This window comes from Amphiprion ocellaris, chromosome 3 (genome assembly GCF_022539595.1).
Source record: "Amphiprion ocellaris isolate individual 3 ecotype Okinawa chromosome 3, ASM2253959v1, whole genome shotgun sequence".
Classification (NCBI taxonomy): domain Eukaryota; kingdom Metazoa; phylum Chordata; class Actinopteri; family Pomacentridae; genus Amphiprion; species Amphiprion ocellaris.
Window position 1 is genome coordinate 17,416,785 of NC_072768.1, and position 144,179 is coordinate 17,560,963.

At 40.1% G+C, this 144,179-nt stretch overlaps 4 protein-coding genes across 5 annotated transcripts; 2 read left to right on the top strand and 2 right to left on the bottom strand.

Moving 5' to 3' along the window:
- Positions 1-2,571: 2,571 nt before the first annotated feature.
- Positions 2,572-19,298, bottom strand: slc6a13 (solute carrier family 6 member 13). Its single transcript, XM_023284199.3, has 15 exons — positions 19,140-19,298; positions 14,576-14,785; positions 12,736-12,870; positions 11,620-11,760; positions 10,727-10,808; positions 10,278-10,410; positions 9,786-9,920; positions 7,729-7,832; positions 7,418-7,542; positions 6,417-6,529; positions 6,089-6,226; positions 5,421-5,523; positions 5,017-5,117; positions 4,543-4,713; positions 2,572-3,887 (listed from the first exon to the last, which is right to left on the bottom strand). Exons 1-15 carry the CDS (start codon positions 19,144-19,146, stop codon positions 3,723-3,725), a joined length of 1,863 nt encoding a protein of 620 aa, XP_023139967.1. The 5' UTR covers positions 19,147-19,298; the 3' UTR covers positions 2,572-3,722.
- Positions 19,299-21,798: 2,500 nt separating this feature from the next.
- On the bottom strand, positions 21,799-29,082 carry LOC111577765 (aldo-keto reductase family 1 member D1-like). The gene is made up of 9 exons (XM_023284191.3): positions 28,925-29,082; positions 28,552-28,719; positions 28,232-28,348; positions 27,820-27,897; positions 26,991-27,113; positions 26,461-26,570; positions 23,725-23,890; positions 23,513-23,595; positions 21,799-23,369 (listed from the first exon to the last, which is right to left on the bottom strand). Exons 1-9 carry the CDS (start codon positions 29,015-29,017, stop codon positions 23,327-23,329), a joined length of 981 nt encoding a protein of 326 aa, XP_023139959.2. The 5' UTR covers positions 29,018-29,082; the 3' UTR covers positions 21,799-23,326.
- Positions 29,083-32,418: 3,336 nt separating this feature from the next.
- LOC111577774 (E3 ubiquitin-protein ligase TRIM33-like) lies at positions 32,419-45,548 on the top strand. Its single transcript, XM_035954597.2, has 18 exons — positions 32,419-32,931; positions 33,173-33,291; positions 33,563-33,710; positions 33,958-34,090; positions 34,903-35,019; positions 35,317-35,431; positions 35,640-35,786; positions 35,969-36,083; positions 36,919-37,295; positions 38,776-38,913; positions 39,002-39,107; positions 39,221-39,278; positions 39,417-39,549; positions 41,224-41,576; positions 41,841-41,970; positions 43,798-43,872; positions 44,361-44,516; positions 44,626-45,548. The coding sequence occupies exons 1-18, from the start codon at positions 32,661-32,663 to the stop codon at positions 44,863-44,865; spliced, it is 2,931 nt and encodes a 976-aa protein (XP_035810490.1). The 5' UTR covers positions 32,419-32,660; the 3' UTR covers positions 44,866-45,548.
- A 2,908-nt stretch (positions 45,549-48,456) lies between these two features.
- Positions 48,457-82,900, top strand: fbln1 (fibulin 1). 2 transcript variants are annotated; one of them, XM_023284192.3, is made up of 17 exons: positions 48,458-48,717; positions 52,779-52,881; positions 54,576-54,705; positions 62,149-62,308; positions 63,478-63,540; positions 63,626-63,712; positions 63,948-64,085; positions 64,209-64,346; positions 65,055-65,198; positions 65,300-65,425; positions 65,563-65,688; positions 66,233-66,352; positions 66,600-66,731; positions 66,825-66,948; positions 71,405-71,550; positions 72,552-72,692; positions 82,326-82,900. In XM_023284192.3, exons 1-17 carry the CDS (start codon positions 48,663-48,665, stop codon positions 82,463-82,465), a joined length of 2,073 nt encoding a protein of 690 aa, XP_023139960.1. In that variant the 5' UTR covers positions 48,458-48,662; the 3' UTR covers positions 82,466-82,900. The 2 variants fall into 2 exon arrangements, with proteins under 2 accessions (XP_023139961.2, XP_023139960.1); XM_023284193.3 differs by lacking the exons at positions 71,405-71,550; positions 72,552-72,692; positions 82,326-82,900 and adding an exon at positions 67,512-68,630 and having other exon boundaries at positions 48,457-48,717.
- Positions 82,901-144,179: the final 61,279 nt, after the last annotated feature.

Below are 144,179 nucleotides of genomic sequence, written 5' to 3' on the forward strand. Positions count from 1 at the left end.
GGTGGGAAATGTCCTCCATGACAGATAAAAGCCTCGCCATCATCCTCCTGTCTCCCATCACCTCCACAGGGTTGAGGGGGCAGCCCAGGACAGAGCTTGCTTTCTTAACCAGTTTGTTTAATCTCTTCCTGTCTGCAGCCGTGATGCTGCTGCCCCAGCAGACCACTCCATCCAGGATGGCTGATGCCACCACAGTATAACAAAAGGTCCTCAGAAGTGCTCCCTGCACCTCGAAGGACCTCAGTTTTCTGAGCAGGTGGAGTCTGTTCTGGCCTTTCTTACAGTCCAGTCCAGTTTGTTGTTCAAATGAACACCCAGGTACTTGTCAGACTCCACAATTTCATTATCCATTCCCTGGATGTTCACAGGTGAAGGAGAAGTGTTTCTGTTGCTGCTTACAGTGTCTACCTTCAACATGTATATTGTTTGCAAGGCATAAAAATCTGAAAAATTATTTGTGTAAACATAAAAAAGAACACTCATCCCAGAACAACCAGAAGGACAACATGCAAACTGCATCAGATTCCTGATTCTCTTAATGCTGACTCAGTTTGGGTTCTTTGTCTGTTTTCTACATAGTTAACAGAGGTAAATTTGTTGATTTAGTTTTTACTTTGCAATCCAAAAGCAGCCTAGAAACAAGTCTTTCAATGAACTTGTGAGATGAAGGTGCTGTATCTACCAAGGAGCCTTCCACCGTTTGTTTTTTGTTCTTTCGGCTGCAGGAGTTCAGTGCTGTTATGTTGAAGAAAGAGCTTTTCTCCACAGGGAGTTGGTCTACAGACTTCAACATCTTGAATACTTTTGAAGTGTGATGAAAGGAAAAACAAAAAACAGAACTGATACAAAAAACACAGAATTGAAAGTAGCAACAAGACAGCAGCAAAGCTTTTCATACCATCCAGGTGAGGCAGAATCACTTTCAGATTAATTGGCTGCTTTAAATTAAGTAATGTCTGCTGTTGCATGTACCAATATCAAGTTTTAATACCCAGCATTACCCTTAAATCATATCATTAGCTCATACACTGACTGCTATTTTATTGCGGTATTTTATATTACAAAACAAATAATTAAACCCCCAGCATCTTGAGCTGCTTGCCAAACAGGGTGACATTATTCTGATAATATTTTTTCCCCAAATATGTCAAATTGTGACATTTTACTTCAGCACCACATACTGAATCTTGTCAAAACACTCCAAGTGAATACCCCAAGCAATTCCTAATATTTCTGAGGATTTCCAGTATTTTGAGATGTGAAGAAATGACAGAGCAAAGCTTTCTGTTCGTCATACCGTCTCCTGGGTTCCCTGACTATAAATAATTTCTTGTATAAGTCATTTAAGTTTATTTTGTGTGTGTGTGTGTATGTGTGTGTGTGTGTGTGTGCGCGCGCGCGCGTGTGTGTGTGTGTGTGTGTGTGTGTGTGCGCGCGCGCGCGCGTGTGTGTGTGTGTGTGTGTGAGTGTGTATGGAGGTTTTAGTTAAACACCTGACATATGTATACCAGAATCACACTGTTGACTGAGACATCATAAAACAGCCTACTGATTTGAAGTTGTGAGGATACATGGATTTAAACTCATAAATATAGGAATTTTACATGTGAAAGAAAAAAAAAATACTTAATGAATTCCACAGACAGGAAATGATAAAATCAATAGTATACTACAAAACCAATACAACAGATTATATTTAGAGATGAACTGTATCATCAAATGTAGTCATATATGGTGGATACTGCAAGGTGATGCCTATATTACAATGTACTGCATGTATTTTTACCTTGGTTACTAATGAGGCATTATCTCTCAGATATTTAAATAATGGTTAATTAATTGCAATTATTAATTATTGCAGTTGTGTTGATTAATTACACTAACTACTCAAAAGATAAAAGGTATTACATTTTACTATGGTGCATGTTGCAACTTTGTAATGCGATGCTCTAAATGTGTGAAGCAAAACATTTTACATTACACTGCAGCATGCCTAAAGAGTTAACAAGAAGATTACACAAAGGAAAATAAGGTATCACATAAAGGCAATACACTATTATTTATAGTACCTGTAAAAAATATTCATCCTTCTTGGAAGTTTATCCCTTTATTCGCTTTTCAACACTGAATAAAGGTCCACCTAATTTAGCTTTTAAGACAAAAATGTACAAGTAAAGACTATTTAATGTCAAAGTGAATACAGATTTCAACAAAGCAATGTTAATAAATTCCAATATAACATGTAAAATGAGTAACTGCATATGTATTTACCCCCTTTAAAGTAATTCAGTGAAGCCAACATAGATGCAATAAGTTACACAATTAAAAGAGTGCAGTGGATGCACAACAGGTGATTGTGGTCTAAAGACACCTGTATCTGGAAGCTCCAGTCACTTGGGAATCACTGCTCCTTTTACTCACTTGAAAGTATATGATTATATTCTTAATGAGGATGAATTTGTTTAGAATTTTTTTTCCAATAATCAAAATAAACACAAGGATTCACTTAATATCATGCATGTACTGGATAGTATACGTGTGTATATGTGTACAAAACATAAACAATGCATGTTTCAAATGAAGATATTTTTTATTCAGACATAAAAAATAGTTTTAGAGTATAAAAGTTACATATCTAAAGGTGTTCTCCATAAGTAATCAATGATCATATTTTCATTCCAACATCTAAAGAAACACAGGATGAAGTTTCTTATGACACAGCAGAAAAAGATGGCAGGCGAGATGTTCTTTTTGGAATGAAACCCTTCAACCAGCAGCCCCTGCTTATATTATCTAAGTGACACAACCTTCCTCTGCACACACTTGACACTTTAATTTGAATACAGTTCAGTGCATTAGAGATAAGGAAAACCCAACTGAATTAAGATCATGTCAAAAATCAGAAGACTGATTAAACAGTCAAAATATCCATGTGAATCTGCAACGCCCAGTAAAGGACACAAAAAAGCATATGAGGAATCAATGACCACAATAATATTGTTTTGAAATAAAAACCAGTGAAGCTGAAATGAGCTGATTTGTGGTCATTTCAGCAAAATGTAAATTTAACATCCATTTCTTGTATTCTTAAGGACTTGCTATTAGTATATTTTTGTAAGAATGTACTTTGTTAGAATATTTTACATCCTTAGATGGTAGCTCTCTACTGTATGGTAAAAACAAAGCTGTCAGCATGATGATAGAACTGAACACACGTTAGAGTTATACTCTGTTTATATTAGGGAAACTAAGTTAAGAAGAAATGGATTTGATTAACTTTTCTGATCTGTGCACTAACGTGTCACTTCCTGTGCTCCATCTGTTGCAGACAGCTGTTAAAATTAAGAAAGTAACTGTAATGTCATGTCAAACTAACTGAACATTAGAGATGTCCATAATAGAAGAAAATGCTTCCTTAGAAAGCAGACATGATCAAATGTAAAAATCTTAGCCACTGTGTAACAACAGTTGTCACATTTTCAAATGTACATGCTACTCTGCCACTGGCAAATGAGATGTTAACCAACTTCCCCAAAAAAGGGTGGAAATCTTGAAGTACGAATGCTGTTGCCATCACATGGTACGTTGAAGGCACCTTGACAAGGAGAAAGGTCCAGCAGCAAGGAGGCAAATACAGGTGAGGTGACTGTTAAAGTCTGCATCTGCACCTGTTTCACCACCTTGTCAGTTGAGGTATTGTAGAGAGAGCTGTCCTCTAGTCTCTAACAGTTAGACTCCTTTTCATCCACAGGAAAGTAGCCGTCCTTAGTGGCAGGTGCTTTCTGGTGCAGGCTGTCACCGTCTGCTGCAAAGATGGCCAGCAGCCTCTCCTGCTCCTGCTTCGTCTTCGGTAGGTCAGTGGAGGGAGTGGTCAAGAGAACAAGGCGCTGTGGATGAAGAATTGATTTTACAGAACTTTTGGAAAACCGGTGATGTCAGTGATATAATATCTGAGAAACTGACTGTTATTTATTTTCAAAAATAACTAACATATAGGAACTGTCATGAGCAGAATCTGTCTGCAATCAGTTAGAGATAATTCAAGGTGTGTGTTGAAAAACAGTATGTTAACAGAATTAGGAAGACAGGTGTATAACAGACCATAGAGGTTCCCTGTTTAAATCTAACCGGGAGGTCCTCTTGATAATTATCATTTTAAGCAATTTAAGACACCTGCAGCTTTTTTAAAATTAAAAACAGCTGTACAACTTGTGATTTCCTAGTAATTTCCTAATAGAAATTTATTTGACTTTTGGCTATTTGTGAGCAGTGATTTAGCAAAGGGTTACCTATTTGAGTGGGAAACCAATGCAATAAGCTCAAAGATGCTAAAACTCCTTCAAATTAAAACTGAGGGGAACTCTAATGACTGTTCTATGTCATTCCATCCCTGCAACATTTCCATAACAACACAGTTAAGTGATCAATCGAGCAGTTTCAACACAACTATTTCCCATCTTCTGAACTCCTTTTTCCCCCTGGTTCATTCTTCGGAAATGACAGTTTTTCATTTGCATTCTAAAGGAAACTTTATAGTCTTACTTCTCTCATTGTTCCTGGAGTGTAGTACAGTTTCGCTGCCACCCACAAGGGGATACAAAGCATGGAGGACAGAGCCAGGATCCAGCCGATCCCATTCCCCCACCATGGGTACACATATTCATTGTTGTACTTCAGCGGTGAGTACTTGATCAAGGCGAAGGCAAAGGTTCCCTAAATAAGAGATGAAGGACACTGTATGTTTTTGTATGGATGAATATTTATGATGTTACATACCAAATATTTGAAATACTAGTAAATACTATAACTAAAAATATGTTAGTTCAACTTAACCTTAATTAATATTGTATTTTTAAGATTTTTTTTTTTTAAAGAAAGGCTTAATTTGATTATCTGTGGTAGTTTGCAAATTGAAATATATTTTCAATGTTGGCCAGTAGAGGGAGCTCTTCTTTCAGAAGAGGTTTGTACAAGCATGCATTTAAAAAAAATGTAAAAAGGAAATGTAGAACCCACGAAGCATGTTGCAGGGGTGAAGAAAAGCCAGCAGTATTTGATGACAGGGCTGGGGCGATATCCAATCATATCCTCTATGTTGTCATAGAAACGATCAGCACCTGTGATCAGAGAGACCATGGAAACACAGTGGAGACTTCCATGAGTAGCTAACGATCATCTGTGTCAAGATTCACTCTGTTTAAACAGCAGAGATCTAAAGAAAAACATGCTAATAATCCTGATGAAATTACATCTGGGTGCCTAAGTTATGTTATTGCAATATTTAGCTTAACTAGATGAGTTCCTAGAATTTATTTGGTCCATTTGAACTTTAAAATAAACCTTCACTCAGCCAGTGGCTGTATGAGCAGTGAGAATGAAGCCAAATAGAAAAGGTTTCACAGTCTTACAGATGAACTCACCATAAACCCAGGCAATGCAAACTGTCTCAAATACAGCCACAAAAAGCAGACACATCCCACTGGCTGCATAGTAGTCAAAGAGCTGGAAGACGTACATGCCTCCCTGTGGGCACAGACAGGTATGAGTTCACAACCATTCACAGCAGGACAAACAGAAGAAACAGAACATATATATACTGTCAAATCTTTTTTTAAAAGCTGAGACGCTGCATTGTTTTCAAGCCTTTTGAAAAGTATAAAGTGCTACACTGCAAACATTTTGATGAAAAAGGTTTCTTACACTTGGCTGTGTCTGAATAGGATTTGTGCCAACTGACTGGACATGAAGGCATTTTAGGAGAATCTGCTGTTTGTATGGACAGACGGCTGCTTAGGCGAAGCTGAAGCAGATAGAACCAGGCAGTTTGGCTGTAAATGAAACTGTTTGTCATCAGCCTGGCTAGAATATCACACGAGAACGTCTTCACTTAAAATCGAAACACATTTGCCCGGAAGTCATCATTGAAGTTTCACATTTATGAGCAATTTCTCCACTTTAATGTTGGGAACTCGTAATGTGCTTGTTCAATATTACATTGAAATGAAAGTTTTTGAATGGATTACGCTTATTGCTTATTGTGTCATCTTATTCTGTGCAAACATTAGGAAGTGAGGCCACTGAGACTAACCTCTGTCAGCATGATGAGGCCTAGGAGGAAGGATACTACAGCTACACCCAGGATAAAGAGCTCCCTGCGGTTTTTGCGGCGGAAAGTGGAGGGATACATGTCCACCATGGCCGTCACCAGGCTCTCCACGCACACAAACTAACCAGGACAGACACAAGAAAAATATCACGTGTATAGATGACTGATTTAAAAAGAGGTACCAAACAACAAGTAAAATGATCAGAATTGTGCTCATTCTCTCTCTAATATAGTAGATAATTTGTCTATAAGACATATGTTTGAATCACCTATTTGTGCACGTGGTTTGTGGTTTTTGTGTTAGCCTCACCTGACTGTCCAGTCCCAGGAAGACAATCATAATGAAGAAGCAACAGGCCCACAGAGGGGAAAAGGGCATCATGGACACAGCACGAGGATAAGCTATGAAAGCCAAGCCTGGACCTGGAATACACAGATATCCAGTTGAAGTTAGAGTCCTTTAGTCATGTTTTTAAATCTAGCAGATATTCTAATAGTATCTCAAAACAGTCACTCATAAAATTTCGAAATTCTGCTGGTTTTACTTAAACCAGTACATTAGTTTGTGAATATCATTACATTTCAATCAAAAGAGTTGTTAAACTGTGCCAAAGCACTGCTCTAGTCATCGATTAATCCTCTAAAAATATCTCTGTATATCAAAATTTGATATTTTATTCCATGAAAATACTCCTTTCCTGCCTTAAAATGATTTAATTGTAACTTTACGCTGTTGCTTCCACTAGAATGTGCAGATCTATGAAGACCGTGTCTTTCTCTTTACTCAATCCTCCCCACTCACTGCAGCTGGAGCACACCAGCTCACCTACCACTCTGCTCAAACACTGTAAAACTGCTCTACACTACACAATGTCAGGTTGTAATATCAGGTTAATTCAGCCACACGTGTTTGAACCAGATGGAGAAAGAGTGTTGATATCGTTTCTATGTGCCAGGTTTATCATACTCCCCCTTTTTCCCCATCTCCAATCCTCCTCCCTTTCCCCCTGACCATGAATGTGCAGAGGACACGCTGAAATAGTGTTATGTGGATTAGTCTGAGGCATTTTGTTTCCCATTTATAGAGCCAGGCTGTGCGAGCTCTGGATTTTTTTCCAGCGTACACAGATCAGACGGCTACTGAACCATGAGGAGAGATTTGCTGAATTTGACAAAAATTCTTTTTAGATTAGAACAGCTGACTCTACCTTTAAGTAAATCGGCTGGTACAGAAGCTCCTTTGCACACATTGTATTATCATCCCCAAAGCAAATGCAGTCGCCTGTTTTCATAAACAATTAAAGTACAAACCAGATTCAGCTACTTCTGAGATGGGCACATTTTGCTCATAAGACATGAAGCCCAGGATGGAGAAGATGGCAAAACCTGCAATAAAACTGGTCCCACTGTTTAGGAAACAGAGGGACAGACAATCCCTGGAAACAACACAGACGGGGGATAGAAGAATTAGGAGCTGCATGAGGTAAAAGGTTGATAATAGCATCAAATATTATCTGGACTACAGATTTGAGTCACTAATTATAAATTATAATGCAGACTATTATAAACAGAGAGGTAGTGTTATGCAAGTGATCATAATACCAACTCATCTCAGTCCTCACTTGTAGCAGTTGTTGTTATATTTGTTGTAGCTCCCCAGAGCGGTGAGGCAGCCCAAGCAGATGGCATAGGAGAAGAAGATCTGAGTCCCAGCATCCATCCATACCTTAGTATGAAACAGGACAGTCAAAGTGAAGGAATACATTTAAAATCATTCAAGCAGAGTGAATTTTTTTTAGTGTTTTACTCTAAATGTTAAAAATGTGTCTTTTGGGGGAACATCTGCGCATTTATTCATACAGGTTGGTTCCAACTCACAGTCACAAAAACCACAGTATCTTTTTTGACCATCTTGCCTTTATAACTGAGCTGTTAGAGTGTTATGAATTACATCAGTTCTCACAGAGAATAATTTGGGATTCAAGCAAAACAATCAGGTGGTCATGATAACAAATGCGTAGTATAATAATGTTTTTTATGTTTTTTTTGTTTTTACTCAGAAAAGATTGTTGTGAATCCAGTGATGTCTACTGTGAGGTTGATTTGAACACAGTATCTCAAGTGCCCTTCATATTGATCAACACAATGCATCTAAGTATCATAATCCAAAATCTCCTGACCCCACAGCTCAGCTTCCCACCCCGACCACCCTCACATCAGCGCCCCGGAAAAGCTGATTATCCATCTCCACCTCTAAGTCGTAAAGTGCAGCACTCTCTGAATACTCAATCACACTTCAAAATTCAAATTAGGCTCCTCTTTCTTCTTGCAGTTCTGGTAAAGTGCTCCCAGAGCACTGGGGCATGTTTTAGATAGCTGGCAGCCAGGACTTAGGATCTGATTGACAAGGGGTCCAACAACAGCACAAGCTCTGGACACAACATTGCACAAAGACAGGTATTCCCAAGGCATCAACTCAACCAGCCTAGCTTGTCTTGGCCTGCACACTCGGGGCTTGCATTCATCCCCTGAGGCCTGGGAGAGAATGAAGGGAAGGGGGCTCAGTTGGATTTTCATGCTGGTTGCAATCTGACCGCAAGAGAAGAGGAAATTGTAAAGTCCCTGTCACCACGACTATTGTCTTGTGTTTAAAACTGCTTAAAGCAAGCTGTTATGCTTGTGCAAAAGCAAGGAGTAATGTATCAGTATTCACACCTGATGTGTTTTTCTTGTTTCGAGACAGAAGAGTTAAGCTATATTAACATTATTATCACCACTTAAGTTCATATGATGAACTGCATGTTTATCCATTTAGCAGATATTGGAGGAACATCCCCTTTTTTGGTTTCTACTAACACCTTAGCTGTTAAATGCTCCACTAGTGAGTCCTCAGTGAGAGGATACTGTAGGATACAGTAGGTTTTCAGAGCTTATTTGTCATAGAGCAGAGGATGGAGTATAGTGTGACCAGTAACGCTATCAGTGCAGTAGGAGTAAACAAATCAGTAAGGTTGCAGGCCAGAAAACCACAGTTTTTCTCTAACCATGTCCAACTACTTTGATACCACAGTTCTACCAAAGAGGCTGCTGATCAGAAGTGCTCATACTGTACAGGGTCACTTTTCTAAGCAATCACCCTCAGACAAGCTGTATAACAACACTTCCAAGCACATTAGGTGATGGGGATCAAATGTTGTGAAATATGTTGTATTGGTCACGAAGGAAAAATAGTAAAAAGATTCCATGCCCAAAACTGCCAAAATTATACTGAACCAACAGCAGTCCAGTCTTTTTATAGCAGCTTTCTCTAATTTAATTTAACCAGCAACTTTAAGGTCAGCTGTGTTGCTTTAGATCTCTCTGCTGCCAGAGTTTGCTCCTTTTGATGAGCATAAAGATACCCACATGGGTAATAGAGAATACGTGATGGCCTTATTTGTTGTATATTGACCTAAGCTAGAAGAATTTATCAGGTAATTTATTTACCAAATAAAAGGTAAACAGATATCAGTTTGTACCTATTTTGCCAGAAATAAAGTTTCGAATTTAACAAAGCATTAAAAGGCTGCGAAACATAAAGCAATGAATCCCCCCCACACTCCCACCCCAAGTTGAATCTGCATTAAATTTCGCATTTCTGTTCAACACAACTGTATATGTGAGAGCATTTTCAACCTACTTGTGGGTCAGACAGTCGTCCCAAGTCAGGGTAAAGGTAGAAGTGGATTCCCCTGGAGGCTCCTGGCAGGGTGACTCCTCTGATCAGGAGGATCAGTAGCATCATGTAAGGGAAGGTGGCTGTGAAGTAAACCACCTGCAGGGAAATAAAACATCACTTCATCACCCAGTATGCATCTTTTATGACAGGTCCCCCCTTTCAGAAGTTCAAATTAGGTGTTTTTTTGTTATTTTTTTGCTAAAGTGTGACATCTTTAGTGTGTTAAACCGCTGACTGTTTTACAAAGCTCTGTACAAATTTTTAAAAGATCAGATCTTGATATCGTTGGTTGTATCTAGTGCTTTAGCATTTCAGTTGATGAGGTTTTTAAGTTCTGTAGAAGCTGATAATTGTCGATTCACTTGGCACTGATTATGTTAATCTCTTGCAGTCTATATTCCAAACTACAAAGTTCTGATCTAATAGCGAATTTTTCAAGAGATGTCATTTCACCTTGCCAGTGGATTTGACTCCTTTCCAGATGCAGAAGTAGCAGATTACCCATGCAACAGCTAGACAGATAACCAGATCCCAGTTCAGAGAGCCAATGTGGTCAATACCTGAGGATAGTCTTAGCACTCTGCGCCTGGATTACATACACATGCAGAGGAGAACCATCAGAAAAGCATCATCGTTCCCAAAACAGCATTTTTATAAATGATCTCAGCAGCTAAGAAGCTAGGGGTTAAAATTCAATAACCAAAAAAAGAACTATTGAATAAACTCTAGAATCGCATCCATCCCCTTGCAGTTACACATCTTTAAAATAGGCCAAAAAAAAAAAAAAGATCTAGTATGATTGGTTTAGGAACCCAAATTCCGTCGCTTATTAAGATGGATATTTGTTGGATTTGTGTGCATGAGAGGCCATCTGAGGACATGGCCAACAAAAAGGCACTTACTCCCAGAACTCAATGACAGGAGAGGTGGCATTCTCATGGTGATTGATGGAGCTATTCCCCCTCTGAAATGCCATACAGGAATCTTGAATGAAGGACAGACAAAAGGACATTCAATCCAGTGAAGAAATCCAAGCTTTCTCTGAGGTTTCCAAGTTACATGCAGGAAAGAGAAACAATGCCACCACTGAGGCTGAGGAGTGAAGCGGTGCAGGAACCTTCACTCCTTGAAACTAAAACCAAATGATAATTCAATGAAATGATGACAGGGAAACACCAGAAGACATTACACACTGATATTTGTGGCACTGAAAGTCTATAGATTGGCAACACGCAGACTACATGCTAATATGTTCACAGAGATAATGCTAACATGCTGATATTTAGCAGGTATGATGATCACTTTCTAAGATTTTACAAAATGTCAACCTCACAACAAAATTCCATGGCAATCAATCAAATAAAGAATACATTTTAAAAAGACACTTTACTGATGTTGCCATTTCAGTGTGACTGAAAATGTTTACTCAGATCATGATGTGCCAGGAGACCCGGCTAATATTGTGCTCGCTATGAGTTTAATTTATTTCACAGGTAGGCAGATAGCTAACATGTGATGTTCTCAAAAACCAAAGGTGTAACTTCATTTGTTGTCAATGAAAACTCAATTCATGTTATAAAAAGTGGTCCCCACAATGTGTGAAACAACTTACTTGCCAAATAAATTAGAAAAAAGCACACGGGGTGCTGTTTTTAAAACAAAGGGATTCTCACACAGAATACTGATTTGATTCAGTTATCTAAATGCCATTTTTATACATAACTCTTAGTGCCTAAACATGTGCCCTGTGCAGTATGACAAACAGAAGGACAAGGCTTTTTGCATAGAGACTTGCGTGTGTTCCAGCTGTTGTTGCAGGATGCCCAGGGCAGATCCCAGGTGAAGGAGTTGGACAGATAAAAGATGGCCCAAGCTAACACGATGATGTAGTAGATGTTCAGCAGAGCGGCAATCACTTGCGTGGCGTAACCGACTCCTGCAACAGAAATGCGTATAGCACTGAGCCGTGAAATACCACTATACTGCCCCCAACAGTCACCCGGAACTCAGCAAAGACACCAAGTTGTACTACATTTGAGTACATGTGACTGCATTTGTGATTTAGTTCCACAGAGCTTTAACACAGCTTTACATTTTGCACTGTTGAAACTTTTCTTTCAAGTAATTGCTGGTCACACTCCAAAGCAGCATGGAAGACATTAGTCAAGCACACTGGAGTTGCATTGTGTCTGTTTTACTAGATTTTAACAGCAGTCTGAGATCACCACAAATTAGATTTAATTTGCAAAATGCTTTTAGCTTCACATTGGGAACTGTCGCTGTCATGTTTCTCAAGTGATTCACAGAAATAAAAATTTCATTGTTCCAACACATAATTGCAACCCTGACTCCACTCTTCACCAGCTGTCATCCTCCGTAGGTTATGATTATGGCTGATTACAGACTTATTAGAAGGCAGCTGGCTGCTAAAAGCTCTGGAGAAATGTGACGTTAGCCGGTGTTGTTAGCTTTCCAGCCATTACATCTCTGTGCTTCACCCTCCTACATCTGCACAGCATTCTTACTGGACTGACATATGCACATAGACATACACACACAAAGCCACAATTATCCTGCAAACACAAATTCACACTGTCATACTGAAAAGAACACATGCATATTAGCATACTGCAAAAACATGTCTGCAAATCCTCTTTAAGTATAGACTAGTTTATCCTTGTTAATCCTAATCTATCCTTCAATATGCTTAGGTAGCTTTTTGCTCTGCAGTCTTATTCATAATATGATCTATTAGACAATTTAAACACATTCATATTTAAAACACAATGAAGATCCCACATGTCAGTTTTTACAAAGCATCATAATTACGTGTATGGTAATGATGAGTTTGATTCACTGTGTTGCTGTTAACATCCACTGAATTATTTTTCTCAGGAAACAGACAGATTACCTTCAAACAGTGGACAGATTTTCCTCCAGCAGGTGATGCCTCCCTCACTGGTGTACTGACCCAGAGCCGTCTCCAGGAAGAAGACTGGGATCCCACAAGCAAACAGGAAGATGAGGTATGGTATAAAAAAGGCACCTACAAAAGTACAGATAAAAAAAATGCCTTCAACTTACCATCAAACAAACATAGTAACATAATCAAGACTATTGTTGCATTTCTTCAATCAATTCTTGCATATATGTCCTGTGAATAGCCATATATTGATGGTATCTATGGAAACACTTCAAGAAAGTAAAGATCCTAAATCATTTTGCTTGAAGTTTGATCTTGTTTCTTTTTTCTTTCAAAAATAAACGAGATGAACAACGTTCGTGCGACCTGTTTTTGAATTCAATAAATCCCAGATCTGTTCACTAGCATTCAAGTCTGGACTTTGATTTGGCCAGTCCACCAGTTCCAGTACCCCAGATTCCTTTTTCTTGGTCAAGTAGTCTCTGCACAGCTTTGAATTATGCTTGGGGTCATTGTCTTCTTGGTGTATGAACCCACGACCAATCAGGTTCAGTCCAGAAGGGATTCCATGATGTACCAAGATGTCATGGTAGACCTTCTTGTTCTTGATCCATTTTAACTAATTTTCTCATGCCGTATTCACAAATGGAACCCCATACCATAATGAAATCTCCACCATGTTTCACTGTGGGTGCAATGCATCTAGCATGAAAACGCTCTCCAGCTTTTCTGTGGACATAAATATGAAAATGCTGACTGAAGAATTCAAACTTGGACTCATCCGTCCAGAGTATCTTCTTCCAGTCATCTACAGTCCAGTGTTTGTCCTCCCTGGCAAGTTGTAGGCATTTTTGGATGTTTTCAGGCCTCAATAATGGCTTCTTAGCAGCTATTCTATGGACAATTTAGAGTTACCAGTTAACCTGAGCATGCTTTTGGACTGTGGGAGGAAGCCGGAGTACCCAGAGAAAACCCACACATGCACAGGGAGAACATGCAAACTCCATGCAGAAAGATCCTGGGAAGGCAGGGATGCAAACCGGGGATCTTCCAGCCGCAAGGTGAAAGTGCTAACCACCAAGCCACTGCGCTGCCCATGAACCATTACAGAAACATAAAACATATTTTGGGAATCAGAAATATGATGAATTTCGGGCAGCGGTGGCAAACACCTTACACTGGGTGGTGGTCTAATAAATTTGTTAAGCACTGTATATCAATGATTTTTTAAAAAATCTTGCGTTTTTCTAGTGGAACTATGTTGGGCTTTTGAACAAACTACTTCTGATTGAGTGGTCCTACTGGGCACATATCCATAATAGTGGTCGACTGATCCTGACCAATTATTTGATCCAGTATTCTGCATTTTTTAAGTTTTAATTATTGTTTTTGTTATTAACCAACTCCCGATAAATAAAGTTAATTAAAAATGCACTACTTTGGCTCTGATGCAGCCGTCTCTGCTTGCCCTCAGCACTATCTGATTAATTACGTCAAGAGTAACAGCCTATCAGCACTGAAGGGTCAACGCTGAAAGGTTCTCTTTTAATAAAACATGTAAAACACAAATAAACAAATGCATTTCAAGAACATTTTGTGTTGAAGTTTGTATTATTCTAGATTTTCACAGCAAGATATTAATTTTTACTGCAAATGTATACTGCTTCTAAATCTGGGTTATCGGTCGTAGCCAAAGCCCTGTAGATCAAAAATGTTCTTTAATTTTCTTAAGTATCTATTTCTGGTTGCATGCCTGCCACCACACCCTGACGCTGTACACGATGACTAACAAAACAGCTAACCAGTCGCATGTATTTCCAGCACTCACCTCCCCCATTCTTATAGCAAAGGTAAGGGAAACGCCAGACATTCCCCAGGCCGATAATTTCTCCAGCGACTGACAGAACAAACTCGATCTTGTTGCCCCACTGACCCCTCTCTGTCATCTTCTCCTCTGTACTGGGCACGATGTCCAGAGGCCTGCTGTGCCCATTGGAGGGTTCCACTTTGGATGTGTTCTCCATGTCACCTCCGTGTCCTAAGAGTTACAATGGAAAGAGTAGGAGAAGAAAAACAAGAATTAGGAAGATGAAACTGAACATAAGGCATGTAGGATGGCAAAGGTCACAGCAGGGTAGCATGAAGCTGGAAAAAACAAGTCAGTAACAGATGATCCTGAACTATCGTCTTGCTGTCTGACAGCTCAAATCTGAATGAAAAAAATGGTTATGGACACAAATTTTGATGTCTGTGTTGTTAGGGTTAGGACTTACCATCTCAGTTTTTTTTAATTTGCACAGTTTGCTTACTAAGCCTCAAAGACATCCAGTAAAAGAGCTGCAGGCCATTTGAAATGCACCAGTCATTATGCATCAATTCATAACCAGTCATGCCATTCAAGTACTTAAATCACTTCATTTACCAAACAGCTTCTGATTTCACATTTCCTGCACATCTGATCTATTGTGAAGGTCTGAAGGATCACACACATTCAGTCCAAATGTAAATGTACTTAATTCTTCTATAAGAGTAAAAAGGAATTTCAGGATCCTAAGAGAATTCCCACTATGTATGTAACATGCCAAACATGGCTATTTATGTTTACGTCAGATATCATGTATGTCACCTCTTTTTTTCTGTGTTTGATGAGGTCAGTAGTAATTGCTTAAAGTTACGTGATCATGAAATTGGTCAGGCCTTCGTCCAGACCCTGTTTTGGGGCCAGTGCTGCTGAAAGAATTTTTCTCTGTGGAGGAAACAGACAGCTCACTGACTGTGCTCACTGCTGTCAGGTTGCATTAACAAGCTCCTCATCAACCCTTCGGTTCCCCTTTTTCCCTCTCTCCGGAACACATTGTGGTCATTGCTGCAGTCCAAATTCAAACAATTTAATCATCAGTCTACAGGAAACATGTTCAGACTAGTTCCGTTTAAAAAATACAGCGATCTCTCTTCCTTTCTTCTGTTTTTCACACATCCTAACAAAAAAAAAAGGTCTGTGGTCTCATGTAGTCTCATGGTAATGCTCTGGCCTTTTTTTTTTCTAAATTTACTTCCGAGAAAAAACACAGGAGATGGCAATTCCATTTAGTCCAAAACGTGTGTGAAGCCACCTTTAGGAATGTGCTCCTACTGGCAAAGGGCAGAGGTTGAGCACAAGCGTGACTTTGTATGTGCTGCGCACATGGGGCTGGAGGTTGGACCCGTTTTAGGAGCCAAAATCTCCGGTTGTAAAGCCAAACTTTGGCCGAGGTAAAAATAGAGCTCTTTGTTTTCGTAAGGTACTTGGTGGGAATGAAGGCTTAGCACAACAAAAGCAGGGTAGCCCCTCTCCTTTGTGCTGGCAAGTGAGAATCCTTACTGGTCCTGCAGCCAGATCACCGTTTTCGGTGGGCCAAGTAACTCAACTTCCTCAAGACAACATTTTAAATAGGTGGGACTGAAAGCTAGAGTAACATATACTGGCTGAAAATGGAGGTTTTCTCCCACATATCACACATGAGAACAGAGAAGCAGCACACTGTGAAAAAAACATCCCAAGACTGGGAATGACCTCATCGAGGCACAGTGGAGCTTTATCCCAGGACACAGCGACAACACTGACTGTTTCTGAAACATCTTGGATTGACTGAGCTACTGACTGGCTACATGACTGACCTACTGAATGCCTGACTGATTGACTGAGGGGCTGGATCATTTATTGGTCTTTAGAGGAATAGTTTGTTCAATTCAGATGATACAATGAACATACTATAGATAACAAACTACAACTAGACACCTCGCTTCCTCAGCTTTGCATAAACAATGGAAACAGGAGGGCATTATTCGGCCGGGTTATATCCAAGGATAGCAAAATGTACCTATCTAGACTCTTAGTCTAGACTGCAAGAACTTTCTGTAAATAGTCAGCCACTTTATGCCCAAGAAATTATAACTAAGAATAAAATTTTTGCATAGAATTTAAATGAAGAAGAACATTTATATTGGTGAGGTTTAGTGGTTGACAGACCTTTTTACTATTGGAAACAGCGAGGTCAATTATTTCCTGTTTCCTTCACATCTTTATGATAAGCTAAGCTGCCCAAGCTGCTGTCTTTAGCTTCTGTACAAATGTCAGAGTGGCATCAATCCTCTCAACAATTCTTTCAGCAATTACTGAACATATTCAATAGTTCCTTTATTGCCACAATCACCACAGGGTGTGTTACCACCTTTGGTGAACCTTTCCTGACCCAATGTCATGGAAGTAAATTGGTTTGTGCAGGCTCCTAACCAGGATTTGGTGCATTCTCCTGTCAGCTTGGCCCTTTGGCCTGGAGCTCCAGTCCTGTGTTTCAATCTTGCCTGCATGTCTTTGTGACTGATTGGACAGTTGTTTCTGTGCTCCAATCCAGATATGCAGCAATAACTACACCTGGGTTTAAAAATGCACGTAATGTTGGAGGGGCCGATGCCTATGCCTGTCTTTGTGTAATTCTGTAACACTTGCTAACAGCCTAGCATTTGTCTATGGTGGCTATATGTTACCGTTATGTTTTGCAACCACTCACCTGTCGATACTTGTAATTCAAAGCTCTGCAAGTTTTACATAAAGAAGCAGTTGTTTGACTGCCTGAAGCAAAACAGCTGGTTTTATACCCCTTTGCTGCACCCTTGTAGAGCTGGGATGTATAGGAAAAATATAATTGGTTGTATAACCATATAGGTCATCTGAAATATTTGTTTACATATGTTTAATATACATGCGGAAATATACTTACAATCACATAAGCTTAATATAATGATGGTAAATAATCAGAATAATGAAAATCATGACATATGTGAGTAAGAGTCATGTGAAATCAGTCCAAGATAGCTTTGATAAGATTGTTTTGAAAGCTGCAGTTTTGATTCAAACATGACATAAAGCTCCTGCATAGGGCAAAGAATTATTTTTGTAAGCGCAATCTATGACTATTTTTCATTACTCTTGAGGCCAGATTGGTTTGTTTGTACTCTCTGTGTTGCATACAGTTAACCTACAAGTGGAACAAACATCACCAACTTTGCTCAGTTTATTCTAATTCAGTGAATGAAGTAGTCACAGAAAACTTCTCCACCACAAATGTGGTGAGTGACCGTTGCATCAACTGTCAAGCAAACATTTACGTAAAATTAAGCTCTGTTTAGGTCCCCACAAAATCATGAACAAAATATTGAATAAATTCATCAATGTGCTTTGACTGTCTGCTGTGGGCAGATGCAAACAATGTTAATGTGCACAGAGAGTGAACTAAAGCAAGTAAAGTTTCAGGCTGAAACAAATAAAGGAAAGACAAGCAGACTCTGAAGGCAACTGAGATAAGAGTCTGCACTTTGATATTAAGGTGAAAGTGAAAAAAAGTCCAATAAATACACTGATACATCACTAAGACATTAATATGGTGTTTGCTTTCTCTTATTTATACCATCAGTATGCTATGATACGGAACAAAAGCCTGAAGTTGGGAAAAATGATCTCACTGCCCCGTGGCTCGGCCTCTCATGGACAAAGGCAATAAATGGGGCTCCGCTTCTAAACACGTGCAGAGTTACATATTCATGATGTGTGGATCGCTCCCACAGTTGAATATTTGCGGGCTAATACATAACTGGATTAGTTACATAATTGAAGGACATCGGTGTTACACTACACCTGCATTGTAAAGATTTACAGTCACAGCATGAGATGTTGAAAACTACTGACAATAAACTGAAGACAGAACTTAGAAATGATTAATCTGGTCAAGATTTGACTTTTGAATTAAGAAACTTCTTAGCAAGTTCAAATATCTGCCTTCCAATCAATAATTTGCTACTAAGAGTATTATGCTTCACATTGTGACCATTTGATGTATCTTTCAATAACAGTATTTGATTAGTATTGATACATCATGGTGACATAACCATTGATAAGAATGATGCAAAATGAGCTACACATGCTTATTATGTCATTTACTCATTGAGAACAAGCAGCAGTCATCTTAAAAGCACATTTAGCCCCATCTGATCTGCTTTCTGTGTACTGAACAGTAAGGTTATCAGCACAGAACAAACTGACCTGCGTAACAGTTTGCTGAATAAAGCATCAGAGTTATCAAAGTCTAATTTTGACTCACAAATGCACAGTCTTTGAACCTGTGCACATCATAAATGAAGCATGCGGGGCTTATAGGCATAGTAGAAATTGCACTAGTTAACTTTTTTTAAGCAGCACATTTCCCCTTAGCTTTTTTGCCAATAATTAATCAGATTAAATTTGAAGATGACCTTGAATTTTTTTCTAGTATATCTCATAAACAGCAGTAAATCTAATTGACATCCATCTGTGCCTGAAGAAAAATATCACATAATCAATAATCAAAGGCACTCACCTTTCATAGTGTTGTGAAATGACAGTTTCCAGAAGAGACAGCGGCATCAAATGCGGGCCCGCTGCCGTTTCAGGTTTCACTTTATACCGGGGAGGGGCGGAGATCTGAGAAACTGAAAACTTTGTTGCAGCCGACAGTGAGATTTTCCCTCTGCTTTGCCCCTCTCTGGAGACACTCCACCCCCACCACCCACCAATCCTCCATCCAGTTCCATTCAGAAACCCTCACACACAAACACACACAAACACACTCACTCCCCACAGCACACTAGAGGCCTGTGCAGTCTCAGCGTGGTGGGCTGATTGCGTAACCTTTTGACACACGCACATTCTCCCAGGGCCTGTCCAGACAGCAACAAGAAAGTCAGAGAGGCTGGATGGACTTAGGTGGACCTTCAGATGTGTGTGTCAAGGGCAGACATTCATTCATATGTGCAATGATCTGAAGCGTCACAGAGGCTGGGTTGAAAAAGATTTAAAAATATATAAACACATCATCCACAAAGTGTGCAACTTTGAATCATCAAAATGATTCCAGTCTTTCAGGGGTCTTTTCTGATTGATGGTAATTAAAATATCAATCCTGCTTCATAAGCCCCAGCTCTAAACACCCCCTTAATTCAGCCGCCCGGAAAAGAGTCTTTAATCACCCAACTAGATTTCTTCCTCGAAGACTCAGAAGCCCATTCAGAACATTTTCCCACCGCAGGGGTCCAGAGTGGCCTGGTTCAAGGCGTTTGTTTTAGGGTCACAATCCAGAGGGTCTTTATGGAGGTGGGGAAAGGGGGAGTGATGTGCTTCTGCATTTCCTGTCTGAAATCTTTCAAGGGGAAATCACCATACCCCCACCTCAGATCAAATTATAATTCAGGACATGGAGACATTAGCTTTTCTATAAAAATGAACCCGTCAGCATGACTTCAGTTTTGTGGCAGTTTGTACTTTTATTGTCTCACAAAGTTTCTGAGTTAGTTCGATTTTTTCTGAGTTAGTTTCTAAGTTCCAACTAATTGTAACTTGTTAAATATGAAATCTCCCTGTAGTTTTCACTACATATAGCTACTGACCACATGTAGGAGTAGTTTGCAACCCAGTAAAAATGGGGTTCTCCAAACGTCTTCTCGCAAAGTGCAGTTCGGTCAGCTGCCTCTCAATTTGCGGACAGCAAACTCCCAGAGGATGAAGGGGGGACTCGGGCACACTGATTAATAGTCAACCTTTATTGGTTTAATTGCTCACACAATTCATTTATGTCAGCAGGCAAACATCTTATCAGCAACCAAATAAAACAACACAGAGCCCTTTTCAAGTTCAAAGACTAAAGGGTCAATTGTTCAAGTATTAATATCTATCAAGTGTGCCAACTTAGACAAAACGATACAAATTAAATCCAATCCATTGTGGCTTTCTGCAGATCAGTGACTTGATGATTCCTACACTTCTATGACTTTACAGCATATTACCAACAGACTTAGATTAGTTTGATGGCATAACTAATTCCTTATGATTAAAAAACATACACTGCATTATATCAAACCTCACATTTATGAATTGGCATTTCACTTCTAATTATTCCCAGTTATCATTATCTTATAGGAATAGTTTGGCATTTGCAGAAATTTACTTATTTGCTGAGAGTTAATTGTAATAGTCTATGCAAATGTATAACTGTTATACGTCTCCGGAACTTTTAAGACTATGATGTATCTTTACACTTCACAGTATATTTATTGATTAAACAAATGTGACATACTGTGCTAGCGAGCTTTAAAGATGCTGCTTAGCCGATTGTATTACATTTGGACGGAGCAAATCTATCCGTTTTTCCCTTTGGGCTATTCTAAGGTAGGGCTGCTAGATGCAGGTCTACATCATACTTGGAATCAGTCTTTTTGTGTTGCTTCAAGAAACCAAACAGCTCTCTTTCCCAAGACAGGAAACTATTTGAAAAAGATAAGTGTGGGACATTACCTGAAATTGTCGTTTGGATCAAAAGTTGCAGCACTATAAGACAACCACTATAACTTAAGCAAAAAAGACCACACAATAGCCGTTATGTTCAAATCAGACTTTACAAACAACCCAAAAAAACCCTGCAACCATTTAGGATGATATAAATAAAACACGTAAAAACAAATCCCATCACTTACAGAAAATATACTGTTGACTTATTTCATCTTTCAATATGTGGTGGAAAATTTCGATTTTGACATACAGCCAGGGAGAAAATTGGCATGAAGTTAAAGTAGGCAATAGGTGTATAAACAAAGATTTCATGATGTAACAACATAATGACAGGTTTAAACTGATCAAACTCATATAACCTGTTTGACCAAACAAGACAGAACAAGCTTGGACAATTGGGCAATTTATTTCAGTCTCTCAAATAGTTTTCAGTAGGGGCCCGATTTATGCTTTTAATAAATAGCAGCTAAGAGTCTCAACACATGGCGTGGCATAACTGGCCATGCGCAAAGAGGGCTCAGCTTTAGAATTTGCTTTATTTTTATTTTATTTGTTCCAATGAAATACATGTAATCATCCAGAAAAAAGCTACACATTGACTTATCAAGTCAACACCAACACTTCACAGACTTGATGATTGTCAGGTATCATGTAGCCATTTGAACAGTTTACTGAAGGTTTAAAACTCCACCACAGAAACTGTTTTTCCAGTAATGCAAGTGTTTAATGAACAATAGTCTGCTACTGAAGCTGTAAAGGCAATGAAATATTAACCAAACCTAACAATTTTTGCTCATCATAGTTTTTTCAACAGTTTGTCCAAGATTGTTTCTCAATCAGCTTGCACATCTGTACAAGTATGATAGGTCTTAATATGAGGTGTGCATATTTGAGAAGAATATATGTTAAAGCTCTTTGTTAGGATAAGCACTCTGTGCTAATGTAACCACTCTGCAAACATTGGCACAAAGATGTGTTTTCCAAGTTACTTTACTCCCAATTTCCTTAGGGGCCAAGAGGTTTGAACATCAGGAGAATATAGTTTTGAAACTTGGTTATTTCAACAAGAAGATACATGCAATTCCCAATAAAAAACATTAAATTTATCCAACAATTTGGTTTGGGCGTGACGGTTATAGTTAAATAATATTATTACAAAATGTGTAGCGAGCTATAGACTTGCTTTTTGAATCTTTGATTCTCAGGAGTGGAATTTTCCATGGATTCACAAATGTCTTCACCCTTGTGTTAATTGATGACAACTTCTTCTGGTTCATTTAAAAAACCTTCTGAATAAACTGGCATACAGTGGAATCCATAATATACTCCTTTTTGGTTACAGTTGCAAAAGATTCCTAACATCAGTTTCAACAGCGAATATACATTTATTTGAATTAGTTACAACAGCTATTGTAGAGATTCTTCACAGCTAAAATGTTTCCATCCCACTACAAAAGAATATTTTGAATTTTGGACTTAAGTAACTCCTTTTTTTTGCTACATTTTGGTCTCTTCGTTGTTTGCTCTAACACAGCTAACCTTTGTAACCTTGCCTTGAACATGGTATATGGAACACTGCTCAGTTATTGTTTTCAAATTTTGTGGTTTATTTTTTTAAATCATAAAGTGATTTGCGTTGATTTTGACACCAACCGTGGCACACACAAAAAACAAAACTTTTCTTTAACATGTTATCAACCTTAAAAGTAGCACTGCCTGAGAATGTCCTAACCCTCAAACTTGAACATAAAGATCTTATGGTTATTAGTTGCTAGTGTGTCAATAAAATCTTGTGAAACTATGATTCTATTTCAGCAATCCAGAAGCAATAATCCACGTATCATGTTGTAAATATGATGTCTTTTCAAATGGTTTTACTTTTAAACAGAAATTTATTTATAGCAGCATTTGCATCAATATATTTCAAATCTGTTGTCGCTAACAAGAAGCTCTTTTACAGTGTTACCATTAGTCTCATGTAAGACTCATGTGAAGCTAATATCCAGTGATTAAACAACTTCCTCCGTTCACGTCACAGCTCTCTATGTGGTCTTTGACAACTTTCATTTATCAGTCCTTTTCATTCACTGTGAGCCAGAGCCCTCTAGTGTTTAGTGTGAAAATGAACCAAACATTAACAGTGAATTAAAGATTCCTCTGATGCCAGAAATATGCAATATGTGTAGTATGACAATTATATGCATCACTTAAAAGTTAAAAAGCTTAATATTCATCATGAAAGGGGTATTCTGGATGGTCACTCCACCTGTGTCAAAGTGAAAAAAGAGAGAGAGTTATCATTCTGAGCATGAAAATGAAGACAGAAATGTTCTGTAAACCTTTTTAGCATTACACAGCAAAAACGTCACCACAGATATTACATATTTTCCCATCAAAGCTTCTACTTACATGAGCAGCTCCACAAAGCGAATGTTTTTGTTCAGTGCCTCAATGGCTTTCATTTCCTCCTCAGTGAGTGAAAAATCGAATATCTGGAACAAAAAGTGATTTGTTTTTGCTGAAATTATTGATTTAAATGAAGAATTTGGTCATTAATATTTTGCCTTCCCTGTACACATACTGTACATGCACATACAGTAAAAAGCATTTGGGTAAGCTACCTGGAAGTTATGTTTGATCCTCTCAGGGCTGAAGCTCTTTGGAATCACTACGACTCCTCTCTGCACATTGAAGCGCAAAGCCACCTGGGCACTGCTCTTGTTGTACTTTTTCCCAATGGACACAAGCACCTTGTCCTCCAGCAGAGGAGGACTTTTCACATTCACCCTAAACCAGAGGCAGAATTTAATAGAAATGATGCCAGGATAGTCTTTAATCAAAGTTTTTAGTTAAATTTAGCATCCCTGGGTGCTAAAATAATGTCACAGGATGATGTGTTGCACTGATGCTGTTTTTTACAGTACAGTTGAAATCAAAAGTTTACATGCACTGTATAAAAAGACACATAACCTTTTTCCTCACTGTCTGACCTTAAATTGGAATACACTCTTCTTGTTTTAGGTCAGTTAGGATTACCAAAATTTTTTCTATTTGCTAAATGCCTGAATAATAATCAGAAGTTTACATACACTAAGATTACTATGCCTTCAAACTATTTGGGAAGGCCCAGATGATGATGTCATGGCTTTAAAAGCTTTTGATAGGTTAACTGACAACATTTGAGTTAATTGGAGGCACACTTGTGGATGTATTTTAAGGCACACATCACACATACACCTTCTTTGTGTGATATCATGGGAAAACCTAAAGAAATCAGCCAAGATATTAGGAAGATGACTTTGGACCTCCACAAGGTGTGAAATGTGCGTATCAACCCCAGAACAAAAGCAAAAGACCTTGTGAGGATGCTAGCTGAAGCTGGGAAGAGAGTGTCAGTTTTGGAGGCATCTCTTGTGGTCTGATAAAACTAAAATTGAGCTGTTTGGCCATAATGACCATCATTACAATTGGAGGAAAAAGGGGGATGCTTGCAAGCCTGAGTACACCATTCCAACTGTGAAGTACAGGGGTGGCAGCATCATGTTGTGGGATTTTTTTGCTGCAGGAGGGACTTCACAAAATAGATGGCATCATGAGGAAAGAACATCCATCCATCCATCCATCCATTATCTATAACCGCTTAATCCTCACTAGGGTCGCGGGGGGGGCTGGAGTCGATCCCAGCTGACTCAGGTGAAGGCAGGGGACACCCTAGACAGGTCGCCAGTCTGTCGCAGGGCCACATACAAAGAAAAAAAAAGCACTCTCACATTCACACCTATGGACAATTTAGAGTAATCAATTAACCTCAGCATATTTTTGGACTGTGGGAGGAAGCCGGAGTACCCGGAGAAAACCCACGCATGCACAGGGAGAACATGCAAACTCCATGCAGAAAGATCCCGGGAAAGCCAGGACGTGAACCAGGGACCTTTTTGCTGCAAGGCGAAAGTGCTAACCACTACACCACTGTGCAGCCCGAGGAAAGAACATTATGTGGAAAAACTGAAGCAAGACATCAGCCAAGAAGTTAAAGCTTGGGCACAAATGGGTCTCCCAAATGGATAGTGACCCTAAGCATATCGCCATATTAGTTACAAAGTGGCTTTTGGACAACAAAGTCAATGTTTTGGAGTGGTCATCACAAAGCCTTGATGTCAATCCTCAATAAAGCAGCTTGTCACTGCAGCTTTTTTGTTTGTGTTGGATTACAGAGATCTTTTGTATATAAATGCTTCTGGTCAAAGTCTTCGAATGGTTGACACTGTTTGTCATGCTTCTTTGAGGTATATTACTAAATGTAAAATGTCAACGTACCACTGCGAGTTATACTCTCGGGTGGGATGGCCTGCTTTAGCCACCAGAGGGATCCATCACTGGTATACTTTCATATACAAGGCAATACTTGGACTACTGCCCTCCTACATTTGCTCCTTAACTGCACAGAAAAGTTCTGATCTTCACTAGCTCCGTTCACTACATCATTTGTTGCTTTCTGTTCCATATATTCATACTGAACTGGGTAAAAAGGCTTTTGTTTATTCTACACCTTCTGCCTGGAATATGTTGCAGGAAGACTGGAAATTAATCGAGTTAATCTCATTGAGAGCCATTAAATCTAAGCTGCGAGTTCTTGAGGCCATTTCCACAGCATGCACTTGTTTTTATAACTTGCTTATAAATTTCATTTTTTGTTTGTTTTTTTTGTTATATTTAAATTATGTTTTAACTGTGTAATTTTATAACTGTGCTTTTGTACTTGCTGCAGCCTATCTTGGTCAGGACTCCCTTGAAAAAGAGGTTCTTAATGTATGTAAACTTCTGAATTTGAAGAAAGTAATAAAAAAATTCTCTAAAAAAATCTCTCTTATTATTCTGGCATTTGGCAAATAGAAATAATTTTGGTAATCCTACCTGACCTAAAACAGGAAATGTTTAGTCTTATTTAATGTCAGACAATGAGAAAAAAAATGGTTATATGTCTTTTTTATACAGTGTATATAAACTTCTGGTTTCAACTGTATATTTTGGTCATTGTCAAATTATGATGAGCTACTAAAAGTTCTTTCTGTGACAATAGTTGTGTCACAGATTTTATCTATTTACTTAGCTGTTCATTTTTGTTACGGTTATTTGTCTGAACCTGAATTCCTTGTCTTAAAGCTGGGATATGCAGTATTTTTTGCCATCACTGGGCAAAATTCAACAGTAGCCTTTTGGCATATCATATTTCAAGTGGTCTGTCTAAAAAGGCATCTTTTGAGTTTTTGCAACCTTCCATGTGTACAATACCAGGAGTTCTTTTTAAAACGTATCACACAGCACTGAAAAATGTATATTTCTTAAAATCTACGTACCAGGATGCATCTCTGGAGGAGCCAATTGGGCAATAGCCAACAATCACAATGCCATTCTGACGACAGTACTCCAGGAGTTTGGGTTGTGTGAAATATGGATGACATTCAACCTTGAGGTAGGAAAGAGGAAAATATACCATGAAAAAGGAAATTGTCCCAAAGTGAGCTAACATTACATCAACATCCTGTGCTCTGACTAGCCAGAATAAAATTGGATGGGAATCAAAAGAAAAAAATCATCTCCTTTTAATACAGTATAAGGTAAAGAAAATGCATTTTGACATCATATTTGCCAATTTCTGACAAGAAATTTCCTCTCATCAAGTAAGTAGCTCACAGATGTATTGTCAAGCTCTCAGGATTTTCTGAATAGGAAGCAGGAAGTTGACAGTGGCCCAAAAGCATGACAGACAGCAATGCTTTCTTATTAATAGCCTCTAATACCACTTTATACTGTGATTTACTATTGCACTACACACACAAAGCTCTCTGTGACGTCAGCGGTCGTCTAAAGAGACAGTTTACATCACCTGGTTAGACACAGGTTTGTGTTTGAGGCCAGGTTTATTCAGCAGCAGTTCCAGCTGCCTGCGGTTGAAGTTGGAGACTCCCAGGGACTTGATCAGCCCAGCATCTTTGCAAGCCTCTAAAGCCTGTTGAGAAGAAAAGATTTACATCCTTTCAAAGATTGATCGTGATTATCTTTACAGACTTAGTGAGATAGTGGAGGAAAATATAAAGCACAGTGCAGAGAAAAGCAGTTTTTTGGCAGTTTATGACACCGTCCTTGACAGTCTGTGATGCTGCACAGAGAAGGTTTTGGCATCGACTTAAGAGTTTGACGGAATATCATAAACCGAAATTATGAATTTTATATTTTCTTGGAAGAAATGACATTAAGTACAGTGCACTACACGCACTCCTGAAATGCACAGAAAAATTGCATCTTTCACATTGAAGACAGGACTACCATTTACCACGTGAGTACCTTAGATCAATTAAAATGAAATTATGCTCTGTTGATATTTTATTACACACTTAGACACTTCGATGCAATTAAGCCTACAATTTTAAAAGTTATCATATTCATTTGCATGAGCAGACAACACAGATTCAACTTTATTGTTATTTTTTTCAGTCTACATTTATTGGCTGTGTTATAATATTTTTCCAGTCCCCACTGTCAAAAAAATTAGTTGACTTTTAAGGTGTTTGTTGCGCTTCAGATACTCATATAAGAGTATAACAGAGTATTTACAGATGCATAAGACAACCCATGAAAATATCATACTACATTACAGTGACAAGAAGGGGACATGTAAAGTCATCAGACAGAAGGAGCATCTTTTGCGGACTCACCTCCCATGTTGCACAGAGGTCAGTGTGGTGGTAGATGTATTTTCCATTCTGGTCTTTGGGATAAAATTCGTTTCCAGGCTAAATTGCAAGCAACATGCAATAATTTGCATTGACAATTTTAAACTTAAACATAGGAGGCTAATTGGGTCATGGTGAAATAATGCACACAATGAAGGTGTGGACGTGTAGATGATTTTAGCTTTGTTATTGCAGTTAATTTTGCAATTCATACAAGTATCTGACCGTAACCAAAACACATCTAAACATGACTGATTCCAATCCTAACTAAACATACATCTGGCTCTATGATCTTATCACAGATGTATCATTAACCACATTCCACACGTGTTCTGCATGCATAAACATATGGCTGACTGATAAGTTAACTGTTATCTGTGTAATGTGTAGAAACCTTGAAGGCCATAGGAAGCTCAACAATGTAGAGATCCACATAATCTAGTTTCAAGGTTTTCAGTGTCCTCTCCAAGGCCGGTCTCACCAACTCTGGTGGATGGAAGGTATTCCAGAGCTGACAAAGAAAACACCCTGCTGTTAGAAAACATTGAAATCACAATGAAGTGAAAGTCAACAAATGTTTCTGGTTTTTAGGAAACTCTATACAGGTGAACATTAAAATAGAGGCCTTTAGAATAATATGATGAATTCTTAAATTGTTCAAAGTAAACTGAGACAAAAGAGACACCTGACATAACATATGACAGAATGTATTACCTTTCCGCAGTAAAAGATGTCCTCTCTTCTAACAGTTCCATCAGCAATCTTCTCTCTAATGGCTTGACCCACTTCGTGCTCATTGAAATACACCAGTGCCCCATCAAAGTGCCTGTAACCTACATCTATGGCCAGCTTGACGCACTCAAGTGCAGTGCCTTTGGGTGTCTATTGAAAATGCACCGAAAATGTAAATATTATTTGACCTGCTTTTGTTCGAGCTACAGCTGCGACTACAATATGCATTCCTGTTAAAATGATACTTAAGCAGTCACTGCAAGCAGCAAACACTGACAGTCTTAGGTCACACAGAGTTGTAGGGGTTAAGTATGCATTACAAACACACACACTATATTCTCTGTATTGTTCTCACCGTTCGAGGGTCTCCATAGGTGCCCAATCCCAGCAGCGGAATACGGTTACCGTCACTGAGAGGGATACTGTGGCTCTTTGCAGTCAGATTCATGTCTGTGCAAATGTGAATAACCGAACTGCTCTCTGTCTAAGAGATAATGTGGACTTTGGCTATGAACATTGAACCCTGGCGCTTTATCTTCCATGCACTCGCATTTCTCTGTAAGTCAACACCTGTGGTTTTGAGTGTGCTTTAAAAATAATGGTGGATTCACTTATATTATTGCCTATTACCTCAATTCACACTGTTGGTTTTGATGATAATGAACTCTGTGACTGTTAGATTTACTTTGTGCATTGTTTGGCAACACATTGTGGTGTTTCATTAGATTACAAAAAAGTAGAAGTAGAAGAGTAAACTACATGCTATAACTAACAAAAGACAAAATAGTGATGTTGATAATGACAAACAAAATGCACTGTAGATGGTAAAGTATTATTACAACAATATTATAGAACCCCTAGGGGCTTTTATTTTGAAAAATGTCTGTAACAGTACTCATAGACACAATAATACCTGCATCAGAAACAGGTCGCTAAAAGATTTGATTGGTGTTTTAACCAATTACGGCCAAAATATGTTGTACTCTTGTTTTCTGTTGGCCAATCATATACAAGATTCCTCAAAATCATTCTAAAATACAGATATCTTGTATGTGACATGTTTTGAAGGTACAGAAATTTGTTGAAATGAATGAACTAACATGAACTATTAAAATCCGGCAGTCAATAATTTAACACTGACGTGAACTTGCACATTTGAAGAAGTTACTCGCCCACATAACAGACACAAAAGTGGAGAGAGGAATAAATCATGCTTGTATGTGTGTTGACCCTGTAGTGATATTAAATGAGAAAAGCTGAGCTACAGGAGAATAAATATTTGAAAGCAACACATGAATGCCTGACAACCTTACAGCATTATGTTCCATGATATTTTGATTTGTCATCTGGTGCCTGAATTTTGTTTTCCATTACATAAATAAATGTTTTCACCATAAATTAATGCCAAAAAAGTCACAAAATGCTGTATAAAAAGTCACCAGAATGCAAAATTGAAGTGTTTGATGTTCAAAATTTCCAGAAGGAAGAACCTTCATGTCCCCAATGGTCAAATGAAACCTATGCCCATGTATTTGTGTAAAAACCCAAACAGAATTGTATATTTTGTTTTCCTTGTATATTCTCCCTTTAAGCTCCATCTTCTACAGACGTAAAGTATCCTTCAACTGTTACGCTGGGGACACACAAATACAGATTTCTGAATCCAGATGGCTTCACCTCCTTCACACCCATCCTAACGTGCCTCCAGGAGGTGAAGGGCTGAATGGCCAGAAAATGTTTTCAGCTAAATGAAAATAAAACTAAAATGACTGTTTGGTCCCCTCAACTAAACAACAACCATCAGTAGCCTTCAGGGCAGAAATTTGTGCCACTAGAAACTGAATTTGAATTGCTCAACTTGAATAATAGTAATAAAAATACTAATTTTAATCTTAGAATTTGAATTTATTATGCTGGAACTGTACTGAAACTGCACACCACACTGTTATCACATCAGACCTGTAGACTGAGACCACCTAGGTGCAGCACAGAATGCCACAGGAGGTCAACCAGTGGTCATCAAACCGTACAACAAATTAGCCTTCTACAGGAATGACAGCTGAAATATTAAGGATTTAAATTTAACCATTAATAGCAATGCTATTTGCAAAATCAATTTTCTTTCGCATTTGTGTAATATCAGTTTCAGTATCCTCTGTAACTTTTTATTCTCTTGTGCATTATTTCAATTTCAAGTGCAGTATCTCATTTTCATTTACAACATCGAAGTATAAAGTGCAATATTTCATGTTTCTGGGTGCAATATTCAAATGTAATGTGTAATACGTCCGTTAAATGTGCAATAATTCATGATCATGTGCAAAATTTCTGTTTCATTTGCAATATTTCTTTATCACAAGATATGCTTTACTGCCCCATTATCATTGGCAGTATTACTAATTATTTTTCTATTTAAGTCTTCTTCTTCTATTATGTTCATTTTCAACAATGTATTACGTTTATATCTCATTGCTGTCTAAAAGGCACTGTATTTCTCAAGTTATGTCATTTCGTTTTTGAGGAAAATCTGGCTAAATATTTACTTCGAAATGAAGTAAATAAATCTCATATCTCCGATGATCAATTTGAATTTAGTTGCTCTGAAACTATATTTTATCCTTAATGAAAATTCTGAACTCTAACCTGTTTAGCCACATTTTTAGTGTTGTACACGTTTAAATTTTGTTGCATAAAATGATTTTGCGAGTCTTCATCTTGTCTTGCTTTATGTAGATACGTTTTTTTGTGTCCTGAATGATAAGAGCTTCAGCACTTTGGCCAAATTAGGTGGTCTTAAATGTGAAACAGCCTATAATAAAATAATTTGTTTGTTCATTCTGTTTATAGTATAACATACTGCATGTAGAGTCATTCTGCCTCAATTCATCAAATGCTCCACATCTGACCATCTTCAATTTAACAGATTTTTTCTTTAAGTGGTGAATAATGATTGAGTTTATCATGTGTAAAATCTGGGGTCATTAGTTTTTGAGTAACAAATTTTTAAACAGGGGTGGATTCATGGCGATTTTTGCATTGTTTTCTTAGCACCAATCTGTGGAGCAAGAGCCTTGAAATACGTGCATATGGTCTTCAATGATAAAACCTGCTTTTAGAGAACAACACAACCCAGTAATGGTGCAAATTTGGTTTTAAAGAAAAAAAAAATCAACGTTTCTACTCTGATATTCCACCAACCACAAAACCTTTATTATTCAGTCTAAGAGGCAGATTTTTTTTTTCCTGTGATTGAACCAATAGGAGATTTTGCATGTTTTACTTAACATACATATGAAAAGGAAAAAAATCTGACAAATATGAGATGTTAAGGCGTGGATTATTTTAAAATGGTGAATTGAAGCGGAATGACCCTGTAATAAATTTTTGCTGCTTCTTTTGCCCTTTGGACTACGTGCTAAACTGCATTTTGTTGTCTTAGTACTTGCAAGGACAACAAAGTGGAATCTTATGTTGAATCTAATGTAATCTATAAATAAACTAGAATATAGATCCATTAAAGGCAAATTATTTATTACTTAATGGTCCTTTAAGAATATAAGAAGCTTAAGTTAATGATTAATGACCTGAGAAGATGTTGCAAATATGTTGGTTGTGATGATGCTATGCAGGTTCAAGCGGTCATTAGGTAGTACAGTTTTTAAATCAGAGACAGTGGGGTGCAAGAAAACAAACAAACAAACTTTAACCGGGTGGTACTAAGTTCCATAGAGACAGAGATCATACCAACATGCCTGTCCTGCCCAGTGGACTCCATCCTGCAGCCCTGTTTCCCATGACAACACGTTTTATTTTGACCCCACCCCTCTCGTGCCGCAACACGCGCGTGCGGTGCAATTTGAGCAACATCTGCGGCACGCGAGCGTCACGCGCAGTAGGAGGAGGTGTGTTTCACGTTTCGCGGTGCAGGTTAGTCGCGATTTACTGCCGTTTATTTTAGTAATTTACAGTATTATTAGTGAATAAACGAGGCGGTGTTTTAAAATTCCGAACTGGCAGAGAGTGAGGAGGACAGTGCAGGTGTGTGTTACCGTGGTTTAGAGCCCCAGCCGTGGAAGGTAAAAGTGCCGCCAATGGACGACTGCACGGAGAAACAGCAGCCTTTGGACGCTGCTGTTATCATCGTAGAGAACGAAGCGGAGCCAGTGCGAGAGGAGAAGTCCGGTACAGCCGCCCACGTTTACCTGGACACCTGCCCCGTCTGCCAGCTAAACTTTCACAGCCGAGAGCCCAAACTTCTGCCGTGTCTCCACTCTTTCTGCAAGAAATGTTTACCGTCACCCTCAAGGAATTTGGCCATGCCAGAGCCGCCAAACTCCCAGGTAGACAGCGCGACCAAACCACGTGAGTTCCTGTGTTTACAAACTGACTACGGATCGATTGAAGGTTACAGTTTCTCTGCATGCAAGAAAACAAACTTCATTGCGTGTCTGTAACCCGTTGTGGTGCTATTGCATACACATGTGCATGGATCACCTTTTGACTATACGTAAATCGTGTCATATGCCAGTTATTTTTCCACAGAGCATATATAAGCCCAGTTTTACGGACTTAGACCAACATCTGTGTTCCTGTTTGATTCCAGTGAATGTGATCCGCTGTCCAGTGTGCAGGCAGGAGTGTATGGAGGTAGATGTGATGGATAATGTCTTTGTGAAGGACTCGGTTGAGGCTCCCAGCAGCACAGTGGAGAGGACAGTCCAGGTTGGTTACAAAATGTGTTACCATATGGGGGCAGCCTTGTTACTAGTTTTCAGGCTAATGGCTATGATATTCCCATATGACCAGCTTCTGCCCTGAGGGTTTGTACTTGGAACATCTGGGTAGCAAATGTACCTACCACTTCGGAGTAGCAGCTTGTGTTTTTCAGATCATTGCACTAATTTCATTCTTGCACATATCGTCTAATTTCACAAATTGTGGAGACGCTGTCACCTGTTTATCAGCCTCAGATGCTTGTCTCCTCTGGATGTAGCTCTGTATGACCTGTGATGACAACACTGAAGCTGCAGCGTTTTGTGTCGACTGTGTTGAGTACCTGTGTGCCACCTGTGTGGAGGCCCACCAAAGGGTTAAATTCACCAAAGACCACACCATTAGACAGAAGACAGAAATACCACAAGGTATTTATAACCTGTGTCCTTATCTCACCCTTTTTTTTCTGTGAAATACTTGTGCTGTTTCCATGACAAAGGAAAAAGCTATTATGGGAGCAGCACAGCTGGTGACGAATGCACAATTATTGTTCTGCTTTTACATGGCTTAGGAATTAGCTTTACACCAGCTGCACAGTCCAAGTACTAGGGTGGAGGCAAGGAATAGATCAGATATTATCATGTGCCAAACAATGAGCTTTTTGTTATTTCCCAGAGGTCCACGGTGTGTCGACTCAGAGGCCGATGTTCTGCGACATCCACAAACAAGAACCACTGAAACTATTCTGTGAAACCTGTGACCTACTGACCTGCCGGGACTGCCAACTTGTCAAGCACAAGGACCACAAGTACTGTCAGAATGTGGACTGTAATATGATTCAGCAGTTCCTATGTTACTGGATAAATTTCAGTTTTGTTTAATTACACTGAACAAAGACATGGCGGTCCTTACTTTCTAAGTGACGTAATTTATATAAGGAATGCATATCGGGAGTCACATACTGTATTAATAATGAAAAAACCCTAATTGTAATTATAATATTGATTTCAGTATACTGCCCAACACATGGGAAGTGTCCTCAAACAAGGCTAAATGCTTACTTAGAAGGCAGCTGATCTTTTTTGTTCATAAAGAAGTTTCATTTGTCATTTGGTGGTTATTTGGTGCCATCGTGGCCTTAATGATGGCCAGAACTGCCTGGAGAGGGATGTTGTATGTGGCAGATAGGTGGTAACATTGGCCACCTACCTTGTTTGGAGGTGACTGCTCCAATTAAATGAAGATGGCTTCCTTCTTTCCTCTCTCAAACTGTCCGTCTCTCATCTGTCTAAACACCTGGAACTTTAATCAGTCACTTAGAACTGAGGTAGTTTCTTGGATGAGAGGTGAAACATTGTCAAGAACCAAAAATATGTCCAAGTGCCTTTCACTACACTTTAGCATTTAGGATTGCTATGACAGTCTATGCAGACATATTGTCCTTTCGTAAGGCACAGCACCACAGCCACCTACAAGTGTAGCATTGTAAATCTGCTTATCATTCACAAAGGGAAGAGAAAAAAAAAACATTACCAGTTTTTTCAGACCAAAATGTTGTGGTAATATCATTTATTTAGGTATTAGTGTGTTTGCACTGACTCCTGAATGTTTTTTAATTAGTTACCAGTTCCTTGAGGATGCTTATAAAAACCACAAACAGCACATGGAGACGATGACCCATCAGCTGCAGGAGAAAAGGAAACTGATTGAAGAGGTGTCAGACTCCATAAACAATGGGTATGTATCTCACTTTTCAACAGGTTTGTGCATTGGAAAAAAAAATGTTGGAGACAATTATAGTTTGAGAGTAAAAATCCAATTTGCTCATCTATACAACTTTAGCGCTCATGAATAACAGCAACTAGCAACAGCTTAAGAATAGCACAATTAGTATTTTAAGTTACAACATGTCTCCAAAATGTGTTTTAGATTTAATATGTTCTGTTTGACAGTGCAAAAAAAATTATAAATCATCCAACAATAATTAATGTGTGCAATAGTTATTTATTGACAGTGGTAATGTATGCTTTGCAGACTTCTACTGGTTGATCAGAACCGAACATCTATTCACAATGAAATAAAGAAGTCCATCTGCAGTTTGATTCTCGAGATAAACAAGAAAGGCAAGATGCTAGTCAGTCAGCTTGAGGTATGACAAAACTGACACATGAAAAATATAATAAAATGTCAAGTGTCAATTACAAGTTTTACCGCATGCTGTAGTCCTGCAGCTTGCTGTGCTGTCCATAAGAACATTACTTATTGCATGCTCAGCTGACTGAGTTACCCTGAGGCCCAGAGTGCATCCCCTCAAGGAGTTTGAACTCTGCTCTGTTCACTTATTCTTGTTTTTCCAGGCTGTAACAAAGGACCACGAGAGTGTCCTGCGTAAACAACAAGAGGACATTGGCTATCTATCCAGACACCTGGATCATGTCATCAGTTTCACCAAATGGGCCACAGCCAGGAATGGGGGCATGGCCCTCTTGTACTGTAAACGTTTGGTGAGGCCTGTCTGATCACTTATCCACTCAACAGTCTTGTTTTCCCAATCTGAAAGTCAGCTTAACTCTGAACGCCATTTTAGGAGTCTGATCTATCTTGGACGTGTTAAAGTGGGAACATATGTCTTTTGTAATGCACAAGTGTCCTCTGAAAATTATTAATCATGGCCCTTCTGTTGCAGATTCTGTTTCAGATTGGAAACCTCCTGCAGGCAAAATGCAGTGTCTCATTTGTACCACAGAGCACTGTGCGCTTCCAGTGTCGAGCCTCGTACTGGGCCTCAAATGTTGATCTGGGTAAGACATAAACAAATGATCTGGAACTCTGAGAAGGGATTCTTCACTCTTCTTTTTTAATAGTTTTGGATAAACTGAAGCCTCATTCTAATTTTGCTGCTGCGTACTATTGGCTTATTTCAATAGTGTTCTCCTGCCATAAAAAATGTTGCAGCATTTGTACAAATAGTTCAATTGAGGCTTGCAATGAACTTTATAAACAAGCATGACAACAGTTAGATGACCAAAGAGAGTTAGTTTGGGATTGATATCAATTGGAGGAAGGAAGCTCAACTAGGAGGGAAATTCAGAAGAATTTAGGGAATCAAAACAGTGTTTGGCAGTTGCAGCAGCTGCAGTTCAGTTAAGCCTGGCAAATGTACCGAAATGTCAGATTATTCAGTCAGTTGAAACACTGTCAGAAATATTAACAATTTTGCTGAATGATTGTTTAAGTCTAGCAGAATCAGTTTTTATTGAATTAAAATCCCAAATATTGTCTGGCTCTAGAAGGGAAGATCACTGTAAATTGAATATCTATTGTTTTGAAATATCAAACCAAGCAGTTTGATGCCATCACACAGGACTTTGGAACAGTCAAATGGACATTTTCTTCCTACATTTTCCAGACTAAGCAGTTCATTGAAACAGATTAATTAATATTATAATCAATAGTGGCCATTTATTGTTAGGTGTAGCCCTACTTGGCCTGTTTTTGCATTTGTAACCTGAGATTTTCAATATTCTTCCTTAAACCTTCTCTTCCCTACAGTTCTCTGGAATGTTCCTTCTGTATTTTTTACTCTTCATCACTACTTGTTATGCTTATCCTGTCTCTTTGTATATGTCCCCTCAGGCTCTTTAGTGGTAGAAAGTGTACCAGGCCACCAGCTGGGTGGTTGTCAGGGTATCCCGCATCAGCTCACCCACCCCGGGCAGGGCCCCTCAGGCTCACCCCACAGCTTTGCCCTGGGAGCTCCTCATAGCACTTTGGCTCAGCTCCAGATGCAGGTGGACAAGCTAAACCCTTTGGCTAACTGGCAGCCACAACCGCCTCCTCCACCCTGGACATGGTACCAGAGCGTCCGACTGCCGCGGACTGTCCCAGGGCCCCAACGGGGAGGTTCTCCCTCTCACAATATGAATCCCCAACTGGGCCGTAGGTTTGTCATGCCTCTGACCAACCATGTCAGCCCAACTAGCAGCTTACCGAGCCCTGGATTTGCTCCCCAGGTTATTGTGCCTTTCTGTGTGTGAGTGTGCATGCGTGCTCGTTTGATTGACAAACCCTCTTAACAAGCACCGACAGCAGATGGCATTGTCCTAAATAGAGCTGACAGCCTTCACATCCTGGGCAATTTATGCCTTTCCTTGTCAGAATGGATTTTAGTCTTGGATGAGCTTATGACTCAAAATCATAAAGTAAATCAGCTTAATCTGCAGTGCAGCAGCAGCCAGCGTGTGACAGAGGACCAAAAATTCCATAAGGAAGGCTCGATAATATCTTGTCATCCAAGTTGTTTAGTCTAGTTCAGAGGGTGTTTTGGTTCCCACTCTGAAATATAGGATCATTCACAGGACAATACTGGCATGTGAAGTGCACACAGACTGATGTGAGCAAGCTGTTACAGTTGCATAAGGAACTCATAGTAAAGAAATATCCCAGTATATCACATGTTTCACAACAAATCATGTATATTTCACACTTTTAGGAGTTTTTCAAAGCATGCTGTTGTCATGCTGCAGTAGGTTTTCACATTCTGTTTTGGGTAGCTGTTGTTTTTCTTTTATGCTTCACTATAATACAGTCAATGTAAATTAAGAAAAACTGACAACACTATAATGTTACAAGATGTTTGCAATGTTATTGTAAATCCAGCAGCTGTCAATCCAGATCAGTTTTAACAGTTACCTCATAGCGTTCATGATGAAAGAAAACTGACATGATAAGGCAAGTTTCAACTCTCTGCCAGCTGACTGTCATATTGTTGTGGAATAAATTCTGAGTGATGCCTTACTGGGGGGTTTGTGAAAACAGTCACTGCTGAAAAGTGACTAAAGCACTTGGAAAATCAGTTTCAGATTTTAAGTACATATTTATAATAGTAAATATCTACAACTCAATAGGCAACAATCATAGTTTAAATGAGAAAAGAAAATATTTGTCAAGAGTTTAACACTTGCAACTTAGTGAGTGGTTATTGATCAGATTCTGCTGATATCAGTGTAATGTCATCATATAAAACAGTTTGAAATTCAAAGTTAAAGTAGGACCCCACTACTCATTGCAATAAGTTGATTTGAAAAAAAAAATAGGTTCTAGGGGTCATGTGATTCAAAGCAGTGAGTAAGCATAATGCAGTACAGCATTAAAAATGCTGGTATGGTCCAGTTAATGTGTCTGAACTAAAAAAAAAATATACACATGCATTTAAATATTTTATATAAATGCTGTATACTGTTGCATAATGGATAGTAAGACAAAATTTGTCCGTGTTGTTTAAACTATAAAAGGCCTAAACTAAATCTCTTGGACAGATAAGCCTGGAACTGAATGTTGTGATTGCTGCCCTCTGCGATCAACCCACACAGTTAGCAATGAAAAGCGCAAGTTTATATCTCCACCTTTATCATCACATGATTACAAATGTTGACGAATCTAGCATTACAAAGATTGCTTTGTTTTCTGTCTTTATTCCCACATTCATTGCAGCATCATCTGAGGGTGATGGGAAGTAGCTCTAGCTACCAAACCAAAGCAGTGGATATGTTTTCTGCTTCACCTCCTTGCACGCTTATAAGACCAATGTCCATAAATGGTGGTGTCCGTTCGCCTCAATCAAGACAGGTGGTAAGCAGCTCCATCTAGTACCTGTGCATGACAATCACCACCGCATAATATCACCTATTTAGTAAATGAAACGCAATGTTGTGTTTAGATTGAGCCCACATATGTGAGCAGGAGGAATGAATCAGCAGGTCCAGTATACATGATGAATCCCAACTATACTCAGGGCGTAATGCTGTCTTTGCCAAACAGAAATGGTATGTTTATCCATCAGTGTTATTGCACCTTTGTATCTTTTTGTGACCTGCAGAATATATCCGTTATTGTGTTCTTAATAAAGTAACAGTCAAATATTTTGTTCTCTTTCCAGTGCAAGGCCAGCAGAATTCACCAGGGTACACTGCTGTATCTCAGGAGGAAAAACAAGGGTAGGACACCACTGTGACGTACTCATAAACACACACAAGCTCAGATCCTCTCTCTTTCTCTGATAGGAGCCTAGTCCCTGAGAGCTATTGTTCTCTCCAGTGAATTTTGGTTTAACTGGCATTTGTTTTGCTCCCAAGGACAGTTTCCTGGAAACCTCCAGAAGCACACAGGGCTAATGGAGGAGTGGGCTCTGCTGTCAAGAGGAAAAGAAGATCATCTCCAGGGCCAATCATTGTCATCAAAGATGAGCCAGATGATGACAGCGGTTATGTGAGGAGACAATAAATCCTTATTATTCAGGATGAATAGTATTACACATGATACTTGATAGATGTTTTTGTCCAAAGCCTATTTATTTAGCAAGACTGCATTTAACCAAAAAACATAAACTATGAATTAAAGTATGAAGTAAAATTGTTGCTTCTTACTTGAGTCAAATTTGTGGTGTTTTTACCATCATTTCAGTCAGTTAAAATAAAAATGCATTCACCCAAGTGAACAATAGGACTGGGAAACAATATTGATACCGTGCAGAAAGATTACAGAAACATAAGCAGTCAGACAAGTTGTAAACAGGCCAGTCTGACTCACCGGATGTAGAATCAAGGTATAAGGCTGCCATTTCTGCCGTGCATTTCATTGTCTTCAGAATCCCTTTAACGCAGAAAAAAAACAACCTCTAAGCTAGCAAGCTACACACTGAAAATTGCAAGTTTTGCCAAGGTTGTGTTTGTGTCTTAAGGCAGACCTGTTGGGTTCTTTGGGTGACTTAGCTGTTTTAATCTTGCTTGCATAAAAGTCTGCAAAAGTTCCACCAAAGCAATTTCTCCAGACACTGTTTTGCAAGGACACCATTGCTGCATTCTGGGCTTAGCACCACTGAGGACTAAAGTGATTGGTTTAAAAATGCAAACAAGCCAGCATACTTTTCCCCATTGCAGAATGATGATGAGGTGCAGCTAGAGCAATCTGTAATACTCACACAGCTGAAGAGATATGCCTGGCTGTGTGAGACTATAGAGAAAGCCAACAGCTGAAAATGTCAGTAATAATTTCTTATTGGAGAGAAAAACTATGTGACACAGATATGACAAATACTGCATGTCAGTGTTAAAGTCAAAGCAATGCCATGCATCCCAGAAGATTTTTTGTCATATTTGTTGAAGGTCTCTTCATTTCCCAACAGTGATTAATACACTGAGTGCTTTGATAATAAAAAGAAAAAAATAATTGTGGCAGTCTCAGGCATGTCAATCATTTCAGTTGGTCCAAATGAGATGACTGGATGACCTACCTGCCTGTTTAACCATGTACCTGCCTACCTGCATGCACTCTGAGTGCTCATGTACTCAATAGTCTTCACCAGAGTCCCACTAAAAGCTAGGTGGACATGCTGCTAAAGCTAGCAAGCACTAAAACAGCAGACAAAGTGCTGCCACAATTTGCGTTTCAACCTAAAGCTAAACTTAGCAGATGATAGTGTTAATTTGTGTATTTTTGCATCTCCATCCTCCTCCAGTTTGATTAGGGCATGTTATGTACTGTATATGTGTACATGTTCGCTGCCTGTCTGCTTTGTAGCATAATTGTGAGCAAGTATTGTTTGATGATATTTATCTTATGTTAGGTATATGTTAGGTGATGTTGCCCATTTGTGTGTTTTCATACATGAGGCAGCTTTTAATGCATGCGCTCTCTCTGACAGCACTCTCTGTCATGGATTAGTCCTGCAACAGAACTCTGTCAGTACAAATTCATGTTCCGTAGCAGGTGGGATTTTTTCAGATGTATGCTTTAAAAGTACAGTTTACTCTTGCTGGCTTCTACGATCCTGCATACTCCTGCTTTAAACCAATACATCAGTCCATTAACTAAAGTTTAAACCGACAGTTTAGGTACTGGTAGTATTTTCAGACTTATTTTTCTCTCCGTTTTGAATTTCAGGCACATTCCTATCAAAGAGCCAACCTCCCTGACAGCACAGATGACCAACCCCAAATTAGTTCCAAAGTTGAAAGAAACAAGGTCCCAACTTCTCTTCAAAGCACAGAAGACAGATCTCACAGCCCTTCACAGCCTACAGCCAGTCTGTGGGGCCAGAGTGAGACTACAGCTCCAAATCACATCCGTTCAGTGGCAGAAGAGCAGCAGCTCGACCAAAATCAAGCTCGGCTGGAAGACTCTAATGAAGTCTGGTGTGTTGTGTGTCAGACTGGTGGAGAGCTGTTGTGCTGCAATAAGTGTACCAAAGTTTTTCATCTCACGTGCCATGTTCCATCTCTCCTCAAGTCTCCCAGGCAAGCGCTGTCAAATTTTATTTATTGCTGGTCTCAGATGAAAATACCAGAACTCATTTCTTTTCAGTTTTATGTTTATAAATGGGTTGTGGTGCTCTGTGGATGGAAAAAAGACCCCTTAGCTATTCACATTGAGGTTGTTTTTGACAAGTTGTTTTCACATTTTGAAGGTGTAAAGTTTTCAGTTGACAGCAGCATTATACACTTCTTGTATTTTTCTGAGTACTGTCTTTTCTATTGAGTGCCTGGACTGTTTCTTTTCAGCGGGGAATGGCTTTGCTCTTTCTGCCGTGACCTGTTAGTGCCTGAGATGGAGTTTGACTGCAAACCTGAAGCCAAAACCGTAAAGACCGAGACAGATTTTCAAGGAGGATTTGCGCCGGTGGACAAACAAGTAAGTACTTTTTTTTGTGATTTGGTAGCATTTATGGAATTATAGTAATTGTAATCAGAACTGGTTTGATCACCATAAAGTTGGAAGGTAAATATTGTCAAGTAAGTCATGCAGTTACAGTTAAGTTTAGCTTGTGTAACTTCAATGAACAATATTTGTTAATTATTTCATTTAATTCAATTTCAGTAAAACTTCTTAACTTTATTAAATAGAAGCAGGGTAATTATAGGTATTCATAGGAGAGCACCAACAAACATGATTACGATGACATAAATACTGTCTTTATTTCAATTATGCTCCTCTTAAGTCAAAATCTATCATTTGGATGTCACCTCACCTTACCTGTGTACAAAAGACATATAAAATTATAGTAGTAGAAGTAATCTCAATCCTTATTTCCTAATTCGGTACATATGATAGTGACTTTCCTCCGCTTTTTCATTGAACAGAATCTGCTTGTCAGTCGTCTTGTCTGACAGTCACATCTTTCATGTTTAGTCTGAAGTTTAACAGCAAAACGACAAGCACAGATAGTCAGTCCAGCTAAACAGGAGCAGGAGACGAGTGCTCCAGACTGAATGTTGCACGTACACTGCCTAAAAAAGTATTCACCCCCTTGAAAGTGTTGCCATTTCCATTGATTCATGGTCAGTCATGCCAAATGTAAAATAAGTGATTGCATGAGTGAAGCAAAGTGACTCACCTAATTGAACACAGGTGCAGCCAGTTGGTGCTAGAAATCACACAGTTGATGAAATGGAGATCATCTGAGTACAATGAATGTGTCTCAAGTGAGAAAGAGTAGCAAAGTGAAACCCACTGTTGAAAAAAGCTCATATTAAATCTCAACTACAGTTTGCCAGAAGGCATGTGGGAGACTCTGAAGTCAGCTAGAAGAAGGTTCTTTCTTGAGCTTTTTTCCCATCAGACTAAATGCTATGCTTGGCAGACACCCAAAGCTGCACATTATCACAAAAACACTATCGTCCTTGTGAGGCATGGTGGTGGCAGCATCCTGATGTGGGGGATTCTTCTCACCACCAGGCCCTGGAAGGCTTGTAAAGGGTAAAGTGAACGCAACAAAGTATAGGAAAGTCCTGGAGGATGACATGATGCAATCTGTAAGAGAAGGGGAGAAATGGTGTGAAGACAATAAGGTAAATGTTCTTCAGTGGCTGAGTCAGAGCCCAGAAATCAATCCAATTGAGAATTTGTGGCTGGACTTGAAAAGGGCTATTCACTCATGAGCTGTTGTGCAAAGACAAATGGGCTAAAATTGCAGTCCAGATGTGCAAGACTGATTGAGACCTATTCACACAGGCTCAGTTGCTCTGGAGCCTTTCCCAAATGACACAGGGTAAAAAGCAGGGTACACCCATGGCAGGTCGCCAGTGGAACCAGTTGCAACTCACTGAAATAAACCTTGGCATGCTGCACTTAGAGCCAAACTATAAGCGTATTACAGCCACCTTTCAAATCTAAAGGCAGTGTGGGTGCGACACAAATAAACAGATTCTGACAAGAGAATTATTTTAATGCATCAATCTGAGTAACTGTCTTCCTAGTCAACTGTATAGTTTTATCTATTGTCCAGGAAGAGCATGTTGTAGGAAAAACATAATATTGATAACAGTACGGAGGAAAATCAAATCTCAAAAGCAATAAGCTGCCTGATGCTGTATTTTGCAGTGATGATAGACAAGCATTACTAATTTGATATAGTACTTGACTGTGTAAAGCAGTAGACTACGGATTGGAGGACTGCATTTGGTTTGTCAGTTATCGATTGACATGTATTAAGTCATATGCATTTTTCTACCACTGCAGAAATGTGAGAGGCTGTTGCTGCACTTGTTTTGCACTGAGCTGAGCTCAGAATTTCGAGAGGCTGTATCCACCTCGGTGAGTCTGGAAGTATGATTGACTAGAAAGGAAAAGTTAACAGGATTAGTGTCACATGGAGTTACTGTAAATAGAATTTTAATTATATGTAATATGGCATATTTACCACGAAAGCCAGAAAAATTCTAAATCAGAAGCAGAGCAACTTTAAACAGGTACTGTAAATATACAGTCAGCTGTCCTCCCAACACAAAGCTTTTCTTCCTTACTTGCACTAAGTGGATAAATACAGAGAACTATAGACTATAAATTCAACAGTATATATAAAACATTTGTGTGCAAGCACTTGACCAAAGTCCAATTTTGGCTTGAACTGACTCTAGTTATTATGATCCCTTGCATAACAAAACGGTAAATATCCATTACTCATTGTGCACAATGCTGATGAGTTATACTTTATAAATACAATATTATAATCATGATTCTACTTAAACATCTGTCCATGAAGTTTTATTGTTTCATTATCTCTCCCTTTCTAAATACTGTAGGTATGTGCTAATAACAGGCTGGCTGTAAAGCTGCCAATGAATCTTTCCACTGTGAAAAGACGTCTGGAGGCTAAACACAGTCTCTGCTACCAAAGCACTGCAGAGCTTGTGTCGGACATCAGGCTCATATTTAGGAACTGTGCAGTTGTCAGTGAGGTACTGTAGACACAACTGTTTTTAAAAAGCCCTTTCTTTGCATTATTCACTTCATGACACCTTGTAATGAACTGCTTTGCTATTTTCCTTGATTTTCCTTCTATACCAGGCTGAAGCTGAAATCACCAAAACCTGCAGGGAACTTAAAGAGCTGTTTGAACGGTACCTAAAGCTCATCTACCCCGACCAAACCTTTCCAGAAATCAAACAGGAGATGATACCTACTGCTCCTCCTGAAACTCAGGTCTCACCTCTTGACAGTATGCCACAGCTTGCAAAGTGTCAGAGCACATGTTCAGACTCCCAGGAAACACCGAGCTGTCCCAGTGGAGAGGAGGGCGTTGCATGAAAGCACAAATCTTTGCAATCGTTTCGATATTTAACAACACTGCCAGCACCAAATGATATGTGGTGTGGAACACTTTATTACAAACATTTGTGATACATAGTTACCTTCAGGTCACCAAAAATGTTTTATATGTTTAAAAATTAAATTGTACAGCGAGCAAAGACTGTCTCATACATGATATAGGACCCTAATTAATTTTTTTTTTCTGTTATAAACAGCATTAAAGTTGTTGGATTTAGTGGATTTTCCATCTCTGCTAAAGCTTGAAGATTAAAATTGGATTCATGCAGCAAGTACATAGCGTACATTCACCAGATTTGGGTGTTTACAGGGTAAAGCTAACTGGCCATTATGGTATGCAAGTCTGCACAGAGTAGATACCATTGATTGTTAGCAAAGAAGCTAATGAGTTAATATGTGGTATGGTATGTTAAGGTCTTTGTATGTAAATATTGCTGTAATTAGACACAGGATGATAATCATGAGCTTTGGTGTTTGTGATTTGTCCCATGTGGCACCAAGAGTAAATGAAAAACTCAAAGGAAATGAAAGTTGCTTGTTAAAATAACAGACTGTGTGAGATTTTAAACTTTCACACTTTATTACACATATTGCTGTTTGGTGTTATTTCTGTGACTTTTCCAAACAGTATAGAAATATAGATTTAATGTTATAAAGGTAAATGCTGTATGAATTTTTATTTATTATCATATTTGTTTTTTGCATTTATTTATATATTTATTTTATCGTGAATAACTAAGCACAGTGCCTACGTTACATTATGTGAGAACGTGTTTTTTTTTAGGATAATATCCGTTCTTATATACACACATGGTATTGTCAAATATTTTCTCATATTGAAGATCCAGAACATTGAGCAACAGGCCTACTTGCATCTAGTTCAGCTTGCAGGTGTTAACAGGCTACAATAAAGTAAAATTGCTTAATTCTTGCCAGGTAACGATCAGTATATGTCTTTCATCTTGTAATTGCATGTTTATTGAGTCTATTAATGTCCCACTTGAAAAAATAGCAAAGCATTGTTCCTTTTCTTTAAAACCTAAACTCAGTTACTTTCTTTTTTTACAGTGTTGTGCTGATAAACAGTGAGTCCAGGTTCTTTTGGGCCCCACAGTGCAGCCCTCAGTCTGCCTGGCCCTGTTAGTGGCCCTCTGCAGATTGACACAGATGTGGCAAGACAGGCTTTGTTGAGCTTCAAAGGAACTGTACTGCACCCCCCACAAGATTAGCATTGTTTGAATGCGACCTCGGCCACTCCAATTTCCTCCACCTATGAGCTAGAAGGTCAGTTCATGCTGCTGTTTCTTGTTAAAGCCCAAATGTAGATTGGAGGTGGAGAGGTGGAGTGAGAGACGGTAGTTTCTGGTCGGCTGCAAGGCGCATGAGAAGTTGGCCTCAGATGTTCACTGTAGCCGGCCAGCCTCGGAGCCTGGCACTGGTCTGGCTCATTTAGGACATTCTTCATTCCTTATTTGGTGCATTATCTGTTTTCTACATTACAGCAGGCACAGATAAGATAAAGGACAAGCCACCAGGAGAGGGGTGCTCTTTGTTGTTGTGATAACTTTTACAGTTCAGAGACGGTTAACTGACCTTAACTGATAGATGACTGCAGGAACCAAACATGCACTGCTGTACTAACAGTCTTTACTTCAATACTTAATGTGTTTAATCTGTTGAAGTGTTTTCCGACTGTTCAACTACTTCTAGGAACTTGCACAAAGCCTGCTGAAGTTAGGTTATCCATTGCTATAAACACTGTCAGTTTTTGTTCTTGTCAAGGTTATATTGCTGTGCTGTAGTGAGGCAATATAAAATCTGTTATGCTTTACCATGCAACTGCAATGACAGAGAAAAATAAAAACAGACCCCATGTTTACTGTGATGGATTACCTACTCAAGCAAACTCTCTAAAAGCTCACTACAGGCTAGTTTTTAAAAGTCAGTTTTATTAGAAAAGAGATCCTAGACACAAATACTGAGAAAGTCAGCTGTATTTTTTAAAAGAGAAAGATAAAATCACATTAGATTAAACTCAAATCCCTTCCCCTGGTAGCCAGCTCTGCAATACTGGTGCTGTGTAATGAAACGAATGGAGGCAAGTGACTGTCTGGAAAGTACAAATAACATTCTCAAATGCGTATCATGCATTTTAATGGGCCGGAACATGCAAAACATTAGCGTGGTCTATTAAGATGTGGTCGTATAGGAAGATTGTCAGCGGAGTACAATTACCATCAGGAAATACAGACTGTGGTGGGCGGAGAAGCAAAGAGATTAAGACACCACTGGTTACACACTACATTTTTAACAGTGCAGTTATCCATTTATAACTGTCATATAATTGTGGGCTTTCCTGTATGCTTGTGGTGTCCCGATATCGAGTCCTCGGTGATGTTTCTTGACTGGCTAGACTGGTGGTGGAGACATATGGCTCTGATTAGAAGATCATTTAACCTCTCTCTGTCACCATGCCCAGAGTCAGTAGACTGATTGCATTTGCAGAGGGCCTTAGTTGGTACAAAATGTTTATAATGCAGTCTAGCAATTATTTCTGCAAGTCTTGCCAAATCCGGTAGACGTGTGTGTGTGTGTGTGTGTGTGTGTGTGTGTGTGTGTGTGTGTGTGTGTGTGTGCGTGTGTGTGTGTGTGTGTGTGTGTGTGTGTGTGTGTGTGTGTGTGTGTGCGCATCCATGTATGTCTGTGGTTTGTTTATGCCAGGCCCCTTCTCACAGTTCATGATCACTCTGGCAGTTGGTGAGCCCACATCTGTGGCACAGTTACAAAAGCTTTAATTCATTAACTTTATTGGAGAAACACAGTCTCAGCAGTAGCCCTAAAGGGACCTGTGGTACCACAGTGCAGATACAGTATTTCTAAGGGAGGATGCAGTGGCACAGTTTCTGATTTTGCATCCAGTCTCAAATTTAGAAGTGATTCACTGGAGTGATTTGAAGAGAGCAGAAGTGAAAATATTTGTTTTTGAATTCCCATTATTTCGTCTGCCTGAGATACCCAAAAGGTTTACGAGGCTTACAGTCTGGACATAGCCACAACACATTTTAAAAAATACCCCAAACCAGCTCCAGATGTTGAATAATCACTACAATCATTAGTCACAGACAGAAAAAGTCTACCGTGCCATTGATGGGAAGACAATTTCCATGTGTGCACGCATACTTCATGGCACAGTAGCACAAAGACACTTGCAAATCCTAATGTAGGCTGTGCACAAAAAAATATGACAGCCCACAACTCCCAGGGCAGTATTTTGGCTCTTATTATTTCCAAAAAGCATAAATACATCATTCGTCTCAAACATTTTAAAAGCAGAGGTCATTTATAAATTCCTGACAGAATATAAAGTGACACTAAACTTCAGTATAAATTCACTTATGGGTGAAATTAAATGTAATCTGCACATGCTAAAGCAAAAAAAAAAAAAAAACTGAATTCCAATATGTTGTAAAAGTTGTAATTTAGGATTCATGAGGAGAAAAACGATTTTAGATTAGAAATAAGTGTGTGTCTGTGGCCCCAGCCCGCCCCTCACGGTCCCATAATTAGACGCTCGTTCCTCCAGTCACGCTGCGACTTCCAGCTCCATCTCATCCACTTCTTCTTCTCCTCCACGATCCCCAGCTTTCTTTCCTTTCTTTTTTTTAAAGGAGCTACGCCGTTTATTCACACGTCCTGCAGAACAAGCAGCGTCGGAGAGTCCAGCGAGCTCAAACACATTTTTAGCGCCAGTTTCCAGCAGAATCTCTCCTCATTCAATGGCTCTGTGCGTAGTGCTGCTTTGCGCTCTGGTCGGAGTCCTGCTTGGCCAAGGTAAGTTACCTTTGTAGAAGAAGCTGTACTTTTAATTAGGACAGACCAAGCCAGTGCCATTTGTGTCTGATACTGCTTTGACTAAATTTTAAATTGTTTGATAACTTCTTACTTGCATCTGTCGAGGTATTTCCAGCAAGAATCAAACACAGATAACAGACAAAGAGTAAGATCAGGGGAAGTGATGCATTTGTCTTGACTAGTTGGGGCATGTGATGAAAGCACAGTTTACAAAGCTGGGTGCTTCAAAGTGTAGCAGGTCTGCATTTAAATGAAGCCATGTTGAAAATTCCCTTTAATTCATTGCATCGTTGTATAAAAAACACACACAATTGCAACTTTAAAGTTATGATAAATTCATTATTTGTTTTTGTTTCTTTCTATAGTTTGCCAGTCCACCTCACAAGATACAGTAGTTAATCTAAAGCCTTGCAATGAAGTAATTTCCAGCACCTTTAAACTTTTTGCATATTGCACATGTGTAAAAAAATCTTTGAAACTTTCATGTCAGTAAGTGAACTGTGCCTTTAACTATCATTTAGTTTGTGCCTTGATTCACTTTGATCTATAAGCTCATATAGAAAGCTGCCCTCGTCACACGCAGACAGTTAAAGTGCAGTTGGATATAAGTTGTCAAGTGAGAGTTCTCACTACCCACCGTTTCTGTACTTTCTGCCCTGCAAGTCAAAGGCCAAGTGCCTTGGTATGCTGGGATGCTATGTCAGAAACACCAGAGTCTCACCAGCACAGGACGGTCTAGACAGACGGGCGTGATTTATACTTGAGCAGGGTCACTGAGGCGTAGGAAGAGCCATATCCAAATGCTCCTGGTCCTCTGGTCACACATGGGGCAATTTTCACAGTTAGCAGGGGCACTTTTCTCTAAGTTGCCCTCTTTGTAGGGGGTCAGCTGTGAGTACAACTCAGGCAGGTATCAGCTCTAACAGGTATTTGAACAAAATTCCCACCAGTGTTTTATAGACCTGTTTAAAGTAGGAATACGTCATTAAAACTTCATGATAGATAGATAGATAGATAGATAGATAGAGTACGTAGTTGTGTTGGTGAATGACATCATTTGCAACAGCCTTTTCATATCAAGACTGACAGAAACGTCCAAATAAAAGCCTCCAGTGCAGCCTCTGGAGGAGATGCACACTCCTGCTGTGATGTCTGGCCCAGAACAGCTACTCTGTCTGGGCGGAGCTCCACCGCTGGGCTCATTAAGCCTTGTTTACATGAGGCGTCTAGACGCAGGCGAGCCATGTGCAGCTCTGCCAAGACCGAATGGTCCTCACAACCAGCAATGTCATCCGAAATGGAAATTAGCCTTTCTCCAGACAGACAATACATCACAGAGACAGAGAGCCGTGGCAGACTGTATCTGAACCAGAGAACGGCTGTGCCTGGTTTTGCTTCTTTTGATAAAACTCAAGAAGCCACGCAGCTCCAAGGCACTTCTGGTCTTTCAATTTAGGTTTGCAAAGCAGCAGACAGTGGTGGCATTGGAATGACTGTGTGATGCCTGGTGGGTTAGAGTTAGTTATCAGCAGAGAGCTGCTGTGGGGGGAAAACTCCAGAATGGATCACTGGGAACAGACTTGTGACCAACTATTCCTGTCACTGAAAATATACTGACTGTGGCGCTGGAGAGACGGGAATAAGGATTAGTTATTTGGTGGAGTCTGGAAAGGTACTTCTTGGATGCCTTTCCTGTTTGAACACAAAATTACGTGTTTTGGCAAGAGGATGTAAATTACTTGGACAACATATACAGAGTTGGGAGAATTGCTTTATCGGGGCAGTTCACTTTTGGTCATTAACACTTTAGTATGAGCATTTAATGATGTGCAATGCAACTTTATATTCATATTATCAGCTTTCTGTAGGCACACACTGTAGCTTTAAATTTCAAAGACAGAAAATGAGAGATGGATAGATAAATAGAGAGAGAAAGAGAGTTTAAGTGGTCCTGCTTGGTAGGTCTATGAGAAAAAGCTTTTAAAATGCCATTTCATTTCATCCAGCTGCTACAAGGTTTATTGGGCAGAGGATACTGGGATGTGCCAGACTTCCAGAAGTCAGCCGTGAGTCAGCTAATGTGGCAGTCTAGTAATAAATCCTTGATTCATGATTCTGCCGTCCTTCATGCAGTAGCAGTGGTGTTTTAATTCTGTGCTTTGTTTCCTTGGAACCTGACTCACTTTCTTTAGAAACCACATTTGTCAAATATGATAAACTCTTAGTCATTGTTGTGTCTTACCCATGACCTGCGGAACAGGAGTCATTAAAACCCTTTGACTATTGTGTAGATGCAAAGTTTTATTGTTAGGCTTGCACTGTGTTGCTATAAAGCTTATCAATATGGAGACTGATAATGACTATTCCTGCTTTTGCCTCAGCTCGACTATTTTGATTTAATGGTTATAATAAAATTCCTCCTGGTCCTCTGGGAGAAAGCAGCAGATCTATAAAACTGAGGACTGCTATTCCAGACACTTGTCCTCCCTAACTAATCTAACTTATTATCTAAACTTGCTCACTCCTGCGAGACTTCTCCCAGCAGACATTATGTCTCAAACAGATGGCTTTGTTCAGTGCATTTCACAATCACTATTCCCACTCATTCAGAGCATTTAGTCACTAACCAGCAACAACTCATATTCTGTTACACTGGATCAACAAAATTTATTTCACGGTGAGTTTGTTTTCTCTTTTTTTCCCTCTTGGGAAACTTATTTTTAATAACAATTTGGCGTACTGATGCTGGTTTGAGCCGTAGGCAAAAAAAGTCCAAGAAGTCGATCTGCCAAAGCTATTTCACGTTTGGCAGATCACACAAACCACAGGCGAATGAATGTAGTTGATGGGATTGCGATGGCTGATTGTTTACAGAGTCAAGGCATTCCACACTCTCTAATCCACATGTATAAACAGCCAGATCACCACAGAGTTGGTTGTGCTCCAGTCAAAAAAGCGTCTCTTGTGTCTGCAACAACATATCCATCATTCATTGTCTTTGGCAAAAAAAAGCCCCTAAAGGCTGTTTAAATTGTCAGACAGATTTTAAATTTTGTTTTCCCATCTTTCACAGAATAATAAGCAATTTGCCCTAAAGCACAATGGCAAGATCCTCTTTTGTTTGTTCACGACTATCTTTACTGTCGCACAAGGGCAAATGCAGCGAGTTCCCATAATGTCAAGAATACAAAGCGACAATGTTGATGATAAATTACAAAAGAAATGGAAATATAAATTCATACCAAGGACCAGTATTCATCATTGCAAATGCAAATGTCTGCAGATGTGCCAAGGTTGTGCAAGAAACGCAGCCAGTGTGCTAATTGCCATTAGGCATATCAATAGCACTTGGGATGAAGGAAACATGGAGGCTGTTAGTCATCCAAACAGGTGCCATGAAAGAAGTCTGGGGGCAGTAACTCAAAGTTTGTATGCAGAGGATGGTCTTGGTAGTCCAATATGGCACTATCCTTCTGAAGGACCTGTCTGTTACAAATGACCAAATGCTTGCCCTAACTCCTCCCTGAGATCTTAGTAGCCATTCTATCTGAGCAAGTTTAGGTTTCCAAGCCAAGCAATAATGCAAAAGTTTTAAAAAAAATTCAATAAAACTTCTGTACAAGACAGCCATCATGTCAGTTGAGATGTTAAAAGAGTTAATTTCTGGACATTTAAGTAGTAGAACCAACATGGGATTCAAAACAGATTGCTGTCAAGAACAATATGTTAGACAAACCAACTCAAATAGCAAAAAGAAATGTCTTCATGCTTGATCACAAAATATTACTCATGGTGCCATTTGATATATTTTGCACGTAATGAACAGTTGAAATGATAAGAGAACAGTCTCAAGGCCAGTGTGTTGAAGTGTGCGGACAGGTGTGTTATGTACAGATGCAGCAGTGTTCCATGTGGCTCTACACATCTCCTGCAGTGAATGTGTCTTTGACCAACATATGAAAATGCCATTGTGACAGTGATTTTCACACATTTTTTTCACACATTCAATCTTGTGTTGTCTTCATTGTTTGTACGAGCAGAGCAAATCTCCATAGAGGAGTGCTGTAAAGATGGCCAGAAGCGTGGCAACGACAACCAAGACTGTGCCGCCCTCCCGCTCATTTCTGGGTCGGCCACATGCAGGTAAACAGGTGCTATCTGGTGCTTTGCCCTCAGTGGTTCCAGATGTATGTTTAAGAGGTCTGGTTAGTGGATTCACCTGGTGCTTTTTCAGATTTACAAGTCATTAAATATCGCACCCTTGGTCAGAGTCTTACATTTTCTATTTGCACTACAGAAGCTAATGCAGTATTGGCTCCAAGGGATTTGGCCTGCTCCATGTTTGAGGGAAATGTCTGTATGCCCCTAATATGAGATTACTTTACCTTACTCCCATAAATCTCTGAGCACATTATTCACTTCACGTGAGAGCAGGAAACACTAATAGTGATGGGATAATAACAGGCCTGCTGGTAACCCTAGAAGGTGTGCTGCCACAGGTTCAGGGCACATGAACCAGGACGATCTGCTGCTGTGAACACTGATGGCAAACACATTTACCATAGCCACCCTAAGTGATCCCAAATTTGTCTAAATTATAGTGTGAGGGGAAGAGAGGAAAAGGGCAGGGATTTGTGGGGGAGCGGGGTGTATTTGGGGGTGGAAAAGGGTGAGGGGGGGTCAGAAGAGGGGCTGTTTCAAAACCCAGGAAATACCTTAGAGGTGAAACGCGACATAGAGGAGGATGGAGAGAGGCAATAACAGGAAATCTGAACGATTACTTCAGACACCAAAGGAAAAAAGTGAAGGGAGAGAAAAGAGTGGAGCGAAAGAGGAGAAAAAGAAAAGAAAAACAGGGGTGTGAGTGTGCCCTTAAAAGGTTCTGCAGAGGGAGGTGTGTGCCTTGATGTGAATTTGAGAACTACAGTAGTTTATGTGGAAAGATATTTCTGGTAAGACTTGATAAAGGGGTTTGTTGGAAATGAGAGAAGAGAGGTGAGGGGGTGGTGTTTTATGCTTTCTGTCTTGTAAAACTGCAGTGTGATCCAGAGCAGACAGCAACAGTCACCCTCTGGTAAAACATTGGACTCCACTGACAAACAAGAAATACTAGATATTACAGTGAAATCAGATAAGAACTGAAGCCTTAAGAAACTGATGTTTTGATAATACTGCTCCCATGTGAGGGGCTGTGTTTGTCCGAAATATTGCTCTTGACATTTACTTTATCGATGTGTCACCCACTTTATTCTCATAGTGATGTTTTATATCCCATCTGTAACATGCCATTACTGATTTTGAAATTGTAGACTAACTCTGCCCAAGTGATGTCACTGACTGCAAGAAAAGTGAATTTACTGGCAGCAGTTAGTCACCCAAATATTGCCCAACTGTTCTTCATTCTTACAGGATGTAGTGTGCTTATAATAAGGGAGTGGTTTTTTTTTAGTAATGTTATTCTAAAATTCAAAAAGCCACAATCCTACTGGGAGCAAAGAGATGTAGAGGTGGACAAAACAAACTTGGGACAGAGATGCTGGTTTAAACTAGGGCCGAAAACAACAGAACAAAGGTGTCATGTTGTGCTGCTGAGGCCTGTGACGGCAGCTTCGCAAAGCACAATAAGCTTGCAGTGCCCTCCTCTGAACCCACTCAGGAACCCACTCATCCACGCATTTTTAGTGCGATGTGAGATCCCTGTCAGCCTCGCCTCGGGCCGATTTTAATGGGCTGCACTTTAAGGCAGAGTTGCTTTGCCGCAAGGAGATTATTGATAGGACTGAGAATAAATGCACCACCTGTGTTTTGTGTTTTGTTGTTGTTGTTGTTGCTTACAGGATAGTGCAGGAGCAGTGCTGTGTAACGGTGCTCGAGGATAAAATGTGCACCACCGGCATCAACATGGCCAAAGACCAAGGAGCCTGCGATTCTTTATTCACCAACACCTGCGAGACCAAGACTACAAAGGTGTGTTCATACCTGTATACATGTCTATAAAAGCTGTATGTACTGAAAATACTCTAAACAGAGACAAAACAGAAAATGAAATCACTGTGTGAACCTAAAATCTTCCTCTACTTGGTCAGTGGACAGTACATCACTCCGCTGGACAGCCAGTTTTAAAGCAAGTGATTGATTAGAGCAATGGAATATATCTCTATGTGTTTTTGCGTGTGTGCCGTGTGCAGGATGAGGCATATCACTCCAGGGAGGAATGGAGCTTGTTGCTGTCAGCTAGATTATAAATTTAGCTCTGACTCTAGAATCTTTCACAGGCTCACAGCCAAGCACTTTTCAGCCTTTCTACATTTTTATTCCCTCTCGACCAAATCCTCTGTGCCCCTTAATTTTCACAACATTCTGCACATCAACACATCACCAAGATAAATGCTTGGCACAAGGAGATCTGCAATTTGATGCACTTTCTTTATGGGGTGAGATAATTATCAGTGAGACAGCTTGTCTTCACTTGATGAACTCTGAAGTGCAGGTGGTAGCTTGTACCTTAATGTGCTCAGTTAAGATGAATAAGACAAAAGATTGATTAGGAGATAAGAAATGATGGTAAAGTCAGGTTTGTGCATTGGTTCACTAATCAAACTAGTCAAAGGTATCTTCAAAATGAAAATCCCCACCTGAACTGTCGATGACATAAAGGAAAAACAATCCCAAAAGTAGTTGTTTCTTAACTATTAGGACAAAAATGAGAACTATTCCCTATCCATTACAGACATATCCATTGCTATGCTGATGATACCCAGCTCTTCTTGTCGTTCCCCCTGGACAATCAAACTGTCCCTGCCTGGATTTCATCATGCCTTGCAGATATCCCGGCGTGGATGGAAAAACGCCACCTTCAACTCAGCCTCTCCAAGACCGAGCTCCTTGTCATCCCAGCCAGTCCCTCTATACAACAAGAAATCAACATCCAGCTTGATTTAACCCAACTCAAATCCACAAAGTCTGCCAGAAACTTGGGTGTCATGATCAATGACCAACTAACCTTCAAGGCTCATGTGGCCTCTGTTGCTTGGTCATGTCGATTCACCCTCTACCACATCGGGATGATCAGACCAGTCCTGTCTGAACATGCAACACCTGGTACAGACTCTCGTAATATCACCCATCGACTACTGCAGCTCCTTACTGGCAGGCCTCCCCGCCAAAAACATCAAGTCAACCTGCTGCTCACATCACTTCACTGGCTTCCAGTTACTGCCTGCAAAAAATTAAAAACTCTCACACTTGCATTCAAAACTACAATGAAAACAGCTCCCTCCTACCTGAACTCTCTCATTCAGGTGTACACTCCATCCCACTCACTATACTCCGCCAACAAAAAGTGCTGGATATAGCTAGATTCTTCTCTTCTGTGGTTCCCTGGTGGTGGAACTAGTTATCAAACTCTGTTCAATCTGCAGAGTCCCTCTGAGTCTTTAAGAAAAGATTAAAAACCCAGCCCTTCACTGCCCACCTTTGCACTTGACAGACTGCAAAAAATAAAAAATTCCGATTACGTGCACACTGCCTGAAGGCATCACAGTCCTATTATCACACTTGAACTTGTTTTATGGCACTTATCCAGGTTGTCTTCTCCTGACTGATCCTTACTTGTGTTGTGTCTACTCTCAGTCGACATAGCTTTGGATGAAAGTGTCTGCTAAATGAAACTAGAACTGTAGAATATCCGGCATCTGAAGGAAATATGCTTATTTGTGTGTGAGTCCTGCTATATTGGGAGTTTCCTATAGAGCTACAGGAAGGAGTTTATTAGCTTATCATAGCATAAAAACTGGAGCAGTAGGAAAAGCCCCTAGGTGGTCTGTCTACCTACATGGATCAGTGTTATGAGTTAAGCCTGCATGAGTACATCAGGGTCCACTAGAGTCCGTGTGACGTAAATTTCGTCATCTGCCCAAGTTTGGGAAAGTTCGTACAGGCCCCTCTGCAGACTTTCACATGTAGCTCAAAATTTGTGTTGCTACCAGAGCAGTACTGTGCATGTTCAGCAGAAGTCTGCATTTGAGTGATGCATATCTACTGTGCATGTATAGAGCAGAATCCATCAAGCGAGTATAATCAAGGCTTGACATGTTACACAGTTAGACCAGTTAGAAGTTTAAAATCACCTGCCTACTACATTCTTGATTCCCACTGTGCAGCCAAAACAGTTTCGACTCACCAAGGCATGAATTTCTCAATACTTCTGAAAGTGTCCTGCAGTATCAGACATCAAGACGTCAGTTGCAAAGTGGGGCCATCGTGCATCACTCCGGTTTTTTAAGCACGTCCCACAGACACTCGATGAGATTGAGATCTGGAGACCTTGGGAGCCAAGTCAACATCTTGAAGTCTTGGTCATTTTCCTCAAACCTTATACATTTTTTGCAGTGTAGCAGGGTACATTATCCTGCTGAAAGAAGTCACTGCAATCAGGGGCGATCGAAGGGGTGAACGTGGTCTACAGCAGTGTTTCAGTAGAAGCTATGAAGTAGTACCATCCACATGGAAGCCTTAACCCAAACTTTCTTAGTAGAGCATTGACCAGAGCATCTCATCCCACTGTGCATCCTTCAGCCACCGCTTCCCAAGCTATACAAAGCACACACACACAGTTGTCCACATGATGGTGAATAAAATGTATCAGTCCAGTCCACTTTCTTCCATTGCTATATGGTCCTGTTCTCTAGCTTATATCACAGCAAGCTGCAATGTGCTGTGTGTTCTGACGCCTTTCTATCATAGCCAGCATTAGGGCTTTTAGCAATTTGTGCAACAGTTGCTTTTCTGTGGTATCAGACCACACAAAATAGTCTGTGTTATGCTCTTAACTTGTCAGTATGTGTAATTTTGTTCGCAAATCAACAATTGTTATACAATTATACAACAATTGTAATAAACAGCTCAGAGAAAGACAGCTAAGTTCTGTAGAGAAGAGGTGACCTACATCATTTCCTGAAGACTTTTAACTATGAACCCTTCTGAGTTACTCACATTCAAAATCTGGATTCTAATTGCTTTAAATGCAGACTTTTCCCCACGTTGATCAGTTTTATTCATTTCAACCAGTTTTCTGAAATTGCCAAGTTAGAATTTGAGCAATATTTATACTCAAGGCCACCTTTTTGAATGTGGATCTATTTGATTAAGATTGTAGACTCATTTGTTGTATAATCTGCAATCACATCACAGCAATAATTAAGACTCTGTGAAGCAATGCTGATGAGCACTAAATAAACAGTGGCTATCTGCTATGGCATTTAAAACGGGAAGATGATACTTAGTTGTCCTTGTAAATGCCACAGTTTGTGTGTTTTCCCAAATATGGTTAAAATCTGATTAGTCTAAGAGTTTCGTTTTGAATAAATATTTTTTGTGCTTGAAATTACAACATACATTTGTTGTTTTCATTTGTTACTCGCCACATGGGACGCCCGTTTGCCTTGTTTTTCTTCAATCACCTTTTGAGTCAAGTTTATTTATGCTCAGGAGTTAAGACATGTTTCAATAGTAGCATAGAAACAAGCACAATAGGACTGATGATTACATTTAAAATTATAATAATGATCAATGCAACACTGTATTCATTACGGATCAAGCTGTGGCCAACTATATACTTGTACTATATGACTACATTGACCAGCCTTGTAGTCTGATCCAGGGCTGTAGCCCAACACAACCTCCACAGGCTGTTTCAGTACCTTATATTAAGAGTAATATCCAACCAGTGTAACACTTTCACCAAAAACCGCTGTCAGTTAGATGTTGTGTTTCATGTGGGTTATATTTCTTTCTTTCTTTGTAGTTGAACAACAACTGGCAGTCAGAGATCCCCTGTTCACGTAACAATTCAGTGCAATGCAGTGACTTAGAAAATGTAGAAAAATGCAATAATTGGCAATTGCAAACATCCCAAAAGCCATATAAGGTCTTGTATTACAATAATCATCTGAAAAAAATACAGCAAATATTCTTTTAGGTTTATGTTTAATTTAAAAAATGGTGTTCAGTAACAATAAGAAAACTGAAATAATACATGATAGATGGTAATATTTCAAATATATTCCTTCATGCTTGTTTGTATCCTGTATGATTCAGGGGCCTTAAATATAATTCTATTTGTGAATCAGTGCAAAACAGTTGTCTCTGGGCGTGCACAAATACGAAGCAAAATTGGCTGCAGGAAACATGTGAGTTATGGAATTGATTACTTGACATGACAGAAGGCAGGAGGACAAGAAAAATATTTATTTGGGAGAAACAAAGGATTGTCTCTTGGACAAAAGATGTGCGTGCACTGTTTCACAACTCTGGGTTTGCTGATGAGTCTGTGTTTTCTCAGAGTAAAGGGCAGTGGGCTGACGATACGTGGATTACACAAAAACTGCCTACACTTAGGATGATGAAGAATGATTTTGGCAGGGAAAATGATGTTGCATGTAATGTGTACCTTCTCTGGTCAGTCTGGAAGATGAAAAGCAGATTTGTTTAATGTGCTGCCTGAGTCATGCAGAAAACAAGTTCCATTTGATTTTCTTTGTATTTTCCAGGGAGTGCACAATAGTTTGTTTAGTAAGATGAAAACAGATGTTGACTTTGTCAGTAGGATGATGCACAAGCACTGAGTTGCCTCTTCACATGTGAAATGTGCATTAGCTAGTTACTTGAAGAAAGTCTGTCAGGTAGAGGATTAAACTTCTTATCAGGATAAGCTGCTTTTATGCTTTTCTCTGTGAACTGTATTCAGGATAGGATAGTTTTGTGTTTGCGCAGGAACATTTTATGTTTGGGCATTTTTGAACATGCTAAGCCCTAGATTTTATCCATAGACTGTAGATAAAGATTGATGAACCCTCCCTGACATCGTCTATAGCTTTTTGCTTTTAAACCTCAGTTTAGTGACTCCAGCGTCGTCACCTTGACAGTGCCTGATTCCTGAGTCCCGGCTAATCCAAAAAAGAGCAGAGAGGTAGAGTGGGCATGAAGATGAGGTGGGCCATGCAAATGTTTCTGGGTAATGGGCTTTCCAGTGATGGGATCCATCTGTCACTCAAAGCCACGTCTCTAATTAGTGATAACTTTAAATCCTAATACAATTGTAAATGTCTAAATTATATACCCCGTGTCCCAAAAGTTTGTTCTCCCCAGAAAAACAAAACTCAGAGACTGAATATGCAATATTATCAATTCATTCAATAACCAGTATTTACCCCTTTCACTCTGATGACGGCTTTCAGTCTTTCATGCATGGAATGTCCAACACTCGAACACAGCCTTAGAGTTGGTAAAGATGCAACTGTTCACAATTCCCTATCAGTTCTCAATTGGGTTGAGGTCAGGGGAGTTTGTTGGCCATTCCTCCTTACACAGAAATCCAGGTAGATGCTCAGAACACCATTATTAAGTCATACGGGCAGTGTGAGCAGGGGCACCATCCTGCATAAATACCAATTCCGAATGTCTGTTAAACATTTTCCGTTCAGTCACAAGGCACATTTTTTTTCCTCCTGGCAAAAACTAGAAGTAGAACCTTTTCTAGAATGTTGTTGATATAATATTGTGCATTAACTTTGGTACCTTGAGGAGCAATGTGAGGCTCTGAGAGACCTGAAGTGGACATAGCCCCAAAAACCATGCTATGGGCACTGAATTTCACTTGCTCAGAAGATGGTACTTTTTCATGATCATCTGTATACATATGGTTGTTTTGGCTGTTGAGTGTTGGAAATAAGTAGAGAAGGCATTCATGAGAGAAAATCCAGTTCTCCCAGTCTTTTGGAGTCAGAGTTATGTACTTCTTTGCGAAAGTCAGTCTCATCACCTTTTGCATTTTGGTGAGTCGCGAGGTACGTTGCCTCTTGTAAGGTTTCAGACGCAATGTTTCTGTTAAATAATGATGCACAGTGCTCTTACAAACATCTTCGCCAAGATTTTGCAGCCTCTGACTGAGTCGTGTCGTGACTAGTGTCTTTTACCCTTGGCCTTTCTCATCAGATCCTTGGCTCTTGCAGTTAGGCCAGATGGACATTCTGAGTGAGGCAAGTCTTTGAAGGATCCTCCTTTGGAACCACTTCTGCACCCAGTGGATACTTCTGCCAAGGGCTGCAGCTACCTGCTGATGAGTTTTTCCTGCATTTCGAAGAGCAATGGCCTTTGCATGAATCTCAGACTCTGATAGAGTATCTTTTCCACCCTTACTCTTGGCCATGGTGACAATGCTTCCAAAGTTTGTTGTGAGTATAATGCATTTTGGTCAAGCAATACATTTATATACTGGGACCTGACAATTTGACCAGGCAAACAACCAAACAGTACCTGATTGACCAGGTGTAACCCATTTTGGTGACAAACAATCAAACATGTTGTCCAGCGGGGACAACAAACTTTTGGGACATGGTGTAAGAATTTACCCCTATACAGTTGCCATAAATAGGGAAATTAGCTGTGAAGACCATAATAGTTTTTTCATTCCAGATCCTAAACATGTTTAATTATGCTGCAAACATGGTTAGTTTAACATGAGGCTCTATAGGGATTGACTTGCTTTGGGTCCAGCCTCAAGTGGCCATTTGAGGAACTGCAACTTTTTGACATTTCCACATTGACTTCATTTTTCAGGCCTGGAAGTTGCTGCTTGCTTTTATTCACTTTCTAGTCTGCACAGTCTCCACTGTCCTCAAAGTTTTTATTTCCTCAAGTTTCCTAGAACCTAAAGGTTCTTGGAAACTTCTGAGACTAGAGCATTCTAGAACAGAGTCAAGGCCACACAAACATGTACCTGCACATAAACAAACACAGGCAGCAGGTAACCTCTACTGGTATGCCACTATTAGAGTTACAGTCTTTGACATGCGTCCAGTCTTGCAGTCACTACCATTACAGCACGCACACAGTGCACGCTATCAGATTTCAGCTATATACCAGCGTTTCTCTAACTGAAAGTAACCCATCCCCCACACTCTGCACCTTTCTCCTTCCCGGCTGACATTACCAGGTTGTCAGAATGACTGATTGAGCATGCATCAGCCAGAGGGGATGATGTCATCACATCACTGTCTGTCTGACCATCTGTATGTTTTTCTTACAGACTTTTTTTTTTAAAGTCTTGTCTGTCTGAAGCCTGTCAGGTTGTGTGTCTTCTCAATCATCCTCCTTTTCTGTCCATCTTGTTGATTGAGAGCTCGGCTGTCTGGCCGTCTGAAGCACCTCATTCTCATTTTTCAAGAACAAAAGGTTTTCTCTGTATTTTACCAACCAGCGTACCACCCAGCGATCTTATCTTTAATGTCTACATGGTTTTTACTTCTGCTGGTACATGAATTCCTGGCCCGGTGTTTTTTTTTCTTTTCTGCTCTTAGAATTTACTTGCTATGCAGTCTAATTCATTCTCTCGTATTCTGTTTTTCATAGATGTGTTGTGACTGTTGTCTTCTGGGGAAGGCAGCCCAGGAGAACGGCATACCTTGTGACCACAACCTGTCCGTGGGCTACCAGTGTAGCCTGGTGTCCAGGGCCTGCTGCGTGGACGGAGCCTCAAACAATCAGACAGCACCCACATCCCAAACTGAATGTGGGTAAAAATATGCAATCATGAAGCAGGCTGTTTACAATGAAGTGGTTGATTAATTTTACAGGAGGGATGAATAAGCAGAATACAATAGGAAAAAAAAACCTGAGGACAATTAGGTGAAGAAAGACAAGTTCACACTGCCCCCTGGTGGTTGCTTATGTTCATTACTTGTAGCTTTAACTTGAGGTCACATTCAGGGAACAGTTTCATCTTTTGCCTGATACCTAAATACAAGCAGGTCAGGTTGAACTGTATCTGCGGAATTTGTCCGGCTTCGGTGTGTTGCTCATGAGCACTTCAGCAGTGCAGGAAATTTCTGTCTATGGGATTTTAAATGGAAAATTCTGCTCCTTAAAAATATTGTTTCCAACAGATTTAGAGTGAGTGTTGCTATAATGACCATCAGTTTTCCAATAAACAAAAATAAATACAAAACAAGATGAGTTTTGAATAGAAAATAAAAACTTAATTTAGCTAATCTAAAAAAAATAATGTAGGCATGTAAAGGCTAAAATAACACTCATCGATGCGGTCTAATTTGTTAAAGATCCCATCCTCTAAAGATTAAATTGTTGTTGTTTTTTGTTTGTTTGTTTTTTTTACTTTGATGACATGTCTTTGTGGTGTTGTTTATATGCAAAAAGACACAAAAAGCAGTCAGTCAGCGTTATAGCTGAGCATTTCCACTCTGAAGCTGCAATGTTCTCAATATACAGATTCAGACTTCCAGGATTTCATACACAATAAACCTAAGAAGATAATTCTGTCAACTTATACGTTTGTTCTTTCTATATCATTAGTAGTCTTCAAAATTAGGTTTGGTTTGAATATGTATGCTCAAATGGCAAGAGTCAGGACTTCATAGATCTGCACAGACCTAAATAAAGCAACAGTGTAGAGTTACATCTATGTCGTTTTAACTTAAAGGGATTTTTAATGTAAATAAAAACTTGTAAATATGCCATTTTAATACATAGAGATAAAGTTTTACGGGTGGGAGAGAAACGGTTGCAGAGAATGAATCGGATGAAAGTCTATCATCACCAATTTATCAACCATTAAAAATAAGCCAACAAATTATTGCTTCTGTAAGTTGTCATTATTTGATGCAGTAGTTGTTGGTATGTGAGTGAATGAAGAAATATATGTTTCTTCTCTGTTTCCCTCAGTGCTAAATCAAGATGACAATAAAGAAAATGGAGATGATACAGTGTCAAATGATCAGTGCAATGGTAAAGTATAAGCTACTTCTACTGGTAACTGATTTGACCTTAAAATGTAGAGATGAGTTCTTAACGTGCTTGTGTTGTTTCTTAGGGAAATGTGCTCATCGCTGTGTGGGGAATGACACTTGTTCCTGTTTCAAAGGCTATAAACTCAAACCAGATGGGAAGAGTTGTGAGGGTAAGACAAGTTTGTGCTGTTCTCCATTTCCTAATTTAAATGATACTATTTCTGTATCAACACTCTGCATATAGCAGTTGGTGTGATGAAGAAATCAGTTAAAAGATGAACGTCAGACTTGTTGAATACTTTTGGCTGAATTGGATGTAACAAAAGCCTCAACAGTGTGATAATTTAGATGGAGACATACAATGTTTTTCATTACTGAACATGTGAAGCTCCTCTCTTCTCTCAGATATCAACGAGTGTTTGCTGGGAGCCAGCAACTGTCGGGGCGGAGAGCGTTGTATCAACACAGAGGGCTCATTCCGTTGCCAGAGAGAGGTCAGCTGTGGAACTGGCTATGAACTCACTGACAACAACAACTGCAAAGGTCAGTTTCTTTTCCCTCTTTCACAGAGAGACCCTATGAACACGGATCTGTGCTTCTGTGTCATATATTTGCAGGTATTCTTAGCGTGTTTAGTGGTAATTCTGTTCTGATGTCTCCATCCAGATATTGATGAGTGTGAGACTGGCATCCATAACTGTGGGCCAGAGTTTGAATGCCAAAACACCCAGGGCTCCTTCCGTTGCCTCCCCAAGGTAAAGTGTGGGGCTGGATTCATCCAGGACGCCCTCGGAAACTGTATCGGTGAGCATCCGTAATGAAAGAATTACAGTGTAGGAGTGTCTTATGCAGAGCTTTGCTTTAACATTAAGATGCATCTCATCAGATGTTTGAAAAGCTTTCTTTTCTTTTTTTTTAATCTGGGGAAATTTACAGTGTTACAGCAGCAAAGGGGATAGTGCAAACATGTAGGGAATCGGTGGAAAACAAGAAATATACACAAGTTCTGTAATTATTATACAGATTCTTCCATATGTGGAAATTCAGATATTGCACAGATTCTTCAGGATGTGGAAAACAACCATATTGCAGATGTTTATATTTTGTGGCCTCCTGGATTTTTCTGCTGCACCATTTTCAGGGCAAAATGTACTCATATACAGGGAAAAATACTAAAATGGTTAATAATGATACAACAATGTCACTTTGCTATTCAATAAATTAAGGTGTTCTCAGGTTTTCTCTTGTATTTGCAAAGCACGATCAGCTTGATTTGTTAAAAAAAAACAAAAAAACGTTATGAGTTGTTGATAATTATAATTCAGGTAGGCCACCCAACAACAAAACAGAAAGAATTATGAAACCATGGAGAAGGGTTAGTTAAACTGAAACTCTAATAGGAGACATTTAGACTGTGGGGTCAATCTGATCATTCATTATATCATGTTGTGTAAGGTTCACCTGAGCAATGTTTTCATAATTTAACAATGTTTTCTGTGTCTCTCTTCTCAGATATCAATGAATGTGTCAGCCAGACAGGTCCATGCCACAGAGGGCAGGTCTGTATCAACACTGTCGGCTCCTACACCTGCCAAAGGAACTCCGTTAACTGTGGTCGAGGTTACCACCTCAATGAAGAGGGCACGCGCTGTATTGGTACGGCTGAAAACATCATCATACCTGTGTTAAAAGCATCTTACCAGCCATCCTGAGGTGGACATCACACTGTTCTCTGTTGCTTGTATTTCTCTCCACAGATATTGATGAATGTAAGGGACCCGAACAGGTCTGTGCAGGCCACGGCTGTATCAACCTGCTGGGCTCCTACCGCTGTGAGTGTGAACCCGGCTACAACTTCAATAGCATCAGTCGCGTTTGTGAAGGTAAGCAGCTGGTAGTTGCTTTGTGTTCTTACACACACAGCATCAGTTTATCTACTAGTACTGGATAAACTGTGTATCAGAGAATTTTGTCATAATTTCTGCTTCTTATTGTGGCGTTTGTGGACTTTGTTTCTCAGATGTTAACGAATGCAGGCACTATCCTGGTCGTCTGTGTGCTCATAAGTGTGAGAACACCCTGGGATCCTACAAGTGTAGCTGCACCACAGGCTTCAAGCTAGCTGTTGATGGCAGGAACTGTGACGGTAAGACAACCAGGAGGATTATATACAAATGATATACTGTAGATACCAGTGGCTATACAGTCCATAAATTCCCAGTGACTGAAACTATATAAAATGTCGCTCATTGCTGAGTTGGACAACGTTCTGGCTTTGATTACAGCTGCAGCTGAAGGGCAGGACTATAAAGTCCCAGATTTATTTCCATCTTTCAATCTCCAGGCGTATTTGCCAAAATGGAGACAGACGGACAATCAGTGTCCAACTTTAAAGTTACAAAACTGTATTTTATCATATCAGACAGCATTTTAAACGTCATCACTAGACAAAAGCTGATGTTTCTTAGACATCCTGTGTCGTTATCTGTTTTTATGCAAGAGAGAGACACGTATTGTATCACAGAATTTCATTTTGATGATTGCTGTCCTACTTCCTATTACAGTCCTACTGTATATATTTAATGTATATGTGGGATACACATTTATTAATACTGTGATTCATATGTAACCATTAAAAAAGTGGTAGGATAAAGTTGATTATGTTTTGTAATTATCTTTTCTCTGTATAGATTTGAATGAGTGTGAGAGCAAACCATGCAGTCAAGAGTGTGCCAACGTGTACGGCTCCTACCAGTGTTACTGTCGCCGTGGCTATCAGCTCAGTGACATAGATGGCATGACTTGTGAAGGTAAAATGGAACCATTTTAACAGGTACTTGAAGGAATAAGTGTATATGATGAAGAATATTGTACTTTTCTTCTGTGCGTTCCAAAGATTAAGGCGGCTTGTCCTGTATTTAAGAGTGCGCTGGTTCTTTAGAGCCACTATATACTTAATTTACAACATGTACAGTCACTTTATGTGGAAACTAATTTTAAAAATATGAGTTTCTTTAATTTGCTCCCTGGTTTGACTTGCTTTTTTTCTGTCTACAGACATAGATGAGTGTGCCCTGCCCACTGGAGGCCATATTTGCTCCTATCGCTGTCACAACACTCCTGGCAGCTTCCACTGTTCGTGTCCTACCAGTGGCTACACCTTGGCAGTAAATGGGCGCAGCTGCCAGGGTAAGTTGTCCTCACCGTGCTGTTAAATGTACTTGTCGCAGACTCACGGTGTGTTAACCTTGGTGTAAATTATGTCCACTTTTCATCTTTTAGATATTGATGAATGTTTGACTGGAAGACACACATGCACAGAGAATCAGAGCTGCTTCAATGTACAGGGAGGATTCAGATGTCTGTCTTTTGAATGTCCATCCAACTACCGACGTGTTGGGGAGACGTGAGTATCTGAATGGTGTCTCTGTTGCACACATTTTGCTGAACCGGAGTACCAACATGAATATGACTAGACAAAAATATGAACATTATCCAAAGGTCTTATGCACATAAACACAGAGAGAGATTCATTTTCTTATTAGTTAATTCTAAATATTCGTCATAAAATGTATGAGTTTAGGTACAGCACTGTCAGGCTGTAAACCAACTACTATTCGGATGTGTGGATCAAGGCCCTGCATGTCCAGTATGCTCAATGCTGGAAATTAATTGATTTGGCTGTAGCATGTTCTATTTTTTAGGGATGAAATGCATATTTTTCAGTTTCAGTTTTGGTGCAAATTCAGTTGAGGCTCTGTATCCCCACCCTTGTTTGGAGGCACCAGTGACAGAACTTCTTGCATGATCCCACAGAGGGCACCATAACTGGCGTTAAGCTGCTAAACAGTGATGTTCCTTTCACTGCATGCCATGCACGGCAAATGAAATTTACACCTGGTGTCTCTTTCTCTCTGCCTGTTTTGTTCTGTCTCGTCCTGTCCTGCCCTGACTCTCTTCTCTTTGCAGTCGATGCGAACGCTTGCTTTGCAATGAGTCTGTCGAGTGCCTGACCATGCCCCTGAGAATAACCTACTACTACCTCACCTTCCCCACCAACATCCCCGTCTTCACCAACATCTTCCGCATGGGCCCCTCCCACACCGTGCTTGGCGATGACATCCAGATCGCTATCACTTCTGGCAACGACGGCGCTTTCTTCAAGACCGAGCAGATGCCCACCGGCGGTGTGATGTCGGTGGCGAAGCTCATCAACAAGCCACAGGACTTTGATCTGTCTCTGGAGCTGAGGCTGCGTCGCTATGGCTCGGTCACCACATACCTGGCTAAAGTGCTGGTGTTTGTTACCCAGGAGGAGCCCAGAGTACCTTATAATCCCCTACTAGAATAAACACAAGAATTACATAAGGTTGCACAAGTTACTACACTCTTAAAAAGGATGTGTCATATTAACTGCTTAATGTTGTGGAAAAAAATGCATTGACATTACATTATGTATTTGATAGTAAAGCGTAATAATACGTAAACTGCTGTATGTTGTAATATTTAAATGACTGCTCACCATGCTGTATTGGTATAAGCAGGTAAATCTAAATAGAAATGATGATGATTGAGTCTCTAGTGAGTCTGAGGCTACAAGTACAGCTGGTAGTCTATCCGCTCCCCTTTGTATGATCAGGCTCACTTCTACTATGTCCTTTTTTAATGGACTCAAATATAACCGTATCCCACTCTAAATGCATGTTAAACATGACACATCATTTTTGAAGACTGAAGATGAAAAAATACACAAAAAAGACACAAAATCAGAGAAAAGAAGCACAGTTTTTAGGTCTGTAGCATTTTACATAATTTTTTTTTCTAAAACATGAGGCTTATGGATGATTATTCAGCAGTATAAATTAGGTCCAGCTGAATGTATTTCTTTGGAGGTAAAGCATTGTCATAGCCGATACTGTAGGTGGCGTTGTAGGTCAGGGTAAATCATAAAATGGTAACGGCCCACAGTCTGCCTACAACTGATTGTAATTTGATGATGGTTGCATGATAAAGTCTGACGTTTTGCAGTATTTTATGGTTTATATGTTGGACGAACAGTTTTCTATTAAAACTGAAATAGAAATAACACATGTTCAAGTCAAATACAGTTTTTGATAATGGTGCATTGTGGGGTTTAATCAAATACAGCAAAGGGAGCAGTTGGAATGTGAGGCCAAATCACAGATGGAGGCATGACGATTTCCCTCATAGTTTCATATTACTATTTTTCCAATAGTTTCAGGAAGAGCAAATACAGTGATGGATGCAAATTTCCAGTAATGAATATATTGGAATTTAGGAGTACATTTTGTAATCTGATGTAGAAAAGAGTAATTTGATAACAATATTCTATGTTCCAGGTCTTTTAATACACATACTAGTGCTCGACGGCAAACAAATTTATGAATAATGTCATTAGTTGTAAATAGAGATTAATGTTTCCTGATGATTTTTAGGATTTCCTGCATCACTGATGTTGGTGAACACATGAGCAAACCAGGTGTCTATTTTAGATCGGCCTTTAAACATTCAACCCCTCAGCTATACACTGTATGTGTATATACACCTATAATGTCATCATTTATAAAGCCAGTAAAGTAATTCCATACCTCCAAATTCCATTCATAAATCAGATTGGACCTAATGCATTGTTACTCCCGCTTCCTAAATGTCAGTTACTATGCACCGCAACTACATCTTTCTGTGGCAGTTATTTTCATGCACATCTCTTTAGCTCCCATTACATTTTGGGCTTAATGTGAAATGCACAGATTTCCACTGCGTACTGCGGGTGTAAACCCCAAAGCAGACAGATAATCCAAATGAAGGCTGAGTAAGTGACACGCGATGGGATGCAGTAGCAAAGGAGAGGGAAATGTGCACCAGCAGGAGAGAGTATAAATAGTTTGACATGCTGTGAGGCTGCTGCCCGAGGGCTGTGGCTTATAATAACTGTAAATTCAGATGTCCTAGGTTCCTCCTGTCCTGAGCTGTCAGGCCAATAAGGATGCACTTGGTCCCTAGTGGGGATATCCTTAAAATAAGAGCATAGTGGAGCGCAGGAGTTTTTTCCTCCCCTTTGACATTGAGTTATGGGGCTCTGGGCTCTGGCCGGTGGTCTGAACAATTTGTGGTGCAGCAACATCACCGCGCACAAAATGAATGATGCCCTGCAGTGTTTGTGTTGGGGCGTTATCAATGTGCCGACTATAAATAATAATTACCAAAAAAATAAAAGGCCCTACGCTTGACCAGAGGACTTTCATCCAAAAAGTCTGTTTTTCTTTCTGGTCTGAAAGTATTGGGGTTTTTCTCCTGGGCTGGGCCACGTGAGCCATGGGGAGATGAAGAAGACATGCATATGTTCATGCGCGCGTGCACGACACACACACACGTACACAAGCATGTTTGCATGTACAAATGCACATATTCACAAATGAACGTAAAATTTACATACAGAGGGATTTTGGGTGCTAAGACACACGCAGCTGTAATTACCTAAAACGCTGCCCCCGCTTTGAAGTGCCTGTCTGTGTGTAAGGGGGCAGTTCACTCTGGGTCATTATCTTCTCGTAAATTTACTCTCTACCCCAACAGCTTTCACCTCGTCCTCTAGAGCCCTGCTCGGGTCTTTCTGCAGCTCAGGCCGTGGTATTATAAACTAGGAGAACATTTTGTGGGTTTGGCCTGGGCCGAAGCAAAACTTGGACCCACCCGCTAATTGCTAATTACAAGCCCCTACCCAGTGGTGGCTTGACTTTTTGTCAGGGGCTTCTCTCCTCGCTCTCCATGAAAGGAGCCCTGCAACCCAAGTCGAGCCTGGACTTTGAGCTGCTGCAGATAGGTCCCCTGAGGAGCGCCAGAGATCCACAGCCCATGACTCACAATGTGGCTATATGGCTGCCATGCACATTAACTGGACTTATACATGGCAACTTGGATGTTTTCATAACCCAATATAACCGTGTACTGACATGTCTCCTTTGTGGAGGCTGAGCTTGAGTTTAACATCTTGAATGTCATAATCAAGGCTTTTATTTTGTTTCAAAAGTTCCCTTGTGATCGCAAGTTCCTCATCGCTTCAAAGACAAACTCTTGATTTATGGGGTTGTTAATGCCTTAGAAACCTCTCTCAAAGTCTTATGTGGCAGACAGGTTGTGAATAGCGATGCTTCAGGTGGCGTTAGCTTTAGGAGCCAGCAGAGGCCCTCCATTCCCTCCGACCTGTCACTGATTAGTCTGTGGAATAAACAAAGCCCTAAATAATAGGATGAGAGCTGCCCTAGGGAGAGGCTGGGGAGCTGTCTAGTCATGTTGCTCACAATTTAGGAGTCTTTTAGAACACTCCCTTGCCCCATAAATCCTCCTCAAGAGATTATCTGATGTGAAGCCGGGGATGCTCAGCAAATCCAAATATTTTCCTGAGCAGGTTGTGGATCATTCTTTGTGAGTGTAGTAATTCATTTCCCACACAGCTTGAAATAGTGCATCAGAAAAGCATCAATGGCAGCGCGAGTCTCCACAAGTTACAAAGTTTGGCTGCGGCATGAGCTTTGGCCCTTGTTGGTTTATTATTCTTCCAAACCACATAGAATTTGATTGTTTTTGATGTTGAGTGCTATATCCAGTACCCCTGCTGTCTTGTTCTGATATTGTTTGTGTAGCGGCCTTTTGAGTTGTCCCACTGAGTTCTTGATTACGCAGTGGGCTGCACCCAAGGATGCCCTGTTATTGTGAGCTTTGGAAACCAAAGGCGGTTGACTGTGAAGTCTTTAAATAGACAGCACCTAAAGGTCAGAGGCCATGTGTGTATTTGTGTTTTCTTTTTTTTCGTGGGTGTGCATGTTTGTTCTCTTCGTTAGAACGGCGAGGCTTGAGCGCTCTGACACCATTCGCTGTATGAAGTCCTGTCAGCCCACCGACATCGCCTGTGTTCTGGACACCACACACTCTATATCCCACACCTTCATTTCCTTGCCCACCTTCAGAGAGTTCACAAGGCCAGAAGGTAGGTATAAGCCCATTTTTTCTTTGAATGGTCAAACAAAATATTTTGCAATCCGGATAGGTGAGCAAAAAGCGCAACAAAAAGCGACTAAATTCTCATTCATGTTTCATCGAAAGAAATTTCCACGGAGAGAAAAATGAAAAGATATAAGTGGTAACAATATTCTTTTCCAGCTATCCGCTAGAAAGCAAATATTTCCCAAAATATCAGACTATGTGACTGGAACACTGCCTTAGTCATCAATCTTCTAAAATTTTTGCTCATTTAAGTGCCTCTTGAATTTCTTGTGTGCATATGTTTTCACAAAGCCACAAAGGCCATATTGGAGGCTTTATTCTGTGACAAAATACTCTGTTAAAATCCATGGAAAATGATAAATGTTAACACAACACTACATGGTTTTTAGTGTCATCGTGGCTCTCTGCTTTTTCTTTCTTTTGGTAAATTTTATGTCCCTTTATCTTTGAATTCCCATCAACTGCATTTCACTGCTGTTGTCAGAATCCATACGACTACGTCTGAAACCAAGATTAGCTATTCCATGATGCTCTCTCCATGCAGTCCTGGCTTAGCTGGCCCTCACCTCAGAGTTAGTGCCATGCTAGTTGAATATAAGTAACAACGGTAATCATTTGCAGGCAGTGACAGCTGACAAGCATCTATTGGCTGGCATGCAGTGCAGGTTTCAGACACACTCATGCTCAACGTCACGGGGAGTTAAGCTCTTGTCATTTCTCATAAGCTCCGAGTTGGGGTGTAAAGGACTCAAGGCCCTTTAGCTGAACAACAATACTGAAAAGTCAACCTTTCTGTGACCCTCTCAGTGTACAACAAACACAGACCCTTCCGTCTCCCATTTTGTTGTCTTTCTTTTGGAACAGAAAAAAAAAAAAAAACAAGAACAGCAAGAGTTGGCACAAGCTTGGCAGAGCAATCCCAGTGTCATTATGAAGGTTTAGGCTCCAAAAGCTTTTTTGTGTCTAATTGTCATCTTCCAACAGAGATTGTTTTCCTGAGAACAACGGTGCCGGCTTACGGGACCTATCACTTAGGCAGTTACGACGTCAAGTTTGACATCCTGGAGGGCAACGTGGAAAATGCATTTGACATCATCAAGCGAATAGAGAATGGACTGTATGTGGGTGAGTGTGAGGATTTTACCCGTTGTGAAGTTCCGGATAAACCAGTCTGGTTCATTTTGACAATAGCAGCTTTAACATGCAACATGTACCACCCTACAGCGTCTGTGACTGGAAATTGTATTTTCTTTTTGACAAAGGAGGTGGTTTTTCTGACCTCATTTCTCATTTTGAAATATAGATATTTATTTTATTACAAATTAAAATCACATGTGCACATTGAAAGGGGACAAAAAGCACAAAAATGTTCCACATGGGATGTCTGGACTCATTGACATAAGTACATCTGACATAGCCTGTTATGGTCTTTGCAGCGTCGTGGCATCATGTAGCTGTCATCGTCTTCATGGGGGCTCTGGTGCGTCTGTGTCTTTGGAGAGTTGTCCTCTGTGTGGCTCTGTGAGACAGATGAAGGCCTGTTTCTGTCTTCCCAAATATTTGTCATCAATTTTCACAGTCTTGTGGTTAGACAAAGTACCATTTAATTCACTTATCCGCGGCTGTGCTTATCCCAAAGATCATTACTTTCCACAATAAGTTATGGCGTCTTGAATGTACAGGAATAAAGCGTATAAATCTCCACTGGTGTATTCATATGCACGTATGCATGAGTGATTGCAGTTGACAGGCAGTTCGTCATAACTACCTGTTCAGCAACTGCCACCGTGCAAACAGAGCCGAGCGCTGATTCAAGTAGGTGCAGCAGATACCATCTCCAGTGGTGTGTAACAACAACACATGTTTGGGTAGCAGCCATTCCCATCCTTCAGTCTGGTGGTGACCCAAGGCTGCTGCGTGCCTGTAGGAGAGCCGAACGGAGCCTTGGCCCCGGGAAGATGAGGGTGTACTCAGACCAAACGATGACACATTGTTGGGCCTGCCTAGGTGTTTTTGTTTTGCTTGTGTGCTGCGATGCAGGCAGGGTGGTAGTGGAAGGACAGCTTCTTCTCCTTCTCTTTGTGATGGATGAAGGGATGGCCTGTCAGTGTGCACATCTGTCTTTACAGAATGAAAAGGGAGTGAGGGAGGAGAGTGTGTGGCTGTCACTTGTTAAGGCTGGATTGTGGGCGCACGCAAGTGCTCCTCTCCTGTACACTTGCAGAAACAGATGTGTGCTTATCAAACACACCCAGATTCACACAGAGACATGGGAGAAAAATGTGTATCACCCACAATAATTCACATAAATCACTGTAAAAGTGCTTCTAATTATATTGTGCTGTCTTATAATGGTATGTTTTTGTTGGAATGCACAATGGTGTAATTCTGCATGAGTGATAAGCCTTATTTTGTAATATATCATCTGCTGTGTGTGCGTCTGTATGCCTGTGTATAAAGAGGATTTAGCAGAAATTCCCTGTTTATAGCAGTGCTCATTTGCAGGGGCAAATATGTGTGTGCAAGGGGAAGAAAGAGAATAAAATTGCAGAGAGAGAAAGACAAAGTGAGAGACTGTAATTCAATGAAAGAGAGAGAGAGAAAATATGTGCAGAAGTAATCCTGGGCGCTGTGCTTCATGTGGTTAAATGTATTGTTCCATTTCCCCACGCTAGGCCTCAGTGTCTCGCCGAGCATTAGAGCACTTAAACTGACGACCACATGAAAGGCCTGTTTGTGAGGAGCCGTTTCTCTCCCAAACCCATTGGATGCTTATTGGATGCAGCCCTTGCATGTTATCACCAGTTGCCCATCACATATCCAAATTGAGGCCCTTTGCACTGGAGCCTTTGGTCACCGACTGCTCACTGTGAAGTGTGGCATCCACGGTGCGATGAAGGCCCTCTTGGTTTTATTTAGTGGGTTGTGCTGCTGGTGCTTTGGCCCGCAGATGCTGCTGTTGCGTAACCATTGTATGAGGCTCGCTGACGTGTCACTTAAGGAAGCTTAGTTTCCAGTATCTCCAGTGTCTCCAACAGTGGTATTACAGCTTGGTGGGATGTGAAGAGTAGCAGACATTGAGGCTCCACAAATGAACAAGTGTGTGAACTCAAGCTAACTTAGGTCATTATTTTTGGCCACTTTTAGTGTTATTGAAAGGGACAAAAGAGGCAATTAGCGATCCTCAGATGCTGTTGCTAACTTGAAAAAGTGATTCTTAAAAGGTCTGACTGGCTGACGCTCCTTTCCGTTCCACTCACTTACTCTCTATTTTAAAACCAGTCAGCTGCGCACAAAGAAGCATGCAGCATATGCGTACACACACACACGTGCACACACAGTACTGGCTTACAGTGCACCACAGTGTAAGAGCCACACCGCTCTTTCCTAGTTCCCGGTCATCCATCACTGGCTTTACCAGCGCTGTCACATCTGGATGACAACCCTGACAGCCTTATGCATCTGTGCAAACACAACCATCCCTCAGCACTTGGAAAGCATGATCAGAACTGATCACACACTTACGGATTCCCATGACGACCACAGTAGCACGGCGGCGACCACACAAAATCCCTTCAGGTAGACACACATCAGATCCACCAACGAGATGTTTATCATCTTCGCCAACAAAGGCAGCATTTGTTACACATCATACATGTATTTGGAAATACAAACAGTGGTGGAATGCATTACTCACACTAAAGCAGCCACCCACTTTTGATTAGGGACAGGTTGTTTGAATAGGGTTGATAGGGGGATGATTGATTCTGGCAGTCAGCAGGTGGACAGATGCATCCTCCCTTTGAAAACATCGCCTCTGTGGTCTCTGCTGGAAACATGGGCTGAGTCTGAGTGTCTGAGAAAATGCTGGTGGCTCCCTTGTTTGACTGTCTCTCAGTGAAATACATCATCGGCTGGTCTTGCTGTTTTATCTTCATATATCAAGGTCAGCTTGATGAGCGTGAGTGCATTTTTATAGCTTTGCTTTAGTCATTACGAAGTAGTAGTTGCCAGACTTTTTATGGGAAGAAAAGACGTAACATTTCTTCCCATGCAGTGTTGTTAAAAGCAATATGAACACCAGTAACTATACATCTAGACACTGTTCTTACAGTTATGTCACTTGTGATTTTCCTTGACTCAGCCAGCTCTCTGACCAGTCTGTGTGTAAATCCAATGTACAGTAAAATCAGTAGACAACTGTTGAATTGAACAGCACACATTTAGTCATCTCTTGGATGTGTCCAAATGACTCCTCTTCGTGAGTAACTATTTGTCATGGCAGGATTTTACTGTCTCATTAATCATTGCTGTCTGTTTTTTTAGTTGGAAAAACAGATTTTATTATGTAGTGTTTAGGTTTATCTTACCGGACAGCAACAGATAATATAGTGCCTTCTTTTCATGAATCATAGCCGTCCGTTAGAGAAGCTGCAAGTCTAAGACTCCACAGCTAAATGCCATTCATTTTTCGAATACAGGTGGAAATATGCCTTTGCGGTTTATTATGCAGCCCAGAGAATAAATATCTTTTGCACTGCCACTGGCACAGCGCTGGCAGCGAGTGAGGCAGATGAAGTGGACAGTTTGTCTCTATGCAGGTAGTCATGGCCGTCAGTGCAGCCATCCACAGTGGCTGGTGGAATGTGAGCCTACTGTGTGAGACATGACTACTTCTCAGCCAGTGGAGCTTGTGGCTCTGGCTTGCGGCTGCGCTGGTGAGGAGCTGAGGACAGCCGTGGAGATAAGCAGACAACTAGCTCCTCTAGTATGAGTAGCTGTCATCTGGATGAATCATGACATGGCAGCGGCGGGCCCACCAGAGTGCGCCAAGCCCATGAGGAATCCCTGTCTGGAGATTAGTACAGCTAATCAAAACAGGGTCTTCTCCACCCAACAGCACCACAGTCACACACACAACGCTCCCCCTGGGGTGGTCCGCCACAAATGTACTGATGAAGAGATAGCGGTGCAGACATGTGCTCACAGAGACATACCACGTACACAAGTCAGTAAGACGCTGGTGTGAACACAGAGAGTACATATTACTTGCAATAAAACTGTCTTAATAATTCATCATGATGCACTTATCTCCCGTGGTTTGGTGATCTATTGTATTTATACTTGTGCTTTCAGGCTGTGTTTTTAAGAAAATCTAACTTTGTTTAGTTAATCATTCACTTTACAAAATTAATGCTGTTTCTTTCCATGTTCATGAAGTGACACGCCAAAATAGATAGCAAAGTATCTTAAAAGCTCATCCACATGTTATATTTACTCCATGATTTGCTCCACTTATAAAGCAAAAGTAGAGTATAATAAAGAATTCTGATTGAAAATGCAAACAAAGCTGTTTTCTCTCCCAAAGCCTTTCCATTTAGTCTACATTCAAGTCTATTTTATGCCTCTTAGTTATGGCTCTTAGCTTTGAAAGGTCACTTGTAATATAGTGCAAAGGTTGTGGTAAAGATAATGGTGCATGTTATGTCATCTCAGCTGCTCGGGCCCACAACTACTAAAACAGAAAGTCCAAGAAAAGAACCAACCAATTCTCTAAGGCTCCTTTTCAATGATGTCACTGCCTAGTGAGTGTCACTGTCCAACAATGACCCACGGGCCATTTGAGAGATCAGTAACGATGACTCACTGTTAATTGACCCTAAAATATCAAGCCACATACGCTGGCCTTTCAGAGCAGGGGTGTGCATGAATCCCACCCCCTCTTTGGAGTGGTGAGAGCTGTGTTTGGACAGCCTGACCGGACTGGCCATCCACGTACCAGTGACAAGGTTGTAAACACAAGAGCCAATCCCTGAGGGACCTGTACACTCCGTCTTCATACAGACGGTTATGTTGCTATGCCAGGCAGTTTGAAAGGATTATATTTCAGCCACACTGACGGGTTATCAAAACTGAAATTGGTTGTTTTACTAATGGGGTAACAAGGGAGCTAGTTAGCAATTTCTCTGGCATACCTTCCAGCTTTTATGGGCTTTTTGGAGAAAACCTTTCAGGCAGTTAAATAAGGAGTTATTGAATAATAAACCACTCTTTGGTCTGTTTATATTTATGCCAACAGTACTCACTAGTGCATCAGTAAAAGATGCACTTCAGTCCATGTACATCAGTGAAAGAACATCTCAGAGTTGAAGCTGTAACGATGCTGCAGAATGCCCTGCAGTACCCTTTTTGTATACTGGAACTTTGTACACCACCTGGATGCGTTCCAGTGCTTTCACTGCTGTGAGCATGCATAGCGCCACAACCAGCGTGTCATTATACAATACTGTGGTGAGGCCAATGCATACTTTTCATTTGTCTCTGGTGTTAAACCCGTTCATTTTGGATTTTGTCATACACTTCCTCGCTGAGTTGTAGAAACCAGAAAACCCCGAAATTGTACTGTTTACATGTAACCCTTCAATATTGCAGACCTCGTGGCCATGAAGGATGACAAATGCCTCCTGGCATTTGCTTCACTTTGTTTTGTGGCAGTGTCTCTGCTACTAGCATGCATTTATTCAAGGCTATTTTCTACTTAAGGGGCTACTTTATGGTGTGGTGGAATGTTTTGGAGAATGGACAGATTGTACAGCTGTTTGTTTGATGGTGGCTGTTTAAACCCGTGGGGTCACCTTTGCACCCTGCGGCAGATACCTCAGTGAATTGGAAAGACACCGCAGATCGTTCTAGTGCTACAACTGGAACTCCTGCTTGAGTTCGCCAGGCCTCAGATGACATGACCTTGCAGCCCAGTCGCAGGGCAAATTGTCAGCTGTAGGGTTTTCAAAACCTCCCCATGTTTATTTATATGAATCTCAGGTGGTATGGTAGCCAATCAAAGTCAACCTGTTATGTGGCAACTGGCTTCCTGCCTTATAGCCTGGATGAAATGTTAAAGATGAGTATGCGGTTGTGGTTTCACCTCAGGTTCACTGTGAGTGCATTGAGGCCCAGCTGTTAGCTGATGCTTTCCCCTCATCGAGGATACCACTGTGCTTTTGATGGCAAGCTTACGGAAACACAGAGTCATCATGTTAGGATTTCACAGAGGCTTCCAAGAGGTCATGTAAAACGACTTCAGTATCAAGCTCCTTCGTGCAGAATTGGGCACATGAGCCCACAGTGTAATAACATAATAACCCTTTTCTTGTTCTCAAGGCTGTGTAAATAAATAAGGTAAAGAGAGGCTCAAAGTTGAATATAAATGGTTTTGACAAACGAGGTGCTTCATACTTATGCCACAAAATACTACAGTAATTGTGTCCATGTAGATTCTCAGCTATCCAGGTCATAATAACTTTAAGAGCTTCAGTAGAAGGCAACTCAATTTCCCATTTTTTTTTAGTTGCAAAAATTGTGAATTTGCAGGTCATTGATGACTTCAGATGATAATAATGGTAACAGTGGTGCAACTTTCTGCGGAGAGATCTCAAGACTGCATTATATGTACTTGATAATTTGTGCGCTCAGTCTTGAGATCTCTCCAGTTGCCTTCTACTGATGCTCTTAGGGTTACAGTAATTGTTCGACATATTAGAGGTTAAGATGTACTCATTGGTCTGTATGACACCCAATAGCCTTGAGGTGAGGATAACTGTACTGTGTTCTGTGTGAAGTTTCAAGTGATCAACAGCAAGCTCAGAGGAAATTTGGGGATTTGGAGGAGCTTTTGGCCACTGTAAGAGAACTTCCGTGCTTAAGAGCATGCTTGTGCCCTCTGAATATACTAATTAGACCATAAACAAATTTACGATACAAGAATAAGCCTCAGACACATTCCACATATTGCCCTGTTTAGATACCCTCAATAAAATTCAGTTTAGATGTGTTGTGTCTGAGATTTTGTTATTTATTTAGGCAGCAAGATTGCTTAACTTCTTTTCATAGAAGCACTCTTCAAGAGTTTAGAGGATAATTTACACTCGGTCCACCCTGATTATAAACTGTTTAGCCCTCATTAGATATAAGCCATGCTTACTGAATACTACAATTTTAAAAAAGCCTCAGTGTGGACTTAAACCCATCTCTCTTTGCAGCGGTCTGTGTTGTGTTCATAATACTCTCTTACTCATCTTCATTGTGTGCTTGCTCAACCCAACACAGAAGCTTTTGAACTGACTGTTTGATTTAAGTACATGGACAAATAATGAACCTCAGAACTCACTTTGAGTTTGCATTGGTCAACTTACAGTTGCGAGCCATTTCGATTATGCCTGAAAATAATTTTAAGACTCAAAATTCAATGTCTTTTTCCATGTCAGTTATTTCCTTAATATTGCAGCTGTTGTTAGGTTTAAGCAAAGGTTAGCTCTTTCTGACGGCGCTGATGGTTTGGAAACAATAAAATCTCAGACCCGCGCCCCTCTGTCTAGTGTCACTACGCAACAGAGTCCCAAAACACCAAAACAAGGGGGCAACCCTGGTAGAAGTGGGCCTCATTCCACACTCCTCTAAGTGCTTATCGCCAGAATCTTCTGGAATCCGTTGCGTGCCCACAGATCCGACTCGGAGAAGGAAGAGAGAGCAGAATAAAGTGACAGAAAGAAAGACAGACAGCAGTTCAAGTTCCTATAACTTGCCCCTCCCAGAGTTAAAGATGGATTCCTGGAGGAATGCCTCCATGGCTGTATCGCGTGACTGAGACTGCTCCCCTCCATCAAACACATGGGACTCATTTACCCTTGTGGGCCACAGTGATGGTGCCACAAACACCAGGCCCCCTCAGGAAGGGAGGAGAGGGGAGGGAAAAAAAAAAGGAGCATGAGTGGGTGGTGGGATCTGCCATCATACAATGCCAGTGTCCCAAAGGACCCAGCGGATGGCGCATAATGGATCATCATTTACCCTGTAGTGAATGACAACCAAATGGGTTTTACTGCTTTGCTACAAGTACCACAGGAAGAAGGCTCATAATTCAGACTGATCGAGGCAGTGATCTGTCATCATTTGGATCCTCACTGAGTTAAACTCTTGAGTCATCCGGCTTAAAGCTCAAACAGTTTACTGACTTGGTTAGGAATAAGAGAAACACGAGGAAACGAAAGTAGGTGGTTGAAGGTGTGATAGCAGGACAGTGTAGTGTTTGTGCTGCCTGACTGCGCTCTGGTGATAGCTGTTCAAACAGGCCAGAGCTGAAATGTCACCAGCCGTCTGCAGAGAAAGGTCCGCTGACAGCCTGTATAAACACTGGCATTTTTTCCCCCCTGTAATCGCATGTTCACTTAAAAGGAGCACCCAGTGAATTCCTCTGGAATTCAGTAATGCTCTGTTGCAGTATGTTTATTCTTCCATCTGTTTTACCATGACATTACCGTGTCTCTTGTTTTATGAAGTTTATCATGGACAGTCTTTGAGCTCATTAGCGCCACAATTTATTTGAGCGCTCATTTAAATGTTCCAGTCGATACAGTGATACACCTCAAAAAGGAGCCTTTGTGGTCAGTTCAAAACTGGTGTTTTTAGACCAGGCCTCATAGGGAATGTTATACCATGCCATTAGCTGTACCCACTTGTCTTTTATAGGGTGGCAAAGGGTGTGTGGCTAGAGTCTGTCCCAGCGAACATCAGGAGAGAGGTGGGTTGAGGCTGGTCAATCACAGGACGAACACAGAGAGACAGACAAGCACTCAGGCTCTCAGCCAATTGAGAATCACCAGTTAATTCATTCATGTCTTTGGACTGTGGGAGAATACCAGATCACCTGGAAAAAAAACTCACACAGTTCTTCCTATGAGTTCAAAATTGCCAAATTCAATCATTGTCCTAAGAGACTTGTCATTATAATCTCTCAGTATTCACTGGAAGTATTTTCTACTGAATGAATATTTCTAAAGGATTGCTGACAGCGATGTCTGGACATAATCCACACCATAACATCACATGTGCAACGACTCTGGTTGTGCTTATCCACAGTATGCTATGCACTCAATCAGTGTAGTCAAAAGAAATTACACTTTAAAGATAAAAACATGTCATAAATGCAAAGCATAAGCTGTTGTGCAACACAGTATGTCGACAGCTATATTGTGTGAAAGTGAAGGATGTATATGTGTAAAATTGACAGAACTGTCAGACATATCAATGAAAGACAGAGGAATGTTTGGTTTCGACAGCCTGTGACTAGCACACAGTCTTTTGCTTTATTGTTAAAAGACAAATGTAATTTTTGCACTGAACACCACAAACTGAATTCCGCTGTCCTCAATTGTATCGGGGTGTCAGCAGAATTTCTCACTCTCAGCACTAAAAACCAAAACTATCTGCTTTGCTAGACACCACTAAAGATAAGTGAAAAAACATCCAATATTTTGGTTGCCAATTAAAACCAAAAAGTGACAGTGAAATAAAAACTCTGAAAATCTAATCAGCATGCACAAAGGCAGAATTATTGCTAATGAAAGCTTTAATACCCGCTAATTGCTGCTATTTTTGTTAACCAACCATTATGCTGCTGACGAAATAGAAAAAAAATTATAGAGCAGAAAAATTTGCCTCCGAACCTTTCACTTGTGTTGTCATTTTGTTACCCCGTTTGACAGCTTTTTTTTTTTTTTGCTTCAATTAGGCTACCAAATAGCTGAAAAATAACAGACCAATACCCAAAAAAATGCAGACAAATCCAAGAACTGATATTCTAAAAGCTCGAAATGTCATGATATAAAGCAGAAAGTTATTTTGTTTAGCAGTGCATGCATCTATATTTCTATTTATGATTCTTATTGTCACCAGTATTACCATTTACTTTGTTTCCTTCAGGTGTTGTTCGCCAGGTGAAGCCTCTGATCGGTCCAGTGACAACAATACTCAAACTGTCCATGCGCAACCTGAACACTCAGGGGGACTCTGGCCAGAACATCATCAACGTTCATGTGTTTGTCTCAGAGTTTTGGTTCTGAGAGGGGAACGCCACATTTTACCACACATATTAAGACATTCACTGTCAACACTGTACACATTGGTTTTGTTATATCAATGCATAAATCGGTGTCGAGGATTTATTGTAAGGTTTTGACAATGTTGTAACCATTGCTGAGATGAAAGGTTCCTGGCTGCTTCCGACGAGAGCATTACACTTTGTTTTGATGACAAGCTCAGCCAAAAGTGCACAAATATGGAGAAACTTTATGTTATTAAAAATCATAAAGACCTTTTTTTTAAAATTGAATGTGCATGCATTTTGAGAGGTTATTAATGGATATGATGATTACATTCAAAAATATTCTTTTCATGACATACAGTATAAGCCTTTGATTTTGTAGCATTCACTTTTCCTTTCTTACTGTGTGCATTGGATGTTTTTTTTCTCTGGAATAAACACTATTTTAGTTACAGTATTAGTTTTTAGTATTTCTTTTCATACATACATCCATTCTCTATACACCGCTTAATCCGCATTAGGGTCACAGTCACACTCGCATTCACAACTACGGACAATTTAGAGTTACCAATTAACCTGAGCATGCTTTTGGAGTGTGGGAGGAAGCCGGAGAACCCAGAGAAAACCCACGCATGCACAGGGAGAACATGCAAACCCCATGCAGAAAGATCCCCGGAAAGCCGTGAAGCGAACCGGGCATCTTGTACCTGCAAGGCAAAAGTGCTAACCACCAAGCCACTGTGCAGCCCTGTATTTCTTTTCAGCAATATTAAAAAAAAAAAAAAAAAAACAGCAACAACATTTAACTGTCTTAATTTACCCCTTTAGCTTCAGTTTTGAGTTTACTGTCACTGGTTTCCAACAGAAAAAGGAATGTTGCTGTGTGTTGGTGCTGAGTGTTGTGCAGGTGAAGAGACAGGACAGCTGGTGCATCTGTAAAGAAAACCGCAGTTATGTGAAATCCTCATTTTATTGAGACGGATTATATTTCTCATCACAGTTTTTCACAGTTCATCTCACACCACGATTCAAGTTCCTATTCAGCCACATTATTTCTCCTTATCCTTGCCTGTTGAGGGAGGCATGTTCATTAAATATGCAGTTGAAATAGTTTAGCCTTCATCTGTCTGAAAGGCTCTTTCAGTGTTATTGCGATACTTATATGTGCTTCGTCCCTGTCCTTGATTTCATGTAATGTTCCAAGTGGGCATTAAAATCTTTTTTAAAAGAGCTGATATGTGTACACATGCTGTATAGGTATATACTGTATTTATTCACGATATATAGACTTTTTATAAAGCGCACAAATTCCTGAGTAGCTAAATAAGACTGCAAAGTTGTTGATAATTTTATGTATTACAATGGGTCCTCAAAAATCCCCCAGAAAGTCAGCATATATTCTTTAATGTCAGTGTTCCTCCATATGATAGGGACGAAACAATCTATAGTCACGTGACGCTACACTGACAAGCAATTATGCCAAATAATGATAATCCATATGTGTCTCAATCTCAGTTTACTGCAGCTACTGAGTGTATTCAATAGTTAATGGATAACGGTACCCTATTCCAAAGATTGACCTTCAATTTGTGGATGTGCCAAGCATATTTTTTAAAATCAAAAATATAATTCTTTATCTTTTTACCTGCTGTCCCATGAAAACATGATGTCTGATGCAACATCCTGAATACAGTCGTAACAGAAGACTAGATTTTGATAAGTCAGACCTGTCAATATTAGTGAACAAACAGAGGTATTTGAATAGAACTATCTGAACGAGTTTACCTTTGTTCACGGTGGTCTGTGGAACGTCAGTTTCCAAGGTGACATTTAGAACATTCTGTTTATTTTTGCACCCAATGCAAATCTGTCGAGGGGTGGTTAAGACGTATATTAACGGCTTGTCCTCCGAATGCCCTCAGATGAGTTGAATGTACATGAGCTTCTACGCAAGATATTCTGTGTGTGCATGGTCTTTTTTGCCAGTTTGGATGATGTGGTGGTAGGATTTTCATAAAATCCTCTTTGGTGGAGTAACTACTGAGGGGAACAAGGTGGCAGCAGAAATTAAAGACTATGGGTTGCATTCCTAATTACATTTATCGGTGAACCAGAACTTCTCTCTCCATCAAGCATGGGGGGACATCAGACAGAGAGTGAGCTGGGAACATCTTAGTAGCGGCATAACTATCAGACTGCAATCATCACTGTGGTCAGGCCCAGCCAAAGCCTCCCAACGCTTCAAAGACAATAGAGGAGGAGGCGCATACATCAGGATCTCAAGTCGTCTGCTGTGATGGATTTTAAGGCTCTACTGAAGGGGGATATCCTCTTCAGAGGAAATAGAGGCCAGCAGGTCAACCTTGTGGTCGACATGAAAAGAGCGAAGAAATGCAGTGTGTGTGTGTGTTTGTGTGTGTATGTGTGTGTGTGTGTGTGTGTGTGTGTGTGTGTGTGTGTGTGTGTGTGTGTGTGCAGTCCACAAACCCTAAAACCATACTTTCAGCCAATGTTTGATACATGTTTGCTTATGCAATTTTCCATCTTTATGATGGTATAAGAGTGAGTTACCTAACATATTTAATGAAAAAAATGTCTGAATTGCCTGGTTTGGACCAGAGGTAGAAATTGCTAGATATTCATTTTTCCTTATCCACAAGGATGTAAACATTCTCATTGACATTTGGTATGTATCGGAACCCAATCAGAAGAAAGGAAAGCATCGATTTTTTAAGTTTAGGTAACAAAAACAAAAGTACAATTGCCCAAAAAAGCTGTATCCACGAAGCAGAACTAAAATAACGTCTCTTCCTACAAGTTAAAGGAATCAAAAATCAGCACTTTGTCTATAATAACACAAATCCAGTGTTGCCAGTGTGTCAGATGACAGACAGTGTCCATTTCAGTCATGGTTGCAGAAACACTTGAAAGTGACCATGAGTAGTTTGCAAGATGAAGCATTGCCCACATATTTGGCTCATCTATACTGCATACCAAAATCCAGAGAAAACTCACTGTAAGGACGTAAACAGCTGAATATGAACAACAGAAAGCCATATAGTCAGACTGTGTGGGAGGATATTACCCAGGAAAGGCCTGGCTGGCTCTGAAGCTCCACAGTAAGAAAGACTGGGGCAGCAGTCCCTAGCAGCGTTACCAAACCACATACATGTGTGGGGACAAATGAGCAAATATCTTGTGCCAGATTCTCCATCCAAAGCCAAGAGGGAGCTGCTTGCACTGGAAGCTTATGGTATGACTAAACCGAGTGGGCTTGATGAGTCGACGTAATGGCAGGGGAGCAGACCGGTGTGTGTCTGCACTGTTTGTTTGTGTACTCTACTGTGGCACAATGGTGGTCAGGCCTCTCAATACAAGCGGTCATGGTGGTGTCTGGCCCAGAGCAGACAGGGGATGGGGCTGATGGGAGTCTGGCCCAGGGGCTGGTGAGGCTGGCTGATCCCAGACAGAGACCAGAGGACCTCAGGAGGCACGTGCTCGGCCGACTCCTGCACTCACCCACTCCCTCTTTTTCCTGGCGTCCTACCCCGGTTCCCACCGCAACACATGTTATAGGATATAAGTGAGTTCTTTTAATACATTTGGGGGTATTTATTTTTTTCCTCTATTTTACAAACCACTGTTCCTCATTGCCATAAACACAAAAATGTTTCTTTTAGATGGGCACTACCAACTTATTATGATTTTTCTCCCCTCTCCCTTAGATTTCCATCTTTGTGAAACATTTAATGTTTACAAAGCTAATGGGATGATTTATATATTCCAAATGTAAGAAAATTATATGTTTTATCTTGATGTCCATTTATTGCAAAACCTATGTCATGTGTTATCTGTGATGCTATAAATCTGAGTAATCTGATAACAAATTACGATTACCTACCTCTACTGATAAGCCTGTTTAAAAAGCATTTCACAAGGATTTGCCAAGTGGTGTTTCTTATAAGTCCAATAGATGGCAGACACATACAACACAACAGTGCACAGCCAGAGAGTTTTAACAATGACCCCTGAACTACTATCATCACCTCACATTACAATGGCAGAAATAGCCAAAATAAAGACCAGTGTTTGTTACCCTCCTGTAAAAAAATTAAATAAAATTTAAAAAAACCCTCATTAATACAGCCTTCAATCCAGTAGAACAAATTTTGTAATAAAATCTGACCTTGCTGAAATGTATGCCCATCATTTTAAAATACCTTCCTCAGGGAACAAGAACACCATTATGATTCTGACTTAGCCTACAGTAACAAAGTGTTGGATTGCACAAAAACACTGTGGGAGCTTAATGTGAACGTTACGGAAAAGACTGCCGGGACTTTCACCAAAAATAGGATCATAAATGATTGGCTCCACATATTTCACTACACTTTCTATACAGTCTGTGCGATACGGGACTCCCCTTAAATCAATTAAATCTTTTGAGGTTTACTGTGATAGACAGTCCAACAATTATACGGAGGCTCCACCTTGACCCAAAGAAAAACAAGTGTGCCCCTCCATAACTTACAGATTTTAAACGGAACCATTTACAACCACTACTGAACTCCAACTGTTGCCAGAGTACACAGTGGATCAATCACATTAGGGAATATAGACTGAGGCTGTACTCATGAAAATTCAGTGTGCAGCCTCTCTGTTGTTACAAGCAGCTCAGAACACACTGTGACGTCCATAGTGCTTAAGTGGATGCATATCATAGAGAAGGAGGGGAAACATATTCAACCACATATAACCTTGGTGTGATGGCCACCGAAAATAGTCTGGACCTTAGACTGTAAAGACAGTTTTTTTAGATTTGACAAAATGCGTGATTTTAACATGGCATTTATTTATTACATATTTGGTCAACTTTTATTGCCGGTTGCAACATTGAAAACAAATGTGTTCTTCATAAGGATAAAAAGCCTTTTGTTTATTGAGGAAACTATGACACAGTATTTGTGAGGATTAAATAACCAACAACAGTTCCAATGTATTTTCTTAAAATCAGAAGCCTTTGTATTTTCAGAAAATAACATCCATTTAATGCCGTGACAGGCTTGTATTACCCAGATTGTCCCATCCAATACAGCACAAAAAGAAGGATTTGAAAAGTGTACTAGTTTCGTATCAAACCTACGTCATTAGCTGTCTGCACTTTGAAACACTAGTCCAGTTGTGAGGCTTGGCCTTTGAGGACTATAGCTATATAATCTGACAGTGACCATGATGTCACAGTCCGTTTGCACAAAGCCAAACTGACATAAGCGGCCTTCAGACCTCAAATGTTTGAAGTCTCATTGTACGTGAAAATGAGCTGGGAGTTTACTGTGTCTGCCAGACTGTTGTTTTGTCTGTGGCTGAGCACATACACCCAACTGTCACCCCTCAGTGGACACTTCGCGCCATCTGAGCAGTGACCAGATAGGGAAAAAAATCAGGACAAGGGATTTACTCTGGAAACATAAGGAGTCGACAGCGTATTTTGGCATTTTCTTAAGGGGAAACTATTACATGCTTTGATATGAGGTGTCATGTATGTAATCATCGGGAACTTACTTTACATTTGCCCTTTGAGTCTGACGCTTAGACTCAGCACTCGCAGTGATCAGAATCACACCCAGTTTTTCATCACAGAATCACTCAACAATGTGTTAAAGAATCAAGTTTTAACTACTGAGTTTCTATTTGCAGACATGAAATGCGTAACACCTTACATGCAAAATCGAAGACAACTTGGAACTGCCACAATCATATCACAGAAGTGTTAAACAGAATTAAATATGACAAAACGGAGCATGCTGTCATTCTGAACAAGTCCTTGTCTGACAAAGGAAGAGAAGAGTAACTTAGCTGCTGTGAGATAATGTAAAATCGACAAATGTTTTTGCTTGAGCTCAATGAGAAAAAATGTCTTTTTGATATAAATACTAGTTATGGGTTTGTAATGGCAAAGCTCGACCTTCCAGTGCACATCTGTATGTCATTGTTCGTAAACCGCTGTCTCTGTATGCACTCATATTTTAAGAACAGAGATTCAGGGAATTAATTATCCAATTGTTCAGAGACATCATCATGGGGGAAAGGACTTAAGGCGTCAAAAGGCACATTTTTAATTTGGTGACAGTGAAAATGTGTTTGCCTGCTCTCCTTTCAACATCATTGTATCTGTGTCTGCTCAGTGCTCCGTTTTTGCTCTTAGGGCTTCCAGGAACCGCAATGAGACAAAGGTCATCTGTGATATTAATGAGTGGAAGGCCTTTTGAGTCTGGCACATTGGCATGGAGCTTTTCTGTGTGACTAAAAGCAGCACACAATTGCCAATGATAATTAATATGTCACATTTTGTTTCTCAACAGGGTGTTTTCAGTCTTGGTAACTTCACAAGGGTTGGGGAAATCCATCAAAATGTCCCTTGTATTGGTGTAGGTCAAACAGAGTAGTCTTGGTTAATCGTTACCTGCTACAGTATGGATGTCTGTAGAGCAAGTCTAAGAAGGTAATGCTATCAAACTACACTGACTCTGTGCAACATTTGTCTGTTTCGTCATGGTCACCCATACGAATGCATGACCCAACCAGAAAAAGGCCTGCTTAATGGACATGTGGCCTACATTGTCGGTACTGTGTTGATGTCTTTTTCTGTTTCCTCTCATGTCCAGACGAATTAAATAGATCAAGCTTTGTTGATTCCAACATATTAGTATACCATTTAGAACAGCCAGAGTAGTTGTTAGACACTATATCCTGTGTGTATGATGATGCTATACATGTACCACACAGCCTTGACTTGTTGTGGTTGTATAGAGAGGATAAAGCGAACACAGGCGTACAGATAAGGTTAGTATTAAAATGTAGTTAAGCTGGAGGAGACTCTGGAAGCCATTGAGTCATTGATCTCAGGATTCTCCAGTCAGTACTGAGCCTCGTGTTAGTCCCTATCCCCTCACCCTCCTTCCTTTTTCATCCTTTGTTGTGGTCACTAGGACAATCGGTTACAGCCCAACGGAATGGAAACCACTCAGTCAGTCCCCCTGCTAGATTAAACTATTAAACAGAGGATCCAGTTACTATGTCTGGGAGGAAAGACATCTTTAGGGGGGATTTAGTTCCTTGGAATACTTCAGTATAATCCCAGCCAACAGAAAACATTTTCATACATTTTCTGTGAATGACTTATACATTTCACCAAGTGGAATTCCTGAAATTATGGTGACTACCAAGAAATTTGCCTTTACATGATGATCACTCCAAAGATTGCTTCCAGCATCTTGTGTTTATTTCAGTGTCAGTGTTTAAAAGAACATATAGGTCTTTGCATTTGCGATTTCAGGTCAGGGTAGAAATGGCGTCATTCCCAGAGCTATCAAAGAAACAGCAGAAGACAAACACAACAATGATGATGAAGTGGATAAACAACATTCCCCCCGGAAACCCAATACAACTTGTTCCTGTGAACTGGTCTGTCTGTGTGTCTCGCTGAGGCAACAATGGTGATTTCTGTTTGAGTCTTGTGGGCTCCAACCCCAGACCCTGTCTCCCAGTTGGAGCGACAGAAATGGAGGGTCGTGGTCACCGCGGATGCTTTGTTTTCCACAGTCCCTGCTCATTGCCGTCCCGCCCGCAATGGGACCATCTGCCTTCTCAATTAATAGGCATGTTTGTGCTCCACATTTGTTTGTGCTCACAGATGATTTTTGTAATAAAACTCAGACTTTCTGGTATTTCTTGGATTCCTGGGTGATGACATGTGCTTTGCTTTTTTGGGCTTGTGGCTGTTTCCCGTGGAAAATGTAGCTTGCAGAAACTACTGTAGCCGTTTTCTGGTGTGTCTGTGGGATGAAATGAAGAATAGAATGAGTCTTGCTGATGTTCTGCCTACCACAATTAAGAGCAGACCCGCTGTGTGCTGGGGAACGCACAAGAAGCAGTCTTTGCTGTCTCCTTTGAGACATGACAATGGGAACAAAGTACTGTGGCCCAGAAAATGTCATCATAATACTCTGCTCTATTGTTCTGTCTTATCATTACAGTTATTTCTTCAATAATGTAAAAAAAGTGTAAAAGTTTTGTTTGTTTTTTGCTACATTTGAATATGACTCAATGTTTTTCATGTTATCATACTGTTGTGTATAGATGGCATAAAGAGTGTCTTTTGTAGAACTGAAACAACAATACTTTGACAGGGACTCTAACACATGTACTTGCCAACTGACAAAAAACCCCCCCAAACCATTAAATTCTACGAGGGTAGATGTTCGTTTGTATATTCTTCAAAATAAGATTTCCCGAATCTGAGAAAATGTTATTACGTTTTTATGTACATTGTGGATTTGGCGTTGACTTTCTTTTTGGACAACACCGGGCTGTCGTGGGAGCTCCAAAGACCACACACAGCCCTTTGCCGAGAGCACATTCTGGCCAGTACCCGCTAGCCTAGGCACCAAGTGTGGGAAGAAGGCGGTACTGACAGTGACCACCCTTTTGATCACAATGGTCCAACAGATGGACCTGCCAGGAAGCCATCTCCTTGTTGAGACCAAAGGCTGGGAATATGCTTGAGACTCAAGAGAGCAAATTTGCTGATATTTGGTAAAGGAGTGCGTGTCTCCATAGTGAAATCAGCTATAATATATCATCTTGTGAGCTCATCAGTCTGTCAAGGTTCCTTTTGACTGACCACTTGAGTAAATGTAGCAGATTTAAGATTCTCCATTTATATTTGCAAAAGCACTCGTGGACAGTCAGCCAATGGTTTCTACAATATATTGATGCCAGCTTTGGTTTGAAATGGACTGTGTGTGTGGTACATGGCAATCATAGACAAGAGTGAGAAGGCCCAGTCTGAACACATTGCGGATTCTGAGAAGCCATACCATTTGATTGGCCTTTGCTATGCGGCCATGGTGGCTTCTGCAGCTTAATCTCAAGGATATGCTATCAGGCTACAGGGTGATGAAGCAATAATAGTTCACACAAGGGTCTGTCACCAAACCTCCCACCAACACCACTCAACAGGCAGCAGCATGGAGAGATCTCTCCTTAGTGCATGCTTGCAGTGGTAAGGGGTCTTACTCTATAATGATTTTAGCATATGCATCCAGAGCTGTGGCTTTTTGCTGTTTTTTCTCAAGACCGTCATGGGTGTAAGACTTCCCTCTATACTTTGATGCTTTAAGTCTCCTTTCCAGCATTATGAATGAAGCATGGCACCATTTGGCTCAAGGGATTAAAACCATAATGTGATTTCTCTCCATTGTTGTCCATTTCCCCCCAAATTGCACACCCACCCCTAAAATCCAAAGCTCTCTGGTCTTTCTTCGGGGATGTCCTCAGCTGTCATCTATCAGCAGTCACTGACTAAAATCTGTAAACATGCTGAATACTTGGCAATTGACTTCTCCACAAAAGTGCAAACCAGAATACTTCAAGGCTGCTCTATGGTGCTGACACTGTCGTCTCAAAAGTTTGATGAAATCCTCCCTGGCTTGTCCATATTTTCTCTTTTGGCAAAACACTGTACTAATTCTTTTAAAAGTTAACTTATGTACCTTTCAACAAGAGGTCTGGCTATAATGCGTCTTTTTTTTTCTTGACATCTAGACAGACGAGGAAGGATGATGATTGTGTGCTGCGTTGTTTCTATACAAACTGATGACTTTCCCTCTCGCATGAACCTGTGTTGTCTTTGAATTAGCTGTGTCAAACACACTCAAGCCAAGAAACATATATCTCCGTCAGTTCTGAAATTGCCATCTGGGGCATCAACTTTCATCCTTGCATGTAGTAAGTCCTTCCTTTGGAGGATCTGCACTTACATAAACACAGAATGTCTTATGGGGTTTTATAATTGTGTTTTTTATACTGTATGATACAATCAGCCATAAGCCAGCTCGGGTGCAGTGCCATGGTTGGTAGAAAGACTATGTGTGCAGCAAACATGAGAAGGTCTGCTCCATTGACAGGAATTCCACTTTCTGCTGCTGCTGTGAAACATGGCATACCTAATTGTACAGTGGTCACCCACTAGGTCTAAATAGGGTTCAAGACCACACAGTACGATGAAGACCTACTGAAGGAAACTCTCGGAGACACAGGAAGAAACTGTGAGCTTTATTCACTGATTGTTTTACTTTAGGGGGACCCATCTGCGTAACATCTCAAAATATATCCTTCTCCTTTCTTTATACCAACAATGGGAAGTCATGCCATGCACTGTTGGGTATGGATCCATGTGGTCAAGGTGTTGGCGTTGTTTTAAAAGCATGTATGAATATGTTTCTTTTAAGCTTAGATCCATTGATTGGAGACGTGATTTGCATTGTACCACTACTTTCACATTTTATGTTGACCCAGAGCAACAAGTCAGAGAACCCTCAAAAAACAATAGCTGTATGTATTGGATAAGTGATGAAGAGGTAAGTAGATTCATGAGGTGATAAGTAGTGTGTTTACTACGGCCCCAATGTTCACCCCAAAATCCCTTAACAAAAAAAAGGAAAACAAGCGGTGTCTTTGGTAGTATGTGAATTTTACTCCATCACTGGCCAGCCCAAGTTTAGATCACCCCCCTCCTGCTAATGACACATTCAAATTAGCTGTGGTCAGGGTTTTCTTCAAATACACAGCTAGATTCACACAAATTCTTCTCCCCACCTCACCTCTCTCTGGTCTGGCCTAAGAAAACCACATGCCGGGGTCACTGCGCTCTCCTCAAGCCAAACCAGACCCATAATTTTGCTTTTGTTTCAGATGTAGCCTCAAAGCCTGAAATATAAAGACACAGGCCAGCCTGGGAAGGTCAGTGTGTAGAAGGAAAGAGTGAGATAGAGAATGAGAAAGAAAGAGTGCAAGAATAAAAGAAAGAATGACATGAGAGTGGGGGGGGATAGGAGGGAAAGAGGAACTCAAGACTGTTGTTGAGAATGGAGTGGTTTCCAATCTGTTGAGGAAGTCTTTATTATACACTATGTGTGTGGACAGGAAGAGCTGTGTAACGAGGAGCAGATCTCGCCAAACCACTGGCCATTACTGACCATTGCTGACCATTACACCCAACGAGATTTAACTATTTTTGGATCCAGGCTATCTCCAGGTTAAGAGAGTACATTCACACTTAAGCTCCCCAAAATGTCTTTCTTTTCCAGTCACCGACTTTAATACAGCTTAGAAGACTAAAACAACATTGTGTTGTTATGTGTGACCTTATAAAATGAAATGACTCAATTTTCTGTTCCTGGCCACACTGTTTCTGAAGACTCATCCTCCTGTGGATGCTCATAAAAATGGAAATAAAAAATAAGTTTGTATAGAAAAAGATTGGAAGGATAAATGTCCTATTGCAATGGCCATTCATCAACTTTCCATCCATGTGAAATGATATTTTTAAATCTAATGCATAATCTTTTGTTTATTCAGTACATTATTCTTAATGTCAAAAGCCATTTCAAATACAGCACTATTTTCACACTATTTATACACTGTTGACATTTAGGTAGGCCAAACCAGAGCTCCAGTCACAATGAAACAAGTTTTCTGCCAATCACCACCTTGTGTTAAAATCAAAAAGGTCAAAATGCATACATCATAAAGCTTCCATTGTAACAAATGGAGAGGAGTGGAGGTGGTGTGGCGTGGAGGGGGGGATAGACTGAAACCCAAAAACCTCAACGTTCTTTTAAGGAAAACAAACCAGTTTTATTTGAGAGCCAGTGCATTATACTCCTCTGACCTCAGGAAGATTTCCCTTTCAGTTGAGCTCTGGACACACTGTTCCACCATCAGGGGACCAAGCAGATCTATGACACATACGATGGCCAAACTGCAGTGTGGCCCTGGCCACAAATCCAGCAACATTTGGCCCCTGGAGCCTTGTTTCGTGGGAAGCCGATGCTCTGACCACATATGGACAATAACATGGTTTTTGCTTGGCACATACTGGTGTTTTGTATATTACGTGACATATTGCTTGGCTTAGCATTAGCTATTGTAAAACAATCCATAATCATTCAACCTCATGGAGAGATGTTGAGTAATGGCAGGCAATAGAAGGCTTTAGAGTGACAGTTACACAAGTATTTCAGAGTAGTACAATGGAAGAATACTGCAAGAAAGTACATGGAACTTACATGTAAATCACTGCTTGTTCTGACTGTCCGACATTACAGCACATAACACCACACTGTAATATTGCTTTCACCTACAGGTGATGGAACAGGTTTAAGTGAGTAATTTGACAATAATATGAGTGTAAAATCTGTGTGCCTCGGCAGGATTAAACAGTTTTGTTGAACTATCCATCATTCTGCTCCAAGAAGGCCATGCATACCTCTCTGTCAGACAATATACTGATTTTATCTCCTGTTTGAAAGAAATGCCACCAACAAAAACACATTTTTTTCTCTGCCTTGTTCAGTCTAACACTGTTGGATCAAGTTACTTAGAAAACCAGCTTCATATAAAGACAACATCTGGAAACCTTGGTAGCTACTTTGTCCATAGTAACTCGTTATGTTTTCAGATCACTTGCAAGTCTACTCAACACATTTTATTAAGAGTTATATTAAAAAATATAATTTATAATCACAACCAAAGCATATTGTAAGGGAATGATGTGCTTATTCTGCACGGAATTCAATCATGTGCTCCGATATTGAGCATGAAGCACAGATATGCTGGCTAGTTAGGCCATGTGTTATATCCAAGGTAAGGGAAATTGCCAAATCTCAGACATATTATCATTACGTACTGTACACACACTCACAACATTGCAAAGTAAACAACATTAAATTCAGCCCAAAGGGCAACAATTTACCCGTAAGTGCACTGCTACCTCTATTGTGATTTGTTTATTTCTAAGGAGAAGGTTTGCTGTGTGTAATTGCATCTGACAAAGTGCCCCGTGACAAGAAACCGCACAAAGGCATTATATGCTCATAGACTGGAAAGAAATGTACATTTGTCAGCATTATGATTTATTTTGCCTGCATACAGTAAACAAGGCAAGACAGGCGATTCCTTCCCTTCTGAAACCAAGCATATCAGACTGGATTCCATTCCCCTCCCGTTTCATTTCATATTTCATACAGCCCATTTGAACAATTGTGTTATTATGGCAGTGTAAATAGACCTTTGCACTGGGCAAGACTTCAGGAATGCTGATGATGTGTAAGCTGACACTTTGCTGGCTGTAGGAAGCTAAAGCATCACTTATTGTAGATTGGTATCCCATACAATAGGTGGGTGGTGTTTATTGCCAGCCAATCATCAGAAGAGGCTGTCACAATATGATTGGTAAAATTGTATGAGTGTCAGCATGAATTGAACATAATAACAAGTTTGGAATGGCAAAAATGCACAGTACCCCACCCCTAAATACAGTACTTTTTTTTTTAACTCTCCCATCATTTCTATTTACAATGGAATGTGTCGTGTACCTCCTATTTTAAGTTTTTCTGTCCATGTATAACAACACTGATGGTGTTACAGAGACAAACCAGGTTCAGAAGACAAGACTCTTAAAATTCTATTGATTTTTATGATGCCTCGCACATAGAAATTACAGATTATCCTCATTCAGATTGGTAAGTTTCAAAATATGAAGCTTTGGCAGTATTTCTGAGTGAAGCCTAAAGCTGGACCCCTCTGTGCAGACATTTGCGGATGCACTGCAAACTGCAGGTCAAAGCGTCAACACTCATTTACTCTCCTTCACTCCGCCTTGTGAAGCCTAGTTGCTTGAACTTGTGTAGCTTCTTGCAAAACAAGATCGTATCATATTTTCTCTGTGTGACTGTCACGCAGGACCTACGAGCTATGACAACTAAATGCTTGTACTTATGTGGCAAACGTCTCGTCTGGTCCACTTGGAATGCAGTAAAACTACTGTCCAGATGCTTGTAAGTTTAAAATTATACAGCCACAATCAAATTCAGAATTGCAGAAGGCTGATAGAGAATAGGAATTGTGTGTCAAGACTGGCTGAAATGTTTTGAAAATAGGTACCAACCAAGGCTGTGGAACATAGTTTTTCACTTCATGGGTTTCGCTTACAAAGCTGACTCAAGCCACAGTAATAGAGGCCAAGTGAGTATAGTTAACCTGGATCATGGGCAGCGCTTGGATTAACCCCCTCCACTGCTTCCTCCAGTAGTCTGGCCTTGGCTGCCCTCTTCAACCTCCTCCTAAGTCCCCAGTGGAGTCTGGCCAAAGAATATAGAGTATGTAAGAACTGCTATATAGGCTAGACTTCTGTTGTAACTCCTCTTGCTTTTCTTTTCCTATGTGTTTATTACAGTATGTTTTTGATATCTGAAAGGGATGATTCACTGCACAGTGGATGCAGGTTTGAAATTACTGTAGAGCTACTAATATGATTTCATACCCAAATGCAGATCTTCCACTTTTCCATTCTTTCCATGGTATCCATTTTACTGTAAACCAAGTCAGAAATCAGGGGTTTGTGAGAGTAGAGGCTTCAGTGCAGAGCTCTTATGGTTTACCTGAAGGACAACCACAGTGTAAATCTTCTCCCCTGAGGAAGGACATTCAGGATGTGGCTTCGAAGGAAAGCAGAGCTGTGTGTGTCTGTCTGTGTGTGTGTGTGTGTGTGTGTGTGTGTGTGTGTGTGTGTGTGTGTGTGTGTGTGTGTGTGTGTGTCCGTCAGAGAGTGTGAGGCCAAAGAGGAGAGATTCAACACGCATGCATACGTGTTGGTGTGAGTGCGTCTGTGTGCATGTGTGTGTGGTCCTCTTCGAGAGGTGGAAAATTATTTTTAAGTTTTAGTTAAATATTTGCTTTTCCTTCAAGTTGCCAATGACGTTTTTAGAACTACAGCAGGACTTGACACTGGTGAGATGTGTGTGAGAACGAATACCGAGAGTGGATGTTAATGTGTGATCCTATGAATGAGCTAAAGGAAGGGAGCTCCCCAGGCTTGCTTGAATTACTACAGTGCAACGGAGGACAACAAATTGCGAGCAATTAAAGTCGTGTTTATTTTCATCACAAGAGTGTTTGAACCTTTCCCCATCTCGGATTTACATTGAGAAAATACACAGACACAGCTGCAGACATCACAAATGAGTAACTTGGCATCCGTGACACCATGGCAAGACCCAAACAAAAACGTCGGTTTGTTTAGTCAACCTGACCAATACTTTGTATTGTGGGCACCTTTGTTTGGCTAGGTTTAGCTGCAGTGCAAAGGTTGATGCAGTTTTCCAGCTTTGTAAAGAAGATGTTCTTGGAGCTCGTCTCAATGATAGATACAAACACAGAACATGTAATCTTGCGTGTATCTGAAACATCAACAGAATTATCAATAAAGTTATTATTGCAGTCAAGACAGACTGTATGGCATGGATGTAGTGTATGCAAAACAAACCCATAAAACATGCTTCAGCTTTTTCAGCCAAAACAAATTAAAGTTTACTGAGTTGCTACCTGAGGTTACAGGAGCTAGTGGAACGGAGGCTGGCTTACATGTGACGTCTATAACACACAGTTCAGCATGAAACTTTAGGTTTTGATCATAAATATTTTCATACTAGCTTTTTCATATGACAAAACAGATCGAACGATGTTGGTATTTTGGGAAAAGCTGGTACTAGAGCCTGTTAAGACTTTATTTTCTAACTTGATAAGTGGCAACTGATATATTAGCTTGCAAATGGGTCAAAAACATTCTGATTTAATGACACTGAGTGTAACTAGCTGGTATTATCTACTGATCAGTAATCACCTAGCAACTTCAAACAAAGACAAAGCAGCTATGCAGTGGTCAGAAACTGGGAAGGACTTACTCATCAGTGGGTAGATTTATGGGCTACATTAAACAATGTGTAATACTGCCCAACAGTTAAAAACCTTCCTGCTCAATTTTGGCCGTCGCCAAAAAATAAAACTGTCTTCACGGCATCACTGGACTGCCTGGTGAAGACTTTGCCGCTTTGCAGATGTCATCGTTGCAGAGGTTCATAAAGACCATTTGATGTAATCCAGTTTTCTCCACTGAGCACGTCAGCCCAAACATCTTACAACTATGCACAAAAAAAGGGCGACCAAGACTGCGGTTTTGAAACTAGAGCCTGTCCAGAGGTAAGTATTTTAGGAAGTTAATGTGTCAGTCAGCGAACGCTAAAGTCATCTTTAGCACATTGACTTTCAAATCTGCTGCTGTTTTCATCAGGCTTGATTCAGAGGTCTGATGTATTGTGAGATGGTGATGACTAAGAAAGAAACCAGTATGAAGGTTACCAAACTGGAAAAAAAAAAAAAAAATCAACAACCATGACGAATGTAGTAACCAAGGCTGAAACATTTCTAGCTGCCCGTGGCCCACAGCCTGTTTGAACTGTGGTCATGTGAGGAATTTTCTTGACATTCAGTGTCCTGTTACCATACTGCATGCCTGGTTAACTAGTTCTTCTCATGAAGATGCACTTCATAAATTAGTCAGAAATGCAGTCTAGACATTGATAATGTGATAAATGACTATTCTAGCTGGAAGGAGCTGATTTTTAATGAAATATCTACACAGGGGTACAGAGGAACATTTCCAGCAACCATCAGTCCTGCGTTCTAATGCTACATTGCTACAATGCTACGTGTGTGTGTGTATATATACACACACACACACACATTCAGTTCAGGGTGTACTCACTTTTGTTGCCAGCAATTTAGACATTAATGGCTGTGTTTTAGTTATTTTGATGGGAAGATAAAATGTACACTGTTATCCAAGCTGTGCGGTGACTACTTTACATTGTATGAAAGTTTCATTGCGTCAGTGTTGTCCCATGAATAGATATCATTAAATATTTGGAGAAATGCAAGGGGTGGACTCACTTTTGTGAGATACTGTATATATAAAATAGGAAGTCTTCACTTTCCACTGTATAAACTTAGTGGAAAGTAAAGACTTCACTTGCTCTCTGTCATTCTCTCATTATATTGCACAGTTTTGTATTATAAGTTTTACATTTATCATGATCCCCTAGGTTAGAAATCTAGATCACAGCTGTAAATCTGCAGAATCAGGACAAAGTAAGCAAAAATACAACATATGACTTCTGGGACATGGCTGATAAGAAAAATATTGGCTGTTTTTGCAATAGTCACCTTAGTTTTTATCAACAATTGAAATCCCCATACCCTTTAGAAAACTCCTGTCCACCATAATTATTTAATTATTATATACTTTGTCATGCTTAATTGCATAAAGCGGACTGGTGCATAACAATAGCTTGCTATTTGATGTAGTGGCACAAACTGTAATTTAACATATGTAAAAGGGGCCTCTGTGTTGTTATTGGTAATGTCAATTTAGTGTCTGCTTTTGCTTGTCTCTCCTCATTTCAGAGTCAATGAGAAAGTTCATTATCAAAAAAGTTTGTGAAAAACCCTGAATGATGACTACGTATGCCACATAACCACAATGCAAACCACAAAGTGTAAATACGCTCATTCCAGGCAGACTAGCTGTTGTAGTTTTTTCAGAAAACACTTCATTTGCAGTTCAAATTTGTCTCATATTCATTCCTCGACGAATCAGGATTTTGCACATTATTGTTTAAAAGAATTGTGGTAAAAGTAAATTGAGAGAAAAATCCATTTTGTTTGGGAATTTACTTCATTTATCATGACTCAGTTTCCCATGGAAAAACTCCCTCCTTTTTATCATGTACTTCACCACAGCTGTCAAGCTTTCTTGCATTTTCAAGATAGCAATCAGTGACAGCAGACAAAAGCAAAAGCCACCAGCCTGCGGGTCATGAATGAGAAAACAACTGAGATCCCTTTGGCAAAAAAAAAAAAAATGTTTTCCAGCTACCCTTCATTAGCTGGAGCACCTTTCCTTCGGCTATCCCTGAAATCCCCACCTGCAAGCAGAGCCACCAATATCTTCTCTGCTTACCAACTGCCAAAGACTCCCAGGCTCCTCATTCCAGTGCATCTCTCAGCACTGACTCTCTTATCCTCGTCTATACTCTGCCAGAAAAGCACCTGAGGGCCTGCACTCCTCCGCTGGTATTTCTGCTGAAAGCTATAATAAATCATTTGCCTTTTGTGTCTCGGCTTTCTGCCTATTTTGCTAATGTGTTTTCTCTCCTAGATCCTGGTTTTGGAGTTGAAAGAGGCCTACTTTAAATAGGCACAGGAGTGTGCTAAGACAGATTCAGTGCTGTCTTAGCACACTCAGTGATTCTTGCTCCTTGTCATCACTCCAATGCCCCATTTCCCCAGGTTGAATAGCACAGGAAGCATAGTGCTGGATACACATTGTGAAAGTAGCAGGTAAAGGAGAGGAAGAGAAGGGAGGAAGAAAAAGGCTTTTATCAGAATGTAGTAATTGAATGCTTGATTCACAGTCGCCTGACTTTTGTTGCTGTCCACAAGTGTTTTGACCAGAGCTCTATATCAAATGCCAGTGACTTCGGTTGTGGTAAAGTGACTCTGCAGGGAAGAAAGCCTAGTGTTTACTCAAGGGGGAGAATTTCACATTTTGACCAAATTGACTCTGTATAGAGCACAGCTCAGCAGGCCATGTAAATATCAAAAAAGGTTTAATGAAACCATGAGGGATGACAGGTTCCAAAGTACATATTATCTATGGAGAGGTCACAGTGGGAAAGTGGCCCGCCATCCGTCTGCATTTCTTTTAGTGGCCAGAAAGTCATGAGCCATGATTGGAATTTTTTGGTCAGAGCTTTGTGTTTGAGCTCAAGGCTTTCTGACAACCCCTTCCTCACTGTGTCATCCCCCCATGCACCACACTGACACGCACACGTGTACACACACACTTGCGCACACAGATGCACGTGAACACACATGCACACTCTGCCATCCAGTTCAGTGGCTTGGAGCTCTTGCAAAGTTCCTAAATCCACCTCCTGCATTCTGGGTTGGTGGGAGCAGACTTCCTGAAAACAATGGAATGGTCTAATCTGCGGATTTGCCAGTGGATTTGATAAAGGCCCATGTTCTAAGCCAAAGTTTCTCTGACCTCTTGTTAAAAACTTCTCATCTCTCCCTGCCCATCCCTCCCACCCTTGTTCTTTTTATGAATAGAGGGAGAGTGGATTACCAGAGGTGCTGTGTCTCTAATTAAACTCTTCTCTCTGTTGCACCCCTCCCTCGCTTCTGTCCCCCATCTTCGGTCCCAGATACACCCAGACAATCATCACATTCTCCCTCTCTCTTTTGGCATTCTGGCACAACCGTTAGTTAGTAATGAAAAGACTCATGCTGATGACTCCCAACAAGAGTAAAGCGCAGTGGTGTCGAGGTCACAAGTCAAAGGTCAATCCTCAGAGGTTAGGAAGAGGTTAATAAGGTGTTTTGTCACTTGAAGAAAATGTCTAATCTCCCTGAGACTGAAAAGGATGCATCTTTCCTTTAGCAAACTTCACAAGTAGCCACCAACCCCCTTCCTATTCTCCTGCTAACCTCTTCTTTCAAGTCCACTCCTCTTTGTAGTTCACTCTTTGTAGTTCATCTCAACAAAGCCAAACCTTTCCAAAGCCGTGGTTTGTCCGGGATTAATTTACGGCAACATTTCCTAAATCCCTTCTTTCTATCTGCTCATCATCTTTCATGGAAAGCTGTCCTGTGCCAGCCTGTTTGAATGGCTAACTAGCTGATTCCTGTGAAACAATTAAAATTCCAGCCTTTGGTCTGGACTCTGTGAGCCGTCTTGAAGCATGGAGCTCAGTTAGGCACAGATGCAACTTTGCTGACAGGAGCCCACTTGATGAGGGTATTATTTTAATGGAAAAGAGTTGCCTATTCATTACGTGCATGCGGTCCTCACTGAGACACAAAGCACAGATAATGACAGGAACCAAAAGCTGGCCAAGTGCCAGGTCTGCAAACAAAAAAAAATAAAAAAATGTTGCGCACTCGCCAATCTACAGTACCAGTGACTCAACTAGACAGCTGTGGACAATAAAGTGGAAAACTGGTCTCCTTTATGGTCTTTACTGCGCTCACAAACATCCCATTTACATATCTTCTGTCACTCATTAGACTTGTCATTTATTTGACTACATAATACAACATTATTCCACTCCAGACTCAGCAGTAGATCTTGTTTTTTTTTTTTTTTTTAGCAGCGATAGCCTGCTGGCTGTTTTCACAGTCTTTCCAGAAATAGATGCTGAGCTGAGGACACACTAGAGCTAAAACTGCAGAAAGCATTTTCTTACGCCCATGTTTCCTGTTTACTGGATTATTTTCTTATGCGGTGCTTACTTCCGTATGGGCGAGCAATTGTATCTTTGGATTCCTGTCTGTGTTCACATGTTGTGCTCCAAAGCAACTCTTTAGGATTTAATCCCAAATCATACTGTAGAAAAACTATTTCTAACTGTGTGAACATTCCACAAAAATTGCTCACAGACGTTTATCAGTTCAACACATGTTTGTGTGCAATGTGTGTTTGTCGAATATGCTTCACTACGTCTATGAGGAAACCCACAACATTAGGTCAAGGCCATGTGGTGTGTTGTGCCACTGATGGCGAAGAATGTGACATATTGAGGACAAACAGGCTTTTCCACAAACAAAAATATGGGGAAAGCCCACATTTGTGTTTTCCACTTGCTTGTGAAAGAACCACACTGTTATTGTTTTCCTGTCAATATGAATTACAGTAGTGTGTGAAGACTTTTTGTCCTTCTCTATAATTGTCCATTTCTTTGTGAAAGGAATCCTCGGACATTGTTGGACTTTGCTGAGAGAGTAGTTTGCTGAATGTCCATAATCATTTTGGTTTCTAAAGAAAAATGTTTTTGTAGTTTAGTGCTTTTTTTTGTAATGCGACATTAAAACATTATAATACAAACGGCACCATAGGGCAGTGCAAATACTTATAAATGTCAACTTGACATGAGATACAATAAGGTTCTGATTAAATGTACCACAGATGCCTTGTAATTTGGGTGTTCTTTCTGCAACGAGGCAAGAAAACTTGTCATGGGATGCATATTTTTCTCCAAAATTGTTCACTGTGCCACACTGTAGACACATAAAAGTTAACTGTCATACGCACCAATTTGAGAACTGTAAAAATTTCTGTAAAGGGATTCCATACTAATCGTACATTCTACAAGCATGAAAAAAAGCATCCTGTCTTCAGTCTGGGCAGCATTTGCCTGTGTTGCCTAATAGGCGCTGTGGTACTTCAGTAGTGTTAATTAATCTTATTCAGAGAGGATGACAGAGTTGATGTATATGCGTTTGCCTTTTGGACAAACATTCTTAACAAATGCACTGACTAATAGTTCAGACAGGACACTTTGGCAGATTTAACCATTTATTTTGGAAATGACACGCATTTGTGTTTGGCGGTGACTCTGCTCAAGTGATGCTCTGGAACAATCTGAGTCAGCATGAGACAGACAGTCCCTGAGATCACAAACCCCCAGCAAAGCCTAAGATTCACAATGTTTGAATGAATACATTGTGAACACAGAAACAAAGAGACCAACCTAAATGGTCGTCATTATACAAAATCCAGTTTACATAGTTTCAACGTACAATTATGAACAATCTGTGTTCTACAGTGAACCTTTAAAAAGGAAGAGGCTGGGAAGGAGGGGGAAATTTTCGGATCTGTAGAAGCCAGTGTAGCAGTGATGTGGTGAGCATGGAGCAGGCAGAATGAATGAATGCTGCCTTGGTTATAAAGCATGCTAAGCAGATGGGCTAGATTTAAGTAGATGATTGGACAGAAAAGGGCCTTGTGATCCCCTGACTCTGTGCCTGTATGAACCAATGCAAAGCCCCATTAAACAGAATTTACAAAAAGCTTAAATTGGCAGAGTTAGAGTGGGTGCACTGTGTATCGTGCTTTCTCCATTTTCTCAAGAAAAGCACAACGAACTGTACAGTAACATTTAAGTAGAAAACAACTGGACAGATAAAGGGCCTTGTGACGCCCTTACTCCGTGCCTGTGAACTAGCACAAAGCTTCATTTCAGACATGACACTTTGTCAGATTTAACCATTTATTTTGGAATGATATACGTTTGTATTTGACGATGACTCTGCTCAAGTGATGCCCTGAAACAATCTCAGCAAGCATGACACAGACAGATCACAAACCCTCAAACCTATGCATCCAGAGTGAGCATATCAGCAGAGTCACCTTGAAATTAAATGGAATTTAATGAAATTAGCCTATGTGTACCAACAAGCGTGTCACATTTCCTTTGAATTCATGCAAGTAGCATGGCCTTTTCATCTGAATGCATAAAATCAGCAATATGCTGAATGCAAACAGATGAACATCTTGCAAGGCACTATTATAGTGACTTGATATAAAGGAAATATACTATGCGAGATATGACACTGTGCAGCATCAAGCATGACACATTCCCTTTGAATTCGTGCAGGCATGCACAACCTTCACATCTGGATGCAGGTGATCAGCAACATGCTGAATGCACACAGATGAACATCTGGCAAGGTACTATTATATATAGACATAAATAGAGGCTTTTATTTGTCATTGTGTTTGAATTTGGCTATAAGGTGTGATGGAAGCAACAGCTCTGGGTAAGAAGCTGTTCTGCAGCCTGCTGTATAGTGATCTTATACAAAGGAAATATATTGTGTGAGATAAGAAACTGTGAGTGGCATGGCCTTCATGAACTGATATGAAACTGTGCCCCATTTATATGTAGTTATCACATATTATGTACAAAATGAACTATCCATGGCCTCTGAGCCATTCTTGATGGCCTTCAGGCAGAGGAAATATTCATACACTGCAGAGGATGAGCAGAAGGAATAGGTTGTGTAGCTTAGGGGAGAGACTAGTGCTGGCATGGGATGTGGAGGTGAGAAAACCAAGGCCTGGACAAGGCCTTCTCAGAGTCCATGTTGAACAGAGGTCCATCTCCGCTTGCACTGATTAACCATCCCAGGCACCAGCTCACAGAAGAAAAAGAACAGAAAGCATGACCACTGACAACAAAAATCAGAGCACCTTTACAATAGTATGAATCAGCCTTGACGCCTAAGGTCAATGGACTGCTTATGCTCATCTTCAGAGAAGACACATATAGTGAGGTAATGCAAAGAATAGAATTTTTCAGTGTGTGAAATGAACTTCCCGCTAACAAACACTATAAGCCACAAAGAGGATTGTTCAAAGAGGGTATCTACATAGAGACTCAACACCTGGACCTTAAGTGAAACTGACTTTGCACCAATACCATGTAATAGTAAGATGTTTATCGTTGCCTTCTGGATGTCTTCAGTGGACGTTTTTTCGTCCACTGAAGAGGAGGTAACAACATCTTTTCTCAAGGAAGTTAATTTAGGGTGTTTTTAATCTCTATTAAAACATTTGTAATTTTTTGTATATGTACTTGTTTATTTGTTAACTTCCTTCCTGCTGGGGCCTCTTGCCAGGTCATCATTGTAAATGAGAAATTGTTCTCAACTGAGTTTACCTGGTAAAATAAAGAATAAAAAATAAAGAACTGCAGGGTCTAAATGCCTTAAATGAAACTGGACTTCAGAAATTAAGTTTACTGACACAAAAAGAAAAGGAGGTGAACAAGTATTGAACCAGATTATATTTAGTCAAATGTAGGCAGGCTGCCCCGGCAGGGGGCGCTGCAGGAGTCACGGTGCTCCGGTGAATCGGCTATGATGTCACTCTGGTGGGCGGAGACAGCAGACTTGAACCCGGAAGCTGTACGGCAGGTAACAGGAGCTGAGGAAATCCGATTTTGGGGCTTAGTGTGAAGAGAGACTATGGACACCTGGAGGAGACGTGTCGAGGGGAGGATGGACGTGAGGCCTTCCAGAGCTGGAGCCAGTGGATAGACGGAGGCGGAGCTCTAACGCCCAATGTTGTCTGATGTGGATTTGAAGTTATGAACTAAAGTAGCAGAAACAAATCAAAAGTTCTTGATGATTTACGCCGCTTGGAGGCTAGATTTGACTCTTACTGGATTTTAAAACTGTCTGGGGAGGATGAAGGGGATTTCCCGAGTGACGAGATTTAGGACAACTTCTACATCGTTGGCCTGCTTTGACAACACTGAGATCTACCTTAAAGATGGATCAAGCTCCCTGGGCATGATGACGGTCAGAAGGTAAGAATAAATGTCCAAACACGGGGTTTTATAACATGTACGGGGGATTGCTGACGAGGAAGTGAGCAGCAGCGAATGTTTGCTAATGTGTAGAGGCTGGTGGAGCAGCGTGGCGTGTGCGGAATGAGTGAACACTGCCTCGGTTATAAAGCACACTGAATGGGAGGGCTGGATTTAAGTAGATGATTGGACAGAAACGGGCCACGTGACCCCCTGACTCAGTGCCTGTATGAGCTAGCACTAAGCTCCATTAACCCTCGTGTCGTCCTGCGCGTCAAAATTGACCCGTTTTAAAGTTTGAAAATGTGGAAAAAAATATATTTTCACAGTGAAACTTCTGATGTCCACAGTTTCAGCATTTTTGGGAAATCTTTGAACATTTGTTGGTGGAAAAAAAATGTTAAAAATGTTTCTTGAGAACATTCACAAAAAAATCAACCAAAATCCAGCTAATTTCGCTGGATTTTCGTTGATTTTTATGTGAATGTTCTTAAGAGAATATTAGAAATTTTACTGATACATATGTAATCACTTTAGATATTTTTAGGATTTTTTGGAAGGTTTTGGAATATTTACAAGAATTTTCTTGCAAAATTTGGGGGATTAAAAAAAAAAAACTTTTAAGGGAAAATTTTAAGGAATTATTGGAACTTTCTTCCTGAAGGTTTTGCAAATTTTCAGAAATTTGAGGATATTTTTTGCTGAATTTTTGGATTTTTTTTCAGACAAGGAAACAATATTTTTTGGTGTCCATACATGAGGACAACAGGAGGGTTAAACAGAATTTACATAAAGTTTAAATTGGCAGTTAGAGTGGGTGCACTGTGCATCTTGCTTATCTCCACTTTCTCAAGAATAGAACAACGAGCTGTCCAGAAACATTTTGCATTATTGAAACAATGAAAAAGTTGAAACAGGGTCAGGAAATATTGAAAATTCGCCACAATTCATTTTCAATTAGATTTAAAGATGAAGCAGATCTTTAAGTTCTCTTGTGCAGTGTCTTTATTTCAGCATCAGGCCTGGGACCATTTTAGATATGTTTTAGACTGCAAAGTATTTTAGCTGTCACCTATCAAGAACATGGTTGTATATGTGTGTTTTCAGTCATAAGGAACCCTGTATTTTGTATTAATCAAGTAGGCCTGTTTTACTAATTAATATTTTTTTTACACTGTGGGTTAATGAAGTGTCAACTAAAAAGTGTATGTGACCACAGTACTTTGAAAAAGCATTGCAAAGAGTAGGTTGTTTGTTTGTTTTTTCATATTATTGTCATGATCTTAGGAACTAATTTGCCAGTTGTTTGTCAACATTTGGCCTGTCATGCTGCATACGCTGTTTAGAGACCAATGGAGGAATGAGTGTTGAAAAGTTTGACAGATGGGCATATTAAGTGTTCTTCATGGCATTTGAAGTTGTGCTTGGACATTTTCTGACTGTGGAAAGGATGAGTAAATAATGCATTTTTCTGCCATTTGGCGTTTTCAAGTCAAGGATTCAGTTAGGACTGATTAAATTTGGTGTTCTCGTCTTGTGTTTCTGAAACAGTTTGAGATGCACCACAGCTGTCTTCCATCTGGCTTGTAGCCTCTGCTTGTTAGGCCATGTTCATTTTCAATTAATTAATTAGTTTCTTCATTTCATCAACCCTTCTTGCCTCCATTTTTTTCTTCTCCAAAACCCGGAACACATTTCAGGCACTGAAATTTTCCTTGCTTTTCAGCCTTGGTGAAGTCAGCGATGTGTGTATGTGCGTTACAAAAAATCTGGTGTTCGTAGACAGCCTTGGCAGGGTAAACGGAAAACACTAATTGGCTCGGACCGATCCACTCAACACTGTTCCAGTGTGTCCTGTGCAGATTTGTGCTCTTGCGCAGGATGGTGGAAAGTGAGGGGAGATTGGGCGGGGGGTAAATCTGGCAAATGCTAAATATCTACATATGCTAACTAGCTAGACGTATCGGCCACAAGATTAGGTGAATGACATTGATGATCTTGTTTCAATACAATGCTCTACTCTACATTCATATGCATGCTACTTTGACGTGTACCACCCACCTAAACATTGAGTAATGACAATGCACTTTGCCAAACCTGCTCAGAAATGACTCGAGAAACACAACAAAGAGCCCAGGACTTTGATCTGGCCTCTAAAACGTCCAAGATCCCAATCCAGGGAATCCACTGCCAGCATCCCGGTGCCAGACACCACAGGACACACCCACAGGTCCTGTGTCCATGCCTCAATGAGTGAGAGCTGCTTTGGTATCCGTGTGGAGGACATACACAATATTAGGCAGGTGGTTTCGTGTTGTTGTCAGTGTGTGGATGAGGGGATGACATCTTTAAGTGAATCCCTTTTCAAAGCACTGTGGGAAAGCAGGTGATCCAGAATTGATGACGATTGTGAGAAAAAAATTAAAACGGTTTGAGCAAATAAGGGAAAAAATCACTGAAAGTTCCATAGAGATTCGCAAGCGAACAAAATGAAACAAAAAAACAAAACCAAACGAGAAAAACGGATGCATCGGTAGGCCAAGAGTTTGGTTTTTTTTTGAAAAATCTCTGTTCACCAACATTACCAGAGGAGAAGATCGTCATTGTTGTTTCTGGGATTCTTCTTTTGTATGACCCAGAGAGGTGGCAGACACAGAACAATTCATGACCATCTCCAGGATCAACATTTCAAGCTCAGCCCGGCATTGAAAAACTGAGCCCAACAGTGCATGTTTTACCCAGTGACAAAATGTTAATGATGAACTTCAGTACCACAGATTATTTCACAATACGATGTGGTTTCTGCTCTGAACGCTCCGTCTCATTTGGCAAACAAACCTACAATAATGTCTTCTTTTCCCTGAATTTGCATGAATATTTTAATGCTATTTAGGATTCTTTCTTATACAGGACAACTGCCGGAATATCAACCAATTGGAAAAAATTCTCAGCCATGGAACTCTTTGCGCAGCCTTTAACGTAATGTATAGAGTTCAGTATTCTTTACATTCAGTGGCTGGATGGTTATTCTCCACTGACGTTCCCTGTGTGGTCAGTTATTTCAACGGTGGGTTACAGCTGCTCTACTTTTTGCTGTTCCTCTCAGGCTTCTTGCGTGTCCTGTGGTTGGGTGTCACCTATAGGTGTCTGATGCATTTGGCCGATGTGCTCGGGTGGCCTGCCCTGCGGTCGCCCTCTGTTTGGTTTTCTGCTTCATGCTCAGATTAGCAGCTATCTCCACTGGGCTCTGGCTTTTCCTGGAAGTTGGCTCATTCATTGAGTATTTGCTTATGTTTTAGAGTGAACTGGCACACACTTCCGCGTTCCACATAGTCTCTGCTCTGAATGGTTCAGCTCTGTGCCAGGAGCCATTGTGTACTTCTCTAAATCTCCAACTATCGATTTACAGTTTAAATCATGGACGGTATGACCATTTAAACCTGAATCTGATCTCTTCGTACATAAACAAATATCTAAATCACATAATAAGGCATAATGGTATCTTCACTACTTGATGCAGAGACTATTTTGTATCTAAACAAGTACATTATGCATTTTTGTTCAGTATGTGTGTAGGTTCTGTTTTGTGTCTGGATAGGTCACTCTGTGTGCACACTTATTGTGTCTGCATGGTGTTTATTGTGTCTGTGGGAGAGCTTCTATTGTTAATATATCCCGTTGCATATGATTGCATTTGCAGCAATCTCCAGTTATAATGAAGAATGCCAGGCTCAGAGCTCAGAGTTTAGCACCAGATGAAGCAATATCAGTTGCACTGCCAGACTCGAGTTAGCGATACCCCTCTGGAGGTTTCACCACACAACTCAAACATGATCAATCCCAATAAAGCTGTCACATCACACATAAGGATTTCTTCCTCACAGCCTGCTCATCTCTCCAAAGCATTTTGTCAAAGTTCAGTGACATCTCTCCTTATGATGTATATAGCTTTATATCACGCTCTGCTTGCACGGCTATTCCTTTGCTAATGAGTGTATCTGGTTGCCCCGAACTGCGACGACCAAATTAGCGGAGATGATTACACTGCCTTTTTTGCAAACTTTATCTGCTAATCTCTTGTTCCCTCGGTTTCATTTACCCTCTCACTCTCTGTCTGGTTGGCAGAAATACATCATTGTCTCAGCAGCTAGTGTGTTTTAGTCTCCCTTTGAGTGATAAGTGGAACCCCTGAGATGTGCCAAGTGCTGTTTCCCAGAAGTTTACCAAAGGACGCTGCAGCACTTCTCTCGCTCCCATTGCTTTCATTGTGCTTATTTGCATTCATGATTAGTCTTGCTCTACTGGAAGTGTGGCCTCATCCCTGTGGCATGAATCCAGGGCCATTGTAGGGATTCTTATGATAAATGCAAAGCCTGGCTTTCTTGATTGGCTCTATCATTGTCTCGTTAGCTGTGATTTCCTTCATTTAGACCAGTAAACAGTGATCCAGACACAGATTTTCTCTTCTTCAGGCTGAGATAGATAGAAGAAGAAGCAGATCGTCATAGATATTTGAAAGGATACAGTTGCACATGCATTAGTTACAAAATGTGAGCTTGCAGCGTACCAACAGTAGAATTAGATACTTCTAGAAACTTCAAAACACCAGATCTGATAAATCATATTTAAAGCTGTTCTCTAACCTTATTTTTCATAACAATTTTCCCATCACATAAAAATGCAGGTTTATATGTTTAGATGAATGACAAAAACACAGACTGGGAGAGGAAGGGATACAGAAAAGGATATGGGTGAGGCATTTGCCTGGCAGAGGCAGAGGGGGGCTAACACAGCGGCGGCCCAAGCCCTGTTATTCTCACGAGAGCACTGCTGGTTTAGATTTGGAAGCTGAGGCAAAGTGCCAGGGGCTCTTTTCACTGGGGATGAGCCACTAATCTGAGTTTGTGTCCCACTGATGGGGCTTCCTGACCAGTTGAGAATGTTGTCATCATTGGTTAATGTTGAACTTGCTCATGGGGGGTCACAGAAACCACTGCCAAGCAGCCGTTGCAGGCAGGGTTAGAGTGGGGAGAGGGGAGACTGGAAATGTTCTCATGATGTGATGGACAGAGGTGCGCGGCCTGGGCATCATTTATGTTATAAAGAAGTCAGTTATTTTTAATTAAATCTTTTTTTTCCCTTACTGTAGCACAAACAATACCTTTTGAGATTAATTTTGGATAAATACACTGGGGCCTAGATTAGACAATGAGTGTCGCTCTCCTGTCTGTATGGTAAATATGTAGCTGGAGCCAGCAATCATTAGCTTAGCATAGCTCAAAGACTGGAAAAGAGGGGGTTCAACATTTGGATTCTGCTTGAAAATGATAAAATAGTCCTTTAAAGCTCACTAATTACCACTACATTATCAGAGTTAATTTAAGAGTATTCAAAATTATGACAAAAAGCTAATTGTAAAGGCAAACAATGAGCGGTGCTTGCAGAGATGCAGTATAAGGTTGTCCTGAATCAGGTTGGTAAACAACACAGAGGAGCAGCCAGAGACAGAAACCCAAAACTCAGACAAAGGGCGTAGAATATGAAGAAGCAACACTAGAAAGCCGTGGTACAATACATAAGGACAATCTGGCAAATGAAGGACAGGAAGTTACAGGTATAAATAATGTCAGAACTAATCAGTGAAGTGGATTCAGGTGAGCAGAGGGGTGCAGGGAAAGCCGAGCAGGTGGGAGCAACTGGTTAGACATAAAAGTTAGATCCTGGGCACATAGCAACTGGATTGAATATATGCCTAAATAAATGAAAAAACCTAAACTGTGATAGATAAATCTTGAGTTTGACAAAGGTTGTGTGCCAGACTATTTCTGTCTTTGTTGAGGAGTCAATCGAGACTGAATCCACTGCCAAAGTGAGCAACTTTTATTCAATGGGTATATTTTGATCAACTATACAATGGACAGGGCTGGTTATAGCACTGCCACCTCACAGTTAGAAGGTCTTGAGTTCAAATCTTTCTGTGTAGATTTTGCATATTTTCCAGATGACTGGTAGTGTTGTGTCCACATAGCAGCCAGACAAGCCACCAGCTCTATCCTACAAATTCAGTGATTTAGGTACAGATTTAACAGGGATTACGTGGACAAATTTGCACCGAACATTCATTGAAATTCACGTGTACACCAGCCAGCCACAAAAAAACACTTGCCGAATATTGTGCAGATCCCCCTCATGCTGCCAAAACCCATCAAGCCATTTATACCTTGGTGTGCTTGATCTGCAATAATATTTTGTTGCCTGATATGACTGTTTTTGCTCAATCATTATACATTTATGTCCACTCCAGTGGTGTCTCTCTTTGTTGTATGTATGTAGTTAAAAACATCAGTCCCTATATATACTGTAGATTCTCTCTACTATTACAGCTTTCTATACCACCATGAGAACACTTTTTATAAATCTCCCCGGCAGAGTGGACTTGACATTACCAAAGACTTGTGTTTATTTGAGCAGTCACAAGGAACCAGGTGGCTGGGGTTTGCCACATCAGGTCAATTCACATAGTCTGTTAAGTTGTCATTGAAAAGTGTAATAAACATTCTTCCAAGCACTTTCCTGCGCTTGTCCAAACAGCTTTGGATTAGTGTATTATCTCATGTGGCCAATCCTACAAATCTGGCATCTCAGCAGGCAAAAACAAACAGTAGAACAGTATTTTCAACACTATTTGACCTACGTCTGCTCCAGAGAAAGAGCTGCTACAGTGGGAGGGCTATATTTACTCCCCTGGTTCCAGCTGAGAGCCTTCTGAAAGAAACCAGCTCCTACACCACAGGAAAGGTGTCATGGTTTAGCAAGGTGTGGGCACAGCGCATTCCTGGCATTGCATGCCAACCCGCTGGTGGAAGCCACCCTGCTACCGGCCCTCATGCGGCTGGTGAATGGAGGTTGTTGGATGGTGAATGAGAAGTTTCAGGGATGGGTTCATGTTGAGGTAAACAGAAAGTGTGACTCACCGCTGGTCCAGACAAATGCCATCCGAGTCCATAGACAGATAAGTCTGCCACACTGTCTGTCAGCCCCAGATGATGTAACAGGAATCAGACCCCCACTCCTCCACATCACCACCCACCCTCCACTCTGCCGTGTTTGTCATCCAACGCTTTTTCTGACAGCTTGGTATAGGCCAGGTTAATCGAGGCCAGTTGCTACAGAGCTCTCTATTCCTTCTTCTTCGTGCCTCTTAGTCACCTCCCAGACTAAACCAGCTGATTCCTGCTTGCCACTGCAATGCTAAAATAGTTGCATTATGTGATTGCCATCTGCCCAGCCAGACATGAGCTGTGTTCAATAAATTGTGTTCTTCCTTTCAGCATCCCAGACACCCTGCTTCAAGATGCAGATGTGAATTCAGCCTGACGTCTGTCACGCACCATTTTCTCCACAGCTAAGTGAGATGCACAGCAGCCCAGAGGTGTGGCCTTGGTGTGGTTCAGCAGGACTCACTTTTATCTACGCGCTTAACATTCATCACACAGGTATAGGGAGGAATGTGTTCAAGGTAGTCTTGGCTCATTGCACCTCAGACATCAAACCGCCACCATGCCTACCAGAATAAACATCCAGCAGAAAGGGAAAACATGGTGCTGTAATTCCCATGGGAGAAAGTGAATGAGGAAAACCTCTTGCTGTGGTTGTGGTGGTCGTGCTGACCTCATGGAGGATTTCATGAGATGATCATTGAAAGCAGAGGCTAGTTTGGTCATTTCATGGCACCTCATCAAAGTGGGTGGATGTAGATGTAAATGAATGCATGATGGGTGTTCACTGTCTGCTCATCATTGGTTTCTTAGTGTCCACTGTGATTCTTTGAGTCTCCAAACTGATCACGGATTTTACCTGGATGCTTTGTTGTCATATTTGAATGCACTGAATAACCCTTTTAGTTATATTTAAGGCATAGAGTAGTTTCATTTCCCTACACAAATTAGCAAATGTCAGAAATAGACACAGGTTTGTATTCTAATGTCTTCTGTTAGTGTCATCACTGTTGCTTTGTTCCTTTTCAGGCAACAAGAATTTTGCCTTATGGCATGTGGTTAATGTTGTGAAATGGCATATTTTAACCCAAACCATGATCCTTTCCTGAAGTGGGTTTTGTGCATGAACATGACCAAACAGAAATATTTAAATTTTCCAGACTTATTTAGCACCATTTAACCATGACAAGATGCTACAAAATACTTCACAATGTGTTTCTCTTTCACGCACGCACGCACACACGCACACACACACGCACACACACGCACGCACACACACCAGCGCCTGCCTTGCAAGGTGCTCGTTTCTGCCATTGGGAGTAACTTGGGGTTCTGCCCAAGGACACTTTAATGCATGGGAGGTCTGAGATTTAATGTGTCAACCCCACAATTAATGGACAATCCACTCTACCACCTGAGCCATGGCCACCTGGGAAAGTGAAAATGGAAGTGAGAAAAAGAAGACTTGAGAAAGTGAGAGGAAACAATGACGCTTAAGTTACAACATAAAAAGGACCTAAGTGGAAAGAAAAACAACGACTCATCACAGGACACAAAACTCCATCTCCTGGGTAAAACTCAGCTTGTGCCTCCAACCTCCTTATGAGACTCTTTTTAACTGGAAAAACTCCTGTTCTTCTGTTCATGGGGGATAATCTACCAACGTGTTTCCTGAGCTGCACACAAACTTATACCAGAAATGGGACAAAACTCTGCTTTCCAAATGTAATCACTTTGACTAGCAGGTCTTATAAAGATAAGATGATTGCTAAAGAAAACATCAGATAAGGTGTCTGCTGATATGATTCACAGTAAGTAAACCAAGAGATAGTCTCCAGAACTCAATGTGCAATACAGCAAATCTGTCATTGCACCATGGGCAAAGATTTTAAAAGTTTTGAAAAGCATGAACCTACGTCAAGCACCTGGTACTTTTCCTGGTTCACTGCAATGCTTTTGTACTGATGCAGCTATTTCAGCACCACTGGAGGTATACGGTGTAACAGAAGACAAGTTATTGTTTTTACTCCATGTAAATGGCAAATATTACAACCCCAAAGATGGACCCGATATATGGGGGATATATGAGACTTGGACTTTAGAAGGATTTACATTAAAAAAACATTTGGATTGTAAAGAAAAATTGGACCAGCACTGTCTCCATTCTTTAATTTACCTTAACTTTTCATGCTATTACATGAAATGTTCACTCTCCTCCTTGCACTTCAATTGCTATTTTAATTCAGGAACTGACATTTCTATATTTGGTATTGATGTTTGATATCTTTAAAAGGCTAGTCTCTTACAATAGTGTTGTAAGTCGATTACAAGATGAGACTGCCCTCTCATGTGCACATTACTATTGTTTCTTCAGTTTGACTTAAACCTTTGCAAATAAAACAAGTTTAACACAGACAACACACATCAACAGGCCTGAATTCCTCCTCACCAGTGTGTATCCACATCTGTGGGTGTTCATCATAATGGTATTTTTTCTTTCTTTCAGCTTAAGCACACACACCACTAGCACACGCATGTTTACACGAGATCGTGCCAACACTTAAGCGATGCAGTGAAAGTGCATGATATGGGCTGGGAGCAGTGACAGGCGGCTGTATGTGGGTTAGCGTTACCAGCAGGGCCAATAGGACACAGCTCTCAACACCAGCCGGCGAAGCTGCTGAGAGGGGTCCTGGAATTTACACGCATAATTATCACTCTCTGCTCTATGGCTTTAAGAGGCTCACTGTACGTGCATGGGTGTCTGTGTGTGCATAGTTGTGTGTGCAGGGCGTACGTATGACGGTGTGTGTATTTGTCTTTGTGTGGTTTTGGGAACAATGTCACATTGAATTGTATCAGCATCACTCACCTCATCCCTAATTCATATTTTGGTTCCAGCCTCCCTTCTGTTTGTTTTGACAATGCAGCGTGGGAAACACAAACATACAGTGAACTGTTACCTCTCTGTTTGTGTTTTTCATACCTACATGAATCTTCTTGTATTATAAAGTATCACTTACAAGTAGTGTCTTGTGCTGCTGCAACACATCATTAATAAAGTGAATGTGAGCAGCCTGCAAGGCGAGTTTTAGGTTTTCTTACTCGAACACTAGGTGTCAGTGTCGTGTCTGGCTCCCATGGTGCCATCAACACGCTGTCCTTCCTCGTTTTATTACTGACTTTGAAACTGGACTCATTAAACGACACAGACAGGATAACAGTTAAAGATGCTCAGATTTCAACTTCACTCTTGCACATCTTGTTAAGGGGAAAAACTGGGCGATGACATGGTCCTGTGATGGCTATTCATTCTGCCATATTGAAAGTCTCTCATACAACAAAGAGCATCCAATAAAGGGTTATATATGTGCTTTGTAATAAAGCGTTTGAAGTTTGGTGTTTGCTGATTAGTTCATCAATTAAGCCTGTATTCTTCTCTGTCTCAAGTTTTATGAAACACCCCATAAAAAGCCAAACACATCTTTAAAACAAAATTCCTCTATTAAAACTCATTTATAGATTAATACAACTGGTTCACATTCCTTTCAGAGTCCATAAAATAGAACCACATATTATGGCCTATTTGCTATTATGCTGTTAAAAGGAGTAAATCATTAAGCAGGGAAGTGCATGACCTGTTGAATGTGCTATTTTTAAATAGCTCATACTGTTTAGCACACTGTTTCATTGAATAGACAAAGTTAGCACCTCGACCTGTCTTTTGGGTCTCTGAATAAACGTCCTGATAAAGACAGAAGGGAACGCTCTCCGTTACGTTTACATTTATAGGTCAGACAGCAGAGGAAGATGGGTCTGCAGAATGTCAGCGACTAATGGTAAAGTCAGGGGCAGCAGGTTCCTGAACTAACAAGGCAAAACGTCTGACCTTTCACATCTGATCAACTTTACTTCCTTTCCTTTCTGGTTTCTTTTTCCTTCACCCCATTTCATTGCAGCCGTTTCTTTTTTTTCTCTTCTTCTTCCTCATTTTCCAAAAAATAATATTTAGTTTGGAATCACGGCACAGTTGATTTAGGCTCAGTAACTGCCGGTAGCTCAGCTTATGATGCTTATGCAGATTAGTTCATTCTGGACCAAAGGGTATTGTTACTGGAAGAAGGAAGAGGATTGGTGTTCCTGGTTTTACAATCCAATCCAGCCTGAAGGCAGCTACCTCACAGCAATTAAATAAGGCACTTTCATTTGTATATGAAAGAGGTGCTGAGCTGGTGTATTGATGGTGGTGTTTTGTGTGTGTAAGTGCAAGCAAACTCCATAAGCCACTCATATTTGCTGTTGCATTTTTAGAACTAAAGCCAAACAGGAGTTATTTCTATTAAAAGGAAAGGCTTAGCCTGTTCATCCTCATTGCCTTTTGTGCGGCAGTGTGCATGATAACATGGATTTAGCGAAGGGCCACACCTCTTCCCCTACTGCTTAGTAGCTTCATTGGACCCACTGTGGTGTTTGATTCCTTGAGCATACCACTGTTGGCATACAGGATGGCGATAGTAATAAATTGACAAGGCCTCTCTCCCTGCAGCACCGGCATTGTACTGAAAACAGGTGCTTGGTGGAGATTACAGAACATAATTGTGTCTTCTCTCTCCACCCGGTACAGAAGGAGGAGACCAGTCTTGTGTTCCGCACCATCACACTAATGTATTTGCAACTGTCACGGTTGCAGGCTGTCAGCAAGACGGGTCTTATCTAATGTGAGCTTGTGAATGAAAAGGGGAGAGGAGAAGCAAGGAAACAGAAAAGCAAGAAAGTCTGGATGCTTCAGAATAACGGGAAACCCCGGCAGTAATGTGCTGTCTCCAATTTGAAGTCAACCTAAATAAAATGACACTAATGTGAAATAGTGAACCAGCAGTGTACAACTGAAGGGACTTCCTGAGAAGCTTTAGCCCGTGTTATACCTTTTATGAATGTGTGAGGGCCTGTTAGAGTTCACATGGCATGAATTTTAGCATCTCTCCAAGTCCACAAGAGTCTGAACAGACCCTTCTATAGATGTCTACATGCAAATTAGAAGTATAAGGACAGTGTTGTAGATCCTCTGCAGTAGTGTGCATGAATGAAATACACTGATGGAAGTCTACTGCACATGTATGGAATAAAGTCCTTCAAGCAGACTAGAAAGTAATTTTCGCTGAAATGCTTACTGCTAATAAATCCAGTGTGACATATACTATCAGTCAAAAGTTTGGACACAATTTCTCTGCTACCCCTGCAGTTCCAGTCATTTGGGGGTAAAGGTGTGTCTTGCAGTGGTCTTACACTTCAAAGCATACAACATATCCAGGGAAATTTTGTTTACTTTGAAGTAGCAAAGTGATGTTAATGTAGAAAGCAGTCTTCTTAAGCATGAAATCTGACTGACATTTTACTTCCCTCCAGTTCGTTGACCTCAACAAGTCAGTGGATCCATGTTTTAACTCAAATTCGAAGAAATAAGCAGAACTTTTAATGAAAAGGGAGTTTCACCAATTTTAACCATGAAAATCACAAGGACTGCTAGTCAGCCAATGAAAACATCGTTTTATTTACTGTTAACCAGAGCATGTGTGAAGCTTCAAACAGTTTTGACTGCCTCCTTATTCACTTGCTGACTTTTGTGAATTAGATATTGGCCAAATTATTCTATGAAATCAAATATCTCAGCTCAAACTGCATAGTGCAAGTTTGTAAGGGACATAAAGAGACCTGGCGGTGGGTAAATCTCACCCGGTGAGGTCATGTGTTTCAGTTATTGTTCCACGGTGATGCAGCAAGGTGTGCGACGCCAAGGAGGAAGAAGGCAAATGCTCAGTCGTCACGGCCAAGAGGAAATGAACCCACACAACCAGTGTTTGTTTTTTAAAAACACAGGCACGTTTGAGGTAGTGGCTAATCTTTAATCTGAAGAATCACAAGTATGTGTTCCATGTTTGAAAAGAACGTGAGGATCTGAGTGGAGTTGGGTGCCTATACGAAGTTGCATGCTTTGCGCGTCATAGAGGAAATTGCAAGATTATGCCTTAGGCCTGGCCAGTAGTAATTACTGAAGAAGTGGCCTATAATCTGCGGTTGTCCTGTAATGTGTGTGAGCATTACTGTGATTGTGTGGAGGCTGGGATGGCATTGTTGCGCATATTTTGGTGCTCTGCTAAAAAGATTGTTTGTGGCCGGTGACATACGTATGTTATGCACTTCACACCTCACCTTTTTTATGTGACAAAAATGGGAGCTACTCTTGTGTTGTGACTGACTGGAAAATAAAACAGCGTGCGGATATGAAATAAAAGGGATCACATTTTGCTGAGGGAAATAAAACCCCCTTTTTAAAGCCTCACCTTTGATCTAACAAGATCGCTAGCAGACGTTTAATTAATCAACAGTTTTTCTTGGCTCTTTCTTTCTCTTGCTTTCGTCACTTTTCCTCTTGGCACCATTTCCCACATTAGGATTGCAGCCCTGAAATTACTAATGAATAAAAAGTTATATTTATCAGCCAATTGTCATCTTTGTGTCATTAAGGCTTGATAAAAGCTCTTATTTTGTGGAGAGCACCTGCTCTACCTGCCATCAGCTCCTCATGTGCTCCGTGCAGCTGCTGCCTTGGCCGGCCCATTGCTGGTTCAGTTCCAGGCCCTGCAGCCCTTTACCATCAACACTCACTGAGAGCTACCACATTAAGATTGGTGACAAATGACCCCGGAGGTCCTGGCAAATCATAACACTGCATCAAAGCACCTCAGAGCAGCTCACGGCAGCTCATGGCAGATCTGAACGTCTTGTTCCATCAAGGCTTAGATGCATGCCAGCCTAACTAACCACAAATGGAGGCTGAGTGTTGGATGCATCTGCTGATGTTGCAATTAGGGATTTCCCAGGTAGAGAGGTGGGGCCATGAGGTCAAAACTGCTAAAATTACAGAAAAAGATGACTCCTCTCTAATTTTAAGCTGTGACCCCAAGCACTAATAGTCCCAAATGTCAGTAATAATCTCAGAAGATAATACACCCCCTGCTTCAGTCAATAGAAGCCCCTATGGTGGTTCACATACACACAAGCTTTTCACACATTTTGCAGTTTTTTTTTTCTCTATGCATCAATGAAAAATGTACATTTTAATAAATGTTACCACCACAGTTGCAACAGTATTATCACATTGGTCATGGGGGGAATGAAGACTTTGTAAGCTCCTACCATGCAATGATGTGCACAGTTCTATTAAAAGAATTTAGAAGAGGGGCATCGTGCAAAACCTCACATCATATCTTTGATGACGTGTTGACAAGCTAAAACACTTTGCGGCAGATTTTCCAGAATAAGTGATGTGAACATGTAAACATCTTCAAATGAGCGACTTAAAATGTTATGTGCACATTTCAGATTCAAAACGCATCCAATTCAAGTGCTGCTGGAAAAAAACAATGTCTATATACTGGCTATCCAATAAACTCACAATCCAATCAAGGTATGTAATTGCTGTGATTGATATATAGTTTTACATATTGCAGGGTTACAGGTTTACAACCTCCCTGTCCCCTCCTGCTAACCCTCCTCCTAACTGTCCTTGGGCCACACACTGAATCCAAAGTTGCTCCTGATTCCAGACCAGTGCCTTAAATGGCAGCTCCACCACTATTCGTGTGGTGTTTGAGTGTGTAGATGAATGTATGAATGAGAAACACACTGTCAAGCTTTTTGGAACTAAGGTTAAAAAAAGTGCAATATAAGTAAACACCATCTACCATGGCCCAACAGACACCTGCATTAAGAAGCTCCTATAGTCATATATCCTATATTTTGAGGTCACTGAGGTTTTCTGCTTTCCACTCCAAGCTTAAAACTAGAAAATGTACCATTGAGGGTGTGGTTCCACAACTCTGGAGCTCACTAAAGCTGTCACTTAAATATTACTATATATACTAATATACTAAAATATTTAAAGTGTTTGAAATGAACCTTTAATTTATTAATTTGTCTGTCTGATGCATTTTGTAGAATGCCTCCACTGACAGCTCCACTGGCCCTATTGATTGTTGTCCTGTGTGAAAACAAAAAGACCAAAGTGTTTGTGATATGGTATTAAAAGAAGGGGAAAGGAGTGATACATATAGAGAGATGGAAGTGTTTTCTTTGACAAATGCTCATACTTAAGACCTCTGTCTGTCTTTAGTCTGTCCTGCACTTCCCTTCCCTTAATGCATATTTATCAACTTGTCTGTTGCTCGGCTACGGACGCGTACATTAGTTCTTCATTGCTTTGAATAGATGAGGTATGCTGCCAGAGTCTGGTCTGGACTCGGAGTCGAACGCTAATGCCTGCACAAACTGACCCGCAGTAACTGTAACTTAACCTGCCAGTTTAAGAAAACACAAGCTTTAGCCAGCGTGCATGCAGCACGTCAAAGTCAACACAGATTGGATCGATAACCTGATCGAATAACAGTCACCAGCCGGCGGACTGTGAGTTTACATGACTGCAGCAGTAGACTTCTACTACTGCTCTTGCTACCTAACACACAGGCTAATTATCGCTTAATGACTTAATGAGAGCTCCGGGTTTGACTCAGCAGGAAACAACCGTTCTGTTTTACATCCAGTAGCATGCTCCTGCAGCATGACTCACCCCGGCCTGGCTCAGCCGTCGGCTCCATGTGCAGACAGTGTACAGGTCTGCCTGACTGACACAGTGAGAGATCAGGGGTTGCATAATTTAACAAAAAGGGTTGACCGAGGCATGATATTAAGTGTGCTCGATCAGATTTTTTGTCTCTATCTTAACTTTGATATCCCAACAATGCTTCTCATTGAGTTTTAACTAATGAACAAGTGTTTCAGATTTAAATGTTTTATGTCTCTCCTTCTTATTTTGGCATTATTTTTTCTCACATTTTAACTGCAGGCAATTTTTTGTTAACACCACAAAATATGTACAATCATTACTTAATATTTAAATCATAAAGAAACCCAAAAATATTATAATACAAATGTACAAAACAATGCTACTTTATCATCTAAGGTTAATTCAATATCGTTTCATTTATTTTGGTGATGCACAATATTGGATTTTGAAAGATATTCATTTATGCAAATATCTTCCAACTCATTTTGCCATGATAAACATATACATGTTTTTCTACCTAATTACAGAAAATAAGAAGTCTCTCTCGTAGTGAAATTGACATATTATCATGCCTGTGATATGCCACTGGTAAGAAAACAATAAAACTATCAGCCGATATCAATGACGATGCTGATGTAATTTTGCATTCCTGAATTTACAATATGATATTTTTCTGTGATTACAATCATAATTCACAATATTTATTGTATAATTCAATAAACCTTAACTACCAAAGTGTGATTAATTAGGAAACACCCTCAATCCACTTCATGGCAGAAAAGGAACCAGGTCAGGCAATGTTTAACCTTTAAGATTCCTTAATCCTTCCTTAAGGCTTCATCACTCTTCCACTTGAAATTACTTTTGATTGTAGAGGAAAAGCTAATTCCCTTAACACATTGAAGTTTATTGGGTGAACATAATTTCATTAGAAGCTGTCTCAACTGAAAAAAGATTGATGTAAACTCTTGTGAAAAAAAGGTTTTTGTTTAACCTGAACTGAGCAGAACACAGAGTTGAGGAGAAGAGGTGGACTTATTAAATTAATAGTTGTTAAAGGGGAGCAGAGGTGTGTGGAATCAGCAGCTGGCAGTGAGGCACACAGGAGGATCTACTCACAAGTACAGTGAAATTGTAAACAGGAAGCACTAGAGACAGACAAGTTAGGTCAGCTATACCAAATTCAAGGCAAGTCAACTCAAGTCAAGACAGCTAAACTCAAGTTAACTTAAGTCAACTAAACTCAAGTCAAGTCACCTCACATTGAGTCAGCTGAACTCAAGTCAAGTCAACTAAACTCAAGTTAGCTCAAGTCAGCTCATGGCAAGTCAACTCAAATCAACTCAGGTCAAGTCAACTAAACTCAAGTCAAGACAGCTAAACTCAAGTCAAATCAACTAAGTTCAAGTAAAGTCATCACAAGTCAACTCAACTACCCTCAGGTCAAGTCAACTAAACTCACATCAAATCAGCTAAACTCAACTCAAGTCAACAAAACTTAAGTAAAGTCAACTAAACGTAAGTCAAATGAAGTCAAGTCAACAAAAGTCAACTAAACCCAACTCAAGTCAAGTCAACTAAACAGAAGTTAACTTAAGTCAACTCAAGTCCAGCCTGAACACAAGTCAAGCCAACTAAACTCAAGTCACGTTAATTAAACTGAAGTCAAGTTCACTAAACTCAACTCAAAAGTTACATCAACTAAACTCAAGTCAACTCAAGCCAACTCAAGTGAAGTCAACTAAACTCAACTAAACTCAAGTCACGTCAAGTCAACTAAATTTGAGTCAACTCAACTAAACTCAAGTCAAATCAACTAAACTCAAAACAAATCAACTCAACTAAACTCAAGTCCAGTCACCTAAACTCAAGTCCAGTCAAGTAAACTCAAGTTAACTCAACTAAATTCAAGTCAGCTAAACTAAACTCAAGTCACGTCAATTAAATTCGAGTCAACTCAACTAAACTCAAGTCAAATCAACTAAACTTAAATCAAAACAACTCAACTAAACTCAAGTCCAGTCACCTAAACTCAAGTCCAGTTACTTAAACTCAAGTCCAGTTACCTAAACTCAAGTACAGTCACCTAAACTCAAGTCCAGTCAACTAAACTCAAGTTAAGTCAAGTCAACTAAACTCAAGTCATGTCAAGTCAAATAAGCATGAGCCAAGTCAACTAAACTTAAATCAACTCAACTAAACTCAAGTCAACTAAACTTAAGTCAACTAGCCTCAAGTAAAGTCAACTAAACTTAAGTCAACTAACCTCAAGTAAAGTAAACTAAACTGAGGTCAAGTCAGCTAAACTCAACTCAAATCAGCTAAAGTGAAGTCAACTAAACTCAAGTCAAGTCAACTAAAGTTAAATCCGCTAAACTCAAATCAAGTCAAATACACTGAAGTCAACTCAACAGAAGCACCTCTAAAGGGTCTTTGTCACCAAACCAAAAACAACAAAATGTCATGTTTCCATCCCTTTTTTTAAAAGATTGACATTTCTCTCAGTTATCAGATGGAACTGTTCAGAATAAATTTTCAGTTCCAGTGGACAAGCAGTCGGGCTGCTGGATTTCACTGTTCACATATTATGCCAACAAAATATTTGAGGAGTTCATGTCTCATTTTAAGATTTTTAGGTGTTTGAAGATTTTAATTTCTTAACGGACATAAATTATAATTATTTTAAGGTGACACATTTTAAAATAGTTGAATATTTTAGAAATTACAGTCTTATTTCAAGATTATATGAACTTTCTTTTTGTTTAAAGATATGAATCCTGAACCTGAGGCAACATCAAGGATAAATAAGTGAATTTTATGCATCTTTAAATTTTTGCTTTTATAAAGCTCCACAGGCTCACATCCAAGACTTTTTCTACTTTCAACAGGTTAGTAGCTGTAGGAACTGTATTTAATAGTAGATTTTATACTTTCTTTGGGGTCTTCTGGGGTCCTTAGCCTGTTTTTTGTGTGCGTTTGGGTGGAGCCCCTGTTTATTGGCAACATCATCAAATTCAAATATAGACTGGTCCAGACACTTGTCATTTATTTCTGTGGCACTGACAAAATCACACATGGTTTCACAGGAGTAACTAACAGGACACACAGGAAATCGAATGTAGTTTCTGAGTGTATGTTGAACAATGGATGTCAGCAGAAATTCCAGTCAAGCTATGATGACCTTGGTACCACCAGGTTCCTTTGTTTCTTTATTTTTTGGCAAGAAAAAATGTTGTCACCTTTTGTGGCCATCACTCGTTTGCAGTCCTATATTACACGGTACTGTGTGTAAGACAATCATGATATTTATTTTCAATACCAGCTCTATTTGTAATGGGATGAAAAGTAATGTATTTCGTAATTAATTGATTGTTCTCTAAATTGTCAAAAAACAGTTGGGTCTCAGTCAGGGGGATGAGTGTAAGATCTGTGCAGGAGGGCATTGCTTTTTCCTCTTTCCTCCCCCATTAATTGTCTCAATGTCCCTCAGATTTAATTTGTATCTTCTTTGAGTACCACTGCACTAAGTTACCTGCAACCGGAAAATGCTGCATCAGCATCAACAAACTACCAATATCAAAGTAGATAGCAGGTCTATCAAGAAACATTTGTCCGCAAAAAAGACCTTACTGAGACTTTTTTTTCCCCTTCTTGTAAGACTTCTTGTAACCAGATGTTTTAATGTATCAGTACTTTAACTAAAGTCAGTGATCAAAAAAGGGATCTTCCTCTACATAAAATCACATATAACATTCTTTAAAATGATGATTATCTTTCATTTAACCTTCTCTGCCCAATGAACCGTCCTCTTCAAAATTCCCTGCCCTGAGTTTATAATCCCTCATACCAACTCCTGTTATCAGATTAAGATTTTGCACTGAACAACATATGATTTCGAGTAGTGGTAGCTTTATCTGCATTATATTGAGGTAAGACAACATATAGCAAAATTTGGATGGTGCTCCTAAGGCATAAAGCAGTTAAGACAATTATGTCATCAGGTCATGTTCATTCATGTAGAAAACTGGGGAATAAAGCTGTTTTTCAGTCTTGTCGTTTGTGATTTAATTGTCAAAATCAGGATCAGAAAGGTTTTATTGCCAGTTAGGTTTTCACATGCAAGGAATTTGACTTTGTGTTTTGGTGCATACCAGTAAACAGTATCATATAGATTAGTCGTAGGTATTTAGTGTTACAAGATAAATATGAAACATTCTTATAAGTCAAATCAGCAGTAACTGTAGATAAGTGTTCATAAATGACAGAAAGAACTATTTTTGTGTGCAATGTGCAAATTAGTCACCTGAGAATATGCAAGGTTACATAGTTTGTAGTGGAAACAAAAACATGAAATGTGAAAAAGAATTTTGTGAAAGTAAAATCAATCATGAGTTCTTAGGGTAATTATCTGCTTTTTTCATTTTATGTTATTTTGTTGTTGAGGAACAATTTTCTGTTAGTAGAAGAACTTTCCTGTTGCTCAGATGTAGTAGAGTTACCTCGGGGGTCAAAAGGTTAGAGATGTTTACTCCCCGAAAAGGTTTTTAAAGAATTAAATATCATGTGAGGAAATACACAGCTGCAGATAAAAATTTTAAAAAGTTAAACTTTTGTTGGGCAATTCTCGATTTCTTCACAGCTACTACATAAATAAACTGGGGGAAAAAAAACAAGTCAGTACATTTTATTGACAAACGTTTGTCAACTAAAACACTTGTGTTCATTACTATGATAATTAAGCAGGTAACACAGAACGATTAAATAATGTGGAAAAACCAGTTGGAACCACTTAATTTTTATTAATAACCAATTGAAACACTTGTGTTTATGCTGCCGATCATTAAGTAAGTGTTCTTTAAATAGTCCACATGTTTGAAGCTAAGCTGACATGTTGGAGGTATTGACATGAAGTGGACCATAAAGGGCTGCCAATTCCAGTTTGTAATTCCTTCTGAGGCCAGTTGGCTTATGCAAATAGTGGACCACCCGTTGCCACTGAAGAAGGATTAGAAACCCACTGTAATGAGCCTGCAGCCACATTGAATGACAAGTCTGGTGCAACAAAAGCGGGAACCAGGATCATTTTTCCTGTCAAATACAATAAAAGGTTGTAAAATTATTTATCAGTGTAATTACAAACAGCTCTCTCCTTGATGTTGTTTTGTACCTGAATTGTCACATGAGATGATCTTGGATCTCTGGAACTTGAATGGGAATGAATAATGCCAGATGATCTTACAGCAGCAACAATTACTTCAACTGCAAAAGTAAATAAAACTAACTTCAGTTTTTAAAGTTAGCTGCAATGCTGGATGATTGATAGAAAAAAGACAGTTGTAGTTTGTGTTTAACTGTGCTGTATTTTTCATTAAATCTCATGATACACATCTACAACTCAAAGAATTAATCTAATATTATTCACCCAACTCTAAACCAACCTATTCTACTAACTCACCCATTTGTAAGTTATAAGTGGACGCTACATTGTAACAATACAGATCCATCAGCAGATAATGTAAATGACTGATGGGAGTTCCAGAGTGTTGTTGGACTTGGTGGCAGTCAGGCACATCCACTCTTTACTGGATGAAGAGGAGGCACACCTGCAGTCACGCCATATTTCTCTCTCATCACATCCACTGAAAGTCATTCACAAGGACAAACACACTCATCTTGCACAGTCAGATGCTTGATGCATGCGTATGTTCATCTATGTACATGTATCCACAGGTTTTGGATTAATATGGTTCTCTTTCAACATTCTTATGAGTTAGCTTCATGGAAAGAAATGTCTCGGTCTGAAGGAAAATGGTCAAATAAAGCAGCATCCTTAATCATTTTGTGATTTGAAGACAACTGGACACTGAAACTCTTTTCCTGTCACTGATATGTGTTTTTTGTGACACATTTGCCCCAGTTACCCTTACCTAGAGAGTTAGTTTTTCACATTTGTTGATCATAACTTTGATGTTAACGTATCACATTATGATTCTTACAAACAGTTTTATGTTGACTGTCACAAAGCATAGAAAAAGAGACGTTTACCATGACGGTGACAGCACTTCTTCAGTCAGTATTATCTTCAAACTGAGACTTGTTGCTTTGAACTGCCTTCTGTGACCATTGATTTGTTTTGTGATTTCTTATGTTACTTTGTTGCTCTTGACTGAGCAATTGTTGGATTAAATTTGACAGGTCTACACTATTTTAAAAAATGTTTGGGCTCAACACAGAAAATCAACACAGCAGTTTGCATCAGTCTTTTTGGATTATGACAACTTTTAATAAAGAAATTACACTGAACTATGGAATATGGCTTTTCATCTACAATCAAAATTATGTTCAACTATCAGCCTTAACCATTTGAAACTGTTCAACCATGTTAAGAGGAGGGGACCTGAAATCCTAAACTCAAGGTTTTCATCTAATTTAACAAATTAGAATTAGATTTAGTTTAATATAACTTTGATTAAGCTACCTCAATTTAAATTTAGTTTTCAATCAATTAGCACAGAAACTTGCATTTGAATTACACATAACATTAAATTGATGCAATTACCAACAATATTATGTCAAACCCTGCAATTAAAACATCTATCTATTAGATTTGTTTTATCTTGCAAACATGCATCTAATTAGCTGAATTATTACTATATTAGTGTACCTAATAAAGTAGCCGCAGAATATATATGGAACTTAGTTACCAGCAAAGTTATTTTGATGAAGTGTATCATAGGAAATGCATTGTGTTTTATATTTTAAGTCAGCTGCCGGGCGACATACACTATCAAGTAAAATTCTGCATTATTTAAGCCTCTATAGACCAAATAGAAAGAGTGATATTAGCATCAATCAGTTTTATGGTAAGCAAAATGCTAAAAAAAAATGTTCAATTCTAGTCACTCCATGTTTACTTTGGGTTCTTATTGGTTAAAATCACAATGTAAAGGGTGTCATATGGCTGGTAAAAAGATAAATAAGAATTCTGACATGCAAGACAAGTCTTTTTTTCAGCACAGCTTAGATGTGGTATGATACACTATACAAGATGAAGTGATAAACTGTCATGCCTGCTGCTCTTCTTCAATCTAGACATTCCTACAACATTCAGGCTGGGCTGTTTTTGTTCCAGTATCATGTACTTTGAGCCCCTGGGCCCCTGCATGGACAGGACCTTCACAATCTATGAAATAAAAGTATAGCAGAAGTAAAATAGTTGCCCTGCTGATAAAGGGAGCAGCATTGTTGTCAGTTTAAAACGCAACCGGAGTGAGAGTGAATGAGCTGAAGGTCCATCAACACCATCTCCTCCAGTTATCAAAGATCTCATACAGATGTTGCAGTCATGTGCAGCAGTTTGTACTGAAATGACATTTCAAACAATTTAATGATTCCAATTTTTTTCCCCCAATTGAGTTATCCATTTTAATTCTCAGGTTATTTGTATACCTATGAATTGTAGCTTTTGGTTTCTAGTTGTCCTACTTCTATTGCTCAACACATTGAGCTAGTGCTTGTTGGAAACTCATTTAGCCTCATTTTGCAAACAAAACATCATTCCAGTGGAGTCTTATTTGATTTAGCCTTATTATAAAATACACTAATGCTGTAATCCTCTGTCAGTTTTAGGGCCAGAGAAAAACGCATGGAGCTTCATGCAGTAATTGCAATATGCTAAGAAAGAGATTTTGTATTATGCCAACTTGGGCACAACTTTCACAGCATAAGTCAAATCAGGGCACTTCACATAGTAAGGCCAAGACCTTACATTATTATAAAGAGCAGCCCAAGAAATCCAACGATTCGCTTTGAGCTGCATTTGGCAACAGCAGGCAGAAAAAAAAAACCTCCCTTTTCACAGGAAGAAACCTCCAGCAGAACCAGACGCTGGGTGGGTTGGCCATCTGCCTCTACTGGCCGGGGTGAGGGGAGAGTTTTAAGAAAAAGAAGATGAGCAGTGAGAAACAGACAGCAAACGAGAACAATAAACACCTGGCAGGTCGGTGGGATCAGATCAGAAACATGCAGCTCCAGATCCAGAGATCCCTGCAGAGATGAACAAAGAGAGAGAGGACAGAGTGAAGAAATCACCAACTGTGTCAGAGAGAAGTTAGTGACATGCATTGGAGGCATATACATGTATGGAGAGTGAAAAGGAGAAGCTCACTGCATCATGGGAAGGCCGCTAGCAGCAGAAAGACGGTTAACATTGATCTGATCCAGCTCTAACTACAACTTTTATCATAAAAGAAAGTTTTAGGCCTAACCTGAGAGTAGAAAGACCTCCTGAACCCAAACATGTCACCTACAGCATACAGCAAACACTGTGTAGACTTTTTCGGCATTACTGATTACAAAAATGCACCATTCAGATTAAAGTAAATAGAGGTTTTTTTAGAAACTAAGTTTAGTTTGAGGTCTCAAACTTAAAAGCGTTGGACCACACAGTCCTCTCTGATCTGTGTCTTACCTGCTTTAATTAATAATTCAGGACTGTGACCGCAACATTAGGACACTGTGACAAATAGGCAGATCTAAAAGGTTTTGGACAGTTATGTGTACACTTAGTGACACAGTTAATGAGATATGTACTGTAGGTTTGGAGTTGGTTAAGTGCGTGTGTGTGAAATTATTTTGGCTCCAAGAAAATGTGGCAATAAATAAGTGAATTAGGAGACACTGGACTGCAACAGGAACCGATGCCAAAAGAGAATTTCGCTCCAGCTAGTTCAATTAGAGCTAAATGTGTTGAACTCTGAGTTTTAGCTCCGTGGGCCAGACAGATGCGAGAGGTGTCCTTGTAATTTTTTGCTCTTTAATGTTTCGATTGGCAGACTGTATAAGGATGTTTTTATAGCGAGTTCATGTACAGAGCATTGGGTTGTGCTTCCCTCCAAACAGGAGAAGGGGGAGAGAGACTTGCACGCCATTTTATTTGTGTTTGCCTTTGCCTTGGCTTCTTGTGAGGCACATTTTATGATGCTGGGTGAATTAATGTCTTTGTCATGCCTGCGGTCGAGCCTGTGAGCTCAGCATGCACTCTGTATTTTGTTTTGAACATATGATTAGCAAATAAGCAAATGTTATGCTCTTGGCAAACACAAAAGCAATATTTTGCTTTCTGTGAAGGCAGATTTATTTCTGGAAAAAAAGAAGATGTACGGTGGATGGTTGAATTTCAGGAAATAAAATGACAAAAGACAACCTAACCACCTGCTCTTAATTTTACTGGAATATGATCAAAACATGGTGAGCTAATTGGGGACAGATGATCTTAATGTGCAATCTGTATTTTGTTAAAAACTCGAACTTAAAATGGACTTATGCACTTCTTAAAAGACTAGCGAAGCCTTTCAACTGTAACAACCCAGTATGTTGTGAATTAGTGCTCGGATGCCAAACTGAACCACACGGCAGTCCAGCGCTGACCTCTGAACTCCACTATACCCACCAGCTTGATGCTGGCACTCCCTTCTCTTCTGTGCTGTGCCGTGTCTGTGTGGGTGTCCATTCATCTTGCTGTGGTTTCTGCGAGGATATTGAAGGCTGTCATGCAGACATGCATGGGAAAGGTTTGCCGTGGCCTCATGTGCATTTATTCACGGTAACACAGGGTTAGGGTGTTTTGTTTGGGTGTGCTCAACTGCAGGACAGAGTTCATGAACCTGCAGCCGGGATTTAATTGGTAAACACAATTGCGTTTTCAAAAACACATTTTATGGCTGTCAGTGGGGGCTGCAAGTAAAAAAAGAGATATGTATTTATTCGCACATTAGCTGTCACGGCATATTTTGCATTTGCTATAAATGTGCCAGCAGTTGTAAAGGAACTCATAAATGATATTAACTGTGTATAAACAATTTAGATTAGTTACTCATGCTTTAAATTAACTTTTATTTGGATTTGTATTCTTGGATCGTTGCTTTAAATCAAGATGCCTTTGAAACCTCCAGCTTTGCTCCACACACACATGTTGATGTCTGTATGGAAATGTTGTCAGTGCAAAAGAGCGCATGTAATTTTGTTCCACTCCTGCCAGGTGTGGAGCTCCCCTCCTGCTTTTTGTAATGTTTAACTAGCTGTTGTGGCTGTTTCAGATGGGAGGGTGGTCATGGGAAGGCGCAAATTCAAGAGTGGGGAAACACACTCTCACACACGCACTGACATAGTTACATGCGTGCTAGACGATCCTCGCGCTCATGTAACACACACACTCTTTACTCTAACAGCCCTGAGGGATTAGTAATGGTTTCTTGGCAGCGAGCCGGGCTTCTAGCACCACTCATCATTGGGATCCCATATCGAGGGGATTTTCACTTCATCTCACAGTGTTTTTCTTGCACTAAACAGCACACGCTAAAAGATGAGTGATCATTGTACTCACAGTAAAACATAAGAAGAGTTCAAGAGAGGACCGCATGTTTGCCTAGATGTGGTTATAAATTGCATGCGCTGTATTCCTGATTGCGTGCATCCATGCTGCTTTCATTACAAATCCGCTAATGGTTTTATAGCCGCCGGTCACCATGGCAGCGCTGGAAGCTAAAAGAAGTGCACCCTGGGAGGACAATATGAATGTGTTGAGTGTCTTCAGGATTAGGACCACAGGGCTATTTTTCATTTCGCTTTTGGGCCACCAAACAAGGGAGTAATGGGGAGCAATGCCTCTCCCAGAATCTAATCTCCCTTCAGCACTTGAGGCCAAGCAGCAGAGTGGGAGGATGGTGTGTGTGGGTCTCGGTGTGAGAGTGTGTGTATTTGTAAGGGAGTGAGTGAGGACCAGATGATGCATGCTAACAAGTGCAGCCACTGAATATTAAAGAGAGTCCTTGGTTTCGCCAGTGCTTCGGCTGAGGAGAGCATCAGCATTCATGACACGTCTGCAGCTGAAGAGCAACACACAAACTGCTACTTTAACTTATTTCATTAGTTTGTATGATTTCAGGCTGACGCATAGTATTCCAAGAAGTTTTTCTTGTGGGCTTCTTTGGTTAAAGGGGAATTCCAGTATTTGTCAACCAGGATGTTATTATCATAGTTTTGTTCATTATGACTGTTGGTCAAATTCCCCATCTAGTTTGTAGGGATTAAGGAAACATGCACTCCGGTAAGAAACACACTGACTGAAGCAACTCATAAGTCAGAAAATCCCTCTATGTCAGCTGATCCGCTTTCACTGCACCTTGTTTATTTACAATAATGCGGGTCAGCCGAGGGGAGCAAAAATGAGGACATGCTTCATGTCTGCTGGTTTCCAAACTGCAAATAATAGTCACACAAGGGTGTTTTCATTGACTATCACTGTACAAAAGGAAAACACCTTTTTTTGAGTTGCTTGTAGGGTGTAGAGCAGTTTGAGGGATGTTTCATGTTTCTGCATGTAGGAAGCTTATATTGGAGTTGGCATTTCTCAAATCTCGCAAGTAATTGAAAAATGTTTGATGAGGACTTTCCAAAACAGTCACCTGTCAAATTTCCAGTCACAAGATGGTTTACAGGATATTGGAAGATTAAATCATTTGCTTTGAAATTGGGCTTATTTTTTGGTTTCCTTTCTAGTAACTCTTTTTGTTTCTTTAATTTCAGGCAGTGGTGTAAAACAACTAAATACATTTATTCAAGTGAATTTTTGTGATTATTGTAGTTTCCTTGAGTATCTCTGTTTTCTGCTCCTTTTCAATACTGTACCTTTTACTCCACAATATGTATTTGATAACTTTAGTCACTGATTACTTAGTACATTCAGATTGTTAATACAAAATAAAGTGAGCAAATGAATTATGGTGCATTATTATTAGAATAAACTTCAACTGGGGAAATTGCCAGCAGAAAATAAACATATCATTTTTAACTTTACCAGCTACAGCATTAAAGTAGTGAACACAACAATCCTTTAATAAATATAATTCATAAATATTAATATACTTTGTTCTGAAATATGCCTTTCTGCATGAAGATTACTTTTACTTTTATTTCTTCAAGTGTATCTTTATGCCAGTGCTAAAGAACTGAATGTAAAGCTTTTACTTGTGACAGAGTGTTTCCGTACTGTGGTATTGTTTACTTTTGCTAAGTACAGTATCTGAGTACGTTTTCTGGTTTCAGGCTTTAACGAAATAGAATGAAATTAACTGAGCCAATCTGATAAGTGAATCCCTTTTTCTGACACAACTCCTAAACATCTGATAAAGTGTTGTTGACACCTTCTGTATGCATTATTTCTCATTATACGATAATTTCATCAACTTTATAATTAAAGCGGTTAGACAAAGACACTAAAGAAATACGAGAAATGGGCTCAGTTGTGTCATCAAACCTGTTGTGTCATCATTAAAAGCTGATATGTCGGCACTGACATCTTCAGGGATACAGCACTGAACAAACTCATCCCAAGGGAGGAAGACTTATGAGTCTCAGCCACCACTTACTGCTGTGTGGTTCTTTCAGCCAGGTGGGCTGAGTGGTTACCTGGGAGAAAGAAGAGCATAGCGCACAAAAACATACAAATGCACCTGCGATCGCACACATGCACACACACACACACACGAACACAGCCATGCACATCATGCTTAATGGTTTCAGTGGAAAGCTGCCAAACTCACTGAAGATCTTCCTCCTCCTCTCCTCTGTATTCCTTCCATCCCTCCCACTTTCTAGCCTCTTTCCTCCCCCTCTGACCATCTCCCTCCATCCCTCGCTCTCTCTCTCTCTCTCTCTATCTAACAGCATATGCTCTTAAACCCTTCCCCCTCCCACTAACAATTTACCACTACCTTCCTTACGAAAGAAACAACCCAACGCAGCGAAAGGAGAGACATGAGAAATAACTATCTGTCATGATACATGGTGTGCCACACACAGAACAGGCCTGGAGACACACTACCATCTTATATCATCCTTCCCATTGCATAAAAGCACTTCAAGAGGAGCTCCATCTTATTCTTTGGAGTTTCTGATTTAAACACTGAGGTCGTGAGTAAGGTTACTGCAACAGGCTCGCACAGAAAGCGATGGGGAGGCCGGTCAGGAATGTGGGGGAACATCTTTAAATTGATAAAAGTTGGTCTTAGGCCATTCTGCCCACGCGTCAGATGGATATGTACTTCACTGTGTTATATTCTCTTTTCTGCACAGACAGGTTTTAAGATGTAGGAGATAACACACACAGGGCTTTGGTGGGTGGGCGGGACTGATGTCACTGAGATGCATTTAGTGGGCTGTTAAAACACACTGATAATGACCTTCAGTGGTGTAGATTAGTGTGAAAGCATTAGCAGGTGTAAAATAACAATGGTAACCGTATGAGGTTTAGAGTAAGAGCATGTAGTCTTTCTATTTTCATGCTCTAGTCATTATTTTTTCAAAGATTTAAGATGGAAGATTAAACCCTGAGTTATTATCTGAGTGAAAAACTGTATTGTGGAACACAAAGCAGGCTCAGAATATAATAACATGAGATATCTCTACCTTAGCCACATAAACATGAACTTTTCCTAACATTAACCATGTGCTTTAGGTTACAAACCCTGAAACACACTAAAAAGTAATTCAAGGAATCTATTTCATCCACTTAATGAAATACATAGTTGAAAGATAAAAAAACAAAAAAAAAATTAAAAATTAAAAATACTGATTTAAACAAACTACTTATTTAAACACTGTTTCCATGAGTTGGCATAATAATGATGATAATAGCATCAACTTAGCGTTATGTGTAATTTAAACTCAGATTTCTGTGTTAGTTGACTTCAAACTCAATTCAAGTTAAGCTACCTTAATGAAAATCGCTTGATAACTTATTTTTTCTTGAAACAGAAGAAACACAAGGAATGGACATTAGACCAGTGGAAATCTGTGCTTTGGTCTGATGAGTCTAAATTTTAGATCTTTGGTTCCACTTGCCGTGTCTTTGTGCGATGCAGAATAGGTGAACGGATGGTCTCTACATGCATGGTTCCCACCGGGAAGCATGGAGGAGGAGGTGTGATGGTGTGGGGGTGCTTTGCTGGTGACACTGTTGGGGATTTATTGAAAACTGAAGGCACACTGAACCAGCATGGTTACCACAGCATCCTGCAGCGACATGTTTAGTGGGACCATCATATATTTTTCAACAGGACAGTGACCCCAGCCACACCTCCAGGCTGTGTAAGGACTATTTGACCAAGAAGGAGAGTGATGGAGTGCTGTGTCCGATGACTGAACTCCACAGTCACCTGACCTAAACCCAATCCAGATGGTTTGGGATTAGATGGACCACAGAGTGAAGGCAAAAGGACCAACAAGTGCTCAGCATCTCTGGGATCTCTTTCAAGACTGTTGGAAAACCGTTTCAGTAGACTACCTCATGAAGTTCATCCAGAGAAGGTCAAGAGTGTGCAAAGCAGTAATCAAAGTAAAGGGTCGCTATTTTGAAGAATCTAAAATATAAAATATGTTTTGACTTATTTCACTCTTTTTGGTTTACTACGTAATTCCATATGTGTTCATTTATAGTTTTGATCCCTTCAGTGAGAATCTACAATATAAATAGTCATGAAAATAAAGAAAAAACGTTAAATGAGAAGGTGTTTCCAAACTTTTGACTGATCGTGGGATTTCATCAGAATCTGCAAAATCTTAGCTCAAAAAACTGCTACAAACTGTAATTGCCATTGTTTTCAGAGCGCATACCTTACCTGCCACGACCATGGTATTTCCCTCACCTTAAAATGTATCACAATTATATATTTAAAGGGTTTTTGCATGAAAATTAAGTTATCATACCATAAAAGAACCTTTACAGTGTTGCTTTCTCTAGAATGTCCAGAAAGTCCCTGCCTCTCCCTCCACCCTCTCTCCTCCACTCACTGCAGCTCCAGCACACCAGCTCACCTACAACGCTGCTCAAACAGTGTAACACTACTTTGTCTTACACAATAGCAAGTTCTGACGTTTGAGTAATTAAGACCTACATGTTCAAACAGAAAACTCGATCCTGGAAGTAGTCAGGAATACTTCCTTACGTTTGTTACGAAACACTGAAAGCCTGAATCTGTGTGTTTTTAGACTGCAATTGTAGGACAGATGAGCTCAACCTTGACTGCTAATTTCACTCATGACGTCTCTTCGATCATATAAAAAACACCATGTGGACATGTTAACAATGTTTAAAAAAAAAAGGTTTCCACATACCTACCATATGCAGATATTGTTGAGAAAAAGTTTTTAAAATGTTATTTCAGAGCAAAACTGTTTGAATCATCCAATATCTCTCTATTGTCTAGAGATAAAGTTACAATTATGGTAAATTACTCTCTTTGGTTTTCCTTGGATCACTGATTGTGCTTTTAAACCAACTAAATTTGACTCTTAATCCCAAAGCACTCACCAATCTGGCATAACAATGAGTTCTTTGAAAATTTGTTGAATTTGTTTTAAAACATTCCCTTTCCATTGGCTGCTACAGTCCGGCTTCATGGTGCTGGCCAACACTGATTTTTCCAGTTTCGGCAGTCCCGCTCATTTGATGTTTTGGACACGATGTAACTCACTGACAAAGCAAACAAACAGCAGGTCAGTGCTGTAGCACTACTTTGGTGACTAAGAACAGCAGTGTTTCAGATTACAGATGTTAGCTTGTTTGTCACTTCAAGGTTTTTCCATCCTTGGTGTGCACTAGCAAACACCCCATTACTAACAATCAAAGCTTGTGTTTCTTGATTTGCATTGCAGTCAAGAATGTAAAGCTCCTGACATGCAGCAGGTTTTTTTTTTCAGGGAGATCAATGAAACAAATGGCTGTGGATGACGCAGGATAAACTGAATCAGATGTATGTGGTTTTGATCAGGAAGTTGAAGGAGAGCGACATGGAATACTTCCTCTCCCTATTGTAATACATGGATCTCGCCTTTCATAACACATTATGCCCAGACACAATGGAAAAAAGGCCATATAATAGATGCTTTGATAGCATTATTAAAAAAATGTATTGTTGTTACACTGCTGCAACGCATCTGTCGACTTTTCCTCTCCTCCAGATGTTTCTTGTTTTGAGCTGCGTGAAGTTTCAGTCAACATTTTTGACCATAAAAATGACTTTCTGATCTTGAGTCTTTAGTTTCACATCATTCAGGCTCTGATAATGAATTTCACATTACACCATACTTATCCTGAGTGCGGGTTTCATTGAATAAGTATTAGAATTTGTCATTTAGCAGCAGTGTTAATTTTGCAGCCTCGTTTTGATAATGAACATTTGGATTTCGTATAGACTTAATTTTATTGCCACAGAGTTACGTCAGGTCATATTTTGGGTCTTTCATTGTGATTGAGGAAAGCTGCAGTTTAGGTGACTTATCTTTTGTCATGTTTCATAATTCAGTCATTGTGTTTATAACACAGTCTTGAGTGCTTAGATCCTTTTTGACAAGAATGATTTTTAAGTTGTACTACAGTATCTTCATCTTCATCAGACAGAACTAATCTGACAGAAGATGACAGCAGCACAGTTTGGGCTATGTTTGCTTTTAGTGCATGAATAACGCTGCACTTTAATAATACTATGCATCCATCCATCCATTATCTATACACCGCTTAATCCTCATTATGGTCGTGGGGGGGAGGTTTGGACTGTGGTAGGAAGCCGGAGTACCCAGAGAAAACCCACACATGCACAGGGAGAACATGGAAACTCCATGCAAAGATTCATTTATTCAAAATCAATAAATACACAGCTCCATGTCATTATAATACACAAGTGAACCACAAAACATCAGACAGTGAATGTACATAAGCACTATGTCTACTTACTAAAGGCATTTTTTAACAGTCATTTTATCAACTCATAATGTATTTGAACATGTAATCACTGGTAACCAATTTACGTACCTGTTTCTGTCTTAATATCACATTAACGTCTTGTGGAAAATGTCATCTACACGTATGTACAGCTTCTCCATTAACACCTGGGTGGTAGAGCTTTTTATCTAAAGTGAATTAATATCACAAATTTCTTTGATAACAGCAACTTTCTAACGTGCTCATACAACACGGTCCGCATCTAACATAACTCCTTAAATTCCCAGTATGTCCTTTAAATTATGGAGCATTTCTATTGCCTGAAATGTGATGGTGTAATCAGGAAAAAAAATTTAATTTAGTTCCCTTTGTCACAGCCAACCTTTACTAAAAGTAATGCAAATTTTTTAATTGATCTAGTCTGTGTGTAAACATGTAACAGTCTCCCATGTTGGATTATTCATCACAGAGGAACACAAACAACAAATCTAGTCACAAAAAAAATCTTGTTAAAGTGTCAGTCCTAGAGACCTTCAATATGATTTTTTTACTTCCCCCATCAAACTGAGAGAGTTTACAACTTCCCATGCTGAAGTTTATCTAAACTCGGGAGGCAGACTGCAAGCTGTGTACTAGAGAGACATCTGAGGAATGTGTTTTGGCCAGGTCATAGGTTTCCTTGTCTTCACCAACCTGTCTGGAGTGGACACTTCTTCACCTCCACCCTCCTGCTCCACAGAGCCCCAGAACCCCAACAACACATAGGATTAATCCATATAATAAAGCGGGTGGCTGAATGGGTTTTGTAGGGAGCAGAAAGGAGGTAATGCTCTGTGTTTTCTAAATGGGGGAGCAGAGGGCCTTTCAGAGGGAAAACATGCTGATTACTGTATTGTAAAATGGCTTTTGATTCCCCCTGCCTGCTTTAATCCCCAGGACACAACAGTGGCCCTGTCTCCCACCAATGGCAATTGAGCCTCTAAAAGACTTGTATTACCAGCAAGCAGGGTTTAATTGTGAACTCAATCAGTTATTAAAGAAGCCAGGGCCCGCTGAATTGGAGACTGGTGGGCCAGTCCTTCACTGCTTTTGACCGTTGTGGCTCTTTCTTCCTAGACTGTGGTTCGTAGTTTGTTGTTTGCTGTGCATAGGCCTGGGATGAATACGGGCTCCCCACTATAGAGTTCTTTCTTTTCCCTCCTCCCTCGACGTTTTTCCTCCTCTTCTCCTACTGGCTTCTAGGGAACGCAATTATAGTGTGGAATTTTATGGGAGGATGGAGCAGTGGTGGGGAGTGGAGGGTGAGCAGGCCAGCGAGGCTATTATCCGTCCCATAGGGTTGAATGGCTGGCCCCCCCTCAGCGAACACAAAAGGAGTGGTCAGAGCCGAACTGGAGAGCGGCCCCATCTCAAGAATGGCAGTGATCAGCAGTGGCTGGTTCCTACTGGCTTTACGCCTGAGGATGTTCACCCCGAAAAAACCTTTGGTCCCGATATTGACATATTTCTTAATCCTCAGAAATGCCAGATAATCAGTCATCAAGTTCTACCTGTTCTATCTAATTGTTGAATTAATATATTTGAGTTTTGGACAGTTGTTCGTACAAATCGACAAGTTGTTGATGGAATTTTTCACTGTTTTTCTACATTGGTATTGGCTAAACCATTGATTCACTAACTCAAGAGGCCAAGTGGGTGAATCTAGGAGGGAAAAAGTGATCCACGATACAGGAATAGACAAAAAAACATGCCTGTACATTTTTTTGTTGCTCTTTTTGTGACTTTTGCAGTTTATTGCAGATCTTTAAAATTAAACACTATATGCATGTCCACACACAAGGGATCTTACCAGTGAAAAACATCACAAGTACCGACACGATGCTTCATTTAAGAACTGATAAGCCATTAAGTGACGTCATGATCAAAATACAAACTTTGTCTACAACATAAAAACCTTGGTCATATCTTTGTCCCCAATAAGCTCTTTATATCACCTTCTGTGACCCTGTAAATGATGACTGGTGTCTGTGAAAGCAGTAGTAGTGTGATGTGATGTTGTTAAACAACTGTAAAATGTCTTGTGGAGGTGGTCAGGGTACATAATTGTGTGACTTTGACATTGGAGACTGCTGCTTGCTTTTTGTCTCTGACTAAAAGTCAGCACTGTTTTCTTTAAACTGTTATCGTTATTGTTCCAAACCATAATTAAGTATCTACGATTCCTACACGCAGCCCAAGTTTTAGTGGTGGCTGATGAGAAAACAGTCATATGAAACAGTTTTGTTACGGTCATGAGCTTTTTGGATGGCACTGAGGAGAAAGGTCATCCTGGTGATAGACACTTGTAGAGTCTGTGCTGTTTGGAAAGACAGTAACAACGACTTGATTGGTCATTTCATTTGGATGAAATATTAAAAATAGCCCAAAAAGAATAGAATTTTTATTTTTTTATATATATATATATATATATATATATATATATATATATATATATATATATATATATATATATATATATATTATAGAATTTCCCCTTGGGGATCAGTAAAGGATTTCTATTCCATTTGATTCTATTATGCACTTCTGTGGGCTCTAATATATGTGAAACTGCTAATGAGCATCCTTATTGTAATTTCTCCGACAAGCTAGCACTTAGTGAATTCTGTTAAACAATTGTAGAAAGAGCATTCCAGTATAAAAATAAATCAGCTGTGATTACATATAATACAACTGCATGTAACCCGGCACATCCAGCATACATACACGCTCTCTAGACACCTTCCACAACACAGCAGAAAATTCATTCCACACACCATAACAAGTGGGGACAAACAGGGCAACCTTTGCCTCTATTTGATGTTCAACATTTCAGACAAACCTTAAAGAGAACTCCCAGGCCGCACTCTGTTTTACCTCGGCATTCCTCGCCATCCATCCGCCTAGTTCTCCATCACCGGACAATAGTAGATTGAGGACACCCTGAGCAGGCCAGCCTCTGTGGGGCCTGTACGCTGTGTGCCAGTATGGGTAAATAGAGGTTCTTTAATATCCGCCAGAGGGGATGAGAGGTGGGAGTGGGGTCAGAGTATGGAGCTCACTGAACTGGCAGCCATGCAGCCCATTGTTGCTGTTTGTTAACAGGTGTGTGTGTTTAAATGGGAGTCTTTCAGTGGAGCTGCTACACGAGCCCATGGGGCCCGAGCACCTCTCACCCCCTCACAGTGTTCTCATCAATGACAGCTTTTCAGCCGCCTGGGGAGGAAGAGGAGGAGGAGAGGAGAATGATGAGGCTGGCTGAGAGATTAGAAGTGAGGGGACAGACTGCACTGCAGTACACAGTGTTTAGCAGGTACATTACAGTCTGGGAGACTGGATTTCAAGCTGTATGGGAGGAATAGAAACATGCAGATGAACACCACCTGATGCACACATCTATTTACATACACAGACAGTCCACTGATACAGTAGCTCATTATTTTGGGTAATTAAACTTATTCTAGGCACAGTACCTAGCTTAGCATAAACGCTAGAGGCTAACCAATGTAAAATCAGCAGATTAATAGAGAGCACCAGGCGGGCACAATGGATTCTTAGAGTTTTAGTAAGGTTATCAGGTTTGCCACTATCATGGCTTACAAAGGCCAAAAAGTACCTGTGTTTACTGACTGCATTATGGACAGACAGTGTGTTTCTGTGGAGTTGTTACACAAGTCTGAGGAAAAAAACAGCCATGTGTAAATCTTAACTCTTGGTTTGGTTACTGTGGGATTCATAATCTGTGATTTTTAAAGCATGACGGATTTTCACAGAATTTAAAAGTATATTAAATACAACAGTACACATTAAAAGCTGTGAAAAATCCAATGCAAAACACAGTATGGGATTCAAGCTATCTATACTTAAGTCAAGATAAATTACTTGGCGGATGATGTCACTCATGTTCTGTAAAGAAGCAAAACTTTCCAAATCCATGCGCAGGATTTACAAAATTTGTAGGCAAAGATTACGAGTCGGAGAGTATGAATTATGAACTCAAAGTACAGATTTGAGCACCGTAGTTTTGAATGTAATTGTTTCTTTGCATTTTAATCACCTTTATAAGAGCATCGTCAAGAGGGTATAATAAGATTCCATCAGTGTGTTTTAATAATAGAGAATGACAAACAGCAAAAGAGAGCCCGCAGTCTGGATTTAAACCAAGCATATTATAATAGTATTTATGGCTTTTCTTCTTCTTCTTGATCCACCAACTTTTCCACCTCAGACAAGTATGAAAAAAGTATTTGGTTTTGAGTTACAGATTTTCTTTTAAGCAATAATGTAAAATGTATTTAAAATATGATGGAGCGTACTGCATTGGTTAAAAAGGCCCTAAACAGCTGAGAGCCTCTCTCTATCTCCACATATTTTGAAGTGCCACAAAATATCTTGAAAAATTCTGAAAACTCACTTTAATACTGATCTTATCTTTGTATATTCGTCTCTAATCTGTGTATTTCCGCAAAATGTTTTTCAGATTTTATTTTTCATCAAAACTTTGAGGCACCTGTTCACAAACGCTTTCATCTCTGGCTCTTGACTTTGCTCCTCTGTTGACACTTTACAAAACTGTTTCACAGTTTGGCATCTGCCATCACTTTTTCCTTCTCATGTCACCCCTGCCTGTGACACACCAGGGCCTATGAAAAAAAGGTCAAGTCTTACGCATTTTCACCATGCGTGGATCAGGAAAAATCGTTACCCTGTGGCTGTGGAGGTTTAAAAACAGAGGGCAGCAAGTCTCCCCCCGCTATATTGGGCTGTGTGTTGAGGATTACTGTACAGAGAGTGAAGCAGAGAGGGAGACAGAGGGAAAGCTGTGTGAACGATAACCTCGCCACACTGCTCCATGGAACCCTGCCCTGTTAATAGTTTCCACCACGGGCAAGTGAGGAGGAGACCGAGAGTACAAGGAGGAAAAGGAGGAGGAGAACGAGGGGAAGCAGTGGAAGATGCTTCCTGTGTGGCTGGATGGGTGCTGGCCACACCACGGAGAAGGAAGCTGCCTTGGGCACTGTGGAAGAAGTGATGAAAGATGCACTTTCCTCCTCATGCAAATAAAAATGGGTTTATTGTCTTGTCAACATGCTGCAGCTATTTGGCTTCATTTGATACTATGATTATGATGTTTTCTTCAGCTACTTATTACATAAACATGTCGATGAAGCTTTTTTTTC

Excerpts from the sequence above, each read along its gene's own strand:
- slc6a13 (XM_023284199.3), bottom strand. Across the intron at positions 10,411-10,726 it reads CCTGTCATTGAGTTCTGGGA|GCGCAGAGTGCTAAGACTAT; the intron begins GTAAGTGCCTTT and ends TATGTAATCCAG. Across the intron at positions 7,543-7,728 it reads TATAACAACAACTGCTACAA|GGATTGTCTGTCCCTCTGTT; the intron begins GTGAGGACTGAG and ends TGTTGTTTCCAG.
- LOC111577765 (XM_023284191.3), bottom strand. The coding sequence starts at position 29,017 with ATGAATCTGACTGCAAAGAGCCACAGTATCCCTCTCAGTGACGGTAAC. Across the intron at positions 27,898-28,231 it reads AGCTTCCTATGGCCTTCAAG|CCTGGAAACGAATTTTATCC; the intron begins GTTTCTACACAT and ends CTTGCAATTTAG. Across the intron at positions 27,114-27,819 it reads ACCTCTGTGCAACATGGGAG|GCTTTAGAGGCTTGCAAAGA; the intron begins GTGAGTCCGCAA and ends TCTTCTCAACAG.
- LOC111577774 (XM_035954597.2), top strand. The coding sequence starts at position 32,661 with ATGGACGACTGCACGGAGAAACAGCAGCCTTTGGACGCTGCTGTTATC. Across the intron at positions 34,091-34,902 it reads GTCAAGCACAAGGACCACAA|TTACCAGTTCCTTGAGGATG; the intron begins GTACTGTCAGAA and ends TTTTTTAATTAG. Across the intron at positions 38,914-39,001 it reads CGCCTCAATCAAGACAGGTG|ATTGAGCCCACATATGTGAG; the intron begins GTAAGCAGCTCC and ends TGTTGTGTTTAG.
- fbln1 (XM_023284192.3), top strand. The coding sequence starts at position 48,663 with ATGGCTCTGTGCGTAGTGCTGCTTTGCGCTCTGGTCGGAGTCCTGCTT. Across the intron at positions 52,882-54,575 it reads TCTGGGTCGGCCACATGCAG|GATAGTGCAGGAGCAGTGCT; the intron begins GTAAACAGGTGC and ends TGTTGCTTACAG. Across the intron at positions 64,086-64,208 it reads TGACAACAACAACTGCAAAG|ATATTGATGAGTGTGAGACT; the intron begins GTCAGTTTCTTT and ends GTCTCCATCCAG.